At 31.9% G+C, this 129106-nt stretch overlaps 14 protein-coding genes and 1 non-coding gene across 21 annotated transcripts; 14 read left to right on the top strand and 1 right to left on the bottom strand.

The window, feature by feature from the left end:
* Positions 1-6686: 6686 nt before the first annotated feature.
* On the top strand, positions 6687-7990 carry LOC25489338 (probable transcriptional regulator RABBIT EARS). Its single transcript, XM_013605253.3, has 2 exons — positions 6687-7270; positions 7343-7990. Exons 1-2 carry the CDS (start codon positions 6955-6957, stop codon positions 7807-7809), a joined length of 783 nt encoding a protein of 260 aa, XP_013460707.1. The 5' UTR covers positions 6687-6954; the 3' UTR covers positions 7810-7990.
* A 5950-nt stretch (positions 7991-13940) lies between these two features.
* LOC25489336 (tropinone reductase homolog At5g06060) lies at positions 13941-16945 on the top strand. The gene is made up of 4 exons (XM_013605251.3): positions 13941-14290; positions 14471-14687; positions 14781-14887; positions 16532-16945. The coding sequence occupies exons 1-4, from the start codon at positions 13994-13996 to the stop codon at positions 16724-16726; spliced, it is 816 nt and encodes a 271-aa protein (XP_013460705.1). The 5' UTR covers positions 13941-13993; the 3' UTR covers positions 16727-16945.
* Positions 16946-26120: 9175 nt separating this feature from the next.
* LOC25489334 (tropinone reductase homolog At5g06060) lies at positions 26121-28912 on the top strand. Its single transcript, XM_013605249.3, has 4 exons — positions 26121-26653; positions 27451-27667; positions 27769-27875; positions 28504-28912. The coding sequence occupies exons 1-4, from the start codon at positions 26144-26146 to the stop codon at positions 28690-28692; spliced, it is 1023 nt and encodes a 340-aa protein (XP_013460703.2). The 5' UTR covers positions 26121-26143; the 3' UTR covers positions 28693-28912.
* A 2497-nt stretch (positions 28913-31409) lies between these two features.
* LOC25489333 (tropinone reductase homolog At5g06060) lies at positions 31410-35237 on the top strand. The gene is made up of 4 exons (XM_013605248.3): positions 31410-31837; positions 34285-34501; positions 34609-34715; positions 34821-35237. The coding sequence occupies exons 1-4, from the start codon at positions 31535-31537 to the stop codon at positions 35019-35021; spliced, it is 828 nt and encodes a 275-aa protein (XP_013460702.1). The 5' UTR covers positions 31410-31534; the 3' UTR covers positions 35022-35237.
* Positions 35238-52995: 17758 nt separating this feature from the next.
* LOC25489330 (AT-hook motif nuclear-localized protein 15) lies at positions 52996-55194 on the top strand. The gene has a single exon (XM_013605245.3). It carries the CDS (start codon positions 53983-53985, stop codon positions 54922-54924), a length of 942 nt encoding a protein of 313 aa, XP_013460699.1. The 5' UTR covers positions 52996-53982; the 3' UTR covers positions 54925-55194.
* Positions 55195-65302: 10108 nt separating this feature from the next.
* On the top strand, positions 65303-68737 carry LOC25489329 (ribulose bisphosphate carboxylase/oxygenase activase 2, chloroplastic). Its single transcript, XM_013605243.2, has 7 exons — positions 65303-65624; positions 66473-66795; positions 66919-67024; positions 67120-67205; positions 67563-68035; positions 68107-68407; positions 68507-68737. The coding sequence occupies exons 1-6, from the start codon at positions 65583-65585 to the stop codon at positions 68385-68387; spliced, it is 1311 nt and encodes a 436-aa protein (XP_013460697.1). The 5' UTR covers positions 65303-65582; the 3' UTR covers positions 68388-68407; positions 68507-68737.
* Positions 68738-72705: 3968 nt separating this feature from the next.
* LOC25489328 (L-type lectin-domain containing receptor kinase S.4) lies at positions 72706-74999 on the top strand. The gene has a single exon (XM_013605242.3). It carries the CDS (start codon positions 72820-72822, stop codon positions 74842-74844), a length of 2025 nt encoding a protein of 674 aa, XP_013460696.1. The 5' UTR covers positions 72706-72819; the 3' UTR covers positions 74845-74999.
* Positions 75000-75130: 131 nt separating this feature from the next.
* On the bottom strand, positions 75131-78646 carry LOC112419854 (uncharacterized). Of its 2 annotated transcripts, none has more exons than XM_024777875.2 (5): positions 78445-78646; positions 76386-78244; positions 75910-76111; positions 75627-75820; positions 75131-75510 (listed from the first exon to the last, which is right to left on the bottom strand). In XM_024777875.2, exons 2-5 carry the CDS (start codon positions 78229-78231, stop codon positions 75431-75433), a joined length of 2322 nt encoding a protein of 773 aa, XP_024633643.1. In that variant the 5' UTR covers positions 78232-78244; positions 78445-78646; the 3' UTR covers positions 75131-75430. The 2 variants fall into 2 exon arrangements, with proteins under 2 accessions (XP_024633643.1, XP_024633644.1); XM_024777876.2 differs by having other exon boundaries at positions 75269-75510; positions 76386-78275.
* Positions 78647-81065: 2419 nt separating this feature from the next.
* LOC25489327 (thaumatin-like protein) lies at positions 81066-82302 on the top strand. The gene is made up of 2 exons (XM_013605241.3): positions 81066-81221; positions 81451-82302. Exons 1-2 carry the CDS (start codon positions 81164-81166, stop codon positions 82140-82142), a joined length of 750 nt encoding a protein of 249 aa, XP_013460695.1. The 5' UTR covers positions 81066-81163; the 3' UTR covers positions 82143-82302.
* Positions 82303-83798: 1496 nt separating this feature from the next.
* TRNAN-GUU (transfer RNA asparagine (anticodon GUU)) lies at positions 83799-83872 on the top strand. The gene has a single exon. It is a non-coding gene; the product is annotated as a tRNA-Asn (tRNA).
* Positions 83873-85736: 1864 nt separating this feature from the next.
* On the top strand, positions 85737-87975 carry LOC25489325 (probable E3 ubiquitin-protein ligase RHC2A). The gene has a single exon (XM_013605240.3). The coding sequence runs from the start codon at positions 86086-86088 to the stop codon at positions 87301-87303; it is 1218 nt and encodes a 405-aa protein (XP_013460694.1). The 5' UTR covers positions 85737-86085; the 3' UTR covers positions 87304-87975.
* Positions 87976-98064: 10089 nt separating this feature from the next.
* On the top strand, positions 98065-101819 carry LOC25489324 (aspartic proteinase PCS1). Of its 3 annotated transcripts, XM_039831400.1 has the most exons (3): positions 98065-99416; positions 99513-99722; positions 99956-100256. In XM_039831400.1, exons 1-2 carry the CDS (start codon positions 98297-98299, stop codon positions 99647-99649), a joined length of 1257 nt encoding a protein of 418 aa, XP_039687334.1. In that variant the 5' UTR covers positions 98065-98296; the 3' UTR covers positions 99650-99722; positions 99956-100256. The 3 variants fall into 3 exon arrangements, with proteins under 3 accessions (XP_039687334.1, XP_039687332.1, XP_039687333.1); XM_039831398.1 differs by lacking the exon at positions 99956-100256 and adding an exon at positions 101694-101819 and having other exon boundaries at positions 98065-99641; XM_039831399.1 differs by having other exon boundaries at positions 98065-99722.
* Positions 101820-102977: 1158 nt separating this feature from the next.
* Positions 102978-107931, top strand: LOC25489323 (E3 ubiquitin-protein ligase SDIR1). 4 transcript variants are annotated; one of them, XM_024779319.2, is made up of 8 exons: positions 102978-103120; positions 103257-103311; positions 103418-103470; positions 103576-103804; positions 103970-104084; positions 105069-105111; positions 105623-105745; positions 107469-107931. In XM_024779319.2, exons 1-8 carry the CDS (start codon positions 103043-103045, stop codon positions 107586-107588), a joined length of 816 nt encoding a protein of 271 aa, XP_024635087.1. In that variant the 5' UTR covers positions 102978-103042; the 3' UTR covers positions 107589-107931. The 4 variants fall into 4 exon arrangements, with proteins under 4 accessions (XP_024635087.1, XP_024635086.1, XP_024635085.1 ...); XM_024779318.2 differs by having other exon boundaries at positions 105620-105745; XM_024779317.2 differs by having other exon boundaries at positions 105066-105111.
* Positions 107932-109317: 1386 nt separating this feature from the next.
* Positions 109318-112407, top strand: LOC25489322 (putative F-box/LRR-repeat protein 23). The gene is made up of 2 exons (XM_013605237.3): positions 109318-109730; positions 111842-112407. Exons 1-2 carry the CDS (start codon positions 109387-109389, stop codon positions 112272-112274), a joined length of 777 nt encoding a protein of 258 aa, XP_013460691.1. The 5' UTR covers positions 109318-109386; the 3' UTR covers positions 112275-112407.
* A 1383-nt stretch (positions 112408-113790) lies between these two features.
* LOC25489321 (E3 ubiquitin-protein ligase SDIR1) lies at positions 113791-115082 on the top strand. Its single transcript, XM_024777629.2, has 2 exons — positions 113791-113936; positions 114799-115082. The coding sequence occupies exons 1-2, from the start codon at positions 113793-113795 to the stop codon at positions 114916-114918; spliced, it is 264 nt and encodes an 87-aa protein (XP_024633397.2). The 5' UTR covers positions 113791-113792; the 3' UTR covers positions 114919-115082.
* The last annotated feature ends 14024 nt before the right edge of the window (positions 115083-129106 follow it).

Raw genomic sequence — 129106 nt, 5'->3', positions numbered from 1 at the left:
CAATAAAAGGTTCAAAAAAGAAATTTGAAAAAACAAACCCTTTTATATATAGCTACCTGCAGTACGGTATGTATATACTGGAGGTTTAAAACAGAAATCTGAAAACTGTGCATCCGGTAGATACACTCCGGAGGCACCAATTTTTAAATACCAAGGTTAATTTTGTATTTTTAGGGGGCCTAAAGAGATATTGGAGGGGCCTAAAAAGCAATCTTCAAAAACTTAAGTTATTACTTTTCTTATTTTTGCTCCAAAACACACCAAAATACTAAATTATTTCAACGGTAATTAAATAGGTTCGTTAATGTTATTTATAACGAATTTAAACGACAGTTGGCAAGACTTAGTCAGCTCCAAGGCGAGTCGGTCAAAAAGTACATCGCGAGGTAGAGTCAGACACTTAGCTAAATCCGCACGCAAAAGGAATGTGGTTCTGGTTGAGGCTTTCTTTCCTTTATTAGAAAGATATTTTGATATTTTTCAAGTGATTTGGAACAAATATAAAAATGAGAAGAGTAATTGTCAAAAACTTATACAAAAACTACCAACATCTTCGATGGAGGGTCCTTACTTAACAAGGTCCACTCCCCGTTAAGGACATTTCATTGGAGGAAGTAAAAATCAATCCCTTAAGTAACAGACAACTATATAATGACACACTCTCTCTTGGGCAACTACCGTATCCATGTTTAAAAGAAGTAATAAAATATGTACTAGTTGATCCTATTAGGAAAAAAAAAGTAATATTTTAAGTACTTTAAATTGGAATCCTTGTTAGTGGGACCTATTTAAGTTAATGAGACATATTTAACTACTTTTAATTGGAATCCTTATTAATGTATTGTCATTGGAGTCATTGAGTTCTTAATAGGTATTTTTATTAAGGGTAGTGCTAACTTGTATCTTAAGAGCACATGTTAAGAAACCCAAAAGAAGAAATATTTTTTAAAATTTTGTAAATTCAATTCATTAAAAAGTTAAATATTAAATACAATGCATACATTCCAACAAATTATTTTTATACTTGAATTATTAACTTGTATCTTAAGGGTACAAGTTAGCATTTCACAATAAAATTATAAATAAATGATGTGTACATGATCCATTTAATGAGTCTCTGTTACTAGTATACTACCATTATGGACGCTCTTAAGTGTACAAAAATACCAAGTGTCATACATATATCACATTCAATAAATGTCGAACGCATGCATACATCGCTTGACTTTTCATTTTCTTGGACAGTAGTAGTCAGTCTGCAGAGTAGTCTGTAGTTGTACTATATTATGCAATTAGGTCGGCATACTAAATTAATTATAAATTTCTACTTGTACTTGTAAACTATTTTATGCTTGTCTACAAACTGTAGAGCATGCTACTAATATTCACATATCGGATCTAATATCTATCATAAAATACGTGTTAAAATTACTAGTATATAGTGCAGTTTATATACTCATTCAAGCTTAGTAATTAGTATTAGCAAACTTAATTAACAACTTATATATGGATTATGATTGTTAGTTAAGCTTATTTGATTTTATTATATCTATATATTAAAATTAAAATTAAAATCTATTCATAAACTTTTACCCATTCCTTCTGTCATAAAAAAAAATAAAACAATTGTTGATGATGGCTATAGTAGAAGTTCATAGCATTTCATTTTATTTTTTTGGGTAGAGAGGCAGAATGTCAAAGTCATTATAAACTCATACATAAGTGTAGATACCGGGGGGTCGAAATCTGATCATGACGTCCAGCCTGACAACTCATTCCAATTTTTCGCCCCCACTCTTATCCCACATCTCGTTTTGACAATGCATTTATTTGTGATAATTTCTAATGGTCATTGATATGATATTCCAATTCGAAAACGTATCAAGAGGTTTGTTGTGCTTTCCTACTCTCGGCTTTATGGTTTTTTGTATTCTTTGCAATGTTGATGTTTTTTTTTTTTTTTTGATAAAGCTAGAAATTCAATATAAAAGTCAGGTGATGCCTGAACCTCAAACAAGATAACATCTAAAAACAATTAAACCGATCAAAACAAACCAAAACCAAACCCTCCCAAAACCAAATCGGGAGGGAGGGAGGGAAACAATCAAGACATATGAAATCTAGTAAATGGCATCCCTAATCTATCTCTAGAGAGAAAATTAAGGAAGAAAGTAGTGCAGATGGCCACCATTGAGTGGAATGCCAAGAGAGTCCCTGTCCAATTTTTGCTAAGGTGAAGATTAAGCCTCTTCCAATACCAAGCATGAATAGATGTAAAATGCATCAGAGGCTCATCAAGAAACAAGATGTCAGGCTTGTGAGTTTTAATCATATTGAACAAATGTATTTGGGTCTCAAGGTTGCCAACTCCCCTGATGTTCCAATATATACATTTCATTGAGTGCAAATGCAATTGTTTTTGGATTTTGCTTTGCTGCCAGCTTTAAGATCGTCTTGAGAGCTTTAAGATCGTTTATGCAAATAGATTTTGGTGGGTTCTTTAATTTTAGCTCTCAAGACGATCTTAAAGCTTTGAGACTCAAGTTGGAGTGTCAATGATGTTGTACAATGAAACTCGACTAATTATTGCAAAAAATGTGAAGAGTGTCCTTAAACAAAGTGTTATGTCAGGAAGTAATTAATATTGGCGATAAGATTTTCATATCTAGACTATCTTTGCAATGACTATTAATAAGCGGGACATTCGCTTAATCATGTGAAGATATTAAGGTAACTTCAAATGTAGTGTATAGAGAAGATTTTTGAAATTTATGACATTAGAGGTTGACATCATATCTTTAGAAGAATTTTTATTTAGATAATTCTTAATTTCAACCATTCATAGAGTGCATATAATTTTTCTAAAAACACTTATTAAAAACACTAACTTACATAAGTATAAATTACACACTAGACCCGTGCAAAATAATCTTAAGACGGATTTAGTTCTAACTGAATTAGTTAGATGTTTAAACTATAATTACCTTCCACAATGTAATAATTCATTTGAGTTGAATGAATTGGAAAATGCTCCATTCTCATCAGAATTCTCTCTCCGATTGTTCATGATGTTAATAGTTTCAATAGTTTTCATTTGAGTTAAATGCATTTTCAGCAGAGTTTTTTAATATATAATTTACTTCTTCACAGGTCAATGACCTTGACTCCAAGTATATACAAACCCATTTCATTTTTCATTATTATTTGTCTATGTTTTTTTTTGTTGAACGTTGTATATTCTCTTTTCATTATACTATTTTTTTTTCAACCATGCATATTGATTTCATTTTTCTTGCCGTTTAGATATACAAATCGCTGTACTTATCTCTTCGAAATATACCTTTTAGCATGATTATGATGATGATGTACTTAATTTGGCATCAGGTGCCTTGTATAAATTATTTTTAATCATTTTGTTTTATCATATAGTTGTTCCATGTGTACTATATAGGGCATAAATGTTCTGAAAACAATAGAATATAATAATGCAATTATATATGAACTTAAATTAAATAATAGTACGTACTACGTAGATGCATGGCTGTTAAATTCTATTTTATAATTAATGATAATGGTAATACTATGTCGTATCTTAATCGGCTTCCAAATCCATGTGTGCAGGAATATTAAATAAACAAATACTCCATAAGTAGCTTATAAAATATAATAAAAATACTTCATTTTTTAAGGAATAAAATATACTCCATAAGTAGACCAATTGCTTCAGCAAAGGTAGCTAAACACATATTTTCTTCGTTGTTCACTTGTACAAGCCACTTAGTATTATTGCTTAAGAACAAGGATTAGGTGATAATGTATTTGAATCACTGGCTATGTGGGGCTGGTGTTAAATTATTTTTAACGTTTTATAGTCAGAGACCAAATAATCAAATTAAATTAAATAAGCCCTTTGCAATAATACTTCTCCCCACAAAAGTCGACTAAATATTTTAAAAAAAGAAAGCTGACAAAAGTAATTAATTATTTAGTACCAACTAGCTGTGTATGATGTTACAGAAAATTTGTTTGAAAACGCAACCACCGATTATAAATTAAATTAATCATTCTTAATAAGTTGAGTGTCTAGTATTTTTTTTTACATGAGAAAAAGGCAAAGTAAAAATAAAAATAACAAAGAGATTACTAGCTGCGATGATAAACAACATCCATATTGTCTACCGTAAGCAATAAGCGAAGCTTAGCTGGACGATTAAGCACAACCAATAGATCATCTGTAGTCTTTGTTTTAAGCTTGGCTAAAAAATCAGCACACATATTACCCTCCATGAGAGTGTGACATAGTTGAAAAGTCCAAGATGCGATCATACACGAACTTCTCAGTTAAACGTGCTTGAACGAGAGTAGCATTAGGATGGGTGACCTTCTGAAAAGTCATTGTGTTGCACTCTTTCCTTAAAAAAAGTCCAATCTTTAAGCATGTACTTTCTAATAATAGTTATCTTATAGTATGAACCCGATTTAAAGGTAAAATTTAATATTTATAATAATTTTTAAATAAATATACATTACTATCCATTTTTTATCAATAAAAATATTTATTTCTTTATTAAATATCGTAAAGGTCCACTTTTAAATTATCTTTGAGATATACGTATTTAGATGGATCATAATAAACTATATATATATATATATATATATATATATATAAAACAGTTTCATTGATAAAAGATTAGTTTAGGTAGGTTAGATAACTCAAGTGATTTGAGTTAATGGTTAATGATTAACGAATTGGAGGTCCAGAAATTAAGCCTTGACAAAAAGAAAGAAAAAAAAAACTAAAATACTATCATTTGCCGTTAAAAAATTTATTCGTTTAAAGCTGCCATTTATTTTTTAAAAACTAACATTTGCCATTTATTATAAATATGAACTCCTGTCAAATTCATAGGGGCAGATTTTTTATATCAAATATCACACAAACATCGAATATTTTTTCAACATTATTAAAAACATTATTTTGACTAAACATCATTAAAAGAATCATGTCTAGCCTTCAATATTGATTTTCTTTTAACTGTGTATAGGTTTCTTATACAAAAAGAAACACACAGATTAAATCCATTGCCCACTTGACACATAAATTTGAATTGCCAGCATAGAATTAAGAAAAAACTACTCATTCATTTGTATAAAAAACACTAATAATCTTAGATGTGTATATTCAGACACAAACTCTGGTTTGTCTGGAAATACACATCGAGACAACATAAAAAATTATATTTTTTGATGTGTACATTCAAAATGATTTGAGGGTGGGCATAGTTTCTCATTTTTTTTAAGAAAAATTTGAGGAAGAAAAATAATTATTAATAACGATGACATATTAATTGTCATTTTTACAAGGATTTCAATGTGATTTGAATCATGTCACTTGATGTAACAAAGTCAAACTTTTACCATTTAAGTGACTCAACAAAAGAGATTTAGATTCTCTCATTTTGGGTTTCTAGAGCAAAACATGCAAAAGGAAAAGGTTTTTAGATAATCAAATAAAATATAGCTATACTTCATAAACTTAATATATCCTTTGTTCATGGACGACAGAAAGGAATGACTTCAACTCTTTGATTTACATTTTTATACATTTATTTATTCACTGTATTATTATTATTATTTAAAAATTGGTTATCAACAACTGTAAGTAACTTGATACTTTCTTTTTTTTGGCAATCCGTTTATTAAGTAACCTGCATGCTGTTTTTGGTGTGGAAACCGAAAATGCAGTTTGTTAACAGAATAGCAGGATGTGCAATGTGCATGCTTCTAGTAGTTCTTTTCCTTTTTTAAATATTTTTTAACTTGACCTAATATATCAAAAACATTAATAATATTTGTACAATCGTTTTGTGATAATTTTTGAGATAATTTTTTTCTTCTCTGTTTTTATTAGTCATAAACAATAGAGAGAAAAAAAAAAAAAAACACAATGATCGTATGAGAGAAAAAGTTATCCAAACGTTGTTCAAAAATGGTTGTACACGTATTGTTATCAAAATCCTGACTTAAATCTTAAAATCCTGAATTTTACGACTTTCTTCACCTTCAACGACTCAAATCTATAGTAGAATCCCAAAATAGACAAAATTCATCGATTTTGATTGCGATTTTAGGAGTCTCGATTTTGCTATTCCCTTTCAACCTGAAGTAAAAGTCCAGATTTTAACAACATTTCTCTATATCAAATTTAGTACATTCATTTTGAGTTTTTGCATTGTTATTTATTAGGTTTAAAATTGGCAAGCAAGCATGATGAGAGGAAAGAAGAGTAAATACGTTTTCTACATACTATAATTATAAAATAGTTACTGTGGTGGAACAGAAATGCTATACACTTGTTTTTGGTACAATGGAAATGTGTTAAATTATGGCACACACTTTAGGTACATACTAAATAGTTGAAGTTAAGTTACACTACCAGACAGTAGTAACAGACTAACAGTATTATATACCATATGAGCTTGGTGGAAACTTAAGATAAACAGTTTACTATATAGTATTTTATCACACTCAGTCATAACCGTTATTTATCTCCTTTACCATGGTGAATCAATCAAATCTTCTATAAATGCAAAACAGTTTCATAAATGGGACCCCCCTTAGGGCCTGTTTAGCAAGCAAATAAAAACAACAGAAAAGGTTCAGTTTAGTACTAAAAGCAAGCAAAATACAGAAGCTACCTTATAACAATACTTTTCCAGCTACCTTTTTTTTCTCTCCTCTCATATTTTCTTTTAAGTTGCTTTCAAATAGAACTACAAGGACATGCAAATACAAATGCAACCCTAGTTAAAAAATAGACACCACTATGTTAATTAACTCAGTTCCCTTTCTAGCTATTTTTCTCATTATATAAAGCTTCTTCCACCAGTTTTATATCCTATAACTAGATCTCATTGTTAATTACTTTCTACACACTCTACACTTGATATCAAGATGGAGGAATCACTAAATATGATGTGGATGAAAAGGAAACAAATCTTGCACTCACACAATGAAGTAGTACCATCATTTGGAACCATCAACAATAGGTCTTGGGAGGAAAAAGCTTTTGCAGAAGATGCAGCTAGGATACTTGGTGGATGTATATGGCCTCCAAGATCTTACTCATGTCACTTCTGTAAAAGAGAGTTTAGGTCTGCTCAAGCTTTAGGTGGTCACATGAATGTTCATAGAAGAGATAGAGCTAAGCTCAAACAAAGTCTTAACCACCATAATGAATTAGAACTTCATTCTCATCACAAAAATCATTGTAAGTTCTTCACTCTTCACTTAGATTGTTATCTTAACTTTTTACTAATTGTTACTCTAAATTATGTTACAGTTACAACAAGCAGAGATAACTCTTCTACTTGGCCATCAACTACATATACACAAGAAAACTGTTTTCAGCCAAACATGTCTTCATATTCTTCTTCAATTAAATGGGGGAATAACCACAAGGAGTCTCTTGATTCTGAACAAAAAGGGCTAGCTAATGCAAAGGAGCAAATTTTCAAAGGTTATGGTTGTAATGATTATGTTGAAACAAGTTTGTCTATGGGACAAAATAATTCAATGTTTGGCCAAAAATTGCAAACTGAGGATGATTCATGTGGTGGGGACAAAGGCATAAATTATAAAAGACCAAAGACAGCTTCCATTTCTTCTTCACTGCCTGTCTTGCTGAAGCCATGTTTGAATGATAGATGTTTAACTTTTCAGTCTGCAGAGTTTGTAATTGGAGTTAAGCCTGGAATAGAAGACTTGGATCTTGAACTCAGGCTTGGGAAACTAACACAGAAAGTTTAGCATATAGGACAGAAACAGATTGTAATGGAATATTAATGGTCAGTGTTTTGTCCTTTTTCTAGTTTATTAATTAGAAGTTCATAGATAAATATCTATGCAACGACCTTTAATTTCTTTGTCTAATTAAAACCTTGAAAATAATGACAAGGTTTCATTATTTTCATGAAATGTTTAACTTTTTTTTTTTTTTTTTTTTTTTTTTTTTTTTTTTTTAAGAAATGAAATGTTTAACTTGAATGCTAATTCTATCTCAGGTTACATGTGACAGTCCTATTTAATTTGTTGCATATGTAGAAGCTAGTGATCACTTTGATTTTCCATTTTTGAGCAAATATACAATTGCATAAATTTATGGTGATCACTTTAGATAAAGTTCATTAAGGGTAAATTATTACAAATATTAAAAACATAACACAATTGTAATCAATCAATATTATATTATTGTCATCAAGTTGGACATGCAAATTCATAATTTCTAATATGTTAATGGGAAATGGAATCTTTAGGCTAGGGTTTCACAGTGAGAGGGAATTCATAGAAATGTATAGAAAAATATATTCAGGTAAACCAGGTTGAGTTTATTTATCTATAATAATATTTTCCACCCTCCCCTTTCTGGTTCTCAACTATGTCTCACAGTTACACTGCCATATTTGACACCTTCAGCAACTGCAAGTTTTAGACAAGAATCAACAGGGAAAAAAAATCAACTTTAAAGTATTAACTAAAAAAGTATTACTTAACTTTATCACTCTCTTTTATCCGATATTTTATGAGATGTCTCTCTTTTCATATCCTAAGGAGGGAGAAAAATCTTTGTATAGACTTGTTAAGGGATGGGAAATGGAAAGAAAGACAAGACACTTTGATCAAATGAAGTGTATTAAAGATGAAGGTAAAATTTTGGTTAAAAAAAAGATATAAAGGATAGATATGGAAGAAGTGTTTCCACATATTATATGATGACAAATATGAGATCTATATCAACGGATCATAATTACAACTAATATATCTCGGATTCAAGAACACAAAGTAAAAGAAAGGAGACACGAGTTACTGATCACCAATTTGGTTTTATGTATGGGAGGTCGACCATGAAAGCAATCCATTTACTACGATGTGTGATGGATCAATACTGGATAAAAAAGACTTGCACTTAGTTTTCATAAATTTAGGGAAATCATGTGAGAGAGATGTGCCTAGAAATCCCTAGAAAGAAATGAGTTAGGATTGCCTATATATATTCGAGCAATCAAGGATATATATGAGGGTGTCTCAACTAGTGTGAGGCCACAAGATGAAGACATCGATGATTTATCCATAGCAATATAATTGCAACTAGGTTCGACCTTAAACCCTTATCCTTTTACTTTGTTTTGGATGTACGTACATAACATATCCAAAAGTTAGCATCGAGATGTGTGTTTTTGGTTGATGATATATTCCTACTTAGAGAGTCGTTAAATGGGAGGTTGGAAATTTCCAGACGAACCCTAGAAACATATGGTTTCCGCCTAAGAAGAAGCAAAACAAAGTATATGAAATGTATTATTAGCAAAAGGCAAAGTGTTTCTCGTTTATAGGTGAACGTTGGAGATCATATCATACTATAAGTTACACAGTTTAGATATCTTGGATACATATTACAAAATAAGTGAGAAATAGAATGATATGTAAATTATCGAATTCAAGTTGGGTGGTAGAAACGAAAAAGGGCCTCATAGTTTTATATGTCATACGAAAATACCACTAAAGTTAAAGGAACGAGCAGTTTTATGATCGACAATGTTGTATGAAATTTGTTGCTTTGTCAAGAACCAACATGAAACTAAATTAAGAATAGTAGAGATGAGGATGTTGAGTTTGACGTGCGGTATAACTAAATATGATAGGATTAAAAATAAAAACACTAGAGAGAGTTAGAGTAGCAAATATAGTATAAAAGACGGTGAAAACTAGACTACGTGGTTTGTCTTTTAGAGAGAAAATATGTAAATTTTGTAGTAAAAGGAGTATATCAGATGAAAAATAGTCAAATCACTAATGACATAGGAATACTTAAAAAAATTATAAAAAAAAAAACTATTAAAAATGATTTAAAGAATAACGAGTTTGATAGATATATAATATATGATAGAATATTATGACGTTGCTTGATCTATATAACCGATCTCATTTCGTGATATAAGACTTAGCAGTGTTTTTTAGATTATGAGATTCTCCCTTCTTTTATAAGCTTCTTCTCTGTATCTCTCAAATCCCAATAATCAATAGTACGATGTGAGTAAAACTTTTCTTCAATAAAGAAAAATGATATGAGACCTGACAGTAAGTGATAGTTATTAGTCACTTCAGCTACTTGCCTACTTATATTCCAAGGAGCCAACAGTTCTCTTTCTCACATGCACAAAATTATGAATAAATATTTTTACCTAGAATTGTTTTTTTGTTTTTGGCATTCACCATTTTTACCTGGATGGATCACTCTCACCTACTTGCTTCCTACACCACAGCATTCCAATTGTTTTCCACATGTTGCTTCCTAACACATCCAAAAAACCAACCAACTACACACGGGAATTGAACATTAATAATATACTCTTATAAACAGTCATATAAATATCAATGAATTAAGTTTGGTGAAGTTAGAAAAGAAAAAACATTACATCATTGGCTTTATAGCAGCATGTTATTGTTTTTCCTCTTGGTGTGATACATCCATATCCACGTTATTAATTAGCTATGCTGTATATTACTATATTTATCTCTAAATATGTCAATTTTTTAGAAGCTCGAGACTATTCTGCTTGTAGCAACTTAAATATAGTGCAGTTTAATTTATAGTCACCTTATTATCCATTATTATTGTGACACCGACCGTTGCTCCAGAATACACGGGGACGCCATAAGTATCTTATTTTCAACCTTTCTAAATAAAGAAATTTGATTTGATTTGATGAAATATATAGCTGTGTTGACTTCATGCTCTTTCTAGTTTGCTGATATATATAGAAACAATATTATGTTGTTTTGATCTAACTCAAAAGTCAAAACAATATATTTTCTCTTCCTAATTTTCAATAATTCTTGATCTTTTATTTTTTTTGAACATCTCATATATTGATAAAAGAGAATAATTCTTGATCTACCTTGACATTAATTTGATTAAATCAAGAGAATAGAAAGTATTCATTGTATGGTTGTGGAGAGAACTCACATGGGGTGATGTATGTGTATTCATTGTGAAATTTTCCTTTATATAGGTATATATATAATTAGTACTCTGATTTAGCTAGATATGCTTTATTTAGTGTTCTTTCATGTATGCAAAGTTATTACTGTAGAAGGTATATATTACTCTTTTCATGCAACTATTGCCAAGGAGATGTATAGAGTAAGTGTAGCTGGCTAAGCAGTGAAAACAACTACACAAACATTTTTTCAATACTGATATAATTAATCTCTTCATTAATTGATTATGTATGAATGACAACTTTGACAAATGACACTTCGTAAGCTTATTCTCCTTCTTATACTGTCTCTTTCTGAATAGAGAACTTGATATAATTTTTTTGGAAGAAAAAAAAAGTAGTGGCTCATTTGACAAATTGAAAATAGGGGTGTTTCTCTCTACATGCACGTGATGGCAGTAGAAGATTACAATATAATCATAATGAATTAGTCTTTCCGTGATTGTAACTTTTGTTATTTTTAGGCTCCTATTTACCTACACATGTGAACGTGCCACGTGATTGAAATCCCTACATGAACCAATATCTCACAATTCAAGCTTGTATCGTCATTGTTAATCAAATAGAAAAGAGAACAAAACAAGAAAGACACTTAGAGTTTGAATAAAATACCAATAGCATACTAGACCAAAGGTTACAAAAGAATTTAGAGTAATACTTTTCCCACACTATGTCATTCTTGCGCACCCTGCGTTTTTGATCAAAATGCTTTTGATGTTTTCGGATTTCATAATCTGAACTGGTGTTTTCCTTTGTTATAGAGTGAAAAAAATGAGTTATGGATGTTTTTAGATTTTGTAATCCGAAAACTTCAAAAAATAGGGCGCAATATTACATGATTTTTTCGGATTACATAATCCGAACACTCCCCTAAACACCATTTTTCAAGGGAAAAATAGTTCAGATTATATAATCCGAACTGTATCAGCACAAATTCTAAACATGTTTGTAACTCTCATTTTAGGGACAATATTAATCTTCCTAACTCTTATCCTTCTGTTTTGGGTCATTGATACCCGTTATTAGTCAAAAATTGGGTTTTCGAGCTACTTGATCGGATTGCTCCGAAACTTCCCAGAAAATCAGAAAAAAATTCAATGACTATGACTCCTCCGCCCCTCAAAATCCAAAATTTCATCGTTTAGACCCATTTTTTATTTTTTTGTTATTTTTTCATATTCTCAGAAAAATCCAAAAAAATTTGCATTAGTTTTATTTAATTTTTAGATTTTTTTGTGGTATTTTTATGATTTTATTTGACAGGTTTTTAACATTCTTTTACTTAGTTTTTTTGTTGTTTTTAAAAGCAAAACTGATGACTGATTATATAATTAAACTTAAATGAACTCTATTAACTTAGAAACTTAAAAGGTTCAAGGGCATGAGTCTAACGACTTATTATCTAACACATTCTCTCAAAATCGCAAAGCGACGACAAAAAGCATTGAGAGTTTCTCAAATAATGAAAAATATATTCGATAATATAAACTCAAAACAACTAATGTTCTAACCCTACCCTCTCAAACTAAAACTTTAAACTTGTTACAAAATTAACTTTGAAAAAAATCAAAGCAACCAGTAGCATAATCAATGGAGGGGAGCAACCAAAGTGAATAAGAAACCATCCAAATAGAAAAACCAATTGCTTCAGGCACGCTAAAATTTCAATTGTGCATAACGTTCAGGAGATACGATCTGAACTGTTTAGGAGTTATCTCCATTCAGTTTGTTTCATGTTCGCAGAGAGCGAGAGGCAAACTCTCCTCCAACACGTGGATGTGGTTGTTGTCAAAGTGAATGTGAGTGAGGGAGTAGAAGGTTCTAGCTCACGGATTGAACATATTGATGTTGACATTGAGATGTAATCAATTGCAACGTTAACATGTTGTGTATAGTTTCCCAACCACAACCCGAAATATTGTTTCAATCTACCATGAGCATATTCATTTATATTTTTTGTTGTGTTACCAAAATGCATAACACGGTTTGTCCACACCTTCATAGTTTTTTTCTTTAAGGGTTTCAATATGGTACTTTCAACATGATTCATGAATTTTGGTAATATTTCATACTTTTCTCAAGTGTACAGTTACATATGTATATAGTTCCTCGTAAAGAGAATACACTAATTTTCAAGCATCCATGATGGTGTTACATAAATTCGTCGACTTCACCTATTTTTATTTCGAACTTGTCACTTTGCAATTTGTCTTGCACCTAGCTCTCACATTTTTCGAAATATGAAATTCACACACCAAATTAGTAGAAGTTGGAAACGTTTTGGCAAGAACATTCATCAATGTGATATCCCTATCCATAACAATTAACTTCGACATATTTTCTTTACACTTCAAAAGATCAATACACTCATATATAGAGCCCAAGAGAAATTATCCTCTTTTTCACAAGTCAGAAAATCAAACCCAACAGAGTATGCCAATTGCATTGAGGTGACCCCAGCTATCTTAAACAATGAAATTTTGTAGTGTTTGGTTTTATAAGTGGAATCCATCAACAAAATAGTAGGAAAAATAATCACCATCGAATTTATCTATTTTAATATATAGTAAATCATGCATTTCTTGCTTGACAATGAACCAAATTAATAATCTCTTTTCGATCTTCATACTTCTTTTAGGGACAATATTTCACACTTATCAATGGAATAGACCTCTGGATCCATTTTTGGAACAATGAGGGGTTCAACCATATCTACGTATATATCATAAAACAAAATATAAAACATGAATCAAACAATAAAACTTGGGGGGGTCTGGGAGAAATTGGGGGGGCTAGAAAAGCACAGTCGAGTGTAATATTGTTAGGCCCAGATCTCGCTCAGCAAATTTGGTAAAACACACGGAAAGAAATTTCAAACTAAACGACGTCGTTGGTTCTTGGATAAAATTATCGAAGAGGTCACAAAAACAAGAATGGCGAACGCAGAGAGCAGTAGCAGAAGCTCAAGATGGTCCCTCAAGGGATTCACTGCTCTCGTCACCGGCGGAACACGTGGAATCGGACATGCTATCGTGGAAGAACTCGCTGAGTTTGGTGCCACAGTCTACACTTGTTCTAGGAACCAAGAGGAGCTGAATAAACGCTTAAATGAGTGGAAAGAGAAAGGTTTTTCTGTTTATGGATCTGTTTGTGATGCATCTTCTTCTTCTCAAAGAGAGGAGCTTATTCAAAATGTGGCTTCTTCTTTCAATGGCAAACTCAACATATTTGTGAGTTTTTCCTTTTCTATATATTTTGTTTTGCATTTCTATATAATTGATGCTGAATTTAAGAAAATGAATGTAATCACATGTGTCTGTGTCCTACATTGGATATCTCTTCGATCAGAAGTGTCGGTGCTATGTTATGACTTCATCTCATATGTTGATATGATGTTCTTGTGAGTTTAGGTGAACAATGCTGGAACAAATGTGAGGAAGCCAACAATCGAGTATACGGCCGAAGATTATTCGAAAGTGATGACTACTAACTTGGATTCTGCATATCATCTATGCCAACTGACATATCCTCTTCTTAAAGAATCTGGAAATGGAAGCATTGTTTTCATTTCCTCTGTTGGGTCTCTGACAAGCGTAGGTACTGGAAGCATCTATGCAGCGAGTAAAGGTAATTTGGAAATGGAAGCATTATGTTATCTTTAACCTTTTGTTGAAATATAATGGATACAAACTAAAAGATTTATTGTGTTGTTTTCTTCAGCTGCAATCAATCAGCTGACAAAAAGTCTTGCTTGTGAATGGGCGAAAGACAACATAAGGAGCAACTGTGTCGCACCCTGGTATACAAAAACACCACTTGTGGAACATGTAATGCTCTTTCACACCTTCAATTATTCATTCTGTGGCTTTGTCATTTTTTTTTTATGAAGATTGTTTGAATTTGTAATGATCATTTGATTTGTATGAAATGACTGATTGGTCATTGTTTAATCGGAGGTGTATGGTATGGTATTCTTCTATTTTGTTATTGGGTTCTTTATAGTAAATAATGACCTGTGTTTTGATGTTTTTACATTGATACTCCATTTTGAGGATCATTTGGTAGTGTAGGATTAGGAAGAATTTAAGATAGAACTCAGTACTGCATGTCTATAGTCTCTGAGTGTCGATAACTCTTTGGATTATTGAATAGGGAAATCAAAATTGCTTGCATATTTGGGATGACTCATATTTTGCTACATTCTGATTTCATTGGTAGTGGTGCCCTTATCACAAGTCTAATGATTTTCCATATTGACGGGAAAATGTATGTTTTGGTGTTTTGTTTTCAATCAGCGTAATTACTACCATCAAGATCATTTGATAATCAGAAACTTTAAGGTATCAACAGGCAAAGTGTCTGTATATGCACTTAGCAAAGCACCATTTGTCTGTTAGAACCAAAGATAATAAATTGGTTGTTGCTTTATTCTCGGTGATTACCAGTGTTGTCCATGGTGAAATATGGCAGAAGACTAAAATACACCATAGAAATGCGCCATTGTCTATGGTGGTTGTCAAAAAATTCAGACAAGTCATTCTGCCATGGTAGCCATTTGATAACACTGGTGAATACTTGCATTATATAATTCATTTAGTATTGCATACAGGGTGACGTAAATGACAACTTTTTAATGATCTGATAGCTTTTCTTCTCCATAATTTTTTTCAAAAATAATATCTACCTGCTGCCTTCTGTTTGATTCACGTATGTATATGACACACAATTGTGGCTCATCCAATGTCACGTCTCTTTGATTCACGTATGCGAAGATACCGAAATCATGTTTTAGAATATACTTCTTAAAATAATCTGGGTAGTCAATCCCAGCCAATCCTGGCGCGATCCATAGGAGTGGAGCAGCCCAGAGGAAAATCGCAACGGAGAGGATCCCGGCCAATCCTTGACTTGTGTTGGAGTTTGGAATTGGATGTAATGTTTTGATTAAGACTTGTGAATGTTTTTGATTTATGAGTGTTCCATGAGTTTTGAGTTATTTGTTTAATTTTATATCAAATATATGGTTTTTTATACTTTACCTCATTCATGTAATTTGTCCAAAAGTTGATCAATCCCGGCGATCCCGCTACCCGCTATCCCACTTTTGGGGTCGGCCGCTATCCGGGATTGACTACATAGAAATTAATACATATGAATAAGAAATGAACTGGCTTTGAGGGCAGCAACATGGAAAATATGGACCTATTTGTTATGACACATAGGTTTGGCTCTGTAACATCTTTCTTGGATCTGCACATGCTCTAGTGTAGTGTGTTGTACCTGCTGTGTTTGTGTAGGTGGTTTGTTTATCTGTGTATGGAGGGTTTTCTGCTATCATAGGCTAATTCATTAAGTGCTGATGATTCAAAACATATATGTGACTGTAATGTTAGTGTGCTCATCTGTAGTATTAATCTATTAATGGCAATGTTTTGTTCATAACTTGTGTTGCTAATTTGTCTTTCTTACAGCTAATTGCTAACGAAGAGTTTGTGAATCAAGTACTATCTCGAACACCAATAAAGCGTATAGCAGAAACACATGAAGTGTCTTCCTTGGTGACTTTCCTTTGCCTGCCAGCTGCTTCCTACATCACTGGCCAGATTGTTTCTGTTGATGGAGGATTTACTGTGAATGGGTTTCAACCCAGCATGAGGATTACCTAATGCACTGGATGTGATTTGTTTATTTTCAACACAATAATGCTATTCGTCAAGTTTTGGTTTAATAGGATCTGGCTTTCAGTTTGTCATATATCATTTTGTTTTCTGAATAGTATTCCTGATGATGTTCATTTACTATGACTACTCTTGGAAGGAACAAATGAAAAAGGCACCATGTCATGTCAATTGCAAATTCTTAAAATGTTCCGTTCTTATTGGATCAAGACTAAAATTTTGTTTGAATTCTTGAAACAGAACAAAGAATTCAATGTTTAGCAAAAAAATTGCAAACTGGTGATTCATGTGGAGACAAAGGCATAACTTAAAAAAGACCAAAGACAGCTTCTATTCCTTCTTCACTGCCTGTCCTCCTCAAGCCATGTTTGAATGATAGATGTCTAACTTTTTTGAGTCTGCAAAGTTTGTACTCCATGAAATTAGCCACTTATCACACTATGGTTATCATTATGCCAAATTTATGGAGCAATGTTCTAACCCTTACATTATCACAAATTAAACTTAAGCATATATGATAAATAAAATTTAATATAACACATTCATCAAACTTTATGTAATATACCATATTATGTCATTCATCAAACTTGCCAAAAAATTTATAAATCCAAGTCTATAATAATTACAGCATATATACATTATAAAATTGAACATATTTGAAAAAAAATTACACAAAAAAGCAACATTTTCTCACTTAGGCATTTCATCAAACACCTTATGTGCACTCTAAATTAGGAGCACAGCTAGTGTTATTTGAACATCTAAAGGGCTACATTGTACCTACATTTACACTAAACAACAACAATTCAGCATAAATAATACTTTAAAACATCTAAATCAAGCTTAATTTTCAATTTTCTAACCTAACCTAAAACTAACATTTGACTCAAAATTATGAAAACTAACACCCTAAACAAACTACACTGCATGTAAATAGGAAGGAAAGAACTTACTTGTGAATTAATTGATGAAATTTGGCGCAAATTCGTGAAGTACAAGTTTGGAGAAATTTGGAAGTTGAGAAATCTGGAAAATGGAAAAATGAGGGTTATGTTCTTGTTTATTCGCAGAACGTAGCGTTTGTTAACAACTGCTAGCTTCCAGCGGCAGTTATCTGCCGACGCTTTGGATAACGGTAGTTAACTACCGCTGGGGGTATTTATGTATTTTACTTGTGTCAATAGGAACTTTCATTTGTCAAAAAAGCAATTTTCTAATTTCATTTGTTTTTTAAGAAGCTAAACTAGCCCATCCAAATTGGCACGGAGAGAATCGAACCTGAAACATTGAGGAGGAGCACACTCCCAAGTCCCAAGTCTCGAGTCAATACCACCATGCTAACCCAATATAATTTCAATTTAGTTTTCTTAACACTTCCTATTTGAAGTCTATTGATGAAGTGAAAAGTATTAAGTTGGCCTATTAAGTTTTGTGTGCGCGTGCGTGCGTGACCACTACAGGAAAAAAGGACAATAAGTTCATAATGTACATATATCATTTCTCATGTAGATATGGCACTCTTTTAGACGGTCCTCGGTAGATGGTGTCTAGTTTATAAAGACGGAAGTGTAGCCCTCACAAATTATATGAATCATAGAAACCAACATAAGTCAAGTTGGTTCTTTGTGAAAATCAATATTACTAAAGTCGATATTTTATTATGGAAGAAAGTTGAGAAAGCCAGTATAAATATAAATTATATGTACAATTTGGCGAAAAATTGAAGGCATCTAAATATCAAAGAATTATAAATGCACTCTCCATGTTTTCATATCTATTTTTTTTTTCATTTTCAATATTATCAAATATATCACTTTTTTTAAGAATTGACCTAATTGTTGTGTCAGTGTATTTTTCACTTCATTAGCTTGTTGAGACTCAAATGTTGATCTTTTTTTGATTTTTTTTCTTCTATTTTTGGCTTGTTAAAAAATTGTTAGACTGATTAATTGGTTGACTCTAATACAAGTATGAGTGGTGCACAAGTATAATAAAATTTGGAACTACAATAACACAGGTACAACACAAAGATAAAAATAAAAAGAGGTTTCTCTTCTTTCAGTTTCAAAGAATAAAACAATGATTCCACCTTTAAAAGTCCTTCAAAGTTAGTTTGGTTGTAATTAGAGGATGATAAATAAACCAAGACACGTAGGTTTTTTTCCTGGACATTGGTTTTTTTTTGTTGTTATTTTTTATAATAATTGTAGTGTGTTGTTGGTTGTAATTACTTGCATTTAGTGTTAGGAGTTTTTTTGGGAGGCAACTTCCCATCACCATCATCATCCACTTTTGTTTTTGGAAAACATTTCATCCACTGTGTTGTATTACGGTATAATATTAATGTAACAGTTTCTCTTGTGAAATGCAAATGCATGTTTCTGGATTTCTTATTGTGAAATGCATGTTTTCTGAATTTCTCACTAACATAGGAGAATTTTTACACTAATTTATTATTGGTTTTAGAATAGATGAGGGTAAACGGGTATTTAATAAAACTCAATCATATTCTAAGTTTTTTATTTTCTTCGATAAAACGGTTGGAAGACCTCAATCATATTGGTAAGATGTTTTGTTTAAGAGAATTGTTTTATTTAGGTGGCATATGTATTCATGTTATTCATCGGGGGGTGGGCGTGATTATTCCGACATAGAGGGCATAACCACGTATCCTCCCCCGTCTCCTGCTCCAAGACACATAGGTTTTTTTCCTGGATATAGGTTTTTTTTTGTTATTTTTATAATAATTGTAGTGTGTTGTTGGTTGTAATTACTTGCCTTTAGTGTTAGAGTTTTTTTCGAACTGAACAAACAGCCTAAACATAAATACCTAGAATATATCATCAATATAGATTATTTCTGAGAGAACCAAAGAACACGAAAAGACATTGCTATCTTTTTGACCAGTTTTCTTCTTCACATCAGATTCAAAGATAAATTTCTTGGAAGTATGCCCAACTTGTTTGAGGAAAGCAAAAGGGTGTCCAACTGTTCATGCAATCGGATCTTTCCTTGAGTATTTGGTATCTCCATTGTTGCGAGAGGATGATTCCTACAATGACAATGTTCCAACATCACAACACGAAAAAGTTGCAAAACAGGTTTTTTTTTCATTCACTTTGAAGCATTTTATTATTTGAAATCCAAAGACTTTACTATTTTAAACCAAACAATAGAATTCGAAAAATAGAATGCTATAGCCGTCTATAAAAATTAGAACTTGATTTATATAGTTACATGGGATGAATAACCGAACTTGAATTCACTGTGTATACAATGTCTATGTATGTAATCCTTGGTCTTGTGAAAATAGGGGTTGAAAGACCAGTATATTTTGTTTATAACATAGCTATATCCCTCTCTTAGTAAAAACCAAAAGAGATGGTTTTATTCTTTTTTTGATTGCTTAGTGTATGAGTTATTGTTGCTAGCTACAAGTAGAATTTTTAAATCCCCTCAGAGATGGTTATGAATTGGTCAATAATGGCATTCAAATTGATAAAAAATTTCACTTTTGATTTTTTTTTTAAAAAAAGATATGATTTGATATAAAAAATACTAAGGATTAATAGACATCAAAACAGAAATTATTCTTCAATCATGGTACCCAATTTAAATTTCTGACTTTGACATCTACTTGCAATTCCTTTTAGGTAAGCTAATCCAAAGATTAAATAAAAACTATTCGAACTGTTTCTATCTGATATTAAATTTAAAGATCCAAACGTATTTAATAATCTGATTATGATGTAGATGCATAAAGTCGTGTTATTGAACAATTACTACCACAGAAAATTGAATCAAAACCTAGCATTCTTACCGTAAAAGGAATTTTGCAAGATCATAACCATCGATGACAACATACATGAAATTCACTTTGCTGCCATACTACACTGAGTTAGTTGACGCAGAGGAGCAGCTGTCATTAACTGAAAAACAAATCATGAGTTCCTATGATATATGTTCATCTTTAGATCCAACAAAAAATGTTCCTAATACAAAGGATTTGCCCATTTCAAAAGTTGCCTCCTTTTGGTTGATAGCAAGAAAGAAAACTGCTTCTTGAATTTTGATTCCTTTGCCCATGGATCATGGTCATTGATTGAAAAAGATGTTGATACCTCAGACCAAATTCTTGAAGTTACAAGTAATATCAATAACATTTATATGAATATTATGTAAAATAGAACACTTTATATATAACATTTGATATTTCATGCTTGTGTAGCCTTCGAACTCCATTGATCAAATTAAGTTGTAGCGGTTGGAAGGCCACATCAGCTGTCAAGTACTTCCCCATGCTTCCTTACAGTGAAATTATCTAAGAATGGATTTGGTTGGTAAATTTTGCTCTTTTGACTACTTGATACTAAAGATATAAAGAGGAATGAATATTGAAGGAATGAAAATTTGAAGAAAGTGAGATGGTTTTTTTTTTTTTTTTTGTAGGAGAGAAAACTAATAGATAGTTAGAGGAAAGAAAGATACGTATTTAGTAAATTATATATTTGCCCTTATAAAAAAAGTGAGATAGTAATGTGGAAATGTGTGTGTGCGTGCGTGCGTGTGTAATGGAAGAAAGATCAATGTTACTAAGCTCGAGATATTTGATGGAAGAAATGTTAGAAAGCCAATATATCGATACAAAGATTGTTTGAGGATAAGTCCAAATATTCAAGGTTAGAGGCATGTTAGAAGTTGTGTAGAATTGGTGGAATATTTGTGAATTAAAATCATTGTAGCCTTAGATCAAAGTAGTTTAGAAACTCAAGTACTAGAATGTAAAAATCGATCTCACCTCTCGGTTTCCTTGTGGATACTAAAATCAAGCTTTGTAACTCTATTAGTGATGTCGTCATAGTTGACTCCTCTCCATGCACAATAAGATTATATATATATATATATATTCTTTTTAGCGAAGTAGTAAAATTCTTAAATCACACACATAGTTTTGTGTTCGCGTGCGTGCGTGATCACTTACAGGAAAAAAGGATAATAAATTCATACTTTGCATATGATACTCAAAATCTTATGAACACCCTCGGTAGATGATGTTTAATTTACAAAGACGGAAGTGTAGCACCGAAAAATTAGGAATCATAGAAACCAAATAAAGACAATTGGGCTCTTTGTGAAAATCAATATTGCTAAGGTTGAGATTTTACTATATAAATTATCAGTATGAATATTTGAAAATAAGTCCAAATATTGAAGGTTAGAGGCATGAAGTTGTATAGATTTGGCAGAATACTTGGTGAATTAAAATCATTGTAGCTTAGGTCCAAGTAAATCAGAAACTCAAGACCTAGAATAGTAAAATTGATCCCACCTTTCAATGTTTCCTCTAGGACACTAAAGTCAAGCTTTGTAACTCGGTCAATGATATTGGTACAAAAAATTCTTCATATCATTGTGAATTATCTCTGTGAATGTATGCTTTGATTGTTCATGCTTATTTAAATCTAAGCACAATTGCATTCTTTTCAGTTTTTCCAAGGAGCAACTTGAGTTATATATCTCCATAACATACACAATGTTGTTTCATGTTTGCTTTGCAATATTTCATGATCATTTTTCACTGTTGCTTTTGTCAAACAATGGTAATTCATACAATGGCCACCCACCTTTTGTTAAGTTAATTTTTGAAAACCTCCTTATAAACATGATACTCTTAGATGGAGAGATCATGGCACATGTTCATCACTTTTCACAAGACCCCTATGTTATTTTAACCGTGCTCTGAATGTTAAGAACAACATAAAACTAGATGTTTTGCTTAAATGAACCCAAATTGTCAAACTATACACAAACTTATAAGAAAACTTTTTCCAATAGAACAGTATATGGTAGTAATCTTGCATATACTACAATATTAGTATTTTAAGGTTTGTGCATTGTTATTAAAGAAATAATTAATTATGTTGATTTTAATGATAAAATTAATATCATTTACTAAAACACCATTATTAATTGTAGTTAATGGAGCAATTAAGTTAGATGAAATTCAATAAATAAGATTATAATAGTGAAAAAAATAATAAATGTTGTATTGATATTCTAAAATGACAATTATGTTGAGACAGGAAAAAAATATTAAAGAAGCAGTTATTTTAAAACGGATGGAGTACTTGAGAGAAAACAAGGTGGAGAAATAAATCAATGCAATTGGCCCGCTTAACACTTAGCTATCGTACAATGCATACTCTCTATCCCGGAAGGATAAGTCGGTAATATGACTCTACTACGACCAAAAATGGAGCATCTTACAAATTTTTTACTAATCCTTCAAATACTTTTGGCACATACATAATATGGCCAGTGAGAAGTGATATGATATAATGTATGCATGCATGCATCAAATAAAGTTTATTAATACTCTGTCTCATTATAATTGTCTTACTAATTGTAGTTAAGTGAAGTGAAATTCAATAAAGAGGGGTATATTATTAACAAAAAATAATAATAAATGTTGCATTGATATTCTAAAGTGACAATTATTTTGAGACATATATAGAAAAAATGCTAAAGTGACAATTAAAATGAGATGGAGGGAATAATAAATAATGAGTTGGATCCCTAAAAACAAAGAGTTGGATTATTTGATATAAAAAAAAGTGAAGTGTGCATGTGCGTCAAGACTTAGAGAAAAAAAACTAGGATAAGAAGTTTATACTTTGTTTGTTCAAAAAAAAAAAAGAAGTTTATACTTTGCACATAGCTCTCAAAATCTTAGTGCTTTGTTTGGATGAGAAAAGAAAGAAAGAAAGAAAGAGGAATGAAAGTTTGAAGAAAGTGAGGTGGTTTTTTGGTAGGAGAGAAAGTGAATAGATAGTTAGAAGAAGGAAAGATACATATTTAGTAAATGACATATTTGCCATTATAAAAAAGTGAGATGATAATGTAAAAATGAGCGGGCGTGTGTGCATGCGTGTTCATGCAGCGTACAACCAACAAAAACTTCCATTTACATGCACCTGACTTGCAAATATTGTTAAATGCTTAGAAAATTAAAAATTTGTGTTGTGAATTCCGGTAAAAATCACACCAATGAATAACAAAGATGTGTGGAGCAAAGGAAGTGGTAATCAATGTGTAAAGTGTCTCCAAGCAACAACAACAAAAACAGACCTAGATCTAAGTTTAGAGCAACACCATAAGCATAATCAAAGCACAAAGATAAGCAATGAAAGAAAGGAACAAACACACTGAGATTGTTGACCCAGTTCGGTCCAATATGACCTAATCTGGGGGAGAGAGCAGCCCTCCAATCCACTATGATGAAATTGTTACAAAAGAGTTACAAGAAATTAGCTTATAAGCTTACACAAGAGCAAGACCTAATTTCTACCCATCTTGTGTCACCCACACTCTCAATAATGAATCCTAAGAGAAAACACAAAAGGAAGCTATTTGATCATTCCAATGATGAAATCTCACTCCCCAAGGTGTTTACAATGTTTCCCAACCCAAAAGATCATCGACACTCAACTCTAAAGTTACCTCCTTTGTAATCCAAGTTTCTGTCTCTTCAAGCTCTCCTTCAAAATCTGCACAAGAACACTTATATAGCAGTCTTCAGCTGTCAAAATCGTGTCACGTTTTTCCAAATCGTGACACGATTGGTGCGTACGACCCAAGGTAAGACCAATCTTATCCTGAAAAACGTACCCAGCAAGTTTGAAAATTGTGTCACGTTTTCTCAAAATCGTGACACGATTGAACACCCTGCAAACCATGCTCACTACCTGAAAATTGTGACACGTTGATGAAATCGTGTCACGATTTCTCTGTTCTTCCAAACCACAAATTTGAAGCCAATATACTTTGGCCAATCGGGAATATCTTATTTATGCCTCAAATGCACTCAGAAGGGCAGCATTAATATCATCAAAATGTACTTAACAACTGAAATCAGGATCTATATATATTACTAATTAGCTATTTGTATTTAACAATCATAAAATTAGAAATTGTTTCTTTTTATTGTTCTTTTTGTTAATGCGCTAGACTTGTTTCGGTTATGCATGACTTCAGCTTATACTGAACTGTGTTCGACTGTGCATATTATAATTTTGTGAGCCGCTGACACAAATGTGAGGAAGCCAACAAGTGAGTAAAGAACCGAAGATTACTCAAAAGTGATGATTACTAACTTGGATTCTGCATACCATCTATGCCAACTGACATATCCTCTTCTTAAAGAATCTGGAAATGCAAGAAGCATTGTATTCAATTCCTCCGTTGCATCTCTAACAAGCATAGGTTCTGGAACCATATATGCTGCGTGCAAACGTAAACTTGAATGTATCATTTATGTCATTTGTTCAAACATGATATTTTTTAAAGGAGTTTACTAAAGTGATTCACGACGATGTTTTCTTTGGCCTGCTGTGTTTGTGTAGATGGTAGGTGTGTCTGTCTGTGTATGGTATGGAGGTTTTCCTGCTAACACAGGCTGACTCTTTAACCACTGATGAATAATCAAAAACATATCTGTTACTGTAATGTCAGTGTGATCACCTGTAGAGTTTATCTTCCGATTACGGTTGATTGCTAACTTAGAGTCTGTAAATGAAGTATTATCTAGAACACCGATACAACGGATAGCAGAAACGGATGACGTATCTTAATTGGTGACTTTCCTTTGCTTGCCAGCTGCTTCCCACATCATTGGACAAACTATTTCTGTTGATGGAAAATTCAATGTAAATGGATTTCATCCCAGCATAAGGATTAACTAAAATAAAAATATCATTTTTATTGTCTTCGTTTACACAGCACAAAGGTATTCACCAAATCCTCCTGTTTATAGGGTTTGGCTTTCAGTTCATTATTTCTCATTTTATTTTCTGGATGGTTTTCCTGATTATGTTCATCTACTATGATTCATCTAGGAAGGAATAAATGGAGGGACAAAAAAAGCAGCATTTCATGTCAATTGCAAATTCTTAAGATGTTGCATTCTTATTGTATCCAGTCTAAAATTTTGTTTGAATTCTTGGCACATAATAAATTAATGAAAGGGGGTTAAGATCAACAGCTCAATAGTAGAATCATCTTCAATGGTAACTGTTTCAAATTTGTTTTTCAGTTGATATAATGTTTCACTTTGTTCAGGGGCATCTTTGATCAAAAGCAGAAGTATGTAACTTGTGAATGTGTGAGTCACATTCAAGAATAATAAAACAAAAAAATATGCTTCATTGTTGTCTTTTGTTTTTCATGAATTGCTTCATTATTCTGTTTCTTGTTAACTAAAGATACCCCCACAATGGGCCCATGTGGTGGAGATCAATATAATGTTTTTTGACTCCCCAAATCAGGTTTTGGCCACAGTCAGCACACTGCACAGTTTTTTCAAATATAAATAAACGAGGTTGTTTGGCATATGAACACTTGCATGAGATGATAAACGATCTCTTTCAGTTTAACCAGAAATCCTTGATTCAAATTCAGCCATGCGAATACAGTGTTAAATTTCTTGAGAGAGAGTTTCACCACTCCTCGCAGTCCCACCCAACTCGAGGGATTAGTCACTGCAATTGTGCGCAAAGGATATCCGGTTCACAACAACAAAACAAACACGTTCTCCGTGTAAGAGAACTCACAAAAACAACAATGGAGAACCAGGAGAGCAGTATGAGAGGCTCAAGATGGTCTCTCAAGGGAACTACTGCTCTAGTTACTGGTGGAACTCGTGGAATCGGTCATGCTGTGGTGGAGGAACTAGCTGAGTTTGGTGCCACAGTGTTCACTTGCTCTAGGAATGAAGAAGAGCTGAATAAATGCTTAAATGAGTGGAAAGAGAAGGGTTTTTCTGTCTATGGATCGGTTTGTGATGCTTCTTCTCCTTCTCAAAGAGAGGAGCTTATTCGACAAGTTGCTTCTGCTTTCAACGGCAAGCTCAACATACTTGTGAGTTTTTCTTTTTCTATATATTTTGTTTTGCATTTGTATATTATGTTGATGTTGAATTTTGCATAAATGTAGTCTTTGAATTCATGAAAATTACTCATATAATACAAATATTCAGTTTTTAACCTTTTTTAATCAATTCGTTGATGCTTGTAGGAAACTTAGTTGGAAAAATTTCCGAAAAATTGAAATGTCAGAATTAATTTCAACCTGCACAACAGAATACATTATTTATTATTTAATTTGTACATTTGTCTTAAAGGTTATTTTAACGTTCGCTTTTTATAAGAATTTGTTAAGTATATATCCAAACTTACTCTTATAGCCTCGTTGTTTGATGTTGGAATATCAGTTCACTTTTTGAGTGTATTGGAGATCGATCTAATGCATTATAACTCTAACGGTGTTTCATCATTCTGTGTATTGCTGCAACATGTTTTATGATTTTTTCCTAGTGATAAAAAAATAGTACTCCCTCCGTTTCAAAATGAGTGTCGCTTTAGGCTTTGAGTGAGGGCTTGTCACTATGCTAAAGTTGTCATAAGCCTGCTTACTCCACCTAGCGAGGGCCTTGAGCATTGGTCCATCGCCAATCTTACACGCACTTGATTTTCAAGTGGTTACATTACCTACTTAACAAAAATTGCAATCTTTTGATGCACTTTGGTCAGTTAAGACTTTCTTATGAATGCTCCAAATATACTCAGAAATGTTCACCTTTTCGTCTTGTTTCTGGTATGCATGACTTCAGCTTATAATAAAAGTTATGTTCATATCATAATCTTGTGAGCTATTAGGTAAACAATGCTGGTACAAATGTGAGGAAGCCAACAATTGAGTATACAGCCGAAGATTATTCAAAAGTGATGACTACTAACTTGGATTCTGCATACCATCTATGTCAACTAGCATATCCTCTTCTTAAAGAATCTGGAAATGGAAGCATTGTGTTCATTTCCTCTGTTGCATCTCTAATAAGTGTAGGTACTGGAAGCATCTATGCAGTGAGTAAAGGTAACTTAATGTATCATTATGTCATCTTTTGCTTAAACTTAATGGATACAGACTATTTGAAAGGCATTTACTGAAGAGATTCACCGTGCTGCTTTCTTCAGCCGCGATCAATCAGCTAACAAAGAATCTTGCTTGTGAATGGGCAAAAGACAATATAAGGAGCAACTGTGTTGCACCGTGGTATACAAAAACATCGCTTGTGGAACAGGTAATGCTCTTTTTACACCTTTAGTTATCCATTCTCTGGCCTTATCACTTTTTCTATATGAAGATTGGTTAAGTTTGCAGTGATGATTTCATTTGAAAAAACAGTGACTGATCAGTCATTGTTTGATGAGCATATAGTATTCTTCTATTTTGCTATTTTTGTGTTCATCGTAAATACTCCGTGCTTTTGATGTTTTTTCATATCATACTCCTTTTTAAGGATCATTAAAAGTGTAGGAGTATTAAGAATTTAAGGTAGAAGTATATGTCTATTAGTCTTTTGAGTTTCTATAATTCTTTAGATTATTGAATAGGAAAATCAAAATTGCTTGCATATTTGGATGGCTCATATAGAGTTTTATATATTTTGCTACATTGTGATTTCATTGATACTCTTATGATATTACTCTGATTCACATATGTATACGGCACACAATTGTGGCTCATCTGATGTTAATCTGATTCATGCGACCAAAATCATGTTTTAGTAGTCTAACTCTTTTAAGTGTTGATGAATCAAAAACATATCTGTAACTGTACTGTCACTGTGATCATCTGTAGCTATTAATCCAAATGGCAATGTTATGTACATAACTTATGTTGCTAATAATTCTTTACCTTTCTTACAGTTTATTGCTAACAAAGAGTTTGTGGATGAAGTATTATCTCGAACACCGATAAAACGGATAGCAGAAACACATGAAGTGTCTGCCTTGGTGACTTTCCTTTGCCTGCCAGCTGCTTCCTACATCACTGGACAAACTGTTTCCGTTGACGGAGGATTTACCGTAAATGGATTTTCTGGGTTGTTTAAATAACACAATGGCATTTCATCAAATTCTAGTTAGAGGATCTGTCAAAAACAAGGGCCTGGTTCTCATTTTACCATTTATCATTGTTTTCTAAATGTTAGTACTGATTATATTTATGAACTATGACTTATCTAGGAAGGAATATAGGGAAAAGGCACCATTTCATATCAATTGCAAATTCTAAAAATGTTCTATTCTTATGGATGAAGCCCAATTTTCATTTTTATTTTATTATTTGGCACAGAACAAAGGAATTCTATTGGGTTAAAGAAATAAAAGGGGACAGATATTGCAAGCTCAAGATAACTTTTGGACAGCAACTAAACAACATAGTCTTTGCCCATTATCTCTTTTTCCCACTAATAACTTTTGGTTCTCATTATATAAGATTTTTATTAATTTTTCAATATTAGAAGAATAGATGTTATAAATAAGAGGAGCATAGTGATTAGTAGGTAAGACCGGACCTGACCCGTCCTTGATAAAAGTTAATATTGTCTGACAATTTGACTCGCAAATGATGTTTCTAAATCTATGGTTCAAGTGATTTGCATCTCATACGAAACAACATGCAACTCGACATTAATATTAGTAGTATGATCACAGCTCCCCACAAAACGAGTGATCCAACCACCAACCGAGTTCCCGATAAAACTCTCAAAGCTTGATCTACCATGGTTACCAATCGAACGACCATCAATATTACTATAATCACATTATCTAGACTTCTAAATAAACCAACATTCCAACCAAAATCATCAATTAGCCAAAATAAGATGACAAATATCCATGTAAGTTTAACTTTTTTTTTTTAGGATGGTTTAAGTCTAACTATTTAATATATATACAGAGTAACACATTTAATATATATACAGAGTAACACCATAGAAGTTCCCGTAAACTAAACCTTAAATCTCGGCATGTTCCATTTTATCTTTCAACTTCTTAATCGAGAATTCATATGGATTATGCTTCGATTTTGTTAAAAATCAATCAGTTCAACAACAACAACTAAATCTTATCCCACTAAGTGGGATCAGCGTTTTGTTAAAAATCAGTTAAAACATTTTTTTTTTTGAAGGAACACTAAGAATTAAATACATATAACTGTCTTTTTGTGACTCCTAAAATTGCACTTTTATATTATTTTTTTTCGATTTTATGGTGAATCCGTTACAATTTTTTCTTTACATTTCTTCGTTAAATATCAAGTTAGGCCCAAGAATAGACCTCAAACTTTCTAAGGTTGTAAGTGACTGAACCGTAGTCATTCTCTTGCTGATATGTTTGGGAGATGTCAGCTTAATAGTTAGAGCTTGACTCTGCAACCTTAACAAGCAAAGTTTGGATTTCACCTAAAACGGTTATGTATTGAAAAAGGTATATTGAATAGTGACATATCAAATTAATCTGTGCGAACATTGCAAATATGATAGACGCTATCAAATTTATGCAAGAACTTTCTAATGTAATACTTTATTTTAACCGCTTATTCTAAAATTTATGTGGTACCCGACAGTACAGAGCAATAGTTTATTCTTAACATATTAATGTAGTCCTCTTTTTTAACTGCTTTGTACGTTATTTATTTTTTTATGTCTTGGATTTCGATTGCGGAATTGAAGGTGAATGTGATTTGTTTGTATTTCTTCCGTTGTGGTGATATTGTTTGGTCTGCAATAGTTTGCGTTTTTAGAAACGTGTGTATTAATAATCTTTAAAAGTTTATTATGGTAATAAAAAAAAATGTTACATCAGAGATTAGACCGGTTTATGATTGTTGACAAATGTTGGTCGTGGTAGTTTTTTTGTTTGTTTTTTGTAAAATATTCCGGTAGTTGTGGCCAATCATTTACAATATGGAAATATGAATATATTATTCTGGTCATCAATATAATAATTTTTTTTTTTTTTTTGTAGATAGACGAAATGGCAAAGCCATTATAAACTCTCACACACAAGTGGAGGTAACGGGGTTCGAACCCCGGTCATGACATCCAGCCTAACAATTTCGATATTTTTGCCAATTGAGCTAGGACTTCTCGATAATGTAATAAATAATTTATTTGTACGTAATAATACATTGTTGCATAAGCGTATTTGTTTCGATATATTTTCATAATAGGTAACTAACTTTGATATTTTTTTTTTTCATTTATGTGATAGTAATTAAGTAACCAACTATCATCACACGTAATATTCGTGTCACTGTATGCGTAGTATCCTTGATCGTGAATGGTCAATGATTGAAAACTTATTGATTTTTCCTCTATTGCGTATTGACGTTTGCATCTATCATTTATTTTGAATTAAAACATTAAAAATTAAATCAATGCGGACGAGTGTTGTGTACAAATTTGATATTTTGTTTCATTTTCAATTTGCGATGATAAGCGATTAATTGTTGATATTCCCAACGAATAATCGGCCCGTGCAACGTCACGGGTCACACACTAGTATATATACAGAGTAACACATTTATGTAAATATTAGTTTTTTAACTTATCTCATTCCGTCAAAAAAAAAAAAAAAAAACTTATCTCATGTTTAGCAAGAGATATCAAATTTTATGTTGTTATTGTTCATATGTATTTATAATAGGAATACAACTTTTTCCTACATTCAAATTTTAAAGATTTTCATATTGTATAAGATTAGAACACACTTCAACCAATAATGGTTGTTGTATACTCAGAAGTCATTGACAACTTATAAACAATATTCCAAAAATATAGTACACTGTACAAAATTTTCAAATATAAATAATCTTCAATCATTTGATATATAAAATAACCACAAAACACATACACGTTCTCAGTGTTAGCAAGATAAGGTAACAAAAACAATAATGGCAAAGCAAGAGAACAGTAGCAGAAGCAGAAGCTCAAGATGGTCCCTCAAGGGATTCACAGCTCTTGTCACCGGCGGAACTCGTGGGATCGGTCATGCTATCGTAGAGGAACTTGCTGAGTTTGGTGCTATAGTGTACACTTGTTCTAGGAATGAAGAAGAATTGAATAAATGCTTAAATGAGTGGAAGGAGAAAGGTTTTTCTGTTTATGGATCAGTTTGTGATGTGACTTCTTCTTCTCAAAGAGAAGAGCTTGTTAGAAAAGTGGCTTCTGCTTTCAACGGCAAGCTCAACATTCTTGTGAGTTTTTTCTTTTCTATATATTTTGTTTTGCATTTCTATGTTATGTTGATGTTGAAATTAGTCTAAATCAGCTTTTAATTCAGGCTTAAATATGTAAATCACTCCTTTAAGTTCGCGTGTTTTTGGTTTTCGTCCTGTATCTTTTTTTGTTCTAAAACAGATCATGTAAGTTATAAGCCTTATGCTTTTGGTCCCTAACGTCATCATTTGTTACAAAAACGCTTATGTGTCTAACGACAGCTGACGTGGCAACGTGTGATGTGGCAAACAAGGCTTATGTGTCGTTCCAGATGTCAAATGGCAAAGTTACAGGGACCAAATCCAAAAACGCAAATTTACAAAGGGACGAAATTCAAAAACAGGAATAACAAAATTTTAAATTAAAAATCTTGTGTTTCTTTCTTCATCTTCTTCCTTCCTCTTCTTCATCATCTTCAACCTCACCTTCATCAACATTCATCAATCTTCATCAAACCCATAAAACATAAATTATACATTCAAACTCTTTAATCAAAATCTTATTTTCTATTTCCATCAAAATCTTCTCATTCACCAGATTCAATGTATTCCCAATTCCTAATTTAAATCATACTCAAACCCTAAAATCTCCACATCTACACCCAAATTGCATCTCTTTTCTTTAGATATACTATATAGTATAATAAACACTTTAAGGATCCTTGTTTTGGTTCTTTTTCTATTTCCTTCTATCGATTCATAATCACCGAAAATTAATTGTACCCATAAATCTTCAAACAACAACAACACATAACTTGAATTAAATTAACCTTCAAAATTTTACATTAAACCACACACCAATTGCATTTTTTTCTTTCGAGCAACACATTTTTTCTAGCAAATTTCAGAGGCCCAGTTTTCCAAAAGATGCTAATTTGAAACATTGCAACGTTCTTCCAGCCATAAAAAATCCTATCATATTCGTAGGTTTGTTTTATCTAAGCTTATATTCTAGTCCACATTGACGAAATTAAAATTGGAATTATAAGAAGAAGATTTGGGTTTTGGGTTTCTTCTCAACATCCTTCATATATATTTTTCTTCATTGAAGTTTTTTTTCCTTCTTTTGTTTAATTATGTTATGTCTCGAATATGGAATTGAAAGAAGGGGGAGAATTGAGAATTAAGAAAGAATATGTTTAAAACAAAGAGTTTAAAAGAAGAGTTTAATAAGAGGAAATGAAAAATGAGATTTTGATTAAAGAATTTGAATGTTTAATTTATGTTTTCTGGGTTTGATGAAGATTGATAAATGTTGATGAAGGTGAGATTGAAGATGATGAAGATTGATAAATGTTGATGAAGGTGAGATTGAAGATGATGAAGATAGGAAGGAAGAAGGTGAAGAAAGGAAAACAAAGTTTTTAATTTAAAGTTTTGCTAAGTCGTTTTTTTGAATTTCATCCCTCTGTAAGTTTTCGTTTTTGGATTTAGTCCCTATAACCTTGCCACTGGACATTTGGAATGACACATAAGCCTCACTTGCCATGTCACACATCGTCATGTCAGCTGCCGTCAGACACATAAGCATTTTTGTAACAGATGCTGACGGCAGGGACCAAAAGCAAAATGTTTATAACTTACAGGGTGTGTTTTAGAACAAAAAAAGATACAAGGACGAAAACCAAAAACACGCGAACTTAAAGAGACGATTTACATATTTAAACCTTTAATTCATGAAACTGACTCATACAATACATATATTCTTTTTTTAACTTTTCTCTTCATAAATTTATAGATGATTGTTGAAAATTTAGTGGAAATTTTTGTTTCAAAATATGTTTTCATACACGTCCAGTCATATGCGTAAACACGTCATTTAGAAGACTCTTAATTGTGTCATGAGCTCAATTGTTTGAAACATTGCATTATATATGCATATACCTGAGTTTTAATCCCGGATTTCCACTTATTCACTTGAGAGGTGAATTTCTAGCCTAATAGCTACTTGATAAAAAAATAAAAAGACTCTTAATCATTAAAATATTATTTTAGCATTTATTTTCCAAAACAATTTGTAAAACTATTTATCCAATCGTACTCTCCTAGTCTCATTATTTTATATTAGATTTTTTTTATTGACAAATGTTGGTACTTAATTGTTAGATTAGTATTTAGTCTTTTATTCGAGTTTGAATCCAGGATCTCCAACTCTTTATCATTAGGTTCAAATGAGTTGAATTACCCAAACCTTGTCAGTTCGTAATTTCACATTTTGAGTGTATTGTTGATCAATCTAATGCATTATGATTCTAACGGTGTTTCTAAATTTGTGCTGTGTTTTGCTGCACCATGTTCCATGTCATGTCACACACATTTTAACTTGAAAGTGGATATGCTTAAAAAAATTGCTAGACTTCCTTACTGTCACGCATGACTTCAGCTCATACTAAATTGTGCTCATTTCATAATCTTAATGAACTTAGGTAAACAATGTTGGAACAAATGTGAGGAAACCAACAATTGAGTATACAACAGAAGATTATTCAAAATTGATGACTATTAACTTGGATTCTGCATACCATCTATGCCAACTGACATATCCTCTTCTTAAAGAATCTGGAAATGGAAGCATTGTATTCAATTCCTCTGTTGCATCTCTGACACACGTAGGTTCTGGAACGATATACGCAGCATGTAAAGGTAACTATATGTATCATTATGTCTTCATTTGCTTAAACATGATTGACGGATACAAACTATTTCGACATTTACTAAAGAGATTCGATCCACCGTGCTGTTTTCTTCAGCTGCAATCAATCAGCTGAACAAAGGTCTTGCTTGTGAATGGGCAAAAGACAATATAAGGATCAATTGCGTCGCGCCTTGGTATACAAAAACACCGCTTAATGATTATGTAATACTCTTTTCACACCTTTAATCATTTTTTCTTTATGAAGATTGGTTAAGTTTGTTCTGATAATAATAATGTTATGTTGCTAACTGTTTACCTTTCTTACAGTTATATGCTAACAAAGAGTTTGTGAATGAAGTACTATCTCGAACACCGATAAAACGGATAGCAGAAACACATGAAGTGTCTTCCTTGGTGGCTTTCCTTTGTCTGCCAGCTGCTTCTTACATCACTGGACAAGTTATTTCTGTTGATGGAGGATTTACTGCGAATGGATTTCAACCCAGCATGATCATAAGAAGTGATTAATATTAAGTGTATAAAATAATTCATGACTTATGTATAAGTTGGTTTAAAATTTTATTTTAACAATTCTCTCAAAATAAAGCTTATTTTATTGTAAGGCCATAGTATTAGTACACCATGAGACTATTTCTGCCTCAGATCATATGAAGTCTATTTCCATAATGTCTGATCCTAAGTCTCCTTGTTAACCATCTGAAGGTCTATTTATGCATGATGAGATGCTTGATAAAGGTCTTGTACCTGATGATACTGCATATGATATTTGGAATTTAGGAGAAGAATATAACTAGAATGATTTTCAGTGGTGATTTCAGACAAAAATTAGTCCTAAATCACTCATCTTTTACAAGGATGAAGAGAGTGTGGCGGTTAGGTTTTCCTGTGCACTCTTACTATGTTTTTTTACTTTGATTGTTTAATATTGGATTCTCAATCATTTTAAATTTATCAAAAAAATAACATACATTTAAAATATGCTATATACAACATATGTCTACTGAGATTTATTCAACTTTTATCGGGGGTGATGACCCCTCGACAATGGCGGACTTTCCTACGGACATAGGAAGGTCATGGCATCCCCGTTATAAAAATCGTATGATTGTCACATTTTTAGTGATATTTACTCATTTGTCCAACATACTAATATAGAGTGCGAGTTATTAAGGAAATAGTATAGTAAATTATGATTTAAGTAATATGTTATATAGAAACACTGATTTGTTTTTCATGAGAGTAGATTAATTTGCAATTTCAACTTCAACATTTTCTTGTTGGTGCTCTCGTCAAGCATCAAATTTAAAATCCAGATTGTTACACTATTTTGTCTTATCACGACTCCTCTGATTTATACGGTAAATTGAGAGATCTTTTTAAACAATAAAAATGTGTGATTTTATTTTACAAGGACTAAAAACGAATTTTTGAATATTTATAGAGATTGTTTCCTTAATTAATCCTAAAAGATACATACATTGGTTGATAAAAAAAAAAAAAAAGTATTAAAGTTTATATTAATACAAATATAAGTATATGCACAATTATCTTCTTCTTCTTTTTTTTTAAAGAATGTGCACAATTATCTTTAAAACTAGTAATTCTCTTCATTTAAAAAAAATATATAGAATTCTATAACATAATTTTTGAGCTTCTCTTCGCGCTCTCTTGTATTAGGCTTTTTTTGTGAGTTTAGAGAGGAAGGGAATGAAGGGCCTTGGGGGATGAGAAATATAGGGGGAAATTGATAAATTTCACATTTTTTGAAAGATTATTTTTTTAGAGAATGATAAACTAATGTTTATGATTAATATATTTTTAATTTTTAATTTTAAAAATATTGTAATAACAAATATTATATTTGAAGAATTCATATAAATCCTCTCAAACCCCCGAAAAATCTCCAGTGCAATTTTTAATTCCCCAAATGGGGAGGGTTTTATATTTCAAAGAAAAATAAATCTCCAATATCCTCTATTTCTTTCACTTATTCCTTCCTCTTTTTTCAAACCCTCACTTTCCTCTCCCTCCAAACTCACAAACACAAACCCTCACTTTCCTTTCTCTCCAAACTCACAAACACAGCTTTTGAATTTCTAAACCCACCGACACGAACAAGAGAGGGGAAATCACTCCTAAGAAACCTAGTATGAGTCTTTTTATTGGACTTAACAAGTCAGTTGTCACCAAAAAGGAATTGGATCCATGCCCCTCAGCTCACAAGGGGAAAACAAGCAAGTAGTTTGTGAGAAATTTGAGAAATTGTTGATTTCGAACCTTGTGATAAGCGTATCACTACTACTCAAGGTTGGATAAGATGGCATTGAAAGTTGCAAAGAGATGGCTTTGAAATCCATAAGCGTGTAAAGGAATAAGGGCTGGTGGAGAGATAAGAAGAAATTAAATACTACGTCTTATTTTTGTTATGGTTGATCGGTCAATGTTTTGATAGACGTTGTTTATTTTTGTCAAATAGTTTATTGACTGAAGCTCACATATTTTAAATATAGAGAAGTGAGTGTGTGTGATTCGAATTTCGGCCCTTACCTATATCATGCATTGTTTATACCAACTGAGTTATGCTCGCGGAGAAAATGAATGTAGTTTTTCTTTGGTTCAATTTAGCTCAAGTTTTTATGGTTAAAAAATAAATAAATACTACTCCTTCCTTCCTAAATAATAATAAGATGTTTTTACAATTTCACACGTATTAACAAATGTAATTAATTTTTTTATTTTATATAGGAAAAAAATATTATGAGTTGTTTTACAAAATTGTCCTTAATAAATAGTATATGAAAGATAAAGTAAAAATTGAAAGAAGAGACATTAATAAATAGATAAGTGTATGATAAAAAAATATACCAATAATTCTTCGTATGTATTGTAAATCGACTTATGATTTGAGACAAATATTTGATCCAAAACAACTTATATTTTAGAACGGAAGGAGTAATATAAAAATCATCTTTCAATTGACACTGCATATATGAATTAAATTCTTGTTTTTATAGTTTTAAGCATTTGAAATCATACATTAAAAAAATTGTTATATAACTTCTTAGTTTTTAAACTATACAAATAAGAATTTAATTCATATTATAGTGTCACCGAAATGATTTTCGTACTATCAATTTATCATAGTTGAATGATTAGTAAAAACGTTTTATTTTGTTCATAACCGCATCTAGAGTCATGTACATGAACATGATTGGATATCATATGTGCTGACATTCTAACAATACACGACGGTATATGAAAATAAAACCTTAAAAATAAACCATTAATTTTATTTTTTTTAAGAAACAAAAATGGAATATATTACTATGAACATTGTAATTGTTGAAGCACAAGACGTGCCAAAACAATCACAAAAAGATTACAACCCTGTCAAAATTACATCAAAGATAGTCAATGCTCATACATAGAAGCGGGCTCGACCACCAACTATGTGTACCAAAAATAAAGACTATGTTGCTGGCTTTCAACCACCACAAGGTATTTGATTTTACTTTATCTAACAATAGTGGTATAGAACTTTGACGATTCTGAAATAACCTATCATTCCGTTCTTTCCATAAAACCGAGACACATTAAAACCAAATCAAATGAAATAAAGATCCCATTCATTTTTTTAAAATAATTATTTTGTTACTATACACTAACGGTGTAAAGTTACTTTACATATATATCCAATAATGTGATGTCACCTCAATTAATTAATATGATAGAGTTTTCATTTTTTTTTTTTGGTAGACATAGAGTTTTCATTTTTATTAATTGAAATACAACAACCTATCGTTAGTAGTATGTGTAAAATAATTGTGAAGTATACACTAACAATACGTCATCATAACCCATTTGGGGTTGACTTGGTGGTTGGCTTGACATTTTTAAGTGTGCTTCTCTCAAGGTCTCACGTTCGACTATCTCTGATGTTAATTTCAGTGGGCAAGTCTATACAGAGCTTTGCTTCGGCTGGCTTAGAACGGTGCCTTCGCAAGTGGGCGATGGGATTGGTCCCTCAGATTAGTCGGTCCTTGGATCGGATACCGAATTAAAAAAAATACGCCATTATTATCTTGATAGTATGGCGTGGCGGCAAGAAATACTCTAGTGGTTTTCAACTCCGGTTTCCAATCTTAATCTTATAATATACGGCAAGAAATACTCTAGTGGTTTTCAACTCCGGTTTCCAATCTTAATCTTATAATATATATATATATAAATGTTAAACAGCTCTGATAAGTTTGCCCTAATTAATCCCGCCTTTTTTGGTGGATCTGAATAACTTTTATGAAAAAAAGAGTTTGAAAGGAATTGAATCAGGTACCATATGCTTACACTCTACAACTATAACCACTATGCTACTTCTATTTTTGTTGCAATATTGTTGCTTCCAAAAATGAAATACATGACTAAAACATTTTTTTAAAGCCCCAACCGCCTTAGCGGTTTCCTCTCTAATAGCAGTTATTTTTTATTATTAGCGGTACCTTTATTGGTAGTAGTTCTTTTTCATTTTTTTTTGTGTACGTTTACTACGTTTTACGATATTAAAGTTGCATCTTTAAAATTGGAGATAATTTGATTGATCTAGATGATAATTTTATCATTAGAAACTTCGTTTTTCTCTGTAATTTTGTCGACCTCTTTGTTTCTCTTATATTATATACTTGAAGTTGTTTATTCTGACTTTTTATTTGCAAAAATCACTACAGTAGACTATAACATTACTTTGTTTTGGCAAAGTAATGACTTTGATTCCATATTCATTTTTATTGATGCAAACTAAATGTTGTTAATTTGCTTCTTTGAGATTGTGTATGTCGATCACTTTCAATTGTCACTTACTTTGAATGTTTCTGAGTTTAAATGTAACTCTACAAGTAATAATATAGCCAATTTGATATTTTATATATGAAACTCTACAAAACCCGTGCATCGCACGGGTTAGAGTCTAGTTGATAGTAATTAGACAAATCGGTTTATCCACCACGCTATGTAAAATGCACAAGCTCAACTGCTCAAGTTGCTTGATAATTCTTTTGTTTTTCAGTCAAAAAAGAAACAGTTTGTTCTAATTTCAAAGTTCAAATTGTACATTCAACCAATAAAATCGTTCCTACCAAATCTTATAGTGTTCTTAGAGAATCAAAATCGATGAATGTTTTCTTCAATTTTAACTCGTAGGTTCTTAGAGGAAATGAGTCTTGCTAATCCATGAGTAAAGTTTAACCAATAATTTTTTTATAAAAAAACTGTTCAACTGCTATTGCCGTTCGATCGAATTTTCTAATTGTGCCCTCCTTCTTCGAATTTCCATTTCTATGAATAGATAACGATATTTGTGGAGTTAACTTTCAATCTTCGGAGTAGTTAAGACTTTGGTTTTGCTATATCTAACTTTTGAGATCATGTTTCCCAAAAAAAAAACTTTTGAGATCATGTTAGAATTTTAGCCACGACAATATGAGTAATGAAGACTTTGTTATTTTTTTTAAATAAAGTATTCTCACGTGCAATTTGAGAATTTAATCATTGGAATTTTAGGCACGACATTATGAGTAATGAAGACTTCGGTTGTTTGTTTAGAATAAAATATTTTTCTGCAACATTGTAGAGATTAATCTTTCGATTTAACTGATATTTATTTAAAGGATCGATATTTATCAACAAATTTTTTATACACAACAACCATAGATCAAACTATGAATTAAGTGGTTAAGAGACTCAAATATATATCATTTGTGTCACTTGACATACCATCTTATCTCATTATAATAATGTTGCTTTTATAAATTTATCGAAAAATGGCTTTACTGAAGCATGGATTTGATTCGTGGGTTTGATTGGAGAGGAAGTGATTATTTTAAACCAGGTCATGTTAATTAGCTAGTGCATACGGGATAATTTTATTATATTTAATTCTTTAACAAGTGCATCAGACCCTTTTTTTTTGTCAAGTAATCTAACGACTAGAGAAATACCTCAAAGGTGAATAAGTGAGGTATCCGGGGTTCGAATCTCAGCCCCTGTATATAATATGCATTATTCCTTATTAAGTGAGTTAAGTTCACGGGGACGACCCCTTTTTTCTACTTTTCTTTTAAATTTAAGATGTTTGGTTTAATTATTAATAGTAAGAGGGAAGTACTTTTGTGCTAGAAAAAACTTCACCCTCAATAGCACCAGGGAAAATACTTGGCCTACTCATAAAAATGTGAGTCCATATATAAGCTCCATGGGGGTCTTTTTCTTATCTATGAGTTATTTATCAATTATTACTAACATTTTTTTAAGGAAATTATTAGTAACATTGAACTCAATCAATTATATTACTAGTTTTTCATTTCTTAGTTATTTATCACTGTCACTTTTTCCTATAGATAAAAGAAAAATATAATACTCATTGTAAATTCACACATGTCGAGGCTTGAACTCCAATCACGACATCCTATCCACTTTAAAAGGATCGTGTATCATCACTAACTCATATCATGATCCTATATACCAACACTTAAATTTTATGAATATTGAATAAAAGAAGCATCAGCACCACTGCACCTGATATGTGTCCTCCTGCTTACATGTTGTTGGTACGAAAGAAGGTTTTGCAGGTGAATGTACAAAAAAAGAAGGAGGATTCCAATGCATAAAAGGGAGTGTACAAAAAAAGAAGAAGGATTCCAATGCATAAAAGGACGCATCACGCAACAAAAAAGGACGCATCATCGTTACTTCTTCCCCCACCCACGTATGCACGTAAATAGTATTAACTTTTTAGACCATCTCGAATGGTTTTTGCTTTCAACACCATTCAATATTCATTTTTTCAATTTCAACACTCAACATCATTTTCTCTCTCTTATACTCATTCAACTTTACCCTCTCTAATGGTTTTTCATTAACACCCTACACCACCACTTTTTATTTCTTATTTTTATTTAATTTTTGTTTTTATAATTACATAAAATTATGGATTATAATTATCGATTATAATTAAATTAAAATAATACAATTAACTATTTATCTTTTAGGTTTTTTGGAAAAACAAAATTTTACAAAATAATTTATTTTTATTTTCTTAACTTAAAATGCAATACAACAAACTAAGCATGCGACACACAAATAACTTAAAATGCAATACAACAAACTAAGCATACAACACGCAAGTAATTTATTTAGTACGATAGAAATCATCTTCAATCACGATACATTCCAAACTTTGTCCATATGTGCTTCACTAGGTCTGCTTGCAATTCGTGATGAACATCTGGATCACGCAACTCGGATCTAGCACGCACATGATTTGCAAAAGTTGGTAACACCTCGGTCGAGCATGGTTGCGGTGTACTAGATCCACTTCCCCCAGGTTGCTCAAAATCGGTCCAACGTTGAGCATATGTATCTCGTTCATCCTCAACAATTATATTATGCAATATGATGCATGACCTCATGATGATACCCAAATCGGCTATGTCCCACAAGCGAGCTGGTTCACAGATGATTTTAAATCGAGCTTGAAGCACTCCAAAAGCACGTTCGATGTCCTTCCGACATGCCTCCTGATGTTTTGCAAATAACTTATCGGGTTCACTTTGAGTAAATCTAATTGATTTGACAAAAGTTGGATAAGAAGGGTAGATACCATCAGCTACATAGTATGTCATATTATAGGGACGTTGATTCACAAAGTAATTCAACCTTGGAGCCTTGCCCTATTCCACATCATCAAACATTGGTGACCGGTCTAGAACATTTATATCGTTCAACGTTCCTGGACATCCAAAAAAGGCATGCCAGATCTATAGATCATGAGATGCAACTGCTTCAACAATAACTGTGGTGGTTCCCTTATCCCCCCCTGGTAAATTGACCTTCCCATGCTTTATGACAATTTTTCTACTCCCAGTGCATGCAGTCAATACTCCCGATCATCCCTGGGAACCCCCGCATTTCACTAACATGCAGTATTCTTTGCAGGTTGATAGATAATTTTAGCAAGTGCACTAAATACTATCGAAGTAGTAAAAATATCGTTCCCACGAGGACTGTGTTAATCTCAATTTAGCAATAAGGTTAATATTTAGGATGTGTAAATTATTTTAGTGCCTGAGACAGTAGTTTTGGTTTGCATAAAATTAAATAAACAGAATATAAAGATAGTTTTGGAAAGAATAAGAGAGAGATAAGATCAGGTCTTTCGAATCATCTATGTTTCCCTAATTGGTATACTGCACCTATTCTTATGAATGATTTTCTAGTTTCACGATAGTTAACAAAATAATTCTAATCAATCCCTTGAGTTAGGACCCTCTTCTCAAATTACAACCCCTAATTCCTTAGGTGGTCTAATAATCATTGAAGGTTTAAGCACGTTAACCTAATATCACTAACAAATGATTATCAATTCCTAGACTAACCCTGTTTATTATAACAATTCAATTCTGTCTAAGTAGAAAGCTATGGTCAGTAGTCATTCATTCTCACTAAATCATATTTATATTTGATCAGGATATAAAAAGCATTAAGAACAATTGAATTGAATAAAAACTAGATTGTCATTCACAGTAAATAGAGTTTCACAGCAACATGGTTCAATTAGGGTTACAAAGAATCATCTCACACCTAATCTCTAAGAGATTTAGCTACTCATAATTGAATTTACAAATAGCATAATCAATAGTGGAATCAAAACATACATGAACTAATAGAAGGTTGAAGAAATCACCATCCTAGCCGTCTTTAGGTCTCAAAATCGCACTTTGCTCTCTCCAATTCGTAACCCTTGTCTTTGGAATAGACTTCAGCTTAAATAGGCACAGAATTCCGCCTAAAATCGTGCCACGATTTAAGTAAATCGTGGCACAATTCTCCTTGAATCGCAAATCACTGAATTAGGGTTTCCTCAGATCGTGCCACGATTATGCCATCGTGACACGATTTCTTCAATGTCGAAGCTTGATTTTGGTCTTCGAAAATCGTGTCACGTTTTTACCAAATCGTGACACGATTCTCTTCTTTGTATTTTCTTCAGTTTTCTACTCTTTTGCTGCATAAGTTTCCTTGTAAACTCCAATTTGTGATCAAAATACATATAAAAAGACTCTAAAATAACGAATGACGGACTGTCATCACAGGTCATCTTGGGTTGGTGCTCTCAAGTACACTTGCTCATACAATCATATGATTCCTTTGCAGAATCTAAGTAGGCACTCCAATTTGTACTACTTCCTATTTTGATGTAGTCATCGACCGCATCTGCTGCCACACCATATGCTAACATTCACATTGTTGTGGTACATTTTGCTAACAGTGATATACCTTCTTTATTGGCTGCATCAACTCGCTGGGTGAAGTAGTTATCACTACTTGAAAGGTCTCCAATGATTCGAAGGAAAACGTGTTTTTGCATCAGGTACCGATGACGAAACATTGCATCGTCATATGTAGGCTCATTGGCAAAGTAGTCGTCAATTAGTCTTTGGTTTGCCGTTGCATGATCTCTATTGAAATATTTTCTAGTACGAGATGCACTACCTTCCAATTGTTCAATCTCTTGCACCTTGATTTCTTTGAATTGAACCCACTCCTTTCCCACCTCCTCCAAGGCATCGTTCTTGCTTTTCTTTTTACCTCTTTTTTAGCTGCCTCCCTACCCATTGGACGAGCACTAGATCCTACAGAATCATCGTGAGATCTCTTAGATCCACTACTTCCTGACCCAACATTTCCTCCCATTTGACTACCATAATGTGGTTGATCACGGAGAGCGTGCCATTCTTCCTTTAAAGTAAATTGAACATTCTTCCCACATGCAAATAATTCCTGCACTTTTGCCAAAATATCATCTTCCGACCAACCACTTCCTTGCAAACGCTTAGCGGCATCATAAGCACCAATCCATTTATTTATTACTTTGCTTATATAATTAAAATGATTTCGGCATGCAACTAGATCCCGCGGAGAATCAAATGAGCCATACTCATTACAATACTCAGCAATTTCACCCCAATATATTTCACCCCTCTAGCTTCTCCCGACAACATTGCTTGTTCCAAACTTAATCCATACACTAATTAACACCAAATTTTGTTCAGTGTTCCATGCTGGTTCCTTACTTTTCCTGCTCTTAGGAGTTGAATCTTCTGGATTTGGAGTGACTTCATTAGCAACTGCCATGCCACCAGGAGTTATTTGTGTTGAAAATTCAGGAAATTGAGATGCACCAACACTGAGAAAATTTTCATTCTCCATTGGCATATAACCATAAAACGGGGGTGTTTGAGATGAATATCTCATCATAGATCCATAATATGGATGAAAGTTTGGAATAGAGTATGACTGGTTGAAATTTGGTGTAAAACCAAAATTAAGTATGTTTTGAGGACGTTGGTTGAAAAATTGTTGGAATTTTCGTAGTTAAATGGGTAATTAGAATAATTTTGGGTGTTGAAATGGTTATTATTGGGATCCATTTCATTAAAAATAAGATTAAAACTTCACTTAGTTTGCTAATAGAAAAATAATAATAAGATTAAGATAGTGAAAAACTTGTTTTTTTTTTCTGTGTCCAAATCAAATGAATCAAATCTCTATTTATAGAGAAAAAAAAATCATGAATTTTGGTATTTTTAAAAAAAAAATTAATTTTAAAAGAAATAATTGAGGTCCAATTATTAAAATGATAAGAATCTGGACAACCAATCAGAACTGAAAACGTGTCCCTACTTATCCAAAAATTTGTTTCTCTCTCCACTTTCTGAGCATCACGCGCTGCTCGCGCGTGTGCTATACGCGCCGTTCTGGCCATTCTCGGCTTGCCACGTGTCCCTACGTGGTCAGATTAAACAATGTTGAAACCATTCAACCTCTCTTTCTTCCACATCATCCTTCAACACCACCATTGAAGCATTTCACATGTTTAATGTTGCTTTCAACATAGCATTTTCACACCATTGGACTTGGTCTTATGAGAGAACGTAGATATTATTTCAATGTATATCCTTGAAATGAAACTGGAATATAATTAATAGTATTTTTAAGAAGCCAAAGGCATAATTAAATAAATATCGGAGAAAAAAACGATAAGTTAAACACATGGTGTGACAAAATGCAAAACAAAAAAACAAAAACAGTTGCAACTAAATTACTGCAAGATGGAGTAACCTAGACAGACAAATGGTTTAGTCCACCAGACATGAAAATCGACAAAAGTATGAGATTTATAAACCTTAAGCCACCATTATGAATAAAATTTCACCTTGTCAACAATTTCAATGATAGTTGATTCTTTATTTTGAAAGATCCTAAAGTTGCATTCCTTCCGAATAATTCAATTACTTGTCAATCAAATAGTTTTAAGACAGTTGCGGATGTTCTTATAATTAATAGTAACATAAATTGTTTTCCTTGAAGGCATTTTCTCTTTGTAAGTAAATTATTTTTGACACCTAAATCCTTTACTTTAGTAGAGCTTGAGTCTTGGGGTTAGCCATATGCTTGGATCAACCACGTGTTGCTGATCTGTTTTTAATTTCATACATATAATAAAGTTTTTTTTAGGGCATACATATAATATAGTTAGAATTAGATTTTATGCTAATTTAGCAGTTTAATATAATCACTTTGTAAAAAAAAAAAGTAGTTTAATATAATAATAAAGAGTGAATATATAAAGAAGAAAAGGGAGAAATTTAATTTGCTCCCTGTGAAAAAAATTATCAACTTAAATTATCGTCAAAAAATTTGTTTTAGTTTATTACGATTTTTTTAAAAATGGATAATCAGATCCCTAACAATAATTAAAAGAGACAGCTTGGTCCTTTTTTTTCGAGAAGGAGACAGCTTGGTCTTGACCATAGCTAAAAAGAGATTTACGGTCCTGACAATAATTAATAAGGGAGAGGTTTTCCTATAAAATCAAAATTCATAAATACTTTATGGATCTTGTTAACGAGTGTCTCAGAGATACTCTTTAAGGATTCTAAAAGAAGAAATTATGTTATAAAAAAATCAAAGAGTTTGATTTTTGATGCATTGATTACACATATTTTCATGATAAATTATCATTTAAAGACCTTAATCAGTACCTCAATGTCCCGGGGGCACTAGTTAACATTTCTTATATTTTATTCTTCAATGAATCGTACAATTTAGGACCAATAAAAATTTAGTCATGTTAACTTGTACTTTAAGGACAAGTTAAGGAGGTATAAAAGGAAATAAACAATAAATTTTATATTAAAAGCATAAAAGTGTAAATTTTTATGATGTTGAATACACAATTTTCAAAAAAAATATTCTATCTTTAGCTTCTTAACTTGTGTCTTAAGGACACATGTTAACATCTTCCATAAAAATTTGGTCATGCTAGAATATTACGAGAATGTTTATTGTCTCTCTGCTAAAATTAATGAACAAGTATTATAAAATATAAAATAAATCATTAATTAAAGATAAATTATCTTTATTAATAAGAAATATTTTCTTGTTCATACAAAGACACGTGCTAAGAATGGGGCAAGTATATTCTAATTCCACCAACAAAAAAAAACAGAGGAGAAAGTATACAACGGGTCAGTTTTTAAAATTAAATAAGCATTGAAATAATTCTCCATAATTTTTATGGGTAGTCAATGGTGAAGTTCTGGAGAATGGAGACTGGAATTCAGACATTGGCACTCGCTCCTTTGTCCTTGTTTGCAGACAGTGATGTCCCACTGCAGTGACAACCAGCACGTTGCCCCACTCCAGCTCCATACACGCCCAACTTTTTTCTCTTATGGAGTAGGGAGATATGCATGTACTACCTCCGATTTTAATTATAAAGAAATTTTATTTGTTAAGTTCATTCGATTAATAATGATGTATGTGGTCTATATTATGAACCATATATATTATTATTGAATGAACTTAAAAAGTCAATTTTTTTATAATTAGTAATGAAGGGAGTATTTGTTTGTAACACTTTCTCTGTTTTACTAAACTTAATTGATAACTCTTATTTTCTCATTATTTTTTAACATTTTTATTAATTTATATATTTTTTCTTCACTATGATAAAATTGAGAAGAAAGATGATGATTGATTTTTCTTAAGATTTGATGTGGTATTGGTTCTGGTTTCTCTACTTTTTTAAATTAATAATTGTTTTGGATTGGGCAAAAGTTTGTATCGCCGACTTAATATTAACAGGTCTATTAACTTAAAATCTTCACATATCAGGACACCACAATGGATCTCCTATACGCCTCGCCGCGTAAGAGCACTCTTGGTTACACCGTAGCCGTCAGACCAATGTCTAATGGCTTATCGCACTTTGCGTTGGGTTTTTAGGAGAAGGTTACAACGTCTTCAATTATAAAAGTGTGACCCAACATCACACCCAATGTATGATTATAATTTGACCACATTTTGCACACTTTCCTCCTCATTTCTCTCACTAACTTGAACATCGAGGTGCTAATCGCTTTGCATGTCTCTTTCCCCTCGTCGGAGAACAATCTCCTTTGCAATACCTTCGAAAGCACATCTCTATGGAGCCCCACGCAGTGCAATGCAATTTTCCCTATGGAGCCCCACGCAGTGCTCGAGCTACGGTGGTGCAAGAACATAGTTCAAAGTGACCAACCAAGACACTAATATATATACTACTACTTGGTCAAACAGACAATTAAAATTTAAAATGTGTTACGATTTTTATTTTTAGCTTAAATAGATTTCAATAACTTAAAAGTCAATATCGTCATTCACTATAAAAGTCCTCTCTATTTATATTTTAACTCATCGATTGATTTAATCTCATTCTTTTTCTCACATACATACTCTCTTTATCCACACCACGTTTTATGGTGAATTCATCCATATATATGTATATATGGGGTTTGTTTGAATACACCCATTAATTTTTATTAAGGTGCGTTTTACCGAAGATATAACTAAAAAGTTGTTAAATACATCTTAAGGTGAATGTTAGAGAAAGTTGGCTTTAACTCATTTTGTTTCAATTAACATTTTTTTTATTGTTTCAATTAGCAATCGTTACTTTGTTAGAGTTACAAATTGGCTTTAACTAATAAAACTAGCCCAAATAAAATTATTAAAACTGTTATTTTAGGTTAAATAATACATTGTCTTTTATTTCATTGGATAAATTTTTTGACTATTATTTTAACCACACAAAAAAAAAATCATGGATCCGCCCCTACGCACACTAAAAATAAGTATAAAACTTGTGTGGAGTCACAAGTCGACGATTACATGCAGTCATCCAATAAAGATAAGACGATTTGGATTTGAACGTAATAATTTTAAATTAAAAAATTGTTTTAAAATTTGAATTGTCCAATTGATTGCAGCTGATCGAGTGCACTAAAAATACTTAAATACATATATGCTTTAAAAAATATAATTAAAATACATATATGCATTAAAAAATTTAATTAGCTTTTTATTTAGTTAAAGCATTGCTTTGAAAAGAAAATATAAAATGAAGAAAAATAAAACCTGAAGTAAATAATATCACAAGAAAAGGGGGTTTGAATTGTGATGTAATAAAAATTACCTATTAAAAATTCTCAACAAAAACGTTAGTGATTTAAATGGAATTTTAAATAGATATAGTGAAGGTGTGTGACTAGTGCAAATAAAAAAATAGATAAGGAAGAAGGATCACACAAAAAAAGTTATCCTGGTTCACCCAACTTGGGTTAGTCCAGTCCCCACAATACTTGTGAGATTTTCCACTAGGTAATTGAGTTATGACTTAATCTCAATTCCTTCTTTCTTCTTAGATCTTTCTAATCTTTACAACACTTTCTTTCAACCTTCACTTGGTCAAGTCACTTGCCGTTACGAGCAAGAATTTCTACAACCTTTCTGCACACTTGCAGATTCTTTTACAATAGTATTTAAAAGTATTAAACTTCTTCAAAGATTTAATACACAAAAGAGCTGCTTGCTCAAAACAAAGATATGGTTCTTAAGTGATTTGTAAACAAAGAAATTCTTAATGAATATTATCTTTTCTCTTTTTCTCAAAAGTTGTTTTTCTCTCTTGCTGAAGTCTTCTATTTATAGGAGAAAAACTCTTGTTAAATTCTTCCTTTCTTGCAGCGCAAGTTTCAAGGGAGCCTTTGAGATGAAACTGTTCCTTTCGAAGTTGAGATCGATCTCTAAATCTGCTGAGGCTTTCCTTTGTACTTTGTTGCTTGCTACGTGAGACATGAGCTTTGTACAGCTCATTTCCTTTTCACTTGTTGCTGTACCATAAGACTTGAGCCCAAAGAAAAGGCTTTTCTTGTACTAGGTAGCTTTCTTGTCATGTTGTGAAGTGACCATAAAGTAAATATCCAAAGGTTTATAGTTTTGTATTTGTCTTACACTCTTGATGTGTTGTCGAAAATATAGTGGTCATTCTCATGCCAACCATTTTTGCACATGACATTAAATATGTTCTTTTTGTTCATATGTTCATTTGTAGTAAGCTTCAAATAATATTCCCTTGTCATGATATAATTTATGCTTGAAATATTTATTGCTTCCTCAAATGTAACATTCCATTTCCCTGTACGTGCTTGGCCTTATTTGAACATTAAATCCATATTTGAAACCAATACTTGAGATCAATCTCTCCATCATAACTTGGTGCTTTCCTTGATAATTGTACAATGCTTTTATACCTTTAACTTAAAAAAAAGATACTCAAGAGCACAAGTTATATAACAATTAAAATCAGAATTAATAAAGTTTAATTTAATTAGTTTGTTATCTTTAAAATTAAAAATAGGGATTTAGATTCTATATCAACAAAACCCTATTAAATCAAAACTTTTAAAAGGTTTAATTGTATTTTGGATCCTCTATATTAGTAGTATTCTTACGAAATCGGTATCTCTCCATTTCAAAATCATATGTTTTGGCCCCTGTTTTTCACATGTTTTTGCACTTTTGCTCTAATCCTCATTTTTACCCTAAAAGCAGTGTGTCACACATTTTTTTAATGAACTAGCATGAAAAGTGAGGACATGGCAAAGTACATGTGAAAATAGAAATTAAATTTGCATGTTTTCCAATGAAAAATGTAGTAATCTAGAATTTGATTCATCATTGATTCTTTTAATTAGAATTTGAACTTGTTCTTGGGGAGGATCTATCATATATAGGCATGACAACAAAACTCATACCCGCAGTTATTCACTCGAATCAAACTTAATTTGACAGGTTTTCTCTGTTTTGACTGGGTTTGGGAATGGATATGAGTTTTCCCCGACTTAAAAATACGGATATGAGATATGTAACAAGTATCAGATATCCACCTCGAACCTATACTCAAACCCGTCCTGAATGTAGAAAATTACTTTATGTTGATATGTCATGTTATTTTGTTTGATAATGGTCATGTTATAAAAACTATCATTGATATTTAAAGGAGCAATTAAATCATTCGTTCTAACAAATGTTAAAGTGAACATATTGCTAGATAATGCATCACAACATTCCTCTAGGGGTTGCAAAAAAACTTCAATTTTTCTTTAAAAAAAATTATTCAATGCGGGGACGACGATGTGATTCAATTTTTCATCCACGTTGAATATGAGCAGGGTAACTGATAAATATATGAGAATCGAATATGAGGACGAGGAAGATAAAACTCGTCCTCACCCCGCCCCATTGCCATACCTAATCATATGAAAATGGTTTAATGATTATTTTTTTTATATAAAAAAAGATGACAATCATACAACATCTTGCATCATTAATCTTTTTAAATAAAAAAAATCAATCTTATTAAAGAGAGCATTGTTTAAAGTCCATTAACCATAACTTCTAAAGTTCATTAATTAAAATTTGTTCAATCAATTTTTTACTCCTTCGGTCTCAAAAGAATTGTATCTTTAACATTTTTTCTCTGTCTCAAAATAATTATTATTTAAAATATAAATGCATCATTTATATATTTTTCTATTATCATACTATTATTTATTGAATTTCGTCCAACTTAATTATTCCATTAACTACAATTAATAAGATTATTTTAGTAAATGATACTCATTTTAACATTAAAATTAAAACAATTAATCATTTCCTTAAAAACTTTGTACAAACCTATCTTAACTCCAGCATATACTCCATATCATTTTAAATGACCTAATTTGAAAACGTGTACTATTCACATAACATACCTTGATCATATTTTTCTAATAATATACAAAGATAAATTATAACATATAAGATGTTGAATTTGTTTCGATTAATATTTTCAAAACATCAAATTTTCATAATTTTTTCTAGGCTTAATTATCTTTTTGGTCCTCTAACTATTTAATTGGTAACAGTTTGGTCCTCTAACTAAAAAATGATTTATTTTGGTCCTCTAACTTTATCACCGTTACCATATTTCGTCCTTCCAGTTAAATTAAATCAAATTCTGTTAAGTGTGTGCATAGATGGCAATTAAGGGCTGATTTGACAATATATGAGTCAGCACTATATAATCTTGTGGGTTTTTGGTGGTTTGTTCTTATTGTTACTTTTTCCCCCAAAAATTAGGGTTCCATCTTCATCTTCCTCCAATTCAAAGTCCTTCTTCATCTTCCTTTAATTCGAATCTCTTCTTGTTCATTTTCGTCACTTGACCATGTCTAGTGCAGGATCTCGATTTAACAGAAGAAACAACAACGAAGGTGGAAGGGCCATGTCCGGATCTGTAAGTTCTGGGTTTAGGAGACAAATTCGAAAATGTCAGTGTAGTGAGTTTGTAGTTCTGAAGACTGTTACTGAAATTACAAACCCTAACTGTGGGAAGAAGTTTTGGGGTTGTAGGAATTGGAGGAATCGAAATGATAGTGGTTGTAACTATTTTCAATTTGTTGTTGATGATGATGATAAATGTGATGATGTTGATGAACGTGATATGAAGATTGCAAGGCAAAAGAAGAAAAATGGAAAGTTGAAGCATGAAGTTAATTGCCATCTATGCACACACTTAACAGAATTTGATTTAATTTATCAGAAAGGACGAAATATGGTAACGGTGATAAAGTTAGAGGACCAAAATAAATATTTTTTTAGTTAGAGAACCAAACCGTTACCAATTAAATAGTTAGATGACCAAAAATGTAATTAAGCCTCTTTTCTAATAGATTATTAGAGATATTTAAGATCAAAATTGTACATTGATATATGTGGCTGAGTCAATAGTGTCACATAATATAGGACGAGGAGAATATTATTTTGAGATGGAGGAAATATGTAGAAATAGAAGTCAAACAGATAACAAATTGCATCCATAATCTTTTTAAACGACAAAACCAATAGTTGATTGAATAATTTGGTAAAATAACATCTCTTTTTCTTTTAATCAATACATTTTTTAATATGTACGTAAAAACTTTAAACGAGGTATATTTTCAAACAGAGGGAGTACATAACAAAATAAACATAGTAGATCTATCTATCATAATTAAAAGTTGGTTAACCATGACTCTTGAACACATAATTTTCCTTGCATCATCATAATTATGGAGTACACACAACAAAGTGTCTTGCGCAAGTTGCGCAATCTTTTCTACTAATCTTGTTTTGAACGAAGAAGGGTCACGAGTAGGTGACACAACAACACCAAGTGGATGTGTTTCTGCTTACTTAGGAAGTTGAAAACTTTGAACACAACTCTATAACCGCTTACCAGGGAGACAACCAAAAACCACCCTTCACTTCACACAAAACCACTAACAAATATAGATAAAGGCAAGTTCAAAGGACGGTGTTATGTTATCATCTTTTCTTTTGAAACTGAAACACACTTCACGTATACCCAGACAGATATAGAAACTTTGAGGGTCCCTCTCACTAGAGAGAGGTAAGGTACTACTACAGTACTGTTGTAACTGTACTAATTAATCTATCATCTGACCCCTTTTAGTGGCATAGATTGAGGTACTACAAACGCATATTATCACAATCTTTCCTTTCCCCAGGTTACACTACAACACCTTTTCTGATTCAAATGCCACAAAACCTGAGACTCTTCTAGTTCAAGGGTTACTTACTCCCTTTTTTCTTCTTGTACTTCTTCAACACGGTTTCTTCTACTTCTACTTCTACTTCTCTTTTGTTCTCTCCTTTTGTTATATATTCATCCACCATTTTATTTTTTGTTATATAATTAGGTGGATGTGACTTGTTTGATTTTATTTATGTGGTTAGGGTTTACATGCAAAAAAACAAAAATAAAACATGTACTTGAAACTTGATAGATTCTTTTATTTTCTTTTGAGATAATAAGATAAGGTTTTGGTTTTCAAGGTTTCTGCTGCAGAGATAGATCTGAGTCTTTAGATTCAAACAAAGTTGATATATCTCAGCTTCTTTTCAAAGCTATATCTCTTTCTTTCTCTTTCTCTCTCTCTCAACTCTGAACTTGAAGATTTTCTTTCATTCTTCCAAATCAAAGAAGATTATGGCAAATCGTTGGTGGACTGGAAATGTGGCTATGGGTCATAGAGAATCAATGCCTTCATCACCATCATCACTTCAACATCTGAAAAGAGAGCAAGAGTTGATGGAAAACAACAACAACAACGCGAACTCAACTCCAACAAACAGCAGCAACAGCAACAACAACAATAATGAAGAGGAAGACAACAACAATGAAGAACAAAACCCATCTGAGCCAGGCAGTAGCAGTGGTGGTCGGAGGCCACGTGGGAGACCACCAGGATCCAAAAACAAACCCAAACCACCCATTGTTATAACCAAAGAATCCCCAAATGCGCTAAGAAGCCATGTCTTGGAAATCAGCAGTGGTAGTGATGTGGCGGAGAGTATTGCCACCTTTGCTAACCGCCGTCACCGCGGTGTGTCGGTTTTGAGTGGGAGTGGCATTGTAGCTAATGTAACCCTTAGACAGCCGGCTGCTCCTGGTGGTGTTATTACTCTTCATGGAAGATTCGAGATACTTTCACTTTCGGGAGCTTTTCTACCTCCGCCTTCTCCGGCTGGAGCGACTGGATTAACTGTTTATTTAGCTGGTGGTCAGGGGCAGGTTGTTGGTGGTTCTGTTGCAGGTCCTTTGGTTGCTTCTGGACCTGTTATGGTTATAGCTGCTACTTTTGCTAATGCTACCTATGAGAGATTGCCCTTGGAGGATGAACAAGGTGGTGGTGATCAAGAGGAAATGCAAGTTCAAGTTCAACAATCTGGTGTGGATTCAGCAACTGTTGCAGCTGCAGTTACTAGTACTTCTTCTCAAGGTTTGGAATTGGGTGAGCATCATCAACAACTACAACAGGTTTCAATGCCTATGTATAATTTGCCTCCAAATTTGTTGCATAATGGTACTCAAATGCCTCATGATGTGTTTTGGGGTCCTCCACCTCCTCGTCCTCCTCCTTCTTTCTGAAAGAGTTAGCTAGGAACCTTGTTAATTAATCATGTTTTAATCTTAATCTTAATTACTGACTAAGCTAGTACTTGTGTGCAGTATGTTCTACTTCTGACTGCTTTTGTTGTAAGAATATATATAGCAAGGTTAGGGATTGTTTGTTTTGTTCATTTGTTTGCTGTTTCTAAGAAACCTTGCAGAATTAGATGTTAATTATGTTTAGATAATTTTGTTTCTCTTGATCTGTCTATCTGATTATCTGTTTTTTATTGGATTAGTTTAACTATGATTCTTTGCAGCCTTCTATATTAATCAGGATTTTATGGTAAGCATATATGTTTGTTTGATTCTATTGCGTAGCTGTGTTATATATATGCCTATATATTCAATGCTTGATTGATTAATGAGTAAAATTATGTATGCCTTTGGACAGTTGTGCATTAATTGAATAGTTTTTCATGAGGAGTGTTGTGTTTGTAGTAGGATGATCAATGAGATAGACTTTGTTGAGGGAAAGGTGGTGTGGGGTTGGTTCATCCCCCCTTCCATTGAATGAATCACATCAATTAAGACTTTAAAGTAGATAATGCTGTTAAGCTCAGTTAACTTAATTTTTCAGTATTGTAGGAATCTAACTCTAGTTAAATTTGGACACTATAGTTGTCATTATTAGTTTGTGATTTTGGCCTTCAGTTTGTATTTGTATCATTCCTACTTAGAAACCCGTATAGCTTACATCTTTTGATCAATTAGTTGTTCAACTAATTAGATTATAATTAGACATCAATGATGGATAAGTATTAGATGTAAAAGTTTGTTAAACTAATTAGTTGTTCTTATATAGCCAATAAGAACAACTAGAAAGGGTAACTAATTAATTAGTTTAACTAATTACTTTCACATCTAATAATAAGAGTAGCTGAAACATTCCTTGTAATTTAATTTTGGTTGGTATTTGACCCATGACTGGCTTCTAAGATATTCCATTTAATACGCTAGTTGACTTATTCAATCTAGTTATCAATTCAACCCACTTTATTCTCAAGTTCATCATTTGTTTTGGATGACGATGAATGTGGGAAATTTTAATGTGATTTCATCATCTTTGTACCAATCCCCAATTACTACTATAGTACAAAGCACAAGTACATTTAAATTGTCCTTAACAATTGTGGTATTTCTTTATGCCTTTGCTTCTTTAGTTTTTGCTTTGGTATAATACAATTACTCAGTATTTTCACTTTATAGTGTCTCAACCAAGCATCTTTGGATTCTTGGATGAGCATAGGATATGAATAGTACTTTATCTAAGTTAGATTTTATCATGGTAGCATAAAGTCCCTTGTAGATGTTTGTTGCTGCATGGGTTTCTAAGTAGGAATGATGCAAAGTGAAAGGGAAACAGAAGGAAACCTAAAATTCTTGAATTTTAGAATTTAAGTGTAACTTAATTGCGAGTCGGGTTTTTGTCAAATGTGATCAGATTATCATATGTAAAACCCTAGGACACTTGAGCAATAATTCAAGTTTCTGCCAAGTAGCTTAGAGTTATAATATTTGATGTTATTGATTTCTCTATTCATGAGTGAATGCACATCTATGGTTCAAGTTAATTTTGTTGAAGAGTGACTAATTTGTAATGTCTACACAGTTATAATCTGTTGCATTGTGTTTACATTGATATCATTTGGATATTAACATAGAAGAGTTATAACTTGATGAGAAATTTGATTAAGATAAACAATTTTAGCATCTCAAATGTATTATACTGGATATGAATAAGCTCTTCTCATGGGTATTATTAACATTTTCGTTCATAAAATATTTTATCTAGTTTTTGTTTAATTATAGGATTTTTCACAAGTATATTGTTTTGTGGATCATATTTTATCGTAATTGATATACTCCATTTCGTCTCGATTATTAACAAATTGTAAGAGATGTACCTAATTTGCTATCGAATTTGATGTTGAGATTTAGTATCAAAAGCTAATAGTTAATATGCTCTTTGCATTAAAAAATGAGAGTTGTAAAATAATTTAAGCTAAATTCATCATCTTGTTTTTAAGTTTAATGTTTGTATCGGATTAGTCATTTTATTTTTTAGTTTCAAATTGTCATTTATGTCGGTAAAAATGTATAACTAGTCTTTTAGTCATAAAAAACATATGTGGACGTTTATTACTAACTTGGTAGGTCTAAGATCACAATTCTCAAAATTATGGTTTATATGTGTATTATTTAGTATTGGTTTGAAACAAAATTGATAAATTATTTGATTTTTAATGTTGATGAAATATTTATCTGGTATAATTTGAATTAAATTGGTAAAACAATAAGATAAAAATATTTGTAAATCGTGTTTGTTGTCATAAACACTTTTTGAACCTTCCACTTCAATGTTTAATGGTCATGTAAACATTTTTTTTATTTTTAAAGTTAGATGGAAAAACGAACCAATTTGTTAAAATATAAATAAATAAATAACTTGTTCACTTTCCCTCACACAAATTACTAATTTACAAATGTTGAACTTAAAACATGTAAGGATACGTTTCGCGTTATAAACTTAAGTGTATTTTGAAATATATATATAATAATGATTTTTAATATGTTTATTTCAAGGGAAAAATAGTGAGGAGGAGAGAAAGGTTGGGGAAAGAAAGATTTTCCATTGTTTGGAACTCTCCAAAAAGGTGAAGGAAAGAAAGAAAGAATATATGTGGAACCCACCTTAGAAACCTTTCCCCACATTTGGACGGAAAGTATGAGGAAACATATGTTTTGTTTAAAATGCCCCAACTTTTATTATTTATTTTTAATTTAATTTACTACTTTAGTTGGTGTCTCTTTATTATTTTTTCAATTCACGCCTAACTTTTTTTTTTTTAAGTAATTCACCATTTAACTTTTTGTTAGTCTCTAGGCATACATGATTCGATTGTTGTATGACAAATTTTATTCTTCGTACATAAAATGTTTATATATACTAATATATTATTTTTGTTTAAGGGTAATTATGCCAATTACAAAATGTAGATCTTTCTTTCCTCCAACTTTCCATTCCACTTTCCCTTGTACCAAACAACCAAAACAATCCTCTCACTTTCTACTCTTTTTCTTTCCTTAGGCAATCTTTCCCTTCTTGTTCTTTCCTTTCACTTTTTTAGATGCATTCAAACAAAGCCTAAACTATCTAAGATACTTAATGAATGTAATACTCCATTTATTCTAATCTGAAATCTGTTAAGTTTAGAACCAGTGATATCGATAAAGTTTGATTGAGTATATACCCTTCATCTAAACATTTATTGTCATGTCATATTTTTATATTAGTTATTTTAAAATAAAATTTAGAAAATTGTCTAGGAGTTCAACCAAACTCTAAGGTACTTATGAATTTACCTTATAGTTGCACTCAAACTCATAAAGTAGTTGAATGCATCAACATTAATTTTTTTAGAGAGAGTTTTGTCATCATTGCGGTCCTACCCGACCAAATGGATTCATCTTTGCAGTTATGCATAAAAGACATTCAGTTCACACAAAAAAAGCTCATAAAAGGGGTAAATTTTTCCTACACATTGTAGGTAATTAAGAGAATTTTGCCCAACAATTTAAATATCTATTGACATCATTTATTAAATGAACCTAAAAAGTGAAAAGTTTCTTACATTTGAGACCGGAGGGAGTATATGCTTATAGGGATAGCACTTGTGTGAAATTGTGGTGTCAATGTCATGTGACATTAGCCAACCACAATGTGACAAGTGGTTTTCTTCACTCTTTTCCATTTTTTTTTTTTTTTGCTTTTTGCTATTTTCTTTAAGCAAATATTGACACATGTTACATTAGGGTTGGCCAATGTCACATGACATTGAGACCACAATGTCACATAAATGTTATTCGTGCTCATGGCTAGTTATGAAGTTAGGGTTGGTTCAAGGACCAAGCAATCCAAGACTTTAAACTTTAAATTTTGAAAAAAAAAATTATTTTACTTATAAATATATAAAATGATAGATTAATTATAGGACAATACTTACATATTTTGCCTTAGGTACGGTTCATCTTGTTCCCCACATAATTTTCTTTGAACTGCGTTGATTAAGCTATTGTAAATGCAACAGTTGGCAAGTTAGTTTTGGTAGTTTTCTTGTATTCACGTTCAAAACAGGACGAATAGTACTTAGTTTGGCTTTAAGTTTAAACCTTGTGCTAAGTAAACCTTGTTTTATCAATGTTTTCTTATAAACTTTTTTAAAGTATGACGATAAAATTTGTTTTAAACCTCTTAATATGTTGGGCCAATTCTTTGCGAAGTGAATCTCCAATTTTATAAGTTTTTTTCTTCTTCTTTCTAATGTTGCTAATACCATAAGCTAATTGTCAATTAACTTGCTTTTAGTGTTAAGTCTTGAACCAAGTACCATATAAGAAGTCTGATAATCTTTTAACAACTTTATCTCAAGAGTAATACTTATACAGTTGTTTTATTCTCTCTTTCTTTTTCTCTTTATTATTTTTGATCAATAAAAAATAAGAAAAAAATTGTCATAGAAAATTTTTATAAATGCTTGTTTAAATATCACCGCTCGTTTTTTACATCATCCTTCAAAAAAAAAAAAAACTCTTCTTTTACATCATGCCTCTCTTAAGAGGTATTTCTAGAAAGAAAAAAAAATAAGGGTTGTCATGTGTTGGGGGCTGAACTCTCGACTGAGCATTTGATAAGTCTTTGAGAGTTGAGATTGGTAATCGGTGGGACTTGGCCTTTGGGTCGGCCAAGGGCCATCACAAAAGAGGGTCAACTTTCAAAGTCAAGAGTATTTATTGTCTTATGTATTTGTTGTGCTTGTAGATGTAAAATGCTTTCATTACTTGATTTTGGTACAGGGAAGGCAATGGATAGAGTTTTGGTACGACCCTACGGTATTCAATTCTATTTCAGAAATTTGAAAAATATTAACTGAGATGTTTAGAGAGTATCATAATAATCTTTTTGCACCAAAAGTTATAATTGTTTAACAAAATATGATTTTGTAAGTGTTAACTTTTTTTTTTTTTGAAAGATTCGATTTGTAAGTGTTAACTTAAAAATTCATATTTAATTCATCTATTGTTAAAATAAATAAATAAACTTTTGTAAAATAGATTTCTATAATGTATTGAATTTAAATAGGACTGCAAAAAATAATTTAAAATTTTTAAAGATACAAATAATTTTACTTAAAAGTATGGACCATAAGTAGTGACGAAAATATTCAGGGGACTAAAACTTAATGAAATTTTTAGAGTGACTAAAACGTGAAATTCTAAAATTTTATAAGGACAAAAAACTTATTTAACCCTATTATTTTTAATAACAATTTAGTCATTTTTTCTTCATGTTTAGGTCTTTTATCATTAAAAATGGTACACTAGTAGAGAATCGAATCAAACAAGATAAGAAAAAAAAATGAAATAATGGTTATTAGAATCGGATTGAACAATTTGGTCATTTTGTCTTCATGTTTAGGTCTTTTCGTCCCTCTGATACTTCCTGTCATATATAGATGTGGTGCTATTGTTGAAAGTAATTTGCATACTCTACAAGATTGCCTTAGAGCAATGTCTATTTGGATGCATGTTTCTCCCACATATCCTGATAATTTTTACATACAGGATTGTCAGATTTGGTTTATACGCCATGCTAGAATGAAGGCATATACTAATTTCATAGTAACTTGTTTTGAAATTTGGAAAAACAGAAATGAAGAGATTTTCTAAAATGCAAAAAAAAGACTTGGATTTCTGTCAACAACATAACCTCTTATCATGCCTCTATAGTTCACGCTCTCGGTATCACTAGTAAGCATCATGTGACTCATCAGATTCTTTGGAATTCCCCCCTTAATATTAATATCAATAAAGAAGTTTTTTTTTTTTTTTTTAAGAAATAAAGAAGTTTCTTATATTAAAGTAATATAAGAACATACATACGGTTCTTACATTGGATTAAACTTAAAATTTTTATTTGGGCAACCATCATCATCACCTTGTTTGAAATTTTCCTTGTTTCACACAAGAGCTTGCAATATGTAGGTTTAATTTATTTATTTATGGTTAAATAATACTCTCTTCGGTCACATTTATAAATAACTTTTGTTTTTCAAGATTTATTAAATAACTGATATATTTGGACTATATTATAATTCAGATACATCAATTATTTAATGAATCTAAAAATGGAAAATTTGCTTATAAATATGACCGGAGAAAATAAATGTAACTTTGATGGAGATATGACTACACATACTTATTCATATATGGTTGTGGTGAAGGTACACAATACACAATTTTCCTTTTAAGGATACATGATGATATGTTTGATGTTCTAAATTCATTTATAGAATCTCAAAAGTAATTTTTGTTTATGTTAGATTTAACATGTGATATTAGATACATATATGCGTAATTTGAAAACTATTCAAGTGTGTATATTTTGATAAAAATGAATATATTTGGTTTATTATCCATGCTTGTATACTGTTTTATTTTTATATAAAAGTAAGGGCTAAATAAGGGTTTGGTCCCCATAAATATCTTAAAATTTATTTTTAGTCTCTTTAAAGTTTTTTTTAGCAAGGTTTGATCCCTTAAATGTGTTCGGGTATGATTTTTGGTCTTTGTTCTTTAATAAAATCATATTTCCTTTTACATTTTTTGAATGAATTTTTATAGAGATGTTTAGAATATTATAACAATCTCTCACATAAAACTTTGAAATTTTAACAAAATATGAATTTTTAAGTGCTAATTGCTTAAAAATTTATATTTATTTTATCCATTGTTAAAAAACTTTAAACTTTTGGAAAAAAGATTTTTATAATGTACTTAACGTGACTGCAAAAATAGTTAAAATTTTGAAGGATACACATGATTTTATAAGGACAAAATACTTATTTAACCCTAAAAGTAATATGTGTGTGTAAATTTTTAAAAGTAACGAGTTTATGCTAATAGATCCATAAATAAATGCCTTTGGTATAAGATTATGACTTATATGTTATTATTGTCATAGTGTGCAAGCCATTGTTATGCTAGTTATTAGATTATGATCATTTCTTAAAAAAAAAAAAAAAGATTATGATCCATAAATAAATTACCATGACTTATTTAAAGAATAAAATTATTATTTTGAAATTTTTTATAATGTTTTGAGAACTGTTATTTGCTTCACCTTATCTCTCCTTACTCTACCTATTCTTGCCGAATCTTTAAGCTTTCATATGATATTCCTAATGTGTTTGAGGAACTTGTCTTTTTAAAGAAAAAAGCATCATTGGTTTGTGATGAGAAAAATATCACCGATGCTCAATTTACATTGAAAAACCTTAGCAAAAACAAATTAGATTATCGTTTGTTACCAAGTCCAATTTTATGAAGGTAAAGTTGGTCCTTAATGTCAACTTAAGAGGGAGTATAGCTTTCTCTCTACCTTTAGTATGTTGAATTGCTGAATGCGAAAAGTGGAATTATGTTGCACCCAATCGGTACATTTAGTCTTTTTTCACAATTTCCATTTGATTATGGTGGAAAGGTTAATTTTCTATTTCATTTCATTGACTTGTATCTTTCTTCATATAAGTCATATTAGACACAAATTCGAGGTCAAATTTTTTTAAAATGAAGGAATGAAGAGGAGCTAAAAGGAGCAAATAACAAGGAAAACAATGAAAATTTCAATTCAAACCTTTAACATAGTTGTTAGTTTTATTTGTATTTGTATTTGCCAAGAATTGTAATTGTTTTCGTTTTATTTTAATCAGACTATTACTTTTCTCATACTATGAGTTTCTCGCGCATCTTATTCGGATTCTAAAATCTGAAATGTTTTAATGTGTTTTGAAAATTTTTATAGGGGTGTTTATGCTGTTCGAATTCTATAATTTAAACTACATAGGACGCATGAGAAATCAATATGGTGGAAAAAGAATAAGTTTTTTAATTAAGTATTGCAAGTCCAATGGACCCATATTAATTTTTTAAGGCCTTTTTAGGTATATGGACTTTTACTCTATAAATACTCTACTGAAAATTGCTCTTCTCCCGTTTGTTTTTGCTCGTTCACCGATCTGAAAAGTGCTTGCGTGAGTTAATTCACATTTAAAAAAGTCAAGCGTGAGTTAACTCTCGCATGACATTTTTCAGGAAATGAGCAATTTTGTAAGGGAGAAGAGCAATTATCTACTCTACTAAGGGCCTCATTTGTAAACTTTGAAATGAATTTATTTTCTCTAATGACATCTTGAATGGTTGCATAATAGGTCTCTCAAATTGCTCAACTAATCAGGTCATAACTTCTTATCAATTTTTTTTTTGTGTGTGTAATTCTGATCGAGTCATAACTTTCGATCTACTTTTGTCATAAATGTGAACAATTTGAAGGGACCTTTTGAACAACCATCAAGATCTTATGAGTGAAGGTCGACTCCTCTTTGGTTTTTGTATTAAACCATAATTAACTCTTATCAGTGACATCTTTACTATTATGGTGAATCTCGCTTAATTTATCAATTATATATAGTGATGATGATACGAACAAGGATATGAGCTACAATGTATTAGGATCGAAGATTGACTCCAATGAGTTAGGGAGACCCCAAAGGATCATCATTAGAAGTGGACTGACCGTGTTGCTATTAAGTGTTGGCTCATTAGTTGTAGATGATTAGTGACTCACTAGTTTGTTAAGAAGAATCTAGGAAGAATCTAGTTTGTTAGGAAAATTGAGTCTTAGTGATAAGGGACTTCTGCCCTTAAGCATGTGGTCAGGGGGTTCAATTGATGACTCATGCGTATGAAAAAATTCGGTTGAAAGGGGAGAACCTACCTTCTATGTCCCACATGTTCTCCCAAGAAGATTAGTCGTTGTTAAACGGTGATGGAAATTTCGTATCAATATCATGATAACAAAAAAAAAAAATCCAACTCGAAGAAAAAGTCAATGACATGTTAAGTTTTTGTGCTATGATGATTTCAAAATTTCCGTTAAATGAAAGAATTTTAAATCGTACATTGAAATTTGGGTTAATAGTTATTTTGATCTTTGAATGTGCAACGAGTAGTCATAATAGTTTCTGAATGTATCAAAATTCCAAAGTCGTCCCTGATTATGCACTTATATAATCAAAATAGTCTTTCGTGTTAAAGTCTTATATTAATATTGTCATATTAGTATACTTACTTATTGTCATACCAACTTACTTAATGTCATACAAGTCCCTATAGAAAGAGTTATAGTCAACATTGAGGGACAATTTTAACATCATGGACTAATATATTGCACAATCAGGGATAATTTTGGAATTTTAATACATTGAGATACTATTGTGACTACTCCTTACACATTTAGGGATCAAAATGACTATTACCTCTTGAAATTTTGATAAGGTATGTGATGCTCTTAGTTCTTACTGCCCCTCTGTTTTAAAATTAATGACGTTTAAGAAATATTATAAAATGTCAAAAGATATGACAGTTTACAAACTAACCTTATTAACAATAGAGTGTTTCCATCGTTATAAATTAAAGTGGAATACATTGTTTTAAGAGTAATATACATAGGTTTATTTGGATAAACAACTTATTTGTAGTTGATAACACAATTGTTTATCATAATTAATGTTTATGTATAAGCTATTTTTATAACAAAAGATAAAATAATGTTGAATTTTTTTCTTATAAACTATAATCTATTTTCAAAAAAATTCTTGAAGAATTTACAAAAATAAACTGATAATAGTTTAAGCACCAATGTCATAAGTTGTTTTCATAAATTTTTCCAAACAATTTCACAAAATTTATGTCAATAGATAATTCAAATAAGTTAATCCAATCCGTTAATTAGAAGGCTTAGTTGGGGGGAAAATAATTCTAATGAAAATGACATTTACTTTAAAACAATTTTTTTTTTCCTAATAAAGTGACATTATTGTGAAGCATATCAGTGAAGAAAGTAGGAAAGTTCTGAATTTCCTTTAATTGCAGTATGATGAAAGTTATGAGTTCCTAGGCCAACATGCAAAATGTAACAGTGACATTAACTGATGGGTCCAATCCCTTTAAATTATGAAATTATCTTGAATTTTCCAAATTAATTTACAGAAATAAAATAATTGGGTGACTAATGCGAAATAAAATGATAGGTTTGTATGTAATAATAATGTAATCTAAATTGAAAGACCAATATGATAATGATCAGTTTAAAATAGCAATATTATGATTGGTCACTCACCAATAAAAGACATTGATGTTTTAATTTTTAGTGTAAAATGAGAGTAACCAATGCTTGAATATTTAGAATAAAGATGAGATGAGATGAGTCCTATCCAAGTCTTGTGTGGTAAGAAACTCTCCTTAATACTTGTGGAGATGGAAATACCTTCAATACCAACCTCAAGGTCATTGCTTAAGAGTGAATGAGAAATGTAGCAACTCTATGATTGCCACGTGGCAGCTTGGTAATCTTCATTGTGTGGACGTTATGGTTTCAATGACCAATCCTATTGTTACACCCTATCAATTAATCAGCTAATATAAATCCCTCAATTTGATCACAAATTTGCATAGAATAATTTGCTTCAATTTCAACTATCTTTCTCTTTTGTGCAATACCAATCAGTGCAGTATCCATGGCTGCTTCAGTTTCAACTGTTGGAGCTGTCAAAACTCCAGTATGTTACTTTCATTTGTTTAATTAAATACTATATAGTTTGCATGTTTATATAGTTCACATTCACATAGGTGTGTTTGTCAATAATTAAATGCTCCAAATCATGTGACTTAAATTTTATTACTAGTACTAGTACTATATATACATTACTGCAGTTACATAGTATTGGTTAATTATGTTTTTAATTGGAATTTGTGATACTTAATCATTAATATGCATGATTATGTAGCACAGAATGGTGTTGTGTGATGTAGTGATCCATTTATAGATACCATATTAGAAGGGTGATTAGTTTGTCTTACACTCATACTTTGATATAATTTGATGCATGATAGAACTTATTCAAGGCCGTTCGCATCGGCTTATTTAAGCTTATTTAGTGACGTAAGTACCTGTGAGAGTTTATAGTAGTTTAAGACATATTCGTAGATGTTTTTCAGATTGTTTTCATAAGCTTTATGAAAACAGATAATAAGTTGTATAAAAACAGTTTGAATTTATTTTATTCTTTGTTATATAGATGGTTTACACATTTACACTTGTATGATAATCACTTATGCTATAAACACTCAATTAAACTATTTATCCAAACGGATCCGAATATAGAAATCATGTAAAGCTAAAAAAGATATATAGGAGTAATAGATTTCAAGGAGTTGGTCTAGTCGATCACGACAGAACTTGTATCTAAGATTTTTGAATCGATACAAGTTCTATCATGATCCAATAGATTTTTTTGACTAATTATCAAAAAAAATGATGTACAATAGATAAGTAAAAAGAGGCGGAGGTAAATTGTAATTTGTAAGAATTGAACTCTTAATAATGTGAAGTGTTGCGATGTTGCAGATGAGCTTGAATGGCTCAGTAGTAGCTGGACCAACAGTTTCTAATTCAGCTTTCTTCGGCACAAGCTTGAAAAAGCTTACCGCAAGACTTCCAAACACAAAAGTTTCCTCAGGAAGCTTCAAAGTTTTTGCTAAAGAGATCGATGAGGGTAAACAGACCGACGGAGACAGATGGAGGGGTTTGGCCTATGATATATCAGATGACCAACAAGACATCACAAGAGGAAAGGGTATGGTTGATTCAGTTTTCCAAGCACCACAAGATACTGGAACTCATTATGCAGTCATGAGTTCTTATGAGTACCTTAGTACTGGACTTAAACAGTGAGTGACTTGCTACGCATTTTGTTAATTCAAAACCAAATACTCGTAATTTGCTCATGATTTTATTACTATGGTTTGTAAATGAAGTTTCTTTTGATCTAACCTGTGATGATGGTGTTTTAGGTACAACTTTGACAACACTATGGATGGATTTTACATTGCTCCTGCTTTTATGGACAAGCTTGTTGTTCACATCACCAAGAATTTCTTGACCCTACCAAACATCAAGGTATGTAAATTTGACACATGATTCCTCTATAAACTATGCTATGACTTTAGCAGAATTGAGATACATATTCAATATTTTCATTTTTGTTTTTATAGGTTCCACTCATTCTTGGAGTCTGGGGAGGAAAAGGACAGGGAAAATCTTTCCAAGCTGAGCTTGTCTTTGCTAAGATGGGAATCAAGTGAGTTCTATTGACGTATACGCTTGCGAGACTATTTAGGAGAGCTTATGAAAATAAACGATGTCTATAAGATGTTGTCTTTTTTTTTCTTTCCGATAAGCACTCCAAGATAGCGTACAAAAGCAGTTTATGGCTTATTTGAATTTATTTTATCTTTTTGTTATAGAAATAGCTTATACATATACGATCAATGTTTATGCTATAAGGTCTTAATAAACTTATTGTGCAAACATGGCCTAATTCAAGTGCTTATTTCATGAAGCAAGACCAAAGAAGCTCTTCCAAATATGCTCAGTATATAGCATATGTTGTGCTACATAATCTTCTACATAATTTGATGTTGAAATTGTGTTACAGCCCCATCATGATGAGTGCTGGAGAGCTTGAAAGTGGAAATGCAGGAGAGCCAGCAAAACTGATCAGACAGAGATACCGTGAAGCCGCTGACATTATCAGGAAGGGAAAGATGTGTTGTCTGTTCATCAACGATCTCGATGCAGGAGCAGGTCGTATGGGTGGAACCACACAATACACTGTCAACAACCAGATGGTGAATGCCACACTCATGAACATTGCTGATAACCCCACCAATGTCCAACTCCCTGGTATGTACAACAAGGAAGATAACGCTCGTGTGCCCATCATTGTCACCGGTAACGATTTCTCAACACTTTATGCTCCTCTCATCCGTGATGGTCGTATGGAGAAATTCTACTGGGCTCCTACAAGAGAAGACCGTATTGGTGTCTGCATTGGAATTTTCCGCCATGACAATATCGCAAAAGATGACATTGTCAAGATTGTTGACACCTTCCCCGGCCAATCCATCGGTACCTATCTATCTGTCTGTCTGTCTGTCTGTTTGTTTGTCTGTCTTATTTACGAGCTATTATTGTTGCAGATTTCTTCGGTGCATTGAGGGCTAGAGTGTACGATGATGAAGTGAGGAAGTGGGTTTCTGGAGTTGGTATTGAAACAATTGGAAAGAAGCTTGTGAACTCAAAGGACGGACCACCAGTGTTTGAGCAGCCAAAGATGACACTAGAAAAGCTATTGGAGTATGGTAACATGCTTGTCTCAGAACAAGAGAATGTGAAGAGAGTTCAATTGGCAGACAAGTATTTGGAAGGTGCTGCTCTTGGTGATGCTAATCAAGATGCTATTAAGGAGGGAAAATTCTAGTTTCTCCAATGATCTTGGAGGTTTGTAATTGCATCTACCTTAATTAATGTTACTATTATGTTTGGTTTAAATAAAAACTTGGACTAAAAAATCTTGGCTTGTTTTTTTTTTGTGTGCAGGCATTACAAAGTTCTTGTTCTTGATTCAAATGCCTCAAACTTCGATCCAACTACTAGAAGTTGTGATGGCACGTGCTTGTAACATTCTCAATGTGTTATTAGGTGGAAGGAAAAGATTCCAAGTTTGAGATAATTTTATTATTATTTTTCTTTTTGGAGTGTCTTCCTATGTAATTTTGTTATATGTACAATGTTTAATTTAATTTGGTGCCTTTCTCTTTCTACCTATTACACCCTTGATGTTTTTTTTCTTTCTTTCTTTCTAGATTCTAATATTTAAGATCCATTATTCTTATCCTAGTTAAATGATGATGATTGATGAGCCTGTGAAGAAAATGAAAGAAAAGAATGATAAAAACTTTTTTCTCTTGTTTGATTGGATTGAAAGAGAGAAAAATAAACAATGTCAATGATAGGAATAAAAAGACATAAATATCTTTTAAAAAATTGATAAAATAATTTTGAAAAAAATTAGAAAAATTGTAAAGAGTAGTGATATTTGAATAACTTTTTTGGTACAACTTTTGGAACAATTTTGTTGTGTTCTCTTTTTATTGGTCAAAAACAATAGAGAGAAAAAGGAAGAGAGAAAATAAGAAGATAATGTGAGTATGAGAGAGAAAGTTGTACAAAAGTTGTACAAAAATGATTGTACAAATATCATTTCTCAATTGGAGTAGTAAGACAAGAATAAATTGGCTGGCTTTTGCCTTGTGGGTCCTACTTTTTTTCACCCTTCACACATATTTTTAAGGGTTAATTAAGTTTTTGTTCCCTATAAATATCTGCAGTTTTGTTTTTAGTCCCTATAAAAATAAATCACACTTTTTAGTCCCTACAAAATTTTCCGTTAGTGTTTTTAGTCCCTATTAAATTAAAATTTGTTTAATTATGCTTAAAATTTAAAAAAATTTAATGATTTTTTACATACTTGTTTAAAACATTATAAAAGGTTCCACCACAATAAATTAACTCAAAATTGTATTTTTAGGTCCAAATTTTTGTTAGTTTTATCTTGAATTTTTGGTGATTTAAAAAAATTATATTTAATTCATTACATGTTAAAAAATTGTAATTTTTTATAAAAGAGATAATTACAATGTTCTTAACATGTTTGTTAAAAATAATTTAAAAGTATAAAATTTTAAGTATAATTAAACAAATTTCAATTTAACAGGGACCAACACATACTTTTAGTCCTTGTAAAATTAAAATTTGCTTAATTGTGCTTAAACTTTTAAATTTGTAACATATATTTTCACATACTTACTTAGAATATTATACAAAGTTCCTCCGCAAAAAAGTAGCTTAAAATTTTATTATTAGGTCCAAATTTTTATTAATATAATCTTGAAAATTTGGCTTTTAGAAAAATTCATATTTAATTTATTATATGTTAAAAAACTAAAAAAATTTACAAAAGAGTGTCTTACGATGTTATGAACATGTATGTAAAACATCTTTTAAAAATTTAGAAGTATAAGCATAATTAAACAAATTTTAATTTAACAGGGACTAAAAACACTAAAATAAAATTTTGTAGGGACTAAAAAATGTGATTTATTTTTATAGGGACTAAAAACAAAACTGCAGATATTTATATGGACCAAAAACTTAATTAACCCTATTTTTAAACCAATCAAAGAAAGGGTTTTTGCATTCTCTCCTGTCCCAATCCTTTATCAACTTTTCCTTTTTTTTTTTTTTGGTCAGGATCAACTTTTCTTTAATTCCAAACAAAGTGTTAGCTTTATGTATATCCTATTGGGAGTATCTTCTAGACAATCTATTGATTGCAAAAGATAAAAGTATAGTGTGTTAGCTTTAACTCTTTGCATGCATGATAAAGTAACAATACAGTGTTTATATTTAACTTTAATTCTTTGCAAGTTTGCATGATAATCCTAATGACCTTAATTTATGTGATGCTAATGAGTTCCAAAAAAAAATCAAAGAGATTACTATTCCCTTCAAAAAATTTGCAGTGAGTTCCCATGAAGAAATAGATGCATGTTACATAAATTTGACTTTCAATATTTAAAAAGGAAATGTTTACTAGTGCTTTAAAACCTATTTCATCACCTAAAAGTCGGTTTTCCTTATTTGACATGATAATCAAATTCCCAGTATAGTATATTCCCAAAAGTCAAACATATCCATAGCACTATAGAAGTATGTTACTTTACCTACACATTCAGATATTTGATTGTCTCACTTTGAAAACTGTAGACAAACACACAAATGCTGAGTTGATGCTAATTCTTGACTTTCACTAGGGCTGGAAATGAGTCGAGTTGAACCTGTCTGAGCTCGATTCGACTCGATAAGAATTGATTCGGTTCGAAACTCAACTCGAGTTTGAAACAAACCTTTTTTTTAACTCAAGTTTGGCTCGTTTAAAGTTCGTGAACAACTCAGTTCGGCTCGTTAGGTTCAACTCGTCTACTCGAATTATATACTTCAAAAGCTTTTTTTCTTCAATTTTTTTGTCAAAAATACATGTCTTTGACTTTAAAAAAAAAATATAAATTAAATAAAACTATGAAGGTAGAAAGGCAATAGCCCTTACTACTGAAGCGCATACCATATTTTACATTGTACTCATTATCATCCACCTCTCTTATATATACACTCTTACTCTCTAATATTTTCAAAACACCCGATGTGGGACTATTTGTGTACAAATGTTTGTTTAAAAGCCTTCAAAAGATATTAACTTTTTTCCTCTATCATAACAATTATCGTTGATTATTAATCAAATTAGTAATAATTCCTATGAAAAAGTACATAATTATTGGAAGAAGCTTGTAATAAATTACATATTATATAACAATATGCAAAATAATATTTTATATATATTGAGCTGGTTCATGAACCAAACGAGTCGAACTATACTCAACTCAAGTTCGACTCATTTATTTAACGAGCTTAATTTTCAACTCAAGTTCGACTCATTTGATTCATGAACCAAGTTCAACGAGTCAATTATCGAATCGAATCTCAAACTATTTTCGAGTTGGTTCGGCTCATTGTCAGCCCTAACTTTCACTAATTTAACCATATTTGAAAATACCTAATTAAAACATGCAGAAGTCATTGCTGATCAAACAAAATTATTAAACCAATCAAGGTTCCACTATAAGGCAGTATTAGTTGAATTTAAATATTAAAAAAGAGAAATAAAGAAATCAGTTTATATTTTATTTATTTATTACTATAAAAGAAAGAACCACTAGACAGACACATGATATACTATCCAAATTCAGCCGGACGAGACAAATGGTGGAGAATAATTTGTATGGGAAAAGGACGACAGCATGAGATGCTCAAGTTTAGATATTACAAAGATTTTTTTTCCTATTTTATTCTTTATTGACAGAATTTAACTACTACAACGAAATGATATGCTATTGTTCTCCAATAAAAAATAAAACATTTAGACAACGAAAGATTTTAAATCAGTAATGAAAAGTTGTCTAAAACAACCAAATCAATACAACTATGTAGTAATTTTTTAGTGCATAATAAAACTACAACAGTGCAGAGGAAAGTTTCTCCCGTCTTAACACGTTTTTTTTTTTAAAGAAAAATGATATTTATACAATTAGACAACTTTTATGAACAAACTTTTCACTTTATCTTCACTATTGAAAAATACCCGTGTCTCGATAGTGTACATTCAAACCTCATAAATTATATCAAAGTACACACCAGGGCGTGCAAATTTTAGTGATTTTTCTAAATGCACATTTATGATCCGATGTCGGGTGGAGAAAGTAGTGTCCAACAAAAGATAATAGAAAAAAACGTGATCTCAATTCATAATAATAATAATAATAAACAAGAAAGCAATGTATGCATGCATGTTAACCACCCAATAAGTTCATGAACAACTTAACAGTTTAATAAGTAGTTAAATATCAATAGTAAGTTGTTAAAATACGTGAACGAATTGATAGTACATGGTTAAATATAGAAACAACTTAACAGTTTAATAGAATCGAAGATCTTTTAAAAATATATGGGCATTTAAAATGGAGTAGGAAACAAAACAGTACACACCCACGTGTGAAATTAAACAAACAAGCTACAACCACGTTTCAGTTTCCAACCCACAAACTACAAGCTGTAAAGCACACCGCACTCTCTCTGGTTGCTCAATCAAGTCAATACACTCATCTTTACACAAACATATAATACTAGTACTATATAGTATACAAACAACATGCTACTACCATGTGATTTCCAATTAACAACATAATAAATATTGAACCAATAACAACAACATCCTCAACCTCAACTTTAACTTTGTCATGGCAAATATACCTCTTTATCTTCTTTGCATCATGGTCCTTCTAGCCTCAAACTCCATACATTCTCATTCTCAGCAAGATGAGTTTTTCTATGCTGGATTCAATGAAGCTGCTACCAACATAACCTTAAACGGAGGTGCAGTGATTGAACACAAAGGCATAATTCGTTTAACAAATGACACTGAAAGAGTACTTGGTCATGCTTTTTATTCAACACCAATCCACTTCAAGAACAAAACCACAACCAAAGCTTTCTCCTTTTCAACTTCTTTTGCTTTTGCAATAGTCCCTCAATATCCAAAACTAGGAGGACATGGCTTTGCCTTCACCATTTCACCTTCCAAAACACTCTCCAATGGTTATCCTAGTCAGTATCTAGGCCTTCTCAACCCACATGATTTAGGCAACTTTTCGAATCACTTATTCGCCGTTGAATTCGATACTGTCCAAGATTTCGAATTCAATGACATCAATGACAATCATGTTGGTATCAATCTTAACAACATGGTATCAAACAAATCAGTTAAAGCATGTTTTTTTACTGATGGCTCGGAGAATAAACAAGTTCAAATTCAAGACCTTAACTTGAAGAGTGGTAGTGTGATTCAAGCATGGATCGACTATGATTCCTCAAGAAGCATTATAGAAGTTAGACTCTCACCAACTTCATCAAAACCAAGTTCACCAATCTTATCATATCAAGTAGATCTAACACCAATTTTCAAAGAAACTATGTATGTTGGGTTTTCTTCTTCAACAGGGTTACTCTCTGGCTCACACTATATAATGGGTTGGAGCTTCAAAATCAATGGAGAATCCAAAACTTTGTCTTTGAAAAATCTTCCTTCACTCTCTTCACACAATACTCGAACTCGAAAGGCCTTAATCTTGGGTCTTACTATTTCATTTGTGATTCTAATAGTTTTAACAACTGGTTTAGCTTTTTACTTCAAGATGAAAAACAATGATGTTATAGAAGCTTGGGAACTAGAAGTGGGACCACATAGATTTCCTTACAAAGAACTAAAGCAGGCTACAAGAGGGTTCAAGGACAAGAACCTTCTTGGGTTTGGTGGTTTTGGTAAAGTTTACAAAGGGGTGTTACCAGATTCCAAAACTGAAATAGCTGTGAAACAAATCTCCCAAGAATCAAGACAAGGGTTGCAAGAGTTTATCTCAGAAATTGAAACAATTGGTAAACTTCGTCACAGGAACCTAGTACAGTTACTAGGTTGGTGTCGGAAGCGAAATGATTTAATCTTAGTGTATGATTTCATGGAGAATGGGAGTTTAGATAAGTATATATTTGAACAACCAAGAGCAATATTGAGGTGGGAAGAAAGGTTTAGGATTATAAAAGGTGTGGCTTCGGGGCTTGTTTATTTGCATGAGGAATGGGAACAAACAGTGATTCACAGAGATGTGAAAGCAGGGAATGTTCTTTTGGATTCTGAGATGAATGCAAGATTAGGTGATTTTGGTTTGGCTAAGCTTTATGATCATGGTGAGAATCCAAGCACGACGAGGGTGGTGGGAACTTTGGGGTATTTAGCACCCGAGTTAACGAGAACAGGGAAACCAACAACTAGTTCTGATGTGTTTGCGTTTGGGGCATTGTTGTTGGAAGTGGTTTGTGGGAGAAGACCTATTGAGCCTAAAGCATTGCCTGAGGAGCTTGTTTTGGTGGATTGGGTTTGGGATAGATTAAGGTTAGGAGCGGCTTTAGAGATTGTGGATCCTAAGTTGGCTGGGGTTTACGATGAGGTGGAGGTTTTATTGGTGATTAAGGTGGGGTTGTTGTGTTCTGAAGATTCGCTGGAGCGGAGGCCTACAATGAAGCAGGTAGTTAGGTACTTGGAGGGGGAGTTGCCGTTGCCGGAACTTGATGTTTTTGGTGTGAAAAAGGGTGGTGGTGGTCGTCAGTTTGAGGGAATGTATCCAATGTCGCCATTCTTTGAAAGCGTGAATACATGGTCGTCGACGGGTGGATATGATTCGTCTCTTTCACTTTCCGGTGGCCGATAGGATAGGTAGTTGACTGACTCAACAAAGCCTACGCTACGTATTTTGTTCGATTTGTATATATATTGTTTTTATTATTGTTGTATAAACTTCTTCTATCAAGAAGCAAATCCATATTGGAATATCATCAATGCAATGCAAACCACCATATGAGATCATCTTACTCTGTTTGTTATGGTTTTTCAAAGCTCTCAAACACCATTTGGCCAAAAGAGACAATTTCTACTTCAGTTTTTCATGTCTCTTAACTCATGTTTTTTAATGTTTGTCACAAAGATTCTAAATCAAATTAGCTTTCAACAATTCATAATCTTAGCAAATAAAAATAAAAATGGAGGTTCCAGTTTGCAAAAGTTGTAAACTCTAGTAGTGTAAGAAATACTACAAAACTATCAAATACTGTACAAAAACCTTCCAAATCATACCAACTAATACATCAACAATAACTTGGTTCCTCTCACATGTCCAGTAAACTCCACCCTAGTTTCCCTCTATTTTTAAGATTAACACATACGAACCAGTATTTGGGGAAAACATGTCGAAACTAAAATTGGAAGCTGTCAGCAAGCATGGTTCCTTTCATCATTCACTAATGGTTTTCGAACTTGTCTCCGGAATTCACATCCTCATCATCTTTCAGACTAATGAAAATCTCATCATCGTCAAACCCTACAAACAGATGAAAACATGTTAGTTACTGACATTTTCTACCTGGTTAGTCTACCAGCAGTTTCCACATTTTTGTTTAACAGTTTCCACATTTATTAAAATGGTTTACAATTTACCTTCACACATTTCTTCAGGTTCATCGTTTAAAGACCTTAAAGGCATTGTGTTAATGGAAGATGAATCAAGTGCCATCCAATCCGAGTTACCATACTCTCCGAAGTACAAATCCCTTGGCCCGATCCAGTCTTCAACGTTACAAATGTTGTCGAATGACAGAGGATCGCTAGATTCTTGCTCCTTATTCATAAACCTGAAAGAAAGACAAACAGCTTAATTTAAGTTACTTTCAACTTCAACTGTATTGAAACAATTTACCAATATACAGCAGTTCAAGCTCACATTTGTCTCAACCGTAAATTGTAGTGAACAAAGACGAGATCAGTAAAATGTTGGCGCTCTATATAATTCCTTGTATTGATTATCTGTTCAAAAGGAATTTGGTTTCTCTTGCAGAACATCACACTTGATGTTTGGCTAAGAATGCGAATTGCTAAGCGGGACAAGTTAGGGCAGCCTCCTCCATATGTTGACCACCATTCAGCTAGAAAAAAAAAATGGCAAATGAAAGTTTAACAAGTGGTCATGAAAGAAATAAAACACTCAAATGGGGGGGGGGGGGGGGGGGGGGGGGGTCTGTTTGAATTGATTTATTTGAGTTTATCTACTGACATAAGCACTTTTGAGATTGTTTGGAAGAGCTTCTAATAAATAAATAATGCGCGTAGCTTCTAATTTTATTTTTCAAAGAAGTTAAAGTTAAATCACACAACATGGCAAAAGAATATATCTAAGTGAATAGGTTATTGGACTCTTACAAGGAAGCAGATTATCTCTAGCTCTGATTGCCATCTTTCTCCCAAAATCTCCTGCAGCAGATTTATACAAGTTTAATTCTTTGCTAATTTTATCTTGGACTCTTGTATCAGGTACCAATCTCTCTATGCAGTCAAGCATCCCTGAGCGAATCTCATTGGGTACATCCCCTTGAATGCTATAAAAGAATTTCGGATTAAGATAGAAGCCTGCAGCATGAAGAGGATGATGCCAAAGACTATCCCATCTTTGATGTATAATATTCCAGAACACCATATAATCCTCCCTTTTGATAAGTGCTTTCTTAATCGCTTCTTTTGCCCGGTAAATTCCTTCATAAGTGTATCCCATTGCAGGTCTCATCTCACTTGAAGCTGTTCTCAGAACTCTCAAAAGAGGATGTGTCAGGCGAACAATCATTTCACACGAGGACCAAAATGTTTGATTGCTTAGTATATCTAACATCTCCAAACCTGCTGCTTCCTTTGAATATGGACAATCCATCCATTCCTGAGAAGTAACCATGGCCTGTAAATTGTGTTTAAGAACAACCATTCGTTTCAACGTGGTAAAGTCTGTCGTGAAGCGAGAGAAAGAGGGATCCACAATATCATTCCCCAAAGTATACCTTTTAACCATATTCAAAATTGCACTGTAATTGTAGACAAATCTTGTTATAGATTTAGCCTGTTCAATAACTGTACTAATCCACTCAATATTTCCAAAATCTTCAAGTATCAAATCAATGCAATGAGCCGCAGAAGGGCTCCAATAAAGGCTAGGGTAAGTCTCAGTCAGCATTCTCCCAGCATCAGCATACCATTTCTCAGCTGATGTAATCACTTGCACAACTTGCCCAACTCCAACTTCTTCTACTACTTCTTTCATCAACCCGTATAAAAAATCTTCTGAAATCAATCTCTCAGTCGCATCCAACGATTTCAAAAACACTACACCTTCAGGACAGTAAGCCAAAAAACTTATCAGTATCCTACCAGCTTCTGTAGTCCATTGATCAACCAAAATCGAACTGCCAGTCCTCCCCCACGTCATCTTACATCTATCTACATCATTCTTCACATCTTCCACAGAATTTTTCAGAACCCATCCCCGAAGTTCATGATGCGATGGACGTTGAAAACCTGATCCCCCAGAAGCAATTGCTTCAACCATCTGCTCAAAATATATCGAGTTCACAGCATCAAAAGGCGCACCGATATCATACAAAAACCTTCCTATCGCCATATGAATTTGATGGTCCACCTTTGTAGGAAACAATGTATTTTTCTCCATGGGGGCAACAACAGGTTCAGGCTCATAGTTCGTATTATAAACCACCGCAGCCGGATTCTGATTCTGATTCTTAGTAGCTCTAATCTTCTTCCTTCTCTCTACATTTCTACTCATTCCTTCACCGGGCGAATGAAACATCTGACACGAGACCGGATTCTGTTCCATTGGATCATGAACTCCAATAGGCTGCACATGCACCCCATGATGATTAACATCCATCTGATTATTACCACCATTCAAAACAGTAGCTAAAGGATTAACATTCATAATCTCCTCCTCGATCTTCTGTCTCTTCCTCTTCTTCACAACAACACCATCCAAACTCTGCTGCATATGTTGCCTTACATCAGCAGGAACACTACTACACATTGAAGCATTGCCTTTCTGACAAGCAAGGTGTTCCTTAAACCTATGAATCCCACCACCTTTGAAAAACTTGAGACAATAATTGCATTTAAGTTGCACTTTTTCACCATTCTTAAACAATTGACAATGTTTCCATGCTGGGTCGTGTTTTTGTGATGTAATTGGTACCAGTTCAAGATTTTGCTCCATTGATCAATAATCACTTCAAAACAGAACAACCCAGTTAGGGTAAACTACAAAAACAAGCACATTCTAATGACCCAATTTGTTTAATCAATCCCTAAAGTGATAAATTATGATAAAGTTTTAATCTTTGAAGCATAAACTTTAAGTTTCATAGATAAAAAACGAAAATTTAAGAAGTGACAAGAGTTACGAAGAGGAAGAAAGAAAAGAGCGTACCGGTTTATTGAATGGATTTGGGAGAGGAGAACCGTGATGGTGGACCGGTTAGGGTTGGTTTTGAATGGATCCGGTTTCGGCGGTAAAATGGTGGTAACTGAACCGGTTTAAGAGTGGAATGGAAGAACCGATATTCGTGCCGATCCTCTCCTCCGAAGCCGGTCGGTCTTCTGATGCGAGTTGTTTTTGTGCGTTTTCTCACTGGTTTACCCTAAAAACCCAAACCCATTTTTTATTTTTTATTTATATACTTAGAAATTAAAATTAATTAATTAATCCACTCACCACTTCTTAACTTATAAGCCCACAACCAAGGCCTTGATAAAAAATAAAAGGCTTTAATAGGTCTTTCGTCCCTGCAAATATAGGTCATTTGAATTTTCGTCTATGAAGTTACTGATCCTTCTAATCTGCCACTGCAATATTAATCATTTGAAAAATGGTTCTAATTACATATTAGTAACTTCATGGACGAAAATGCAAATGACATATATTTGCAAGAACGAAAGACCTATTTAAGATAACCACATCGTTAATCATCACTTGCCATATGAGCACCACGTTGCTAATGACAACTCACCTCAGCTAAAAAGACTAATTAGGACCAAAAGTCAAATTATTAATATTTACAGTAGCAGATTGGAAATATTAGTAACTTCAAGGACGAAATTTCAAACGACTTATATTTGCAGGGATGAAAGACTTATTTAAGCCAAAATAAAAAAAAAATACCTACATTCAAAGGGGAGAATAGGTCGGAACATTTAAGTAGGTTTTCAAAGAAAAAACTGACAATATTTAAGAAAATCTATAATCTCGTATCGACCGAATCTATTGATGGTTGAGCGATAAAAATAGATCTTTTATAATTATTGATGGCTTGGAGGAATTAAAAAGAAAAATTGATAATGCAAATGGTATATACGATGTTTAACAATTAAAAAGTAGTTAAAATAACATTTCTTTATACAAAATGAAAACAACGACCAAAAATAGGTAAGTATCTCATCTCACTTTACTTTACTTAACCAATGCCGAAATCAATTGTCGACCCAAGCACAAGACAAATTTCACTCCCTCACACTGTACAATAGTTATGAAGTTTTACCCATAAATCATTTTTAAGAGCAGAATTTAATTTTATCCATCAGTTGTTCAACATGCGCAATCTCATCTAAAAAGATGATATCATTACATAATTTTTAAAATGATCACATGAGTGAATGTCAAAAGAAAGTCAAACCTTGTTTAAACCTAGACACTACACCAAAATTCCAAAATTTGCAAAAGACAAACTAAATATGGAGGCATTGTTAACTCCCATCAATAACGATCTAAACACTCCAACCCTGTTTTTCATTTTAGTTTGTGTGTTATTAGTTCAATTTAAGAACAAACACCCCTCCACTAAAAAAATTGTTCTGTTTCATATATCACTATATTTATTTGGTGTTGTCTAGGTTAGACATATAATTAAAGATGATTAAAATTTTGTTTCATTCCTTCATAAAAAAAAAAATTGTTTCATGATATTGCAAATAAAATTTACCATGGACATATACCAAACCCATATTTTAATGAGTTCACATGAATAGAATGAAAAAAAATCATATTTTAAGTATCCTTAAATTAATTGATACACAAACAGATAAAATCATTACATATAAAATAAAATAACTTTTTTTTAAGTACTCAACTTGCAGAAATCTATACACGTTATTAAATTAGTAAAATTATCAATTGACGTATTACTTAAATAAAAATCTTCACATCATAAAATGAAATAGAACTGAATTTGCTATTAATGATTTTTGTTTCATTAGTCATTTTTTGTCAAAGTGAAAGTGTGTGGTATTATATTTTTATCTTGTCAAAAAAAAAAAAAAATCTAAGAGACGTTTGTTGAATGGTAAGAACTTGACAAAAATACTCTAGTGATTTTTTTTTATGTTAATCTTCCGATTCGAAAAAAAAAAAAGAGTGTGATAATATGGAGTTCAACCGGAAGATAAATAAAGTGTGATAAAATTATTTTTAATATAGTAGAATTTGGGTGAAACGATTAATTAATAATATGGTTGTTTTATTTTTCGAAAGATAATAATATAGTTGTTGATATCCCTTTTAAAAAAGATAATATGGCTGTTGATATATGAGGTAAAGAGATATTCTAAAAGATAATAATTAAGTGACAGAAAATGTATATCATAACCATAACAAAGTTTAGAATTTTTGTCACTCATTTACATGTCGTATTATAGGCTCATTATTCTATTATTATTAATCTCTAATTTAAAATATAATTAATAAATAAATAAATTAAATCATTTGATTTTACATGTTGTATTATAGGCTCATTTTTCTAATTATTAATCTCTGCTGAATTTTACTATGTTATATATCATATCAGTGCAAAAATATCTCAACAAAAAGAGTAGAGCTGTGTTGTGAGGTGTGATTAAACAAAAGGATATGAAACGTGATGGAGAAATTTTAGAAGTGGTGCTGGGTGGAAAACAATCAAAGGGCTTCTAGTCTCTTTAGCAAAACGGTTATCAAACACATAATGCACAAAATGGCTAAAAAGAAGGAAACAAATGACAACCACGTTCATACATATATTATATATGCACCACTATCACATATATATCACTCACTTTCACACTTTATACCTCATCAAAGAGCTAAGCACAAACGGTTACACATTTCCAAAATCCAAATGACTACTTCCTTGATTTTCTTCTGCTTTCTTCTCTCCGTCTCTGTCACAGCCACAGGTACTCTTCTAGCTACTCTTCACTTTTTTTTATGCACATATATATTCTTTGAAACAGTGAAAATGACACTGACACGTAAACACTACTGATAACAGTTTGAAAAACATAAGTGATTTAATAAGATTGTTTTTGAATCAGGCATCGTTTCATCTTATACACGCTTTCAATCTGAAGTGTCAATGTTGTTAAAACTGTTGAGAACTTATGTTATTTGTGTTAATAATATTAGGTGTTGTTAAGGATGGAAACGGGACACAACTCATACTCGTAAACAACTGCAAGGAAAGTGTATGGCCAGGAATTCTCAGCAATGAAGGACACCCTTCAATCAAAGATGGCGGATTTCACCTCCCAAGCGGCGAAGAACTTGTTCTCCAACTCCCTAACCACTGGGCAGGAAGAATCTGGGGAAGACAAGGCTGTTTCTTCCACGAAACAACCGGAAAAGGCACATGTCAAACCGGAGACTGCGGAGGCCAATTGAAATGCAAGGGAATTGGTGGTGTTCCTCCAGCTACACTTGTTGAAATGACACTTGGAACCTCACATTCACCTCTACATTACTATGATGTTAGTTTAGTTGACGGTTTTAACCTTCCAATGTCGATGAAACCTATTGGTGGGGGTGTTGGTTGTGGCATTGCTACTTGTCAAGCTGATTTGAATGGTTGTTGTCCATCTCAACTTGTTGTGAAGCATAATGGGAAAGTTGTGGGGTGTAAAAGTGCTTGTTTGGCTACAAAATCAGATAAGTATTGTTGCACTGGTGAATTTGCTGATCCGAAAATTTGCAAGCCAACTATGTTTGCTCGTGTTTTTAAGAGTGTTTGTCCTCATGCTTATAGCTATGCTTATGATGATGCAACCGGGCTTATGTCTTGTTTGGCAAATCGTTATGCCATTACATTTTGCCCTCCATGATGATATTTTTTGCAGCAGTCTTTTGTTCTTTGTTCTTCTGATATGACATTTGTGACAATTTTTGTTTTGGTTTTTGTAATTTTTAAGGTTAGTGATTCATAGTACTATGTCATCTGGAATTTTGATTTTGTCATGTAAGAAAGATGTTTAATTACTTCAATTATTTAAGTTGTTGATTGAGCATTCAACATTGCTATTATATTTCTTGTAATGCATCTGTGAAATTTCTTGTCACTACTTAACGTGGATGAGAATACTATGGTTTGATAATATGAATGTAAGTTGAAGGTTAACAAGATTTTAATTTTCTTTTCTTTAGGAGAGTATCTTAACTAGGGGTAGAAGTGTAAAATCCCATTTATAACATTTGTGAGCTAGATTGAGCTGACTCTCTTGGATAAGATTAATTAGTACTCAGCTACAACAAACTATTGAAAGATCAGCTTCTTAATAAAAAGCTTTTATCATATAGCTTGATTTTTTGGTACCTTCTGGTTGGTTTGGCTAGGATCCAATATCTAGTCTACATCTTCAAAGGGAAAGCATAGATGGTGATGTGATCTGTTGTTAGTGATGATGCGATCAGAAGAATAACATATAAAGAGAAAATGATGCATTGAATGGATAAATGAAAATTAAAGGTATATATCATTGTTTTTTTTTTAGGGAAGGTATATATCATTGTTGTAAAATTGTTCATACATTTTTGTATAAAATATTTATTTAGACATATTAATAAGAAAAATATTAATAAGTGTTCAAGGCTCATGATAGAAAAACACATAATAAAATTCAATATCTTCAATGCATAGACACCAATGTCTTTTTTTTTGTTTTCTTGACAATCCAAAGAATGTTAGCATGGCCCTACTAATAAACATAAGACAAAGATGTGCATGTCAAGTAATATTGTAATTTCTTGTCAAAAAAGTAATATTGTAATTTGTATAGCACACACTTCCACTTAAATTTGGGAAGTGAACTATTTTTTAAGATGCCAAAAGATACTAGATTAAAAAAATTCTTTCAAACATAAGATGTGCCTCAAAGGAGAAAGAGTGAATACAATGTAGCAAGTTTCAAAACAAAATACTAAAGAGGACAAAACATACCATTACCTAATTTTAAAGCTTATACAAAAAGATAAATTCGTTCACCATGAATAAAAATCAACAAATTTAACTAGACTGTATTATATTGTAAGCCATCAGCCAGCACCAAGAATGGAGGGTGACACAATATCATTATATGGGAGGTGAACTATTGTTTGGAACAACATCATTATATGACTCTTGTCCTAATAAAAATAGATTCGATATCATATTGGTTTTGCACTGCTAATGAGACCAAACAACAAAAACAGCCAAAAAACAAATATACAGTTTTACTAATTTAAATCGTACATGAATAATAATACCATAATACCAATAGACTTATGACCTACATACGATAGTTGAAGGCTATTAGCTAATCCCTTGATATTTCCCTTTCGAAGATGCTCCTATAATTGATAATGATGATGGAACTGGTGGGACAAGAGTGTCACTGGAGAAGCTTGAACCTTGATAACTTTTGAAAGCAAAATCTGAAGTGTTGCACGACCTATCATTTTCGTTTATGTTACATATATCAAACGTGAGACAAAGAACACAAGAAGCTGGAATAGCTCAGTTGGTTAGAGCGTGTGGCTGTTAACCACAAGGTCGGAGGTTCAACCCCTCCTTCTAGCGTTTCTTTTTATTTTTCCAATTTTTATATGGTTTTGTTTTGGTTTAATAATAATGCAACAATTTATAATTTCTAAATAAGATTTTGAATTTAAATTTTTTAATTAAGTTCCATAATTTTTTAAAAATATTTAATTAATTTCTAAACACTTTTTCTTTGGGTGCAACTTGAAATAATTTTTTTGAAGGATGTCATGGGAAATAAGTCTTTCCCTTACCCTTTAAATAAATTATAACTAGATCCTTTATTCTTTCAAAAAAAAAAAAACTAGATCCTTTATAAACTTTTAAATAATTTTAATTTGGTCTTATTTAAAAAAAAATAAAAAATTGGTCTCTAAGCTTTTAAATAATTTATAGATTCATAAATTCAAAGAAATAGTTATAAATTGTTTAAAAGATTCCCCCACAAAAGTAAAATGATTTAAAACATTAGGTCTCTAATTTTTTTGTTGTTTGAATTTCAATCATAAAGTTTGATCTAACAATTTTGTTATTGTTTTCACTTGATTTAGGTTTGTGACAAAATACCACTTTTTATGAGAATAAAAGTAAAACATTATAATTTTGTAATGATATGAAATCACATTTAACCAATTTTTAAGAGCAGTGATATTTTTTCAGGGAAGATATTTTTAAGAGCAGTGATATTGAAACAACAAAAAATAAATGTTAGTTTGATTAAAAGAAAAAGAAAAACTATTAATAAAATGACAATCATCTAAAAATGTAGTATTGGACAACTTTTTTTTCACAAACTCTCCATCTCCAACAAGTCGGCCCTAATTTTATCTCTCTAGGTTTTCTCTTCCGTTTCTTCATTGGGGGTGGTTTTTGGGTCAATTTTTGACCTGGAACACCCCTCTTCATCTTCTCTCTCTCTCTCTCTCTCTCTCTCTCTCTCTCTCTCTCTAAATAAGTGACTTTCACATAGATCTAGTTTTTTTTCTTTGTGATTTCATCATCTAAGTGTGGTGGTTTGTTGTTCGTCGTCTTGTGCGGTGTTGTTTGCTTTCCCATCTTCTTGCGGTGTTCATTTTATTCATATTGAAAGATCGATTATTCAATCAAAGATTTGGACGTCAACGTTGCAAATCCGGCGGCCATGAATATTTCGGTAACTTTAATTTTATCATATATTTTTATAGGCAATATGTCGTTATATGCTATTAACTTGGATGTTGTGAGTTTGTTCGCAGATTCATCCTTTATGTTTTTAGCGGTGTTGAATTATGTAATCTCTCGATTTGAATGAATGAATATTAGTTTAATTTTGTAAAAAAAAAACTTTTTTTTTTAAAGAAGTGTTTTTAACTATCTTCTAACACTAAAAAGTGTATTACTTTTGTTTAAGTTAATATAATTCAGGTTTTCCATAGATTCTTTTTTAACTATTTAACTATTTCTACCAAACTAATTCTTACTATACATTCTTTCTGAAATACATTTTTTTTTAAGATGAGTACATTCGCAATCCCAAATCAATACCACTATTTTTAAAATTATAACAGTGTTTGGACAACTTTTGAATTGTTAAAATATTTTTCTCTCTATATGCAAACTTTTCTCCATTTGTAAACACATTTATAAAAATAGACTGATATGGAGTGTTTACTTTTTTTTTAAAGAATGGAATGTTTACTTTTGTAGATACAGAAAAATAATAATTTTTGTACCAAAAAAAAAAAGAAAAATAATAATTTTCATTTAAATCAAATAAAATCGAATTTTGACTAAATTTAAAGCATATCCTTTTTCAATTTGTTTTTAATATCAAAGCATATCCTTTGAAATCACAAATTAATTAAAAATATTTAAATCGGTTAAGATATTGAACAAAGGCGCCATCGAAACAAAATCCCGTAAACATAACAAAGCTCAAGCCATCCAGCCGATACAGAGAAAACGTTTACCTATCTGTCGTTTGGATACCATCCAACTGCATAACTCCACGTGTCACATAAATAAAAGCGTTGTAGACACGCCAACAAATCAATACGCGCTTTCTTTGTTATCTTCGACACATCATCTTTCTCTCCTCTCTCCCAGAAACCCATAACCCTTTCAATTTCATTTCAACCATTTTTTCAATTTTTTTCTCCCCTTTTCAAAAATAATAATACCACATCCTCTATTATTATTTCTCCTTTATTCATTTGAATTTTGATCTTACAAGAGATCTGGTAATTATTATTACTAGCGTTTAGACGGGCACTATGTCAGAGACAACATCTTATTGGTGTTATAGATGCAATCGTTTTGTAAGATTAAGCAGACAGGAAACCGTCGTCTGCCCTGATTGCGACGGCGGTTTCCTCGAAGAAATTGAACAACCTCCACAAGTTGATTCCCGCCGCCGACGTTTCCCAGCCGCCGCCATGTACATGATCGGTCAACGTCCAAATTCAGATCATAATCATAATGGTTCTCGTCCATCTTTCCTCCGTAGAACCCGCCGCAACGGTGGTGACCGGTCACCTTTCAATCCGGTCATTGTCCTCCGTGGCGGTGGCTCAACAGAGGCAGCCACAGAAGCCGGTAACAACGGTGGAGGAGAAAGAGGAGAGAGCCGTGGGTTTGAGTTATTTTATGATGATGGTGCTGGTTCTGGTTTAAGACCATTACCACCAAGTATGTCAGAGTTTTTGCTTGGATCTGGTTTTGATAGATTATTGGAACAGCTTTCACAGATTGAGATCAATGGTATTGGAAGATATGAACATCCACCAGCATCAAAAGCTTCTGTTGATTCATTACCAACTCTTGAAATTGATAATACTCATTTGGAAATGGAATCACATTGTGCTGTTTGTATGGAAGCTTTTGAGTTAGGTACTGTTGTTAGAGAAATGCCTTGTAAGCATATTTATCATCCTGATTGTATTTTACCTTGGCTTGCACTGCATAATTCGTGTCCGGTTTGTAGACATGAGTTACCGACTGATTCTGATGCTGGAAATGGTAATCAATTGCAATCGCAATCACAATCACAATCATGGTCGCAGGTGGAGTCGCAGCAATCGGTTGGTTTGAATGAGGAAGAGAGTAATGTTGGGTTGACTATTTGGAGATTGCCTGGTGGTGGTTTTGCTGTGGGGAGATTTTCGGGTGGGAGGAGAGGTGCTGAGAGAGAGTTACCTGTTGTTTATACTGAAATGGATGGTGGGTTTAATAATGGTGGTGAACCTAGGAGGATTTCTTGGTCTTCTAGAGGGAGTAGAGAAAGACAAAGAGGTGGTGGTTTGAGAAGGTTTTTTGGGAGTTTCTTTGGTTGTTTTGGTGTTGGTGGTGGAGTTGGGAATCAACGGTCTGTTATGGGTAGAGAGTTGAGGTCTGTGAGGACCAATTCGTCGCATTCTTCAAATATGGATCCCTCTCCGCGGTCGAGAAGGACTTGGTCTATGGATGTAAACAGTGGAATGAGGTCATGGTGAATTAACTTATTGGGGAGGCTAAAAAGCTTAACTTTGTTTTTTGCTTCCTGAATATATGTTGATCAAAGTCAAAGTACATAATGATTAATGAGAATGAATGAATACAAGGTGCACAAGTGACATTTGCTGCTGCAGATATACGATAAAATTATGTGGGAGATTAATTTTGTAATGTTGGATGGAAAATTGTAATCGTAAGATTCATCATTCAGCTGTGTTAGCAATTGTCAATGGGGATGTAATCATGTGATGCAGCAGCAATGGAAGAAAAGCCAGAAAACAATGAAGGGGAACTTAGTAGAATGGCGATCGGTGCGGTATTTGTCTATCTTTTGTGGGGGAAAGGGGTGGGGGACATGATGATCAGTACCTTATTTTTACATTGATTATGAAATGATTCAACTGAATCACATAAGCACCTTCATATTGTTTTTTATTTTGTGTCTCTCATCATTGATAAACTTAATCTAGCTTCAGTTTTACGATCTTTCAAATTATGTTTGTTTGTATTCTTTGTTACCTTCAAGAATACATATTCAAAAGCATGATAAGCACACTGCCTTGAATCGATTGTCGCTGATGGCATATATCATGCTTGGTTTTTTTGTTAGAAGGTCTCCAAATCACCATTAAGCAAAGCAATCGATAATTCCATATTATGGTTCAAGTCTAGCATTTTTGTTGATCAATTTCATTTATCTCTTGTATGGCTTGCTTTAGTTTTCGTTTTATTTATCGGATTTGTATGCTTTAGTTTGCGTTTTATTTATCTGATTTTTGTCGAATTCGAATAACTAATGATTGAATCATTAGAGTATCATACTGCTATTGAACAAATTTGCATTTTCATGTACTAGTATTTTACTTCATAGAAGCTAATAGGATCAAATTGCTTCAATTATGTACCAGTACTATTTTATATCTCTATGATTAGTTGACTCTACACATTTTGAGCATGTGCATTTCTGGAGTAGGAGGGCAGAACAGAAACTTAAGCCACTTGATTCTTTTTAGTTTTCATATTAGGTATTATGATAATCATTGACATAATTTAGAACTTATCACAGGTTGCAACAGCCAATGTATTCTTAATCTTTAGACAAGCATAAGCTTATACGTATTTTATGTCTTTGAGAGTTCCTATAAGCAATTACAACTTGCCAATGCCAAACCTGTTATGTGATTGCAAGAAAACTAAAAATAAACAAATGTGTGCAATTGATGTACGTGATAAGTGTGCCATTCTTATGACATGTTACTTGTTTTGACATAAACCTGTTATGTTTCTGAGTTGTATACGTTTGAGATAACACTATTATAGGTGAAGATAGCTCAGTTCTGGTGGGGTGGTGACCAAACTAGTTGGCGTGTTGTGCGTAGGAACCAAATGTGTACACAGCTGGAAATAAGTTGAGTTCGTTTTTAGCAAGAAGAAGAAAATAATTGCACGTGTAGTGCTGGATGTGGATGGATACTTTATTAGTTCATTTTGCACTTGCACGCCATTCAAGTCCCAATAATCTCACCACATGCATTTATTTATTTTCAAAACTATTTTTTTAGGACCAGAACTAATTATTCTCTTTCAGAAGATGTATTTTTAAATACTAGTAGCATTTTCCTCTTATTTATATATAAAATGTAATTAAAATATAACTTCTTCTTTTTTTGGGTAAGAAACCTTAATATAATCTTCGGTAATCAATTAGTTTCAGAGTATCTCACATGCTCTCACATTTGATCTCGTTGAATAGGTTTGGTCCAATTATCAAAATCAAAATGATGCTTTTATTGTAAGAAATCCAAAAATTGGGAATGAATCTTATATGATGATGCAGTCGTTAAGATAACACTATTGCTGGTGGTACCACTACTTCTAGTGCCATTGGTTAGGATCTTTTCATTAAGAAGCTAGCTACTATGAGTCTATGACCATCATAAATATACCCAACTTTAAGCAATTTCTTTTGACAAATTGTTCACATATATAATATTTTAGATTATTGAAGGTTTCGAATCCTTGTATTTAGGATTCCTCATTTCCTTTCCAATTATTAACGGACTATGAGAATAAAAGTATATACGAGAGACAGCAATTGAGGGCTGTGTGAGTTGTAATTTAAAATTATGAGACCTTTTTTTTTCTTCCATAAAGCAAGTTGCCACTTTTGTTTTGAGGACAAATTTCTTGCCACGTTTGATACAAGAATACCACCAGAAATTGATATTATGGAAAATTAAAGCTTAGGAAGTGATGTATTTTTATTTAAATTTGGTACATACAAATTTCAGTAAGGACATGGTCCAATGTGTCTGATCTGTCGTCATCCAAAACCGGTTGTTACCATTAGTCAAATAGTTGTCTGAATGTCTAAAAAAGGGGTGGTTCACATTGGAAATATTTATGAAAGATGTTTTGACACTAAACTTACTCACATTTCTAGCAGTTTTAATAGTATAGGGAATTAAATTTACCTAAATGATTCGATACTGATAAGATATTTCTAAGGAGCAGGTGATCTTTCTAAATCAATATTGTCACTATAAACACGTTAACTTGGCGGCTTGTTACTTATCTAGAGTCTAATCTAATTTTTTTACTTAGGATTTTGTATTTCTTCGATTTTTTCCAGTGATGTTTTGACATTAAACTTAGTCGCATTTCTAGCAGTTTTCCAGCTTGCTCAACCAGTATCGATCATGAGATATTCGATGTCTTGAGCCAACTAAAATAATGATGCTCCTATCTTCATTATATTATTAGATTTTTATATGTAAAAAAAAAAAAAAAAATTAAGTTGCAAAGTTACAAAAATATAAATATAAATACTACTAAAAAAAGTTAGTCAATACAATATTTTTATGGCCAAAGTCTGATTTATGACCTGTCATAGGTTTATTTTTTAGGCTTGAGTCAGGTACATTCCTTCAACAACAAAAAAAAGGCTTGAGTCTGGTACATGTCATGTTGGCATTTTTTTTTTTTGAAAAATTAAATTAGTCCATCTAAATTGACACATAGAATCGAACCTGAGACCTCAAGGAGTCATGCTAGCATGTTTAACATATTTTATATAAATATCTTTAATTAATTAGTGTGATCTAAATTTAAATAGACAAGTGAACTAATAAATCAATGAGATTAAACTTTATTTTGATATTTATTATGAATTTTTAGTGAACTTGATTATATATTTTTTTTAGATTACATATTATATCATATTTCAATTATGGTTTAATATAATATATTTAATGTTCGAAAAATCAATATATATTAGTAAGCTTAAATTAGTAATAAGGTTAACAAATTTATAATTTAATTCAAAGTACAAAATATAATATAATATAATAATAAATAATATTATTCATATTTATTTATGTAGGACGGCTAAATGAGCCTAAAAGGCTTTTTTAATAGCATACGACCTGCCATTTTAAGTTAAATAGATTTTTAAAAAGGTCTGGATCTTCTCTATTTAAAAAAATATATATTTGTTATGGCATACCATAGATAGACTAAACTGGAGATCCATGTGTGTGAGCATGGTCTATTCTCATCCCTAATTTTTTTTTAAGGAATTATCATCCCTAATTGTTAATTAATTAAAAAAATATAAAATACAATTATATATCATTAATTTCAATTAAAAAATAATTTTAAAAATATTAGAATAATCACACATAATTGAGTTTTTCTCATTTTCATGATTTAAATGACTCTTGAATTCATGTATTTTGATTACTGATACAACACAACGAACTAGATTGACGAACCACCAAAGAATACATATCCTCCTTATTCTTCATGTATTCCAAATGACTCTGAGAGTCATGCATTTCAACAAAACCACCACCACCAACTTTGGGATGCAATGCACATCGTACATGATTCTTGTAAACTTGTAGCACTATAAATCAACCAAGCATCTCAGAATCAAACAAGAGGCTCAGATTGTTCCTATACTCATTGAGTGGCTGAACAAAAGATTGGCTCTAATCTGGGACGGAGCCAGAAAAATTTAGTGAGGGTGACAAAAATTGTAGAGTATTTCCTATTCTAATAGGAAAAATAATAACACAACACGAATAGATGGAAACACTTTTACAATCTATTTTTGTTACTTATTTTTTTATCCAACTTAATTTTGTTTTTTTGAAGAGTGATGGCGGCACACACTCTACATACTTTTTCAATACACATTTTTTCACTGTTTGTAATTCAAATTAATTCCGTTAAATTATTATTTGATTTTGACACACAATTTCCTACGTTATATTTTGACACCGTATATCATTGAGTGTGAATATGTGAGATGAGAGAACGAACACCCGTGAAGAGGGATTTTTTTTCTTTCGAAAACCGTATAAATACATGGTGTCTATATAATAATTTGTGTGAAAAACATTAATCTTCCATTTGACTAAATTATATAGAATTCGTATAAATTTAGTGAGACTCATAAATTTCAACTAATAAAAGAATGTGTTGAAAATAATATTTAAGAGAGTGTTTTTTCTGTGGTATAAAAGAGTGTCTTGTTAAGATCATTCTTATTTTTTTATATTATAAAATAATTATTTATTTTTTGGTCTAGTAGTATGGTGGCTAGATATTCACTTCATAAAGTAAATAAGTGGGATGTTTGAAGTTCAAACTCCGACCGCTACATATATTACATACAATGTCTCTATCAATTGAATTAAACTCGAAAAACATATATTACATGCATGATAATATATATTAAGTAGTAGCGAATTAAAAAAAAAAAAAAAAAGGAGGAATATGAAGTAAAGGTGATCATAATGAGTATGCGCACCACACTTTTTTTTTTTTTTTTTCCGTCTTTTATAGTAAAAGATAGAAGTAAAACATGTATATTTCAAAGCTACTTAGTTACTATAACCAAAAACATAGGGTCAAGTATAATTCAATATCTATGGGTTGTGACCGCACCGATTTTCTTATACTTGTTCCGTCCTGACTTTAATTGTTCGTATATTAGCTGCACAAAAGATAAGTGACACCATTTCTACTTAGTATCAATTGAAGATATAATATCTCAATCGCTACTTTTTAACAGGATGGTATCATGTATCACTTTACGATATTTGGGAGAGGTTTAAATTATTCAGAGCTATAAATTTGATGAGATTCAGACAATGCAAATGCTCACAACCAATTTGAATAAACACACATGCTTATTGTTCTTATTGTTCTTATAAGAACATCATCTTCCTTCCACTTTATCCACCCCTCTAACTTGGTCTTTTGTTTATCCTATTCTAAATAACAATATCAGTTGAGAAAAAAGTTTTGAAGCTCCTCGTTAAACTTGCTTGCAAGTGACAATAGATCACTCATTTATTCAATTAAAACATCTAGGGTTAAATATGTTTTTGGTCCCTATAAATATGTCAACTTTTTATGTTAGTCCCTCTAAAATTTTCCTTCAACTTTTAGTCCTTATAAAATTTTCAATCACTACTTTTGGTCCCTACTTTTAATTTAATTTTTGTATTTTTTAATTAAATTGCGCAGAAATATGTATAATATTCTAAAAAAAATTCCTACAAAAAATTAGAATTTTTTAACAAAACACAAATTAAATATGAATTTTTAACCGTAAAACATATAAAAATTCATATTAAATTCATGTTTTGTTAAAAAATTCTAAATTTTTTTTGGAGTTATTCTTGTAATATTTTGAATTTTTCTGGAAAATTTTACTAAAAAATATAAATTCTACATATGAGTTTACTTTAAAAGAGGGACCAAAAGTGAAGATTGAAAATTTTATAGGGATTAAAAGTTGAAGGAAAATTTTAGAGGAACTAAAACAAAAAATTGACATATTTATAGGGACCAAAAACATATTTAACCCAAACATCTATTAATTTTTTGCAATACAAATTTTGCAAAGCCTAAAACACATTTGTAAAAATAAAACATCATAGCTTTTTAACATTAAAGTTTATTGAGAAACTACAAATGTTTAACTTTGATACACCTCTTTACCATCAACTTCTTTGTGTGATTTCTACATGCATACATTTATCAAGACAATGAACAAGAAATACTAAATAGATTTTTGATTGAGGCCTTTATGTGTACACTTTCGCATGAGAGCAAGAACTGATTTCTTTTCATGACTAGTAAGCGGATTCAAAGCATATAATTCAAATCTAACAAACATGACGCTTTTTGCTATTTGATTCAAACCATTGTTATCATGATCCCTTCTTCTTGGTACTACGGATCCTAAATCTGTCTTTTACAACCGCTTCCTTTCTTTTCCTTCATTTTGGTTTGTATGAATCCTCATATTTTATTGTTTTACTTCAGGGAAAGAAACTCCTCCAACGGTTAAACCTTTGTCATGTTCATGTTTTCCTTTATCAGAGCCACCAACATTCAGACTGTCATTATTAGCTTTAGCGTCATCTTTGGCATTTGCTTTGACATTGGCATAATATGAATCACATGACCAAAACTTTTAGAATGATCAGCAATAACTTAAACATCATCTTCATCGCTGACATTTCGCATGTTTATATGTCTATACTCTTTGATTCATGTTTCTTCTATGCTCCATTATGGTTGGAAGATATCTATGACAAATTCTTTACTTTATTTCAATTTAAATATATTTTTAATCTTATAAAATATGCGTATTTTGTTTTAAATCCTTTTTTCTTATCAATTTTTAGTTTGTTACCTTTTATACAAATAGGTGTGTTTTGTCCATACTTTTAGTCCTTGCAGATGGATTAAACATATCCGTTTTTATAAAAGATAGTGACAAAAAATGATCAATTTTTGTATTGAAACTAAACTTGAACGATCCATTACTTTATAAGAACTAGAATATATAAAACTCTTTCATCTACACTTGATGTTAGCTTAGTAGCAAGAACTTAACCTTGTAATCTTATGTTACAAATTTCAAATTCATTTGTTGACGGTTGTAAAATGACTATTTGTGTCACTTTATTTAGTAAAAATTCCCCTTCACTTTTTTTTAAAAAAAAAACTTATTTTATGTATTAGAGTTAAATATGTTTTTTGTATCTATAAATTTTTTGTGTTTCTGTCCTTCTAAACTTTTTTCCACTTTTAATCCCGCAAAAGTTAGTATCAAATATACATAATTTTGTATTTGATATCAACTTTTAATAGGTTTTTTTTAATAAAATTATCAAATACAATAAAAGTTGGTATCAAATATACGTAATTTTGTATTTAAAAAAATGATATTCGTACAATTAATTTAGAACAATTCTCTCATACTCTCTCGTGCTTTTACTATTCCTCTCTCATTCTATTTATGTTTGTCTCAAAAAGAAAAAGAAGGGAGAAAAAATTATTGTAGCAAAATTTGTCATAGTATAACCGTACAAATATCATTATTATTTGTGTTTATGTTGATAACAAAGGGAGTATACAAAGATGGATGATGTTAGCTACAAAACATTGCTCAAGAGAAAAAAGATATCTAATAAATAAAATGACCAATAGCATTAACATCGGAAATAATCAAACCTAAAACTTAGAGAGAAACACACTTCAGAGTCTGAACTAGCATCAAGCTTTCCTCTTATTCTTATAGCATATGATTGGAGCAATCATGGAGCATAATAATTATGGGAAAGAATAGAAGGTAGCAACTTTTATGATATAAGCATGCCTCCTTTGGACAAACATCTTTAGAAAGAGAAGAATACTTCATCAATTTTCCTAGGAATATTACTCCATCAATTAGCCGTTTAGGGTATTGATTAAACTCCATTGGTATTACTAAGAACCAAGTTGCGTCACACATTCTCTTCATACAACTTACCATGATTGAGAAATCACACCGAACCCATTTTTTACTATTTCTTTCTAAGCAAGTATTATATTCCGTTTGCTATGCAGCAACCAATTGAGTAGTGCCCGATGAATACACGGCTGTTAAAAGTATTGGGTAGCAAGTGTAAAAATTTATAAATTAATATCATAAACATTAAGGTTTTGGATAAAGATACGATGTTCAACCTTACTTGTATAGTTATTCTTAACACAACCTTGTATCAGAGCTAATGATTATTAAAGAGAGCAATTCTTTATGTGTCCCGTTGATGCACGAACATGTAAAAGAAATGATATTAAGAGGCATGTATTTTTATAAAAGTATTATTTTACCATTTCATATTATTAATTTTAAGATTTAGTTACAAAAATGACTTGACATATCATAATATATATAGTAATTCTTATTTAATGAATTAGTACATCTCCTGAATTCATTTATATGGTCATTTTCTATTAACTTATGAAGTCACAAACATAATATAATAATCTTATTCGACTTGAGATATTAGTCCTTAGAATTGTGCAGAACGATCCATACATAAGAAAACAATATAAGAATAAATTAGGTCAACAATTTTTTTTTGAAGCAAGGTCAACAAATTTAACCGGCCAATAATTAAAACGAGAAGTCATATATTAAACTATTAGTTCTTCATAGTCATTTTTAATTGGAACATGAAAAGTCATGTATTATTAGACTATTAGTAATACCAAATCATTCTTTCCGTAATATTAACTCAGTTGATAGGAACATTGTATAATATATATTGATGTTGGTGTATGAATCTCGGATACCTCATTTCCTCACATTTAAAATGTGTGAACTATAGCCAACATTATCCATGAACAAATTAGATAAACTGAAAATCTTCTTACTTAGATTCTTTTACGACAACTGTATGTGAGCGGTGTGTCATTATATGCTATTTTCAAAAGAAAGAGCAAATCCCGGTCTTGTTCTAATTGAAGTTTGATTGATTAGAATTCAATGGTCCCCAATCTTATTAAAACAGACAAAAAGAAATTAAAGACCATTCATAAGTAGTGTCAAAAAAACGTTTGGCTATGACCATAACTTTGAGTGGAACCAATGAAAAAACTTGGTAAGATCATAGCTTCACCACAAGAAACCAAAGAAAATAAGAGAAAGTCAATATTACTTCTCTCTCTGTAATCAATGTCTATTTTTCTTTCTTTCTTGATTTGCTCCACTTCTTAGATGCTAAGTACATTCAAAGCCTCATTTATTGAGGAGAAGTAGCTTAAGGTGAATGAGAAAACGACTAAATGGTCATGCAATAAATCGATATATGTACTAGTTGGCTACCAAACTGTGTCAGCTGCAACAAAGTTGAAAGTATGTTTTAAGAGATGGTGAATTTAATAACATATGAGGAAGGAAATGTGCCAAAGGTAGGAGCACCAATAGAATTATGTGGTTTTTCCATGCTAAGATCGATCATGTTTAGAGATCCGATTAAACTTATGTTTGGTACCATTATAAATACGTCATAATCACGACGATTCACTGTGGTTTTCTAAAAACTATATTTTATAATTTCTACAATATCACGGTGGATCGTCATATTTCTGACATACTCACCGTAACATCAAACATATACAAATTAATATGGAGAAAAACATAGTCTAAAAATAAACTTAAAAAATAAGCTATAATTAAAATGTGTAAAGGAGACAAGATATGAACTATCATTAATAAAATTACAAACTACATCAGTGGTGACAGTGTAATCATTACTCATTACTCATTAGCCTATACAAGGTTTTTTAAATCAAAAAACACTTTTTAAATGCGAAACTTTCATGTGAAAGAAAAGAATGTAACAAGACCCATATTCCACTTTACTCTTTCCACAACCGTGACTTCTATAATTAAATGGCACTAAAAATGTACGAAAAATTAACTATTGTGAAGCTTGGAAAGGTTGAATGGTCGCAATTCTACTTTTGAAAGCTGTCATTGTAATTAAAATTCATAATCACTAATCAGATTCAGGGCAGTTAAGTCAAGGCTCACCTCCTCCCATATAAGACTAGTAAGTAAAAATTCAACTTATAATATGTTTTTTCTGGACACTGTCAATTTAATATTTTATTACCATAGGGACAAACCATAGTATACGTAAAAGAGCTGATTCTGCTATAGCCTTGGTATAAAAGACTGCATAAAGTCTGGATTGAAAGATTTTCCACTTTAGTGAGACAATTTCACTCTTCTTTGTAACAAAAAAAAAAGATAGAATTTGATCAAATTCTTACTTCAAGTTAAAACGCAAATAATGCACAAGAGCACTGTATTCTAGCAGTGTCCAAATCAAGTTGGAAAATTTCATATTTTAATGAATTGACTAAACTTCAAAGCATGCATCCAATATTGCTAGGGCTGTCACATATTACCATGCACTAATTTTCAATAAATGTTGAAGAGTCAAATAATACTCCTAATAAACAAGCTAGTTTATTCCAAACCTATAGTGCCTTTTCCCCACATTTTATTAAAACTTGGCACTTTATGTCTTTGGTTGTACCGTCTAGACAGTGACCTTTTTCCTGAAGGGATGCGTTGGTAGCATCAAACTTTGTCTTCCTTCTTTTTCTTTAGCTCACCTTTCATACTAATCATATCATTAATAGAATCAACTATTGTGCATCAGTGCTAATATGAGTTGGTTAGACCATACATACAAATGCACTTTTTGCTCAAGAATATTAATACTTAGAATGCAATGCTCTATTTTCATACTCCTATGTAAAATGATAAAAGAATGTGAAAGTAAATGGAGCTTAACTTAAATGGAACATACCTGAACTTTTCAAATAATATCTTTTAACGATAACGAACATAAGAGTAAAAGGTTCCTGTAAATTCCACTCCCACCTATTTTGAAGTCGGCTAGCTATTAGAAAACAAAATGGCACACTTTCCCTCCATCTCCATGTCATGAAATGATTAAAGTTCAAACCAGCTATATATAAGAATCTTGAGACATATACTACACTTCACCACCATGCTGTGACTGTCTCATTGGGACAATCCAACACAAAAAAACATAGTCCCCCCCTTCTCTCCCTTTTTATTTTCAACACTAAACCAAACCATACCAAATCAAAACAACTCCAATGAACACAAAAACCTCTCCCCATGTTCTTGTTCCTCCTATAACAATTATCCTTTTCATTTTCATGATGTTCCTACAAATCCAAACAAGTACTACTTCTTCTCTCTCATCTCCCAAACAAAAACCTTTCATATTGCCTTTAAAAGTTCAAACACTACCACATGGCACAATTTCACTTCCAAAACCTTCTTCAAAACTCTCTTTTCAACACAATGTAACCTTAACAGTTTCACTAACACTAGGCTCACCCCCACAGAATGTTACCATGGTCCTCGACACAGGGAGTGAACTCTCATGGCTTCATTGCAAAAAACTTCCAAATTTAAACTCCATTTTCAACCCTCTACTTTCTTCTTCTTACACCCCCACCCCATGCACCTCACCCATTTGCATTACCCGAACCCAAGACTTCCCCGTACCTGTTCAATGCGACCCGAAGAAACTCTGCCACGCTACAATCACCTATGCTGACTCCACCTACATCGAAGGAAACCTCGCCACTGAGACTTTCTTCGCCGGTGGATCAGCACAACCCGGAACCATATTCGGGTGTATGGATTCCGGGTTCAGCTCAAATTCAAACGAGGACTCCAAAACAACCGGGTTAATGGGTATGAACCGTGGGTCTCTCTCATTTGTAACCCAAATGGGATTACCCAAATTCTCCTATTGCATCTCCGGCAAAGACTCCACCGGCGTTTTACTCTTCGGCGACGCGAATATCAAGTGGGTCGGGCCATTGAAATACACACCAATGGTAAAAATCACAACCCCATTACCCTATTTCGATCGAGTCGCATACACAGTACGACTCGAGGGAATACGGGTCGGGAAGAAGCTGCTCCAATTACCCAAAACAATTTTCGCACCGGATCATACCGGTGCGGGTCAGACAATGGTGGATTCGGGTACACAGTTCACGTTTCTTTTGGGACCGGTTTACAGTGCTTTAAGACAAGAATTTGTAGAACAAACAAAAGGAGTGTTGACCCTTTTGGAAGACACAAATTTTGTCTTCCAAGGTGCAATGGATTTGTGTTACCGTATCGGGTCGGGTTCGGTTCTTCCAACGTTACCGGCGGTGACACTTGTGTTTGAAGGGGCGGAGATGAGTGTTTCAGGTGAGAGACTATTATATAAAGTTGCTGACGTGGCATTAAAAGGGAATAATAATCATAGTAATGATTTGGTATATTGTTTCACGTTTGGAAATTCAGATTTGTTGGGAATTGAGGCATATATTATTGGACATTATCATCAAATGAATGTGTGGATGGAGTTTGATTTGGTCAACTCTAGAGTTGGATTTGCTGATACAAAATGTGAACTTGCAAGTCAACGACCAGGTATGTAGGTTTTTTGTGTTGTGTTTGTTAAGTTAAGTCATTGGCCTTTTTTTGGATTCTTTAGGACAATCTTCAAACACATGTGGACTACAATTGTGGAGATTAATTTTAGAGAAATGATATTTGTACAACAATTTTGTGACATTTTTTTGTACAAACTTTCTTTTTCATATCTACATAATGTTTTTATCCTCTCTCTTCCTTTTTCTCTCTTCATTGTTCTTGACCAATAAGAAGAGAGAAAAATAAGGTTGTCATTAAAGTTATCATAAAATAGATGTACAAATATCATTGCTTTTAATTTTATGGGTAGGTCATGGATCTGTGTGTGGCAGATAGGTTAGGTAAATACTTCATACCAGTTGTACTAGTTTTGTTGTTTTATTATTGATTTCTTGTTAGTTAGTGTTAAAGACAATTTCAAATTTCTTTTGTCCTAATGTTAATGATGATGATATTTATCTATGGGCAATTGTATAGTTTACTCAAGTTGAGGGTGTCATAGTATTGGTAAATTGTAGTGATAATAATTTTTAGAATTTAGTGTAACCACAATAATTGTATTGTATCAAGCTGTCATTGAAAGGGATTTTTATATGGACTTTCTTTGGTAAAGTGTTGATATTAGAAAAAATTAATATGTTAAATTTCATTTTCAATTTTTTAGTGTTTCTAACAAGATATCTATTTTGAGGAAGGAAAATGTTAATAAGTGATATTGTGCTTAAAAATTGTGTATACACAATTTTTTTTTTATGGATGCAAACTTATGTCGTATCATTAACAATAAGTTATTCAATATAATTATGGTAAACATCAAAATTATATTTTTTTTTAGAGAATAAAATCAAAATCATGAATATATGCACCATCTTTAGTTACCTAAAGAGTCATTACATTAGATTGTCTCTTAATGAATTCTATCAAAGAGTTCAAACTAAAAGTAAACAAACAACGAATACAATTATAAATAATAAATAAAAATTAGAATTGTCTTTTTTATTCATATGAAAATTAGAATCAAACTCAAAATTATGTTATTCAAGCCAAAACCGCCAATTTAATGAATTGTTTAACAAAGATTAGAGTTTCTCCCTCCTTAAATGTTGAGGGATTGAAAGTCGTCCTTCTTAGAGGAGACAATTAGTTGCTTTGGTACATGAGTTTATCGCGATTGTCTAATAAATTTGATTATAAGCAAGTGGTTAACGGTGTCTAAAGTAAATTCAATGCCAACTCCAACTTTTGTAAAGCTTCATTTAGTTCTACACTAAACTTTAAGTGAAGTTTTATGAAGAGACAAATAAATAGTGTTGCTCAAATGTAAGATAGAATGACAATGTGGTAGGTTTGGTCCCAAATTTATGACCATATATCATCTTGTAATATGACCATAGTTATAAATACAATAAATTAGTTGTGTTTTTGTTAAAAAGAAAAATACAATTTGTTGTTTATAATTTCCTTAATATTAGGGAAGATCTTAGCATGACTTTAAAGTGTTATAGAGATGCAGAGAAAATTTGTAAGAAAAAAAAAATACTCAGGTTTTATTTTTTTAGGTTTAATTGCACTTTTGATCCCCTATCTTTTCAAAAGTTGTAATTTTGACCTCTAACTAATTAAAATACAAAACAGCCTCCTATGTATTGGATCTTTAGCAATTTTGGTCCCCCAAAGCTAATTTTGACTTGGTCAACGCACACATGTATTTTTTATTATTTAAAAAATTATTTTTTTATTTTTGTAATTAAAATAATTTAAAAAAATGTTTTTTTATTTTTAAATTTTAAAAAATATTTATTTATTTTAAATTGCCACATCAGCGAAGACCAAGTCAAAATTGACATCAAAATTTATAACAAAAAATTTTGTCAAAATAATTTTTTAACAAAAAATTATTGATTGACATCAAAATTTGTAAAAGTTAGTCTGTTCCGTTTTTTTTTTAACAAAAATTTAAAAGTTACTAGTGTATAATAATAATAATTTAATTTATTAATTTTTCAAAAAAATTTATTAAATTAAATTTTATGCGAACAATATTGATAGCCATGCATTTTACCGAACCAAGACACAGACGAAATATACGTGGCTGTTGAACAATAAAAGAAGCGAAAACTTCACCGATTCTCGTGATCTTCAACCTCGAATCGAATCCAGAGAGCGAAGAAGATCAGATTCATTTCTCAATTGTAATCCAAACTCCGTTTCCGATCAGATTCAGCTTTTGTTCCTCGTCAATTTCCGTAAGTCTCTTCCCCAATGCTTTCTCTCGCAAAATGCCAATGTCTTCACATTTCTCTTTATTGATTGATTTTTTATTTATTTATTGTTGTTATTCGATTTGACGCGATTTAAAGACTTAATTAGGGTTTTTAATTAAATTTATTATGAACAATCTGCGGTTTGTTGATGTTGTGATATGATTATATGTTATTTTCTTGAATCTTGTAAATTGTGTAATCGTTTTTTATGCTTGAAGTGGTTTGGCACCTAGGTTTTGATTTTTGCTGCATTTGTAAGGAAAATGGTTTAAGAACCACTAAATGGAAGCTTAGGGTTTGATTTTGTTGTTAAATATTAGAATGCGTGAATCTCTGTTTTGCAAGATTGAATTTGATGCAAGATTGAGTTAGGGTTTTTGTTTGATTAGAGGATCCGCGAATTTTTAATGGGTGTAGGGAGTTTTTGATCGATGTTAATTTCTTGAAACTTGCAAATTGTGTAATCATCAATAATGCTTGAAGTGGTTTGGTGCGTTTGTACGGAAAATGGTTTAAGGACCACTAAATGGAAGTGAAGTGTTTGATTACTATGTCAGTTTATGGTATGGTAGTTGTTTAAGATTGAAATTGGAATACATGAATCTTGTTCGGTTACTCAGGTCTAAAACAGGGGCAGATTTTTATTTATTCTCTTAACTATCGTGTCAAAAGTTAGTAACTGTGAATTTTCATCAATGCTGAGCAGAATAACAGAAACATGTTTAGGAAATTTGGACCTCTGAGTGTACGTGTTTAGGAAATTAGGACCAATGAGCATGTTTTTTATTTTAGATTCGTGTTTTTATTTTATTTTGATGATAATGATTTCTGATCAGTGATGTTATTTTAGATGTTTTGACACAATTTTCGGGATAATAATTCTGATAGGTTTAGTATGTGGTATGTTGGATACTGTCTCTCTAGATATAATTATTTGGAATTTTTGGGTTTTTTGTCTTAGATTTTATCCACATTGATTCCTGTTGAATTTCATCCTCAAGCATGTATTTAGTGTTGATTTCTTGTTTACTGACTACCATCGTATTTGATATTTCAGAATATTGGAAGGTTTTAGTTGTTGATTCTTGCTTGATTTATAGTCAACCTATGAAGTTTTAATTCAAGTTTAGAGCCATGAGTTTTGTTTTTCGAGGAGCAAGAGCTGATATAGAAAATGGATTTCCTGGATTTATACCTGAGAGGCGTGCATTGGTATGTTATACTGTGTGCATTAGTTATTATAAACATCAATGTGTTATCATAGCTGACAAACATGATGCTTTATTGTTTCTGTGTTATCATAGCTGATCAATGTATTATTTTGTACTGATTACAATCTTTTCTTCAGCGTGTTCATGCAGCACGTCCTAGTAATTCCAACTCACTCACTTTTCTCGTAACAGGTATGTTCTCGAATTAAGTTTCTTATATAATTTGTTGTATAAATAATATCCTTTTCTGTGTTTTCTTCAATGTTTCCATTAACAACTTACTCTGTATATATTTCAGTTCTCCTGTTATTCATGATACTGAACTCTCACCAGATGTCACCAAATTTTCTGGTTAGGTCTTCTGTATCTAAACAAAAATGATGCAAATTTTATCAAGAAAAAAAATGAAATTGTAAATGTCGCTTATGATTTATGAGCTGTTCGTTTTGTTTGCAGCTCTGGCTGGTGCTTGGTGTTTTCTTGATGGCTACAATGCTAAGGATGTATGCAACATGTCAACAGCTTCAAGCACAAGCCCAAGCTCATGCAGCAGCAGCCAGTGGCCTTCTCGGCCACACAGAACTACGGTTGCATATGCCTCCATCGATAGCACTTGCAAGCCGAGGGCGTCTGCAGGGTCTCAGACTTCAGCTGGCACTTCTTGATCGGGAGTTTGATGATCTAGGTTTGTATGTTCTTTTCATAATATAAATTATTACTTCGTTTCACATTTGAAGTTTTACAACTTTCTGAAATTCAAATGTGTTGTAGTTAATTTATGTGTTCACTACTCTTCAAGTGTGTTATATAATATTCCTTATTCCGTTTATTTTTCTTTTTCAAATTTCAGATTATGAAACTTTAAGAGCTCTGGATTCGGATAACGTTTCTACTGCACCTTCTATGACTGAGGAAGAGATAAATGCTCTTCCTGTCCACAAATACAAGGTTTCTGGTCCTCAAAAGTAAGTAATCTGTCAGATCAATTACCTCCCTTTAAATGGATTTTGACATTCTAAAAAACAAAAATTAACTCTATCTTGTAGATATTTTCTTACCCGATCCCCGAAAAATGAAACTCACTATTGCCATGTCATAAATCAAATTGAAAATTCATATGTGAGGGTAAAAAAGTAAAGGCATATAAATAAATTATGTTATTTGATCATGACTGATAATGATATATTGATCGATGACATGGAAATGCTGATTTTCACTGGCATGTTATTTCGATTAAGAACTTTGGTACCTTTAGTGATGCCTATTATTACTCTAGGTCGTGTAGTCATTTTATCTGCAATATGAAGAGGTGCATAAGCTGTACTTTCAATATTAGCTGTACTTTCAATGTGAAAGCTTTACATATACATTTTGGATAATTAACTCTGTTATTTCTATGATGAAAGAGAAACATGGTTCAGCTGTTTAAATAATTTGTAAGTTATTTTAAAAAGTTAGTTATCTTGAAGAGCATGTTGGAATAAGCTAAAAACAACTTATAGTCATAATCATAAGCTCTCCTAAACAGTCAAACAAGTGCTTATATTAGTAGATTAGCCAAAATAGATGTTCATAAGCCAATCCATACACAATCTCTGTGTGTGTGTCAAGATTAATGCTACGTATACTTTCTAAAAATATATGAAAATAAGAACCCATTTGAATATATTCAGAGTTATTGTTAAATTTTTACAATATTTGATGCTAATAATAAAGACAATGGGTAGTTATAATTTAACAGTTGGATAAATAAAATGCATGATACATTTTTTATGGGTTTAGATTCAAGGTTATTAATAGTGTAGGATATTCAAGTATTACATAAACCAATCTGCCCTCACACAGACACACATAGATAATGTTGCTATATTTACAAATTTATGGAGTCCACATGCCCTAAAAAAAATTATATTACTGATTATTTGACAAGCTGTTTTTGCTTACAGAAGTAGTTCCTCAATGCAACAAGCAACACCTTCCACTTCTGCTGAGGTATCATCTACATCTTTTTTTCTATTTTCTCTTTTCTTTCTTTATCTCTGTGTTTCCCCTCCATTTTGTCTAGACAAGTGAATTACATTGCATCTCAAGATAACTTTGCTGATTCTTTGAGGATGTGGTTTTATGCATGTTATTACTTTTTACTGTGGTTTCCCCGCGTAATATCCCTGGCGGTACAGGGAAGTGCTTATAATCTGTAAATGGTTTTTTTGTGTGATGATTTTAAAATAAATAGCACATTTATTGGTGTTGGGCTTGTAGACTCGGAAAATATGCCATTCTATTATTTTCTTGGATGTCATTTTATCATTTATATAGATTATTGTGGCTCTGTTCATTGTATTAAGTCTTGGGGATTTTCGACCACTTGATGTTCCCATATCGGAGTTAAATAAACGAGTATACAACATTATTTATTTTCTTTACTGTCAAATTACAATCTTTTCATTTAGTGTGGAGTGGCAGGTTTTCATGATTCATTTCTTTTCGTTTGTGGCAGAAGACACAGGATAATTTAAATGCGGTTGGAAACTCAAAGGCCTCTGATGATGAGCTCACTTGCAGTGTATGCTTGGAGCAAGTTAATGTTGGAGATGTACTTCGTAGCTTGCCCTGCCTGCATCAGGTCTGTTTCATTGCTTAGAGTTGTAACTTTTTAACAAATAGTTTGTTTCTTATTTGTTTAATGATATACTGTGCTAGTTCAACTGAATCATCTCTGCTAATGTTCATCTAAATCACTTATATATACAAGAAGTTAAAGCATGTATTCTTTGTGTGTATTGGCACACATTCTGATACTGATTATGTGAGAAGAAATCTGGAGGGTTGGCATCTAACATAGGGTTTACAAAGGGTGGATGTATGCACATGCTCTCTCTCGCACACTCACTAAAAACAATAGTCACTTAACTTAATGAGAACGAAAACAGGCTTTTTAATATTAAATTTTTTAATGTTCATTTTCTGCTGTGAAAAACAAAAGTGTAGTTCAAATCCTATAAAATTTTATCTGTAGTTGAAATTGGTTGTGCAAACTTAGCTATTGACCTTTTTTGTAGCATTGCCCTTGTTTTGAAAAGCATTTTACTTTGGATGTTCCATTCCATCATGAGCTTGAGTTTACCTATTGAAACTGCACCTGAACACTATTTTTTTTGTTCCTATGGAATGAATGATTTCTCCCGTTTAGAATCTAGAAACTGATTTTAGTAGTTTAGTATATTTAAAGAGAAATGCTAGGGACACACTCCAATCATATTATGCCACTTCATTCCATTTCTTTTTCCCTTTACCTAGTAACCGGTTGTACCTGTTGCAATATAACACATTGTTTTTGTCTTTTTTAAATAAAATAAAAACATTAACAGCAACTCTATCACATCACGTCAAACTCCATTGTACTTTCTAGATCTATTCATGATGTCTTTCAGTTTGGCAAAAGTTTATACAGTGTTATAAAAAAAAAAAATTAATTGCAACACTGTCGTGAGATTTGGCAAAGAAAGCAACAATTTTTTTCCTTCTGCTAGTGAATTGGGTGAAAGCAGCAATCTATTTTTTATCATAGTTCCATTTCTCCCCATTCTTGTTCTCAATTTCAGTTCCCTTCTCCAACAGTTCTAATTCAATTTCTAACAACCACCCCTCCTCTCAATTTGTGTAATTGCAAAATGAAATAAAGAAAGAAAAGAGAATCATGTTGAATCTGGTGATGGTGAGCGAGGAAACAAGTATTGGAATCTTGGATGTCGAATTGGGGATGATGACATTTTAGTGGTCTTCTTAGGTCGGTGCCGTTAACTTTCAAGGAGGATGATCTTGTTGATGTTTCTGGCACCACCATCGTCGACAAGGGTTTCCATGGTAGTCTCTTTCTCTGCAAAATAAAAGACACTGGTGGAAGAAGGTGGACAAAAGATAATGCTTTTTCCTTAAACCTGTGGAACCGGTGGCAGGTTAAATGCATAAAAAGAAGTGGTGATGTGGCTAATTTTTATTGGAGTGTGTTAAAGAGTGTGTTAGGGAGTGTGACCCTAGCATTTCTCATATTTAAAACATTTATGTTCTTCAAAGTTGTGTAGATACCTGACCTTGCATGGTGTGTGCCTCCCCTAATCTAGTTTTTTCCTTGCCTAAAAAAGATGTGTAGATATTTTCAGCCACGTTAAATCAACATTTCAGTTTTAAGTGAAGTAAATATTTGTGCGGCCATGCTTATTAACAATGTTGACTGTTGCATTAAGCAGTCAAGCAATTCTAAGTATAAAAAAACCTCATGGTTGATACTTTGTCGATAATTTATCTCAATGTGCTACTGATGCTGTTTATTTGTTTTTATCTTGTAGTTTCACGCTAGTTGCATTGATCCCTGGCTGCGGCAACAGGGGACTTGCCCTGTCTGCAAATTTCGAGCAGGATCTGGGTGGAATGACAGTGGACATAATGATATTGCGGACATGGTTTGAGTACCTCGTCTAATTTTTAATTATGATTTTGTGATCATAATAATCTATTATGACTGAAACTCACTCGTCATGTATCAAAGTTTGTAGCTTATGACTTGTTTTCTTGTAATTACCCTGACGTAGGGATTTGAGAAATAGAAGAATACCGTCTAACAACTATAGATGTTCCTCTCAAAAAAAAAAAAAAAACAACTATAGATGTTATACATTTTGTTTCCTATAGATTACCAAGTTTGTTGGTTCGCTATGTAAAACCAAACAGCAAGTACAAACTTAATTTTAAGGCCTTGTACTGTTGTACATTTATACTCTGTTAGTGAGTCCTAAGTTTGCTTTAGTTTTACCTTTTCCCTTGACCCTTCTTGGCTTCTAATTTTGCCTGCACATGTGCCATAACAATTGCTTCTTCTCCCTTCTCTTTGGTAGCAGCAGCAACTCTGTTTTTCAGCTCCCTATTTTTCTTCACAAGACATCATATTGCTCAATAGAAAAGTTACATTGCATCCAAAGCAAACAAAAGATCATGGTTTGCATTGCGGAAGAGCATAAAATCTATCATCTAATTTATGTGGTTTACATTGCAGAAGAGCATATTTATATTAGAAGTGTGAAAAAGCTGGGTTAGGTTTTGTAATGTCTGCGCCTGATCTGTTTTTCAAATGTTTGACGTGAGTTTGATTTATTAATTGTCATAGGTCAATTTTTAAGATAAGCATAGGTCTAGAAATTTGTTTATATAACATCCTATTTAAATTTTATTTTATTAGAACAATTAAATGTCAAAATTTTGTGCAGGTCAATATCTTTAAATTACTGAAAAGGTTGGTAAACCTATGGATTAAAAACAAAGTATAAAATTAAATATAATAATAGTAATTGAACATATCATTTATATTCACTAAACTAAGTAGTAGTAAATTATTTTTTCATGGCTTATAGTCTGACCTGTTCATTTTTTAATATAAAAAGATGAAAATTGAACAATGTTGTTTACAATACAAATAAAGCTAAAAAATATCATGCGATGACAAATTTAACCCCACATCAGCAGTTGAGGTTATTTTAGTATTTTCATGGTGTTTCTTAGAATCTTCAACGCGGGAACATTTTCTAAAAAGATATGGTTTGGCATGGGGCTCGAAAATGCTAGGTCAGAGGTCTTGTAAGTCATTATAGTCTACTCTCACTTTTATTTTTTACAATGAGAATACACAATTACCATCCTTAATTATAAGTCTCTTTTGAAAGAAGAATGTCAGCAACACTCTTTTTTGAGCACCATCTCTAACACTTACTCTCTTATTGGTTTAAATACATTTTGAAAATTGAACTCACACAAAGTGGTGAAACATACATTAATTTTATTCAATAAAAGAGTGAGTGTTAGAGAGTGCTCAAAAGTGAGTGTTGCTAGCATTCATCCCTTTAAAAAAAAAAATATTATCTAGATATAAACCCTGCTGAAACTACTAGATACATTTTTGTTCTTTTTGTACTTACTCATCAGTTTTAAAATATAAACAAAATTTACTTTTTAGGTTCATTTATTTAATGATGGATGTAGTTCATATTATGAGCCACATACATTATTATGAGCCACATACTTCTAATTAACACTACTGACTTGTATTGAAATATGAAAGTCAAATTAAATATACCAACAACTTTTCTTAGATTGTGAAATTAGTCAATGTTGCTTATAATAAAGATTAAGGAGAGACAAAGTAAAAGATTAATTATCCGCGTGAGCTTAACTCAAGGGTAGGAATATTGCTCTTTGAACTTCAAAATACACAAGATGTCTTTTTCGTGTCCGACTAAGAAACCAAAACTTGAGAGCACAACAGCAAGAGCAAAACCTAACTGGCTTGAACTTCCAAGAGATGTTACATCAAACATTCTCACAAAGGCACGCTATGTGTGTCCTTATTGGTGGAATATTTGCAAAGATCCTTTCATGTGGCGCAAGATTCACATGGGAAGATCTCATCTTTACTTCCAATTTGCAAATCGTGGGACTCCATATCTTAACCGTTTGGTCAATCTTTGTCAATATGCTGTTGACCTAAGTTCTGGTCATTTAGAAAAGATTGATATCTATGGATTTGGTACTGATGATCTTCTCCAATACATTGCTGATAGGTAATACCCATTTTACTTTCCTATTCTCTCTTCTATTTTGTGAGTATCATTATTTAATAGGTCGTTTGTTTCTGTGCAAAGGGGATTATGAGAAGCGATGTTTGTTTCTTTTCATGTTTTAATATTTATTCTTGTGCTACAATTTTTAACTGGTAACCATGTTTCAATTTTTATTTGTCTAGTATATATAAGCAGCCTCTTGTTTTATAGTCTCTCGGGTTGAACAAATTCACTTTTTAGATTCATTTAATGACATTTGTACTTGGATTATCGACCAAATACTTCAGTTATTCATTTAATTTTTTCTTATAATAGGGACCAAAGGGAGTTCTATTTCTTGCTGCTTAAGATTTATTTTTTAGTTATTGGTATTTTGATATGCATTTTGCCATATTCAATTTTTTATATTTTCTAAGTCATTGAAAATGTTGTGCAATGCCTCCGTTTATGTGTGTTTTCTAGTTGTCAATAGCTTGGCCTCTATCTCTTCTATGAATTATGTGTAACCTATGGATTTCATTCTAAGGTCTTAGGTTTTAATGGAATGTTTGGGTTTCAGGTCTTGGCTTTTAATCGAATGTTTGGGTTTCTTTTAGTTGTTAATAGCTTTACCAGTGGTCAATGACCACTATCTCTTCTACGAATGATGTGAAGATCCTGTGAATTGCATCGTAATCATTGTAGTTAAAATCTCGATTTGAGCGTAAAATCTTACATTTTTGCGATTATACTTGTTCTCAGTGATTATGAGTATACACAAAATCTTATTTTGGTGGAACCATGTATAATCTACTGATCTTTGAAATGATTCTACGATTATGGTCGCGGTGCTGGAACTACCGAAGACAACTTTAGTTGTTGTTTTGTTTGAGACTTGCTAGTTTGATTTAACGTTTGAATCATACAAGTATTTCAAGTGTTATGTTGTTGTTATGTGAGTGTTAGAGTTACAATTACATAAGTACTTCCAATTTTAATTAGGTAAGTGTTATGCAACTATGTTTTTAAGTGAGCTATGCTTAAGAATTTAAATTTACATAAGCATTTCAAGTGTGATTTAAGGTTTTCTGTCCAACACTCTCCCTCAGCCACCCTCTCTTAGATTGGGCCATGTCATAAGTGTTTTAAACTTTTTTTTGGCTACCGGTTCTAAACTCACACAATCATATTTTTTTTTTTACTATTGATTTCACTTTTTCGGCTTTCATACAGCAAGACAGCAATCCTCAAGGGTCATCTTCCCCATCTAACAACAACTTTCCTAATTCTCAATTAAAAAACAATGTTATAATTGATCTTTCTATTGCTAATAGAGCAAGAAATAAAGCATCCATAGATCCTGCATCAATTTGGATTCATGCGGAATCAACCAAATCAAATAAATAGAGCACAAAGATTACCCGGTAAACAAAGAATCCATTTTTTACAAATGCATCAATTTGGACTTTGAAACTTGCTGAAAATTAAAAGCAAATTTGATATGGGTGTGGGTTTTAATTTGCAGATGAGATAAAAATGGAGAGAATGAAATAATTCAGAAAATCAAAGAACCCAGTAAACAAAGAACCTGTTTTGTTGAGATGTGATTGTTGTGTTTGAGTTTGTTGTTGTTTTGGCCTCATAAGTTAGATTTGGTTCACAACAGTCATGGAGGTTTATGAATTTTGTATAATCTTACCGTTAGTGTTGCGTAAAATCACGATTTTAACTACCTTGATCCTAAGTGCCCATAACCTAGATCTTAATCAAATATTGGGGGTCCTTTGATTTTGTTTGATTCTTCATAATTATAGCTGTTGTGTTGTATATGTATTGAGTATTCTTTGTACTCTTATTTCGAATTGGAACTCTTCTCTGTTGTTTCAAAAAAAAAAAAAAAACTTGGCCAGACAAGACAATTCAACAAATTTTTTGCACGTGTGAAATGTGGAATTGGGTATATTTGCATGTTATGTGCTTAGTGCCATATATGTTATGAATGCATCAATGTTAGTATTTTTAAGTATTTAGGGCCCGGTATTTTATGAATGTATCATATTTTTTAAGTTGTCCTTTCATCATATATTTTACAGGGAAAGTAATTTAAGGTGCATATGACTTGATTCATGCAGTAGAGTTTCAAATGAAGGTTGGTGCAAAGTTGCAAAGAAGTTTCCCCTGTTAGAGGAGATTAACATTTCATATGGCATCCAATCTGGGAAATCTCTTGAAGTTATTGGTCAAAGTTGTCCTCTTTTGAGATCGCTAACATTTAACGGGGCGTCGTATAGAGGCCGCTTCAAGTGTGATGATGAGGCATTTATTATTGCAAAAACAATGCCTGGGCTACGCCATCTTGATATTCATGGAAACCCTCTCAGTGAAGTTGGGTTGCTTGCTATTCTTGATGGATGCCCTCTTCTTGAATCTCTCGACATTATAGGATGTTATAATCTAGATTTCAATGGAAACTTGGGGGAAAGGTTGCGTAATCAGATCAAACATTTTTGTGGAAGACATTGTACAGCTTGGTCTTTTGTTTCTATGCAATGTAATTTTGTTTAAATTTCTTAGTAACCTTGTATGCATGTGTGGTTGGCATGCTTTATTTTGGTCAATGGTTTATTGACATGCTTTATTAATCTTGTATTTTGTTTTTTTATTTGCTTAATGATTCTGGAAGTGATGTTTTATTTTACTTGTCTTTGAAAAAGTCCAAAGAGAGGAATTAAGAATGTTGTGTGTCTTCAAACCTTGGTGGTGTTGACAAAGGAAATTTCATATTTTTTTTCTCACTTTGACAGAAAAAAAATACACAATGAGGCAGGGGGGATTCTAAAGAGAGGTGGTGGGGGAACCTTTGTGGATTTGTCGTCATTCCTTAATTTTCAATCAAAACAATTCCCAAGTTGAATGGAAAATTGAAAATGAACTATATAGTGTTGGTTTCATCTACATCTATAGACAATGGATTCATAATGTAAGTATGGATCATAGGGATTTACATGAAAGGAACAATAAAAATGAAGAAATAGAAAACTAATTAACTAACTTAAGTAAGTTGTAGATACAACAACTAATTAACAGAATTATAGAGTAACTAAATTAACTGTGAAACAAATTTATCTATTGTCCCACATCCTATGCAATATGCACGAAAGAGGTGTGCAAGGAGTTTCTCACGCACCAAATGACAATCAATCTTGTTGTGTTTGGTGCATTCGTGGAAGCTGAAATTTGCAGCAATCATGCATCTGTTATTATGTACAATAGTAACAACTCCAAGGATGCTTTCCTGTTGATTTTCTCTAATCAAGCTTCTCTTGGTTGGTGTGTTTGTTTCTCTCTCGTGCACTTACTAGTGATCCTTTTTCTTTTATTCTTTCTTTATTAAGGTTAACTTTTATCAGTCATTGTAATATTGTCCAATCTCTCATTCTCATGACTGTTCATTGTGATTTTCTGATTCTGATCAATTTATTAGTCCATTTAGATTTTGTACCATGAATCTCGTGATTTTTTCGACCTTGTTCTTCTTAGCAGTTTAAAATTTCTCTATGATCGAGCAACTAGATATGGTTTAAAGTACTCTTAACTAGAACCCTAAAACATAATTTACCGAAGCTTTTATTTTATATAGCATAATATAATTTACCTAAGTTTAATCCACTAAATTCAATTAAATTATTTAAACTTATGCATGCAATGTATTTTTTAGAGAATTCAATGAAGCCATGTTGGCTTACAGTAGTAGTTCCTCAATGTAACAAGCATCGCCTTCCACTTCTTCTGAGGTATCACCTACATCATTGTTTATTTTTTTCTATGTCTCCGCTCCATTTGGCCTAAACAAGTGATTTCCATTGCATCTCATGATAACTTTGCTGATTCTTGCATGTCATTTTATCATTTATATAGATCATTGTGGCTATGTTCATTGTATTAAGTCTTGAGTATTTTCCATCACTTGATGTTCCCATATGGGAGTTAAATAACAGAATGATCAGACGAGCATACAGCATTATTTATTTTCTTTACTGTCAAATTACAATCTTTTCATTTACTGTGGAGTGGCAGGTTTTCATGATTCGTTTCTGGCAGAAGAAACAGGATAATTCAAATGCGGTTGGAAACTCAAAAGCCTCTGGTGATGAGCTCACTTGCAGTGTATGCTTGGAGCAAGTTAATGTTGGAGATGTACTTCGTAGCTTGCCCTTCCTGCATCAGGTCTGTTTCATTGCTTAGAGTTGTAACCTTTTAACAATTAGTTTGTTTCTTATTTGTTTAATGATATATTGTGCCAGTTCAACTGAATCATATCTGCTAATGTTCATCTAAGTCACTAATATATACAAGGAGTCAAAGTGTGTATTGGCACACATTCTGAGACTGATTATGTGAGAAGAAATCTGGAGCGTTGGCATCTACCATAGGGTTTACAAAGGGTGGACGTATGCACATGCTCTCGTGTGCCACACACACTAAAAACAATAGTCACTTTGAAGTTAATGAGAAAGTAAAGCAGGCTTTCTAGTATCAAGTTTTAATCTGCATTTCCTGCTGCCAAGAACAAAAGTTAGTTAAAATCCTATAAAATTTTGTCTATAGTTGAAATTGGATATGAAGCGTAGCGATTGACTTTTTTTATAGCACGGCCCTTGTTTTGAGTAGTATTTTTCTTCGGATGTTCCATCATGAGCTTGAGTTTATCTATTGAAAAGGCACCTGATCACTATTTTTTTCATATGGAAAGAATATTTTCTCCCCATTTAAATTCTAGATACTGATTTTAGTAGTTAAGTATGTTTGAAACATTCATGTTCTTCAAATTTGTTTTCATATCTTTCCTTGCATGGGGCGTGCCTCCCCTAGTGGCCTATTCTAATTTTTTCCTTCCCCAAAAAAAGTTGTGTAGATATATTCATCCACATTAGATCAACATTTCAGTTTTAAGTGAAGTAAATCTTGTTACATTAAGAAGTCAACCAATTCTAAGAAGTATATAAAAACCTCATGGTTGATCCTGTGTTTATAATTTTATTTTATATCAATGTGCTACTGATTCTGTTCATTTGTTTTTATCTTGAAGTTTCACGCTAGCTGCATTGATCCCTGGTTGCGGCAACAAGGGACTTGCCCTGTCTGCAAATTTCGAGCAGGATCTGGGTGGAATGACAGTGGACATAATGATATTGCGGACATGGTTTGAGTACCTCGTCTAATTTTTAATTATGATTGAAACTCACTCGTAATGTATCAAAGTTTGTTGCTTATGACATGTATTCTTGTAATTACCCCGACGTAGGGATTTGAGGAGTAGTTGAATTCTGTCTAACAACTATAGATGTTATGTAAAACCAAACATCAAGTACAAACTAATTTTAATGCCTTGTTTTGTTGTACTTGTACATGTATACTCTGTCGAGCCTAATCACATAAGCTACTGCAAAAAATGAAAAGATAGCAGTTAATGTTGCTGAGTTCTTCCCATCCATAAACAGATTCCTGCATTCATAAATTGAGGATTATTTGCAAGTTAAACACAATGCATTTCCAACGTACCAAAGAGAAGCATTTTGGTGTTCAAATAACATACTCTCAAAATAATGAAACTGTATTTAAAACTGGACACCATTCTGCAGTATATGAAATCATTATATCAATAATCAAATTGTCTTGATTTTCACCAAAAAATAAATATATGATTAAACAAAAAACATCTGAACATTTTGTTACATGAAAAAACTTATTAGACTATGTTCACTTTGGTGACTATGTAGTTGTTACATTATGCATGGCTTGGGGACCAAGCCTTACAGGCTTGGTTTTCTGCATTGTCTTGGCCAAAAGTGAATAGGTAAGATTTGAGTGTCATTGTATATGAAAATTATGGAGATGGTTGGTGAGTGCTTATCCATAGAAAAGTTACATTACATTCAAAGCAAACAAAAAGTCATGCTTTACATTGCAGAAGATCATAAAATCTGTATCATCTATTTTTTACTCTTATGATGATCAAACCCTTAAAATTCAACTCACATAAACTTTATTTTAAAAAATAAATATAAAAGATTGAATAATTGTGCGATGTATTTAGATGTAAATGTAAAACATTTTTATACTGAGATGTATTAAATCCTAATTTTAAAATCTGAATATATTTCTACTGAAATATAATTATAATTTTTCTCTTTGACTTTTTCTTTAATAACTATAATTGAATATTTGTGTAAAAAGAATCTTTTTTTTTTTTCTTGAGAGGTTGTGTATAAAAATTCTTGTTGATAATTTATAAAATTGTATTGATAGTTGCTTTTTTTTTTTAATTGTCAAAAAGAAGTTGCTTCTTTTCGCACACGCTTTTGCTTCACTCTAAAATAATATACCACTACAAGAAAGTTTGTTTCTCGTTATACGGAAGTTAAATTAAGTTTAAAGTTGATCCAAAAGTCAAATTATTTTTTAATGGAAAAACTAAAGAAAGAAATTTATTTTTCATTAATATATTTATTTGGCTTATTAAAAAAACGATTTATGGCTACCAAAAAAAAAAAACGATTTATTTTCAGTTGGTTTTGGACTTCTGGTTTTCTTAATTTATATTTTACAAATTTAACCTACATTCCATAATCCATATTGATTAGGCTTCTTTTTTTTTCTTTTTTTCACAATAATAAATGGAACAAATATATTAACAAAGCTAGGAATCTTCAAAGTCAAGGTGTACGATCCCTAATAATTACAGGGATGCAATGTTAACCAAAGTTATTAGCCAATTCCGAAATAAACCATGAGACTTGACCACCAATAGTTAAAACTGTAAACGAGGATGGTATTATTAGCTTTTAGCCACCAAAGAGAATATCACTTTACTTTATCTAACAACTGATCTATGGAACTTCCTATATTATTAAACAACCTTTGATTACGGTTATTTCATATGATCCACGCACAAAGCAACCAAACAAACTACATAAATGAACGCCTTGCGCGCAAGTCACGTGTTGAATGAGTAAACTGATAAAAGTGGTCTGATGTATTAAGAGGGCCTGGTCCTGAGACACCAAGCCAAGACCTCACCTTATGCCACAGAGAGCCATAAAAATCATAAGAAATAAATAAATGCTGAGAAGTCTCGGTACCACCTGACTAGCAACTAGGCATGGCAATGGGGCGGGGTGGGGACGGGTTTTACCATCCCCATCCCCATACCCTATTCTCATATACTTACTTGTTACCCTACCCATATCCAACAAGGATGAGAAATCTAACCCCATACCCGTCCCCGACGGGTTCGGGGATCCCAGCCCCATCCCCGTACCCGCAGTGAATTATTTTTTAATAAGAAAAAGTTTTTTTTTTTCAACCCCAATGGCACTTTTGTAAAGCATTATGTTCCCTTTAACATTTCCTTATTATAATGATTTTGTTGCTCCTTTAAAAATCAAAGGCAATTTTTATAACATGGGGATTATTAAACCAAATAACATAACATGATCTAGGGTTGTGTTTCTATTTATATAAAAAGGGGTAAAAAAAAAATAATTTTTTACGTTTGGGACGGGTATGGGTATGGGTTCGGGGTGGTTATATATAACCTCGTTACCCGTCCCATATCCGTGTTTTGAAATCGGGGAAAACCCAAACCCATACTCAAATTCAGTCAAAACGGGAAAAACCCCTCAAACCAGGGTGGGTCTGGGTGGGTACCCATGGGGACGGGTATTGTTGCCATGTCTACAAGCAACCAACCGCAGCATCAAAAATAATTCCACGATCCACCAAGTTTGTCCTTGTGATTAGGCTTAAATATGTTTTAGTCTCTTTATTTTATTTGAAATAAAAATTTAGTTTTCCATTTTAAAATTCAGGATTTTGTTCCGTTAATTCCCAACTTTTTTTTATAAATTTGGTTATAACCCAGATTTTAGCCTAAAAAATGGTGATTTCTGATAGCAAATTTATAATGTTTGTATATATATATTTTTTGAAGTATGATAATATTTGTATATTCTTTTCAAATTTAAAATTGGGGAAAAAAATCATCACCGTTGGACAAAAAAATTGCCAATGTTGAAATCAAAACTTGGTTAAGATTAAAATTGCAATAATACGTGAAACTCAAAGACAAAAAACCGGAATTTCAAAATAGGGGATAAAAATTGATTCAAGTATATTGATTATTAGAGTTTGATCTACAATTTTTTTTAATTACATTTTAAATCTTAATATTAAGAATATTCTTCACACTTTTAGTCCTTTTAGGGAACCGGAAGTGTTTCAAATCCTTTCGAGCGACCAAAAGTGTCTTAGAAAAAGTATGGAGACTATTCGCAACAACAAAATAGGCACGAGGACTAAATTATTGAAAAATGAGAGGACCAAAACTATATTAGTTACATTAACAAACCCACAATATGATTATAATTTTAATCATTAATCATTTGTAAGTTGGCAACTACTAACATACTACAATTTATTTTCTAAAAAAAAAAATAGTCCCACTTTTTCACTCAATAAAAAATGTTATCCTTGTAGTTAGCACCAAAGTGCATTACTTTGACGAAGACAAGGGCATCTTTGTTGCTTGCCCCTTTGGTCATTCCAAAGATGTTTATTTTATTATTATCTTTCCTTCTCTCACTTTCACTAAACTATAAACAATTAATCAAGCTTCAATTTCCATGATTAAATAAACAAAGTAAGTTAAATATTATATGTTGTTGCGTCAGCCTAAGCACATTTTAGATCTTTAATTCACATAGCCTAGCTTACCTTACCTCACCTCACCACCTCCATCTCCAATGGTTGAATTTCAATGGAATCTCTCTCAAATTTCAGATCTCAAACACACATAAAATGAAATTCACAAGAAAAAATTAATATGAATAAATTTCATTTTATAGTATAACAAAAAAAAATAAAAATTGCAAGACAATTTAATTAGTGTTCAAACTATATAGTAACATTTATATTGTCCAATTCTAACATAGTACAAACAAAATTATAACACTAACATAAACATGAAACTCCTTCAATGGAAATTCATGAGAAGACAGAGAAGAAATTTCTATGTACATTTGATGGCAACAATTGAAGAACCCTTTGTTTAAGAATCAGAGTAGTGATCATTCCAACAAATGAGCATTACAACACAGCGTCTCATGATGTAGAAACGAGCTCTTTGTTCTTTAACAAGCCTAGAACACTTTCTAGCAAAAGTACACTTTTTGTGATGAGTGGAAGAATTCTTGTTGACGAATGAAGAATTTGAGGAAAGGCTTCTTGATGATTCTTTCTTTGATAACTTCCACTTCTCATCTAAGTAGAATGGTGGGGCAGTTTCAGTGCTGCAACTGCATGTGGATGCTGCAGAAGTAGAAGAAGACATGTTGGAGAGAGAGAACACTTGAGTTGCAAGTTGAAGTGTGTGTGTGTTTTGGAAAAAGAGAGAGATTGAAAACCACTAAAATTTAGAGGTTAGAGTTTTGAGTTTAACTGAGACTGAATCACTGTGATGGAGAGAATTAATAAAGGATGAAAAGCAGAGGTCAATATTTATAAGGACGGTTTAGATTGGGAAGAATGGGGGTGGGGGTCTGTGTACCACTGGGTATCACCTGGGCCTAACTTGGTCTCTAAAGGCCCACCATTTATATATTTTAGAATATTAAATATCTGGTCTCTATTGTATGGAGACAAGTGGAAAATGTATCATCTGAAACTCACACACAATTGTGAGATCCTTGATTCAAATTCGAGTGAAGGGTCCAAAAGTGCAATATTAATATTGTAAGTTGAGTTTAGATCTTATTGATAGATATCTAGCTCTAAAAAGTCTTGCGGCAAATTCACACACATATCTTGTGAATTCGGACTCAAATCTCACACAAATAAACTTATATGTCTAGAACAAGTACAAGTGACAATCAATAACAAAATTGTTTCAAGCATGATTCTTGAAACGATAGGATGAAAAGTTAATGTAAACTCTTAATGAGATATATATACTCTATGTGGAGTGGAGTATTTAGCTGCATGAGTATTCTTGATAGATTCACCTTTGTAAAGGTTGAAGTGGGGGTACTTCATGTGGAATTCTAGGTAAAATTTCTAGAGAATTCACTAAACCAAGACTGACGTGTAGGACCATTAACACATGAGCCTTTTGAGAATACACCTAAGAAAGTATTGTGTGTGTTTTCATGACAGACATAGAGTTGAAGATTACGAATCACTTTAATCAAATTTGAATCTTACTCATTAACGTTCATGTCAGAATTCCTCAAAAAATGGTTCAAGTCAGAAGACAACTTTGTTTATGCAAAATTCTTATGGAAGCGTCTTATGCTATTTGATATTATTTTTTAAAAATTATAATGGGGGACTGTTGGACCCCAAAGTGTGTGAATTGGAAATAAAAACTCTAGAGTCTCACATTGGATAGTAAAGTATACTAGTGAATGTATTTTGAAAAACATTAAAGTCATACATTGCTTAGTTTACACACACTGGTTAATTTCCAGTATTATATAAGGAGTGTTCATGTCTTTTTTCAAAGCGCATCAAAACTGCGCAAACATTTCAGCTCTATATCTTCTCCCTCTCGACGCATTTCGAGCCAACTTTTCCATATTTCATTTTGCCCCTTCAATAATCTTGTCCCATTAGATAAACATTATCTCTTCATAGAAAGATAATCCCTTCGATATTTAGAGTGATCATAATGTCATACTAGAATGGTCATAATATCATAGTAGAGTTTTCTCCAAGAGTGTTCATAATACCACATTTGATTGGTCTTAGTGCCATCATCGAGTGGTCTTAATATCATATTAAGGGCGTATTTATATAACTGATCCTACTGTGCAATAGGATTTCATTACAACTGAACTGTTTTATTCTAAGAACGTTGTGGTTGATATGATACTTCCACGATTTTGATTAGTGCCGCAAAATGTCTTAAATAGAACGGTATAATCTGCGACTTATCCCAATAATCTCTTTGGTGAGTGAAAATAGTATTATAATGAAATAGGTTCCCAAAGAACATGTAAGTGGGGTAAGATGCTAAATGCATTGTTTGTCTTGGGAGGAAAGGGGTCCGGGAAAAATAAAACTAGACACGTAGGAAAGTTGTGGCGAGTTGCATTATGAGTGGGGATGAAATGGATGTAACTTCAAAATTGTGATAATTTGATGTGGAAATATGTGATGATTTGGGAAAAGATTACATGGAATGAAAATGGAGAAGAAAAAGCAAAGTGAATAAATTTGTGTCAATTCAAACCTTGGTGGTGTTGACAAAGGAATTTTCATGTTTTGTTTTTCTTCTTTGGAGGCAAAAAATGAGGGTAACCTGTGTGATTTTGTCGCCATTACTTAATTTACTGTGTGTGATGTGGAAGCCACTTTTATTTACTGTTGTGAATGCTAAAGCTCTCGTGGCTGTGACTATGTAACCAAACTTTGTTTTTTCCTCAAGAAAAGATTGTCATTTTCTTAATGCAAATTCCTATTCTGAATATAAGCTGAATCATTATACAATACTCACTAGATCCCAATTTATAAAAAAAAAAATACAAATTCACACTTATTAAGAAAACAAAAATATAGTAATTTAAGATATAATTTTTTATGTTCTCTTTAAAATGAGTTTCATAGAAAGATGTAAAAACAATTCTCATTGGTTAATGATTATGGAAAAAATAAAAAGGATAATGATCTTGTACTCAATTCTTGCATTTTTAATAAAGTTAAGTTTGGTGGTTTTTCTTTTATGTTCCTCAATAGTCTTGTTTAATTAGGTGCATTTAAGTATGATGTGTCGTAAATGACACAAAATTAGGGACCCTTGTGACTATAAAAAGGCTTGTAATATACTCCAAACTCCCAACACAAAGCTTGAGGGAAAACTTGAAGTATCATCAAAAGAAGAATGTCTGCAATCTGAAGTAGAGGAAAAAGATAAAAATGAGAGCCAAATCGAGAGAATTTTAAAACGAGAGTGAGATAATTTTGACAGTGTTTGAATGTGATTGGCCAAAGATTTCTCAAAAGATGTTTGCAAGGAAATTCTTTGTTTGAACTCTAGCATATTTGATGAGTCTACTAACTTAATTGATATCTCTCGTCAGGGTTAGGGCCGGCCTAAGGGCCATGTGACACAAGCAAGGACTTTAGACCTCAAGATTTTGGGTCGAAAACAGATCTCAAAATATTTTAATTAACATATAAATATATAATATGAAATTTTTTGAATGGATGTTTCCCAAGTTAAGTTGATATTGAGTTGATAAAAGTGAAGATCTCATATCCACTTTATCCAAGGTTCAACACTACGCCGCTCCCAATAAGAATTGTTTTAGGTCTCTAAACTTGTTGGGTCGACCCCGTCTCTCGTATCAACTTATTTGAAAAATCCATCCTCCTATATATTTTTGTTAGATTTTCCAATTTGAGTGTAAAATCCCTAATTTATGCTATCTTTTTAAGCTAGTTCAAGTATTGAACCCAAGAGGTAAGATGTGTTTAATCCAGGTTATTGCTCTAAACTTGATATGAGAATTACGAGCCAAAACATCCATGATTTTTTTTTTTTTTTTTTTATAAATGTGTCATTTTTTCTAATGCTAATTTGTTCATTAACAACAATCTTGAAAATACTTATTCAAAAAAAAAAAAAAAACAATCTTGAAAATACATCATGCTATTGCTAATCCGTTACTTTGGAGATTAAATTAATGGTTTGTTCATCTTTCTTTGAATAGTGTCTCCCCTTTCTTTGAATATTGTCTCCCCTTTTCCTCTATATATTTTAAGTAAACTTTATACCTTTGACAATATCCACAAAAGGATTTACTACCCTACTTTTTCCTATAAGTTATTGATTATTTTCCTTTTGTATACTCCATATTCTCTGTATTGCAATTGCAGTTCAATACAATAAAAATATCTGGTTGCCTTGATTTCTTCATAGTCATAACCACAATGCTGATATGTGTCAAATAATTAGCATATGAGTAGAATAGGTGTCCATTACCAGTCCAAGAGTAAGGCTTCTTTTTCCTTTTTTATAGTCTTGGAAGTTCCTTATTTGTTGTATCTACCTCTAAATTCACACCCTGCTGTGTGTTCAGTGCATGAGCATTCCACCGACCACCACACTCTAAGCATAATTTTATGTATATTTTGCATATATAAATAATTACGTGGACCGTCAATATATTTCAGGGCTCGAATGCTTTCTAGAAAGGTTTTGGCGCCCTCCGTAAGGGCACCTGAGGTCTGGACGCGCCTTCCAAAGACACCGCCTCAACTAGCTTCTAGAAATATCTAGAGTTTAATTAGTAAAAAGACTTATGCCTCAGCTTGCTTGGGACTTAAGTCACGCGAAAATAAGTCCACAAAAAGCTATAAATACCTTTCTTAATATCATTTTCAAGACATCACGAAAACAAACTAAACCCTAGTTTTTAATATTATACTACAAATACATCACTGTGTATAATGTTTCCACTTTTAGTCAATTTTTATTGGATATATCACTAACATTGTATGTGACACCATGCTATTATCCTTATTTATATATTTATTTATGTTTACAACTTTTTCATATTTCAAAAATACACACAAAAACAAAAGAAGTTCCATCCTATTTGATATTTGATGTCGATCAAAAGATCATTTCTCAAAAGATTAAGGAAGCCAAAAAGTACATTTCAAAAGCAAAAAAAAGGAGCCAAAAAGAAAAAAAGTGAAATAGTGGATGTGACCCTACTTGGACTTACGTCAATAGTGTAATGGTAGAGGCTTTCTCTTTTCATGGAATTAGAGTGGAGACCCACAGTGATATATCAGAGGTTGCATGTGTGTAGTGTGTACATCAAGTGTAGCATACTAGCATTGTTCATGTACTTAAACTAGGATTATTAGGTCATGTGGAACAAAAATGTAGGACCCTTCTTATTAGTTGTTATTGGTTTTTTATCATCGTGCTCGTGCCTTGATTAATTGCTTCAGCCAAATTGTCGAGGTTGAGATGGGAAATTACAGCATGGAATTTTCTCTATCAATGTTTGTATTTTCTTTTCAATTTACAAACACATGACAATTCCTTTTCAAACAAAGCAGCATAACCCTTGTAGCAAAAAAACAAAAGCATAACCTTCGAGTTTTAATTTAAACGTGTGTTACAATTAATGTTGCAGAACTTAAGTTCTATTTTTAGAATCTTTGATACTCACAATTTTTATAATAATAGTTGAAACACAATTTCATTTAAAAGTGTAAATAACCTTAAAAAGAAAAATAGAATGAAGTTTAACAAATATATTTATGAATAATTATGATAATGTATTAATGTCCTATAAAATATTTTACAAGTTTTCTTTGATATTTTATATATGTATTAATGTCCTATAAAACATTTTTCTTACCGATAAGAGTTTTTTTTTACAAGAACTCAAATCAATTGTGGATTTCTATTATTTGATATCAGAGCTATATATTACCCTAGGTTAATTTCTAATTTTTCATTGTTATTTTCGATCTTAGCTTTAGACCATTTTGATATTAAACATGCTTGAAAATCAATTTAGGAGATTGAAGAAAAACCAACAATTGCTCATAATTTTAATTCTATTTATTTAATATAGGATTTTTTTCTTCTTACTCTATTATTTTAATTATTTTTGCCAACCCTTCGTAATTCTATTGAGATTAATTGAGAACTTTGTGACAATTGACCAAAGATCATTTTAACTATGTTATATATTTTCTATAACTTAATCGCATGAAGCCTTATGAATACTTTATTGCATGATTAGCTTTAGTTCAACTAGCAAAAATGTTGATATTGTTAGACTGAAGATCGTAATCGGAGTTCGAATTTCGACCCCTCCACTTATGTATGTAAGTTTTAATCAATTTGTTTATAAAAAAAAAAAAAAAAACTTTATTACACTTGTGCTTGTTATACACACATATGATTTTGCTTGTGAAACGGTTTTGAAAAATCTTTATTATGCAAAATATCTTATGCTATTTCCTTTTGATACGGCAAACTATATATCTTACTTTTTTTTAAAGAGCAAAATATCTTACTTATACCTTTTTATACCAATAAATATCTTAGCTTTTTTTTAGGAGGAACAAATATCTTACCCTTTTTTTTTTTTGAAGAAACAAATATCTTACTTTTTTTGAGGAAAAATATCTTACTTATCCTGCTACTTTTTATATAATAAATATATAAGTAAACATTTGTTAGAGTAAAATGTGTGCAATCCCACGTGGATCATTCTACAGATTTTTGTAATACCAAAAATAAGTTTTATCATTCTAAGTGAGGTCAATTAACTGAATCAAATTATATCATAATGTTTATCATAAATTATATTTGAAACCTCAAATATCGATGAAACGATCATTACTCGTTTGACATGGTACTCAAGCTATATAGTGTACATATTGCTTCGAACAACGACCAATCGTCACACTATTTTGATTCATGTTATCGAGATCCAACAATGTATACGGTAGTTGTTAATGTCTAACATAACTCCATTATTTATTTATTAAACTTATTACAAGTAAAATTGTGATTGGTAAGCAAAATATAATGTTATACGATTGTTATTTTTCTAGTTAACTTTTTATTATTTCTTTTTCTATCAAAAGTAATTAATTAATCATAAAAAATTTGGACAAACTATTAATATTACTTTTGTTCCTTCAAAAAAATTAATAGTGCTTTTATTAAATCATAATTGGATATTCGAATCCTTTATTTTTAGATAGTTAGATTAGATACAATACAACGTTAAACTTATTCATTTGTTTTCCAAAATAGCAATGAATTTCGAAAAAAGTTTACAAAAATAAAAATGAAAATAACTAAAATTAGATATATATTGAAGGTATTTTATTTTCTAAAAGAGGAAACTGATTTGTCAAATGGGATGGGGGGGCCTAACTAAGAGACTCTAAAATATCTCCATTTGTCCACATATACTCTTATGTCATATCAAACAACAACAGTTCAAAGAGGAATTCGACACAACCTACTTGGCAAATTTAAGAGTCTAGTTTGACTCATGCACTAGTTCTTCTGTCTTCATACATCTTAGCAAAATAATTATGAGATAAGTTTTACGATTGAGATATTACAATTTCTCTTCAACATTATCATTTTTGGATGATCTATTATCATCAATATGAAGATATATTTTTGCACTTTTGCACTTTTGCACTTTTGATACCAAAGCTGGATCGACATACCAGTTTGATATTGGAAATAGCTTTCTATCCGTACATAAAGTTTATCTTGATTATCATCCTTCAACTAGGTTGGGTCACTATGTATGTCTCTAAAATTTCAACACTTTCCTTCATGAATAATTCTTACATTTATCATGGAATAAGTTCAAAGCCAACCTATCGGTGTTTTAAAAATCGAACCGACATGTTCAACTGATTTAGTTGAGAATCAGTCTATTTAACCGATTATTATAATCTCATTTAAATCAGAGTTTAGTCGAACATGAAAATCGGATTGGGGTTGAATAAACCAATTATCTTTTTTGCACATTTTATTTATTTGACTTTAAATACATCTTTTATTTATTTAAAAACACCTATTTTTTTTTCACTGTTTTGCCTCATTTATGATTTTGTTCTAGACCGGTCATAAGACCAAACACACGACGACACGTGGCCTAACTTACACCGTCATAAGACTACGCGCCTTATGAAACACGCCAGTTTTAAGTGTACCGCACCACATACGAGCGCGTGTCTGTGTGAGGATCACGTTATATGTGTCCTCTAACCGTCCCTAATCACACGCGGCGAAACCCGGAGACAGTTATTCTTAACGCGCGCCTATATAAGGGTGGCCTTACTTCACCCTCAAGGTATAATTCACTTTTCACAACACTTTCTACTCACTCTTTCTCAATTCCATTACTGACTTGAGCGTTGGAATGCTAACATGCCTTTACCTTTCGTACCACCGCGTGGACTCGTCATTGCCGTACCAGGAATCGTCACCGTCATGCCGGAGCACTTTTCGTCACTGTTGTCCATCCTCACCGGACAGATCAGAATTTAGTCTCCCATTTCAAAATTCATGATTTTAATCTTCTAACTTTTAAAATATCTAACAATTTTTTTCAACTATGCGTTTTGATGATGTGGTAAATGAATTACTTATATGACAAGCAATCGAAGATATAGTATTGTCAAGGTGGATTATAATTTAACAACTAATAATCATTTCAATAAAACACAATATAATCTATATTGCAAAATCAATAAAACTTGATGCAATATACTAAAGTTTCAATCAAAGTGGGACATGTTTATCATTGAACTCATTGAACTCATTGAACTTGATTTGTAAATCAGATTAGCTGAACTTGTGATAAAAATTAAATTCGTTAACAAAATAAGCTGAACTTGAGCTATATAAAAACTGACTTATTTGATTAGTGATATATATATATATATATATATATATATATATAGGTTTGGAAGGGGAAAAGTATGTTGAGAATTCTTAATTCCATATGTGGATTTTTGTTTCATTTAGATTTACTAGTTTTGATGTGGTTTTGTATTTTTGTTTTAGAGTGTTTGTAGCCGGTTATGTTTTTAGTTTTCTATATTTGTTTGATCATCATTTAATTATTACTAGTCTACTGTCTCAACAACACAAATAACTTTGGACATGCGATACCTAGGGGGTCATGGGACTTGAGCTATTTAAATTAATTTCTCAATCATTCAATTTATACTAAATTACTAATGAGTCAAATCCACTTTGTACCATTTAATCGGTGAAACACAAATCTACAAGATTAATTGAAGGAAAATATGTTCTCCTTATTATACTGCCCAAAACTTTAAGCATATTTTGCTATCACATGGCACGCATAAATCTTTTACACAATTCTATTTATAATATTTGTTCTAGCTACTGACCAGTCAAACCTTTTAAATGAATGTAGGTTGCTAAGCAACAAAATATTGCATATCAAATCCATATATTCCAAATGAAAAACTGAAACGGTTCATTGAAAATTTGATAAATCGAGAAGCATCTAAAATCATGTGGTAGATTATAGTACATTTAAATTATTCTATTGTCTCTAATCAAATACTTTAAGCACAATTTGCATACCAATTTGATACGATCATTCATTACGGCAGTGATTACTCTCAAAGTTGAATAAAAAAATCCAATACCTCGTGTTGAACAATGACAAAGGTTGTTGAGGGGACAAAAAGAGGGACTAATCTTATCAAACAAATTTGAGTATATGTGAATGTGATCACTTACTCTATGTATTATTATTAAACATTCTAATGATTAAATGTTATGAAAAAATGATTAGAGAAGATTATGTGCCTCTTTTGTTTGAATCTCCATAATGATCTTGGATAAATTAATATTAATTTAAGAAAACAAAACCCTTTACTTATCAACTTAATACTTTTTTAAAGTAAATTACACTCCCCTTCCCTCAAAGATGTTTGAATTACACTCCCCTCCACTCTTATGTTAAAATATACACTTCCCTCTCTTGAATAGTAAAATCTACACTCCCCTCCCCTATAAGATGCTTGAATTACAACTCTCACCCTTAATAATTAAATATGCATTACACTTTAATCAATTTAACATAAATACATATTTTCATGATATATACTAATTTTAAACCACTATTTAAGAAAAATAAATTCGTTTCTTTATAATTTAAATGTCAATGATAATTAAATTTAAATATTTTGCTATTAAGTTTATAATTTATAGTATAAAATTATCTTTTAAATAACAATACTTAATTGTCTTTAGTAATTTTTCACATATTTTAATTTTATTTTTGGTTGTTTCATATTTTATAATAGAGTTTAAAACTATATGTTAATGGAATTGTGAATAAAAAATAGCAAAAAATATGTATTCAAATTTTGATTATATTAAAATAGACCCGCAGTACTATTTTTTTAGAAGTGCGTTAGATTATTATTTTTTTGGTAGATTATTAGAAATAAAAAAATATATTGAGGGATTAAATTGTAGAATTTAACATTAGAGGGGAGGGGAATGTAATTCTAGCTTCTCTTAGGGGAGGGGAATGAAATATTTTTTAATATGTTTTGAAGAAGAAGGGATGGGAGTGTATATTTTAACATAAGAGAGAAGGGGAATGTAATTTAATCATCTTTGAGGGGAGAGGAGTGTAATTTACTCATATTTTTTTACGACTTATCAACTTAATACTTGAACAAAGAAACATAGTCATTCATTCATTCATAAATTGGTGATGAATTTAGCCCACTTTAATTAATCCAGTGGTGTTGATTTGAAACATAGGAGTCTGTACATCTCA

Source organism: Medicago truncatula, chromosome 3 (genome assembly GCF_003473485.1).
Source record: "Medicago truncatula cultivar Jemalong A17 chromosome 3, MtrunA17r5.0-ANR, whole genome shotgun sequence".
NCBI classification, from domain to species: domain Eukaryota; kingdom Viridiplantae; phylum Streptophyta; class Magnoliopsida; order Fabales; family Fabaceae; genus Medicago; species Medicago truncatula.
This window is presented reverse-complemented; position numbering and strand designations above follow the sequence as displayed.

Bases quoted from the DNA above. Each gene is read 5' to 3' on its own strand.
- LOC25489325 (XM_013605240.3), top strand. From the start codon at position 86,086: ATGTCAGAGACAACATCTTATTGGTGTTATAGATGCAATCGTTTTGTA.
- LOC25489321 (XM_024777629.2), top strand. From the start codon at position 113,793: ATGATTCGTTTCTGGCAGAAGAAACAGGATAATTCAAATGCGGTTGGA. The intron at 113,937-114,798 runs GTCTGTTTCATT...TTTATCTTGAAG, and splicing joins GCTTGCCCTTCCTGCATCAG to TTTCACGCTAGCTGCATTGA.
- LOC25489323 (XM_024779316.2), top strand. From the start codon at position 103,043: ATGAGTTTTGTTTTTCGAGGAGCAAGAGCTGATATAGAAAATGGATTT. The intron at 103,312-103,417 runs GTATGTTCTCGA...TATATATTTCAG, and splicing joins ACTCACTTTTCTCGTAACAG to TTCTCCTGTTATTCATGATA. The intron at 103,805-103,969 runs GTTTGTATGTTC...TTCAAATTTCAG, and splicing joins TCGGGAGTTTGATGATCTAG to ATTATGAAACTTTAAGAGCT.
- LOC25489329 (XM_013605243.2), top strand. From the start codon at position 65,583: ATGGCTGCTTCAGTTTCAACTGTTGGAGCTGTCAAAACTCCA. The intron at 65,625-66,472 runs GTATGTTACTTT...GCGATGTTGCAG, and splicing joins TTGGAGCTGTCAAAACTCCA to ATGAGCTTGAATGGCTCAGT. The intron at 67,025-67,119 runs GTATGTAAATTT...TTGTTTTTATAG, and splicing joins TGACCCTACCAAACATCAAG to GTTCCACTCATTCTTGGAGT.
- LOC25489322 (XM_013605237.3), top strand. From the start codon at position 109,387: ATGTCTTTTTCGTGTCCGACTAAGAAACCAAAACTTGAGAGCACAACA. The intron at 109,731-111,841 runs GTAATACCCATT...TGATTCATGCAG, and splicing joins CTCCAATACATTGCTGATAG to TAGAGTTTCAAATGAAGGTT.
- LOC25489336 (XM_013605251.3), top strand. From the start codon at position 13,994: ATGGCGAACGCAGAGAGCAGTAGCAGAAGCTCAAGATGGTCCCTCAAG. The intron at 14,688-14,780 runs GTAATTTGGAAA...TGTTTTCTTCAG, and splicing joins CATCTATGCAGCGAGTAAAG to CTGCAATCAATCAGCTGACA. The intron at 14,888-16,531 runs GTAATGCTCTTT...TCTTTCTTACAG, and splicing joins AAACACCACTTGTGGAACAT to CTAATTGCTAACGAAGAGTT.
- LOC25489338 (XM_013605253.3), top strand. From the start codon at position 6,955: ATGGAGGAATCACTAAATATGATGTGGATGAAAAGGAAACAAATCTTG. The intron at 7,271-7,342 runs GTAAGTTCTTCA...ATTATGTTACAG, and splicing joins TTCTCATCACAAAAATCATT to TTACAACAAGCAGAGATAAC.
- LOC25489328 (XM_013605242.3), top strand. From the start codon at position 72,820: ATGGCAAATATACCTCTTTATCTTCTTTGCATCATGGTCCTTCTAGCC.
- LOC112419854 (XM_024777875.2), bottom strand. From the start codon at position 78,231: ATGGAGCAAAATCTTGAACTGGTACCAATTACATCACAAAAACACGAC. The intron at 76,112-76,385 runs GTAAGAGTCCAA...TTTTTTTTCTAG, and splicing joins TAGAGATAATCTGCTTCCTT to CTGAATGGTGGTCAACATAT. The intron at 75,821-75,909 runs GTGAGCTTGAAC...TCTTTCTTTCAG, and splicing joins AATTTACGGTTGAGACAAAT to GTTTATGAATAAGGAGCAAG.
- LOC25489333 (XM_013605248.3), top strand. From the start codon at position 31,535: ATGGCAAAGCAAGAGAACAGTAGCAGAAGCAGAAGCTCAAGATGGTCC. The intron at 31,838-34,284 runs GTGAGTTTTTTC...TAATGAACTTAG, and splicing joins ACGGCAAGCTCAACATTCTT to GTAAACAATGTTGGAACAAA. The intron at 34,716-34,820 runs GTAATACTCTTT...CCTTTCTTACAG, and splicing joins AAACACCGCTTAATGATTAT to TTATATGCTAACAAAGAGTT.
- LOC25489324 (XM_039831398.1), top strand. From the start codon at position 98,297: ATGAACACAAAAACCTCTCCCCATGTTCTTGTTCCTCCTATAACAATT. The intron at 99,642-101,693 runs GTATGTAGGTTT...CAATATTGATAG, and splicing joins ACTTGCAAGTCAACGACCAG to CCATGCATTTTACCGAACCA.
- LOC25489334 (XM_013605249.3), top strand. From the start codon at position 26,144: ATGATAAACGATCTCTTTCAGTTTAACCAGAAATCCTTGATTCAAATT. The intron at 27,668-27,768 runs GTAACTTAATGT...TGCTTTCTTCAG, and splicing joins CATCTATGCAGTGAGTAAAG to CCGCGATCAATCAGCTAACA. The intron at 27,876-28,503 runs GTAATGCTCTTT...CCTTTCTTACAG, and splicing joins AAACATCGCTTGTGGAACAG to TTTATTGCTAACAAAGAGTT.
- LOC25489327 (XM_013605241.3), top strand. From the start codon at position 81,164: ATGACTACTTCCTTGATTTTCTTCTGCTTTCTTCTCTCCGTCTCTGTC. The intron at 81,222-81,450 runs GTACTCTTCTAG...TAATAATATTAG, and splicing joins CGTCTCTGTCACAGCCACAG to GTGTTGTTAAGGATGGAAAC.
- LOC25489330 (XM_013605245.3), top strand. From the start codon at position 53,983: ATGGCAAATCGTTGGTGGACTGGAAATGTGGCTATGGGTCATAGAGAA.